The sequence below is a fragment of the Pseudorasbora parva genome, chromosome 4 (assembly GCF_024679245.1).
Source record: "Pseudorasbora parva isolate DD20220531a chromosome 4, ASM2467924v1, whole genome shotgun sequence".
In the NCBI taxonomy this organism is placed as follows: Eukaryota; Metazoa; Chordata; class Actinopteri; order Cypriniformes; family Gobionidae; genus Pseudorasbora; species Pseudorasbora parva.
Genome location: NC_090175.1, coordinates 32313765 through 32457943, shown reverse-complemented (window position 1 = coordinate 32457943; position 144179 = coordinate 32313765). Strand labels below are relative to the sequence as shown.

The 144179-nt window shown below is 42.6% G+C and overlaps 4 long non-coding RNA genes and 1 pseudogene across 6 annotated transcripts; 1 reads left to right on the top strand and 4 right to left on the bottom strand.

The window, feature by feature from the left end:
- Positions 1 to 42687: 42687 nt before the first annotated feature.
- LOC137074021 (uncharacterized) lies at positions 42688 to 47420 on the bottom strand. 2 transcript variants are annotated; one of them, XR_010904863.1, is made up of 7 exons: positions 47338 to 47371; positions 47096 to 47183; positions 46725 to 46843; positions 45267 to 45462; positions 44855 to 45007; positions 44045 to 44108; positions 42688 to 43921 (listed from the first exon to the last, which is right to left on the bottom strand). It is a non-coding gene; the product is annotated as an uncharacterized lncRNA (long non-coding RNA). The 2 variants fall into 2 exon arrangements; XR_010904862.1 differs by lacking the exon at positions 47096 to 47183 and having other exon boundaries at positions 42689 to 43921; positions 46725 to 46880; positions 47338 to 47420.
- A 6-nt stretch (positions 47421 to 47426) lies between these two features.
- LOC137074020 (uncharacterized) lies at positions 47427 to 49177 on the bottom strand. The gene is made up of 3 exons (XR_010904861.1): positions 49043 to 49177; positions 47815 to 47920; positions 47427 to 47470 (listed from the first exon to the last, which is right to left on the bottom strand). It is a non-coding gene; the product is annotated as an uncharacterized lncRNA (long non-coding RNA).
- A 16113-nt stretch (positions 49178 to 65290) lies between these two features.
- Positions 65291 to 108920, top strand: LOC137074019 (uncharacterized). 2 transcript variants are annotated; one of them, XR_010904860.1, is made up of 5 exons: positions 65291 to 65354; positions 76079 to 76889; positions 76979 to 77217; positions 95517 to 95566; positions 108858 to 108920. It is a non-coding gene; the product is annotated as an uncharacterized lncRNA (long non-coding RNA). The 2 variants fall into 2 exon arrangements; XR_010904859.1 differs by having other exon boundaries at positions 65293 to 65445.
- Positions 88661 to 89788, bottom strand: LOC137074018 (uncharacterized; annotated as a pseudogene).
- A 5932-nt stretch (positions 108921 to 114852) lies between the features above and the next one.
- On the bottom strand, positions 114853 to 119231 carry LOC137074017 (uncharacterized). Its single transcript, XR_010904858.1, has 4 exons — positions 118495 to 119231; positions 117691 to 118012; positions 117459 to 117535; positions 114853 to 117181 (listed from the first exon to the last, which is right to left on the bottom strand). It is a non-coding gene; the product is annotated as an uncharacterized lncRNA (long non-coding RNA).
- Between the last annotated feature and the right edge of the window lie 24948 nt (positions 119232 to 144179).

The following is a 144179-nucleotide window of genomic DNA, read 5'->3' as shown; positions in this document are numbered from 1 at the left end:
CCCCCGGGGCAAGAGCGAAAGATTGAGGTTTTTGAACCGCTTCTGGCCCAAGATCCTCCTCTCCACTCACTACCATCGCTAGCATCACCGACTCCGCCTCTAACCATTTTTTTAACAAGTTGAGGTGGTAAATTTGACGTGCCCCGTCCCTATCGGACCGTACCACCTCATAATTGAGGTCTCCCACTCGCCGTGTAACCTCAAAAGGCCCTTGCCACTTCGCGAGTAATTTTGAACTGGAAGTGGGGAGTAATACCAACACTTTGTCTCCCGGTGAGAATTGACGCAGTCTAGCTCCCCTGTTGTACAGCTGCCTTTGTCTGTCCTGGGCCTGTAACAAATTCTCCATTGATAGCCGCCCCAACGTGTGGAGTTTTGTTCTCAGGTCCAGGACATACTGAATTTCATTTTTCGCCGCGGAAGGTCCGTCCTCCAAAGCCTCTCTAAGGACATCCAGCACCCCCCGAGGCTGGTGCCCATAGAGAAGCTCGAAGGGGGAAAACCCCGTGGAGGCTTGCGGGACCTCGCGTACAGCAAACAACAGAGGTTCCAGCCACTTCATCGTGAACGAACTTACGAATCATGGTCTTCAACATGCGATTAAAACGTTCCACCAGACCATCTGTTGTGGGTGATAGACGCTGCTGGTGCGAATCGATTTAATGCCCAATAATTCGTATAGTTCGCGGACCGTCCGTGACATGAACGCTGTGCCTTGGTCATTGAGAATCTCTTTCGGGATTCCCACCCGGGAGATTAACGAAAAACAGTGCTCCCGCCACACTCTTCGCCGAAATAGTGCGGAGGGGCACAGCTTCTGGGTATCGCGTTGCATAGTCCACTAGGACCAATGCAAAGCGATGCCCTCGTGCAGACTGTTCTAATGGCCCGATGAGGTCCATACCAATTCTTTCGAAGGGGACCTGCACTAGTGAAAGGGGGCACAATGGTGCTTTTGGGTTGGCCGGTGGATTCACCAACTGACATTCACGACAAGACGCGCACCACCTGCGCACGTTCTCATGAATGCCCGGCCAAAAGAAGCGGGCCATTAGACGGTTAAGTGTTGCTTTTTGTCCTAAATGCCCTGCCATTGGATTACAATGAGCTGCCTGGAAAAGCATTTCCCGACGGCTTTTAGGTATTAACAACTGGGTTGTATCCATTTTTGTCTGGGTATCTTGGGTCACCCGATACAACCTATCCTTCAAAACTCCAAAATACGGATAGGTGAGCGGTTGTCCCGGTTGGAGGAGGTGGCCGTCGATGGAACGGACCTGCTCAAATGCATGTTAAGCGATTCATCTTGGGACTGAAACAGGTGTTAAAACAGACACAGGTGTTAGTGATCTGCACTTGACCTACTTGCTCGGCTCCGCCTCCTCTCTCCCGCTACAGACCTCGCAAAACCACGCCCCTCCTGACACAAGGATCTGTTTGATTATTTTATATGCTATTTTTTAAAGATAACTTACCACAGATTTGCAAATCGTTAGCATATTATACTTAAAGCTGCAGTCCGTAACTTTTTTGGGTAAAAAAATATCCAAAATACATTTTTGAGCAAGTACATCACCAGCCAGTGTTCAAAACTATCTGCTTACCGTAGCTCGATTTACAGCAGTAAGCTTGTAATAATATTTTTAATTCCAGTGGTACTGGTGGATTTCCCCGGGAAATTCAAGCATATGTTTGCGTCATTACGTCACATCTGTACACATAAAGAAGGAGTCCCGGTTAGCAGGCTATGACATGTGAGGATGTTGGAAGTGGAGATAGCCTTTTCTTACACCACTTGATATAAAACTTATCAATTTGATGGCGGATCCAAAAAGGTTCAAACGACAGTCACCAGTGACAACTGGAGATTCATCCGTTGTAAAATGCAAAAGTCTTCAGACTTCGGAGTGAAAAAAAAGAGACTTCACCCGGACGATTTGAAAACAAGGATAATTAAAGGTGACGTGAACTCCATATTTTGAAGGGTTTTTTCAGCTTTTTTTCTGCTGAACAGGTAAGACATTTCAATGGTTGAATTATGCTATGTAATAGTAGCACACCTGTTCACTTAATTCATGCAGTTAAGGAGTTTTCCTTTGTTGTGCCTTTCTCGTTTTGCTATGTGCATTATGGTAACATCAGTTATTTTGTGCTTGCTATGAGAGGGAGCTTCACCTCTACTGCACATTAATGTGTTGGTATATGACGATTAGAAATTAGACTGCACAGAAACGGAAATTGTACTACAGGTAGCCCTAATACATATTAAATGTAGTCACGCAATCCTGATAACATTAACAGTTTGAAAAAGTATAATTTGCAGTTTGACGTGATATGATAAACGATCGTTAGATTAATCATCGTGATGTGTTGCAATGCTTTTTTCTCCTTAGTTGGTCAGAACAAAAGAGGATGGGCTACTTACTTGTTTAGATGACATTCCTATGTCGGTCATACTTTCAAACAGTAAAGTCTGTGATTGTGAATGACAGTATCCACACTGGGTGACTGACAGCGCTGCTCCTGACAGCTGCACATTTGATTCCTCCGCGCTGTGCCGACCGGGGCACTACTCACGTAGAGTTGATAATTCCGCGAATAACTGCAATTGCAGTTTTCGAACAGAGATGGCGACAGAGGACAAACTATGGACTGCAGCTTTAATCATTTATGAATGTATAGTCATGATTTGTGAATGATTGGTTTATCATTATCTAATAACTTGTAAATTACTTATAACTGAATCTACTAAATATATGTCATGGCATGGATTTTTTATTTTATGAGATTTTTCAACATTAATATGAGCTCCCCTAGCCTGAATGTTGTCACCAAGTCGCTAGAAATTTTGATCAGTATAAAACGAGTTCAGGCTTTCTTTCTCTGCCTTTGAAAAACTGAGAGCTCAGATGAGCTGATCTTGAATTCTCCTGTTAAGACGTCATACCAGGAAAGGTTACCGCCCCTTCCTCTGCTTTGCCTGCCCAGAGAATTAGTAGAGAAAGGAGTCCGTTTTATCAGTGGATGTCAGCAGCACAGGCTTTACCATATGGATATAACAGCACCACCACAAACAGTGAGTAAAAGTGTTCATTAATGTCTGATCTGGGATCAATTAGTTCTGAAGTGTAGCTAATCATTCAAGTTCACACACACTTTCTTTCTAAATCGTTTAAAACTGTAAGTCCTGCAGCTGGCCGTTTTGGTGCATCAGTAAATCAAGCCAGTGACTAAAACAATCAACTTCACGTCATTTCTGTTAGCAGCATGAAACAAATCTGTTATTTAAATTATTAAACTACAGAGAGCAATCAAAGAACACTCTTTATAATGTTCGGATCGGTCTGTCACGCGTTTATCTGCAGTGCACACTTGTCCAAACTGCCGTTTGAATGACGCTGCTCATTGTGCTCAACAGAAGCTCTTACTGTATTCATGCCGATGTCGTGTTTGCTGTTAGCTGTGGTGAAAGCATTTTGTGAGAGAAATAATGTTGCAAAGTGCACTTGTCTTTATTCAGAGCTCTCAGATACAAACAAAATAAACTTGCGCTCTCAAAAACTCAGTACAATAACACTTCCTCAGCAATCTTCCCCCAGCTCTGTCTCTCTCCATCTCTCTCTCGACTGGCAGCTGCAGCTGCTCCAGCTAAACCACGCCCCCATCCGCACTTTATCTAATTTTAAATGCAACGATGTCAGCCAATCACAACAGTGGGTGTTTTCACTGAAGACTCACAGCAGACACGCCTCTTGAAACAGAGCATTTAGTGATGGAAATTTTGATTCTTTTAAGAGAGTCGTTCAGTTTCAGTTCGTTCACCAAAATGATTCGTTCAGATTCGTTGATTGATTCATTCAGTGACATTTTTTTTAAATATTACATACATGACCGCAGGTGACGAAAAAGAGTGTTTTATGTGTAATGTCTTAAGTCAACGAACATTACTTACAAAAAAAAAAAAAACTGATTTGGCTTTATTAAAATGTGCATAATCTACTCATTAAATAAAATAAGTGGTTCAGATGACCAAAGCATGTTTTTTTGAATGATTAACATTTAATTGTTTGGTCAGACATTTAGACATTCATATATCTGGGATTATGGTAAACATGGGGTTATAAACATTAGGTTTGTCTATAACTGTGCTTTGCATCCGCTTTCTGCTGATTGCTGAACCTCAACCTGCATTATTACACTGTTTTCATTACAGGGGTAAAGTGTACATTTCTTTCTTTGCTGCAAAGATGCCACCTACACGAGCCGAGCTGTTCGCTATCAGTATCCTTCAACAACTGGTTCATTTCGTTCACGAACGAACAACATTTAGCCTACCAATTCGATCACGAACGATTGGCTTGAGGTTTTGTCATTCTTTGACAGAATGAAACAGTCGACAGAGCTGCGCATGCGCTTGCTGCTAATAGCGCCACGCAGCGGTGGAGGGAGGAATTTCAGTGAACGAGAAACATGAGTCAATAGACTACGTGAACGAGAATGATTCGTTCACCTAAAAGATTCGTTCAAAAAGAACGATTCGTTCACGAACGTAACATCACTATGAGCATTCTAAACAGAGGGCTAATATCAGTATAGAAAAAATGCCTTTTATTGACATTTTTTGATGTAAAAACCATACTATCAATATAAGTACACCCCAGGAAACATTATAAAACAATAAAACAACCCATGCCATGGGACCTTTAATCATTTATGAATGCAAAGTCATGTTTCATAAATCATTAGTTATTCATTTACTAATCACTTGTAAATGACTTGAAACGGAATTCACAAAACATTCATAAAATGTTAGCATATCAATTGATAATCATTTATGAATGTTTTGTAAATGATTAGTTCATCATTAACTAACCAGGTTTTATAAATCTGTATATTTTTTGTCGTACACAATTTTTGGCCGCACGTAAATTTTATTAGGGATCCTACGCACAGTTTTATAAATAAGGCCCTATAGGGATCCTACGCATAGTTTTATAAATGAGACCCTTTATACTTTTACGTGCGGCCAATCTATAGATGATTTGTTCAAACATGATTCCACACACAAAATCCCGCCTCAACACTCCAGACCCCAAATCAACAATTTATGACCATAAATTAAATGGGTTCCATCCAGTCGGAGCTAAATACTTTATAGCCTTGCAAAAGGTAGAGTGTTGTCAACCATAGAAAGACAATTTTTTTTGGAGAGGGCACAAATTGAGCCACACCCAAATTACAGCAGCGGTTGTTTGACCCCAAGACAAAAGATCCTAAACAGGGTCCGTATTCACAAAACATCTTATCGTACCACTAAGAGTTCTCCTAAATGGCAGTAAACGTTCTTAATTATGAGTTTTCTCTTAAAACCTATTCACAAAGCTGCTGAGATAAACTTTTACTAAGGAACAGAGAGAAGTCGTAAGCTAAGAGTGAGGGTGGGGTTGACCTCACTGCTATGTATGGTGTCATCACACTTGCTGGCTGATAGGGGATACATTTCCCGATTTAATTATAGAAATATTTAGTTGAACAAGGTTTCATGTTGCTATATTCAAATAAAATGTTTAAAAAAAGAATGTTGCCATTTTCAAATACAGATTTTAAAATAAAAATGTTGCCATATTCAATTTTTTTTTTAAAGTAGGCTAAGTGTCAATAATTAAACTAGTGTACATTCAGTTAATTGTCAGTCTCTTACATGTCTTCATCTAGAGAGAATACAGAATTTAAGTGAAAATTATGTTCCCTTTCGTTCAGTAACTCCGAGTAACGTCAGTGACTGACGAATGGGGGTTTCGCCTAGAAGCCAATCATCTGCGAGATCTTAGAAAGCGCCCAATGGCAGTGCCAATATTATGGGCATGTGAGATTTGCATGCGTAACTCCGCCTACCCACATGGGTATATAAGGAAGTAGCTGGCATGATTGCATTATGCTTCTGCTTCGGAGCAAAGAGCATCTCTTCACTCCTGCAAGCCTGAATGCTGAAGTTCTCTCTTCAGTCTTCGAGACGAGCGGTTCTCCAGGGTGTTGGTGAAACGGCGCATTCCTACGATCTCACATTGCCTGCCTGCTGATCTGTGCAGTGATCTGCAACAGCTGTGTGTGTTTTCCCTGGGCGCTTCGGCACTCTGCAGAGCTTTTCTCTCACAAAAAGAGCTTGCGTGTGGCACGTCTTTTTCAAGAGGGTTTGCCCACATACTTCCGGGTGAGATCGATATCCGTTGCTGTCTTTGGGGGCGCATTCAATGCTCGACGTGTTTGGGCTTCAGCACGTTCGGACAGTGTTTGTGGATGTGCTGTGTTCCCTCTGTGGGAACATGACCATCGCGATGCTGTGCTTGAGACTCAATGATCTCTGCAAAAAGAGAGAGAGTCCCCTCTGCCACACCCCAATCTACCATCTCCAAGAAAGGTGGTACTAACCCCAACGATTATTCCTCGGGCCACTCCCACCCTCTCGCACATCGCTTCCAGCGAGTGTTGGACTGAAGCGGCGGGACCGTCTGCTGACGCCCCGTTCGTTTCGTTCACACTCCAGATAGTGGCGAGAGGGCGATTGCCACATCTCAAGGTGGGCTAGAGTCCTTTGGGGATGACGATCCGGCAATGCTCTGCCTCCGGGTGTTGTAGGATCTGACCTAGATTTTACAGCCATGTTATCTCGGGCAGCCGCGAGCCTCGGGCTGGTGTGGAACCGCTTCCGAGTGTTGCTGAAGGGTCAACACGTACTAGTCAGGTCGGACAACACGGCCGTTGTAGCATACATCAACCACCAGGGCAGTCCCAACCCCATGTCCCAACTCGCTCGCCATCTGGTGTTATGGAGTCAGAAGCGCCTGAGGTCCCTTCGTGCTATCCATATCCTGGGGATCCTGAACCGTGCAGCCGACGAGCTCTCATGGATTCAGCCAATCCCTGGGGAATGGAGACTCCATCCCCAGTCGGTCCAGCTGATCTGGGATCAGTTTGGGGACGCGCAGGTCGATCTGTTGCCTCCCACGACTCGTCCCATTGCAGCCTGTACTAATCCCTGACCGAGGGCACGCTCGGCATGGATGCGCTGACGCACAGCTGGCCGCGGGGCCTACGCAAGTATGCGTTCCCCCCAGTGAGCCTTCTTGCACAGCTTCTGTGCAAGGTCAGGTAGGACAAGTAGCAGGTCATGTTGGTCCCCCGTATTGGCACGGCCAGACCTGGTTCCCAGAACTAGTACTCCTTGTGACAGCCCCTCCCTGGCCGATTCCTCTGAGACAGGATCTCCTCTCTCAGAGAAGGGGCACCCTGTGGCACCCGCATCCCGATCTCTGGAACCTCCACATGCGGCTCCTGGATGGGACGGGTCAGATTTGAGTACCCTACCACCTCCGGTGGTGGCTACCATCACTTCCGCTAGGGCCTGTGCGTTGAAGTGGAACCTTTTTGTCAGCTGGTGTTCTTCTCGCCAAAAAGATATCCCAGATAGCAAGCATGTTTGGGTTACATGTGGGTATTATCTGGCACATATGGCCCAGATATGGCATGGCTGAACAGATATGAGCCAGAATGTGACCATATTTGTTTTGCCATAACTTTAAAACCGGCGGGAAATGTTCTCTTGGTTCACAACTCATTTTGAGGTATATGGCCCAGATAACAATGTACACATAAGGGCCATATGTGTTTGAGCTATGGCACAAAGTGAGAAGCTGACTTGTGGTAAACCTTTGGATTATATATGGAAAAACACAGGAAACCTGAAATCAAGCACAGCTGACATCCGAGGTTTCACACCTCAGGTGGTTGCATCTCATTAGTGGAATGAATCTGACTGATACGGCACCATTTTCTCATCTGCTCTCATGAGTTTTTGGTCACGCATATCTTCAGGTAAGTGAAGTTTTGGCATTTCAAAGTCTTTTTAAGGTTATTTTGTGCAGCATCATGTATTTGTTTGAGGAGGGTGTCGAATTAGCCTCAGTTGAGTGTATTTACCATTTCAATCCCATGTGTAATGCAGCACACAGTCACCAAACGAGTCATTGATTGATGATTTAAAACTCTGGACTGGTTTTCTTGCATGCGTCCGTTTTTAACATGCCTCAACTATCATACAGTCTGACATTTATGACAGTTTTGATCTTTCAGTGTGACGTGGCTTACAGCACTGATTATGTTTGTACAGCCTGACATGGAACAATCATGAAGGACTATAATAAATCTAAAAGTGTGCTCCGGGTTACGTTTTGTTGCGGCCGCAACAAAGTTAGGTAGGTTTTTTTTTTGGTGCAAAAAATAAATTAATAAATTCAAATCTGAACCTGGCTAATGATAAATTACAATGATTAAAAAAAGTCACAAATGATGACATAATTATATTTTTGGTTGAACTATCCCTTTAGTTTAACATTTATTTTAATCATAATTATGCAGACCTAGCTTCCAGTTCCCTTTCGTTCAGTCACTCCGACGTAACGTCAGTGACTGACGAATGGGGGTTTCGCTTAGAAGCCTATCATCTCCGAGACTAGAAAGCGCCCAATGGCAGTGCCAATGCCATGGGCATGCGAGATTTGCATGCGTAACTCCGCCTACCCACGTGGGTATATAAGGAAGTAGCTGGCATCATCGCATTATGTTTTAATGCTTCGGAGCCAAGGGTTACTCACCTTTCACTCCTATAAGCCTTCTGAGTTAAGTCAGTTCTTCGAGACGAAGGATCTTCCAGTCGGTGTTGGTGTTCGGCGCTTTCCAGTTGGTTTGTGGTCCCCTGGGCGCTTCGGCATCGACTGCGAGGTTAAATCCTCTCACAAAAAGAGCTCACACGTGGCGCGTCCTTTTCAGGATGTCTCGCCCGTGTGCTTCTGGGTGTGGCCGGTCTCTACACTCTTCCGATGGGCACTCGCACTGTCTGGCATGCTTGGGCTTCCAGCATGCTCAGGCAGCGCTTGTGGATGAGTCATGTTCCCACTGCGGGAACATGGCCATCTCCGTGTTGCGGTCGAGACTCAATGATCTCCGTGCGGCCGCCAGAGTGAGAGTCCCCTCCGTCACCCCCCGATCTGACGTGGCCGCGGCCTCGGTTTCATCCGGTCCGCGGGGCGTCTCTTCGGCTGGTGGCCAGGGTGACCTGAGGGTGATGGTGTGGAATACAGCTCCGACGCTTATGCCTCGGCCCACATCCCCCTCTGTTGCACCGGAACCCGTGAGCGTTGTGATGGAGCCCGCGGCCTCGGTTTCGACCAGTCCGCGGGTTTCGTTCGGCGCTCCGGAGGAGGACGAGATGTCGGTGACCGCATCGCAAGGTGGGCTAGAGTCCTCTGAGGATGATGATTCGGCTGTGCTGCCGCCTCCGGGTGCGTCAGCATTGCCCGAGTCGGACCCGGAGCTGACAGCCATGCTTGCCCGGGCGGCCGCAGCGCTTGGTCTGGAGTGGAACCCTCCGCCCCGGCCAGAGCGTTCGCGGCTCGATGATTGGTTTTTGGGTGCGCCACGACAGGACAACCGTCCTGCCGTGCCCCCAATTCCTTTCTTCCCGGAGGTGCATGAGGAGGTTGCGCGCTCGTGGAGGGCCCCCGTGTCTTCCCGCGAGCGTTTGGCAGCCTCTTCCGCCTTCTCCGCCCTCGATCGGGCGGTGGCTAGAGGGTACACTGGGGTGGAGCGTTCTGTGGCGATGCAACTGTGTCCCCAGAGCGCCTCCTCCTGGCGTGGCGACCCTAAGCACCCCTCCAAGGCCTGTAGATTCACATCTTCCATGGTGTCGAAGACCTACAGAGCTGCGGGGCAGGCCGCCGCTTCTTTGCATGCCATGGCAACTCTTCAGGCCTACCAAGCCAAGTTGCTGTGTGACATGCACGAGGGTGGGGCCGACCCAGGGCTCAGAGATGAGCTGAGCGCCGCGACCGACCTCGCCCTCCGGGCGACGAAGGTTACCGCACGCTCCCTGGGCCGGGTGATGTCCACATGTGTGGTCCAGGAGAGTCACTTATGGCTCAACCTGGCCGATATGCGGGACGCCGAGCGGACTCGTTTCCTCGACGCCCCCATATCCCAGGCTGGGCTATTCGGCGATGCGGTCGAGAGCTTCGCCCAACAGTTCTCGGCCGCCCAGAAGCAGACTGAGGCTATCAAGCACATACTGCCCCGGCGGCCCGCTGCTGCACCCAAAGCGCCGCCGGCACAGTCGCCTCAGCTGCCTCGCCGCCGAGGGCGGCCTCCTGCCGTCCCCCCCGCTCCCGCGCGGCCGCAGCAGCCTTCACCCGGGCCGCACCGCGGAGCGCGCCGCAAGAAGCCGCCCCAGTCCGCCCCAGTCCGCAGCAGCCCCGCAGGCGCTCCTGACGCGGACAGCTCAGAGATCGGCAGTTCTTTCCAGGAGACGGCAGCAGGTCCGCTCCTTCCCCCGGTGGAGGGCCGGGGGAGAATCTTTCGTTCCGCTGCCGCCCCCCGGGGTGGCAGCACCCTAATGTGGTTAAAGAAAGAACTGACATACCCATCTCTGAGCACCCAGAGACCGGTGACGGCAGTGTGCGCCGCCCCCGGGCCACGCCGCTCTCGTCCCTCTCTGTCGCCAGCCCCCTCTCAGAGCAGACCCCAGTGGAACGCGAGTCCTTCCCTGGTCTCCTCTGTCAGGGCGCAGATGTTACCGCCGCCCCGACACCGGGCCGCTACGCCACCCGAGTCCGGGCCGGTAACGCTGCCTCGCTGCCCCACCGAGGGTACGCCGGTGCTCCACATGACCCCGTTGGTACACTCCCTGGGAGCGTGGCTACAGCTGCCGAGACTGTCCCGCTGGGTCGCACGGACCATCCGGCTCGGCTACGCGATTCAGTTCCCTACTCAGTACCCTTTATCCCCCCAGTCCCACGCCCCTGGCTGTGGTAAAGAAGAAGTGGGCCAGATCTGGGCCGGCAAACACAATCTAATCTGGGCCACATCTAAGCTGTTTATCTGGGCCAGATTTGGGCCAAAGGAAATTTGTTGACTGGGATCCCTGGAAATGCCCGATCGGGTCGGTGCTGTCATTTCTCCAAGAAGGGTTGGATCGAAGGCTGTCTCCTTCCTTCCTGAAGGTTTATGTGGCCGCTATTGCTGCCTATCCTGACCTCTTGGATAGGAAACCGGTAGGTAAGCATGACCTGATCATCAGGTTCCTGAGGGGTGCGAGGAGACTACATCCTCCTCGTGCTCCTCTCGTACCCTCTTGTGACCTCTAGTTTTGAGTGCACTGCAGAGGGCCCCATTTGAGCCTTTGCGGTCAGTAGATGTTAAGTTCTTGTCTATGAAGACAGTGCTCCTGACCGCATTGGCCTCCATCAAGAGGGTAGGGGACCTTCAGGCATTTTCGGTTGACGAAGCATGCCTGGAATTTGGGCCGGGTGACTCTCACGTGATCCTGAGACCCCGGCCTGGATATGTGCCCAAGGTTCCCACCACTCCGTTGAGAGACCAGGTGGTGAACCTGCAAGTGCTGCCCTTGGAGGAGGCAGACCCAGCCTTCGCACTGCTCTGTCCAGTACGTGCTCTCCGCGCTTACGTAGACAGTACGCGGCGTTTCAGGACCTCAGACCAGCTCTTTGTCTGTTATGGTGGGAAGCTGAAAGGGAAGGCTCTGTCAAAGCAAAGGTTGTCTCACTAGATAACAGACACCATTGTTTTGGCATACCAGAGGCAGGGGCGCCCATGTCCCCTGGCCCATGGCCTCCACTTGGGCTTAAGCGCATGGCACTCTGCTAACAGACATCTGCAGAGCTGCAGTCTGGGAGACACTGAACAAATTTGCCAGATTTTACAATCTCCAAGTGGAGCCTGTATCTGACTATGTACTAGCCTCTACAAGTGGCCAGTAATGGATTGGCTCAGGTGTCTTCGCTTGCTCGCCATTCCACTCCACGGACTGGATACATGCAATATTCTTCTCAGGTGAGCTTCTCCGAAAGCCCTGAGCTCCTCCAGCACTGTTGACGCAGACGCCAGTGGGTCTGCCCTATTCAGCCCAGACACTCGTGTCCGGCCAGGTGCCCCATGTGCATGGTTCCCCCTCCAGGTGACCCCCACATGTGTATTTCCACCGTAAGCCTCCCTGAGCAGGTGTCTTCTCTTGGCAAGCTTGCTACCTCCTGGGGTTAAAATCCATCTGCAGCTGGCACCCCACTGATCTTCTGTATGCAGCCCTTAGCGGGTCATATGTGTATTCCTAAGTCCTCTCTACGGGTAGGCATTATGGTGCATATCTCCACCTGGAATATGCCTCCCAGTGTACCTTGGTAACTCCTGTGATAAGTGGGAGGCCTTCGGCTGTACTAGTCTTGCGCCAGGGCTCTCGCGCTTACACAGGGCACTGGGAGACAACCGAGTGGCATGATTATATTGGGACCCCCATTCTTCTGTCACTGACGTTACTCAGAGTGACTGAACGAAAGGGAATGTCTCGGTTACGTATGTAACCCTCGTTCCCTGAGGAGGGAACGGAGACGTAACGTCCCTCTGCCACATCCGCTGTACCGCTGCAACGGCCGAGAGTTCAGTCTTGGCTCCTCAGCAGGTAACATAATGCGATCATGCCAGCTACTTCCTTATATACCCATGTGGGTAGGTGGAGTTATGCAAGCAAATCTCGCATGCCCATAGCATTAGCACTGCCATTGGGCGCTTTTTAAGATCTCGAAGATGATTGGCTTCTAGGCGAAACCCCCATTCATCAGTCACTGACGTTACGTCTCCGTTCCCTCCTCAGGGAACGAGGATTACATACATAACTGAGATGTTTTATAAACAAAGTTCATGAGGAGCATGTTTAAACTGTCTATCTAATCAGCGCGAGAGGAGGATATCTGCACAGCCGAGAGCCGACTCTCCAAATGTTAGTTACCTCCACCATGTTAGTTTTCTGCATCCCTCCACCACCCCTTTCCTCACTTTCCCTTTCCTCACCCCTCGATCGCTTCAGACAGCACATCAAATATGTTTATATTGTTTTACTTTATTCAATCATTTGTAAGTGTGGACTCGTAAAAACAACTACCATATGACATTATTATTTTTGTATTAACTAAGAAAGACAGAGTGTGCAACCAGATCCTAGTCCTCCCACCAAATACGTTTAGTTTTTACATTTCCCTGCTTTAGCAGGAGCAGATCAAATTCAAGTTTGGTCAAGTTGAAATTAAATAAAAATGTAGAAAACAATAAAGAGTGAAAATCAACATATTTGACTCGGTTTCAGTTCAATCAACACACAACAAAAATCAGTGTACTCTTTTCACAACACTGAAATATTTCACACATATATATCTTCAAGTTATCTCAAGTTCCCAAATAAAGTTCATGCTAAATGAACATTTGATGTCCAACGGATGCCAGGGTAATGTCTCTTCACTTAGTAACCGTCAGCGATTGTCCCTGCAATCCTGATGACGAAAGCTTGATCCAACAAGGCAGCAATCTCAGCTGATAAAGGCGCACTGAGAAGATGAACAACACATGGCCCTATCCACCGACACAGCGGACCCTATTTGCACGATCAGTAGCATTCTCTGTTTCAAGTTCGTTTGTACAAATAAAACAGAAACTGTGTTTGGAAACAAAGAAAACACGGGAGTGTTCCACTCCTACGGCAAATCACTTGCTTACCGCTAGCAGGCCCTTTGCACAGCTACACACACACACACACACACACACACACACACACACACACACACACACACACACACACACACACACACACACATACACACAGACATACCGTTAAACTCATTTTGTCTTATTGAAAAACCAACACATTATCGCAATCAGAGTCCTGAAAACAACATTATGCGTCGCTGAGGTCTAACAAAGGCATAAACTAACCTTTAATACCTTAAACTACCTGAAGACCAATGCATTCTTCCTCCGCACATCATCGCTCTTCTTCTCTCATCTCATTGTTCTCCATTTTTAGTCTATGAGCATATGTAATAGCCGCACCCATGGCAAAAATCAAAATAAAAGTCTCCTCAAAATAAAATTCTTCAGATAATTTACAGAATTTACAGTCTAATAAATCCCACCCCCTCCATGTATTTTAATGGGACATGAGACAAACTAAATAATCAAATTACATTTGAAATAAAAAAAATTCCAAAGATGGTTTCTGTCATTTTAGGTAGTTTGTGTCACCCTTATGTAAGTTCAAGTGTTCATTTTCTTTTTTATTTAAATAAGTTTGGCTTTAGTTAGTTACTTGATGCTATACAATCGGGGTCACTGAGGTTGAATATAGAACATTTAAAATTGAACACATCTGAAATGGCCCTTTTATAACTTTTAGTTTAGTTTAGATCAATGCACAGAAAATCAGATATCGGCTAGATTTCAGTTTTTTGTGCATGGTTTCCCCTATTTGAGGGTATAGGGAGCAATTTCAGATTAAGCCCATGTCTGTTCAACAAAATAATAGTCTTATAGCAGTAGTAGGCTACCGTTTCTTAAACTGTACAGGGCAGGTCCTAGATCAGGCAAATTTTCTGTTGGGGGCATAAACAATTATATAGACATCTTTCGGGGTTGGAAACAAACTTTGCAGGACAGCGGTTCACCAAACAAATTCACCAAATTGGAAAGAAACGTTCTAAACAGTTCACGTGATGCATCTCAAATCAGCGCTGATCACACACGTTACTTTAGTTACTCACTTTCTGACATGAGTGACAGTCCCTCCGAATAGAAATAAACTAATATCTTGAATTATATGTTTGTAACTCCAACAGTTCACTGAACTAAGACATGTTCCCTTTATCGAGGGAACTTCGCACTGCATCGGAACGACAAATTTGGGGATGCTCCCTAAGCATTAACGCATCTGAAGTATGAATGAAACTAGTCCAATCCTGATTGGTGCTACGTCATGACGTAAATTTATACCCGGAAACTATAAAGGGGAGCCCAGCGCATTGTAGCATCAGTTATCGCTCTTCAGCATCATGCTCTGTGTGTGAAAAACTGTCTGTCTATTTACTGTTGTTTGTCCCTCATATATAAATATATAAAAAGAAAATAATGGCGACTGAGTTCAAGAGGTGTGTGGACCCGTGTCCCCGCTTCATTTCGGGAGCGGACACACACTCTCTTTGTGTACAATGCCCAGGTGTTCAGCATGCTCAGCCCAAGGACTGGTTCGTCACGATAGATTTAAAAGACGCCTATTTTCATGTCTCCATCCTTCCTTGCCACAGGAAGTTTCTGAGGTTCGCTTTCGGGGGCGAAGCGTACCAATATTGGGTGCTTCTGTTCGGTCTAGCTCTCTAGCTCTTTCCCCTTGCACTTTCACCAAAGGCATGGATGCAGCTCTGGCTCCACTGAGACTTCAGGGCATCAGTGTGCTAAATTATATCAAAGACTGGCTAATACTGGCACAGTCGTACGAGATGGCAATTCAACATCTAGATGTAGTTCTGGCACATATTCAATGCTTGGGGTTGAGACTCAACACGAAAAAGAGCGTGTTGACACCAGCCCAGAAAACGATTTTTCTAGGGATAATATGGGATTCAATTTCGATGTGGGCGCAATTTGAGATTTCGCCCCCTGTGCAAATTGGCGCATCACATCTCCGTTGGTCACAAGGAAAACTTTTATCCCTCAGGGCAATGTATATCTAGGGGATTCAGAATCAGGGGGCAGACATACTATTGAGGCAGAGGCTGAGGCCCGGGGAATGGCGGCTCTACCCGGAGGTGGTGGAGTCAATATGCAAGAGGTTCGGCCCAGTGGATGGGGATCTATTCGCGTCTCGAGAGATGTCCCAGTGTCCACTGTGGTTCCCCCTCATGCATCCAGTCCCACTGGGGTTGGATGCCATGGTACAAATGTGGGCAAGGCTACATCTGTATGCATTTCCCCCGATCGCTCTGCTCAAAGGGGTCCTGGAGAGAGTCCGGCAACAAGGAGTCAGTCTTCTGCTGGTGACTCCTCGTTGGCCGACTCGAGTATGGTTCTCGGATATAATAGCTCTGCTGGTGGGTCCCCCGTGGCAGGTCCCTCTGAGGAGCGACCTCCTATCGCAGGCAGGGTCACAATATTTCACCCCTGCCTCAAAATATGGAATCTTTGGGTTTGGCCCCTGAGGGGGCAAGGTACTGAGAAGATGGGCTACCAGAAGACGTATAGAGACCCTACTTATTTCCAGGGCCCCGTCTACAAGGAGACTGTACAGTCTCAAGTGGAATGTTTTCACTACTTGGTGTAAAGAACGTGAGTTGGACCCAGATAACTGCCCACTGGCTTCAGTGCTAGTGTTCCTCCAAAATTGTTTCTCTGCAGGGCTTACCCCATCCACACTTAAGGTGTATATGGCAGCTATTGGAGCTTTCCACGCTCCGTTGAGTGATGGGCCTCTGGGTAGGCACCATTTGGTTGTACGTTTCCTCCGTGGGGTGCAGAGGATGAGACCAGTAGACCGTACTCTGTTGTAGAGTACCAACATGGGATCTGGCAGTGGTGCTCGAAGGTCTGGCTGAGGCCCCCTTCGAACCACTGGAGTTGGCAGAACCTAAGAATCTGACGCTTAAAGTAGTATTCCTCCTAGCTATCACCTCTCTTAGGAGAGTGGGGGATCTTCAGGCCTTAGCAATTACGCCAACCTGCCTGGAGTTTGCCCCCGGAGGAGTCAAAGCCATAATGCACCCTAGACCGGGCTACGTGCCTAAGGTCCCGTCCAGTGTGGTCAGGTCCTTGGTCCTTCAGGCATTTCTTCGCCCGCCCCACGTGACGGCGGAAGAAGGGAGACTGTTCCTCTTGTGGCCAGATTGGGCCTTGAGGATTTACTTGGAAAGGTCAGCTCAGTGGAGGAAATCAGACCAGCTGTTTTTTGGCTCACCCAAGAAAGGGCTGCCTGCATAAACCCCTAATATAAATAATTGGATTATGCAGGCTATAGCTTTGGCATATCAGGTGCGCAATTTGCCTTCACCTATAGCCTTGAGGGCCCATTCCACCAAGGGCATGGCCTTTGGTGGAATGGGGAATCCTGGTATCCGGAGTTCCTATGCAGGACATCTGCGAAACGGTCGGTTGGGCTACTCAGCACACTTTTATAAAATTCTACAGCTTGCACCTCCCTGCGACACACGGCGGCAGGGTGCTCCAGTCCTAATTGTGCCTGGTCTCCAGCTTCACAATAGGGCAGGTGTATCCTTGGTGTGGCCTAGTGGATACTCGTTCCCCAAATTCATCGTTCTGACGCAGTGCGAAGTTCCTGCAATATAGGGAACGTCTCGGATTATGTATATAACCCTTGTTCCCTGAGAGGGAACGAGCACTGCGTCTCGTCGCCACACCACGTATAGCCTGAGAACGTTTGCTGCATCGCAATAATTGACGCTACAATGCGGCAGGCTCCCCTTTATAGCTTCCGGGTATGCTGTCACATTTATGTCATGACGTAGCACAAATTTCATTCATACTTCAGATGCGTTGATGCTTAGGGATTCAGCCCCGCAAAGCTGAGGACAGTGGAAATATGCCCTGATCATCCCAGAAGATTATGTCCCGCTCAGGCCTTACCAGGGTCTCTATTGTGCATTATTCCTCATCCCGGTCCAGCTCCACCAGCTTCTCCTGCTCAGCGCAATGAAAGTTTAGAAAAGTGTTTTCTTCTGGTTTAGCTGTTAATTTAAATTTCTGTTGATTCAGATGTTAAACAAGTTATGTTATGGTCTATAAGTAGTATAAAGTAGCCTATTTTAAGTAGTCTAATGTAGGCTATAGACCAATTTATTTTCATTTAAACATTTTAATTTACATGACAACAAAATATATGTATGTGTTTAATGTACAATTTATAATGTGCATTACAAAAATAAACAGCCTACAGAACAACCACTCCTCTTTTATTTAGCCATTTCAAGTTAACGAAAATGAACAATAGACAGCTTTTTTTAATTTACAAATAACTTGCATAAAAAATAATGATAGGTTAATAATAAGAATATAGTCTAGTCTAGATAATTTAGATAAGATTTGACGTCTGTCAATAACCAATTTTCAGTGAGCGACATTCATTCATTCATTCATTCATATAAAAAAATGTTTTGCAGTAAGTCAGCAGTTTTCGTTTATTTGCATTTTGTCTTATAATTTTGAGTGACAGATGTCGCATTTGATTTAGCCTGTTTTTGTCTGTCAATTTTTTTTTAGCTACGGCGTAGCTATAAGAAAAATAAATGATTGCACGGACATATCCTATCCCAACTGTATGTAAAGAAAATTTAAAAGAGATAGTCTGGAAACGAAATCTAAATTTAACTGGATCAGTCGGGTACGTCGGGAATAAAATAATTTATAGGGTGAGCACGGAGTAAATTTGAAGCGTGTTCGAGCGGGATAGTGTGGTGCAGGAGCGGGACGAAAATACAGCCCCAAGCAGATTTAATTTTAGGCTATTTAAAGAAAGTGCAGGAAAAAAAAGATAGAAACAGCGAAAAGAGAAATAATGGACTGATTCCTCTTAGTGAGGGAAGGGTTGAAAAATAAATAGCATTTTAAAATGCAGTGTGCTATGAATTCTGGGATAGGGTAGGCTGCGAAGTTGTGGGAAGGTTCCATCTGCTGTACCCTTCCTTTGCCTGAGAACCGAAGTGCGCATTTTGAAGTCACTCATGAATTGCGTCTTCATCGCCCCGCTGTGACGCAATCACATTTCAAATGTGGCCTTCAGAGGTGCAGCTTTCACTTTGGGACAGCCTTCGTAGTGCCGCTGTGACGTAATCGCACTTCAAATGCGGCCTTCAGAGAGTGAAGCCTTCACATTGGGACAGCCTTTGTAGAGACTTGGAAGACTTGGAATTGTTATTAAAAATGATAAACTGCACAAAGTTTGCTTCAAATTGTATGTGCGCTGATTTGTGGAGAAAAAGAAAAAAGATTATGGCGGAAGAAATTGTTGGAGAGACAGAGGGAGCCAGGATTTTGTTCTGCAAAGACAGTTTGAGGTAAATAAATAATTTTGAAATGTGCTGCTGCTGTGGCTGGATGTGCAAATGTTTGGCCTTTGTTTCTGTTTGATAGAATTGTAAATATATCTATTAAAATACTGATATTCTGCTCTATAACTCCTCCCTGAACCTCCTGCTGCCATGTATCTCACTCTCTCATTGGCTGTCGGTGTAATTTTCAGCCAGAACGCTGTTCACACAGCAGGAGTTTGAATCGCCGACAGCTCTAGATATTTAACATGCCAAATATCTCACCGGCGTCGGCAACTCGTCGGTGATTCTCTCTGATCATGTCTTTGATCATTCACACTGCGTGATTGTCACTCGCGTACACGAGCACCGATTTGCCTGTGATCTCGGCCATTTGTTGCCGATTTCACAAAACCTGTCGGCGACTCAAAATCGGGGGGGAAAAATCAGGCAGTGTGAACTAGGCTTTATGTGAGGCACTGGTGAGGGTGCACAGGTGATTAGTATTCAGGTGATTGGGAACGAGTGGGCGTGGTGTGAGTGTCTGTCCGACGGTAGTGGTTGTGACAATAAGTTTGGCATTTTTTATTACTTTAAACATACTGTGATAAAACTGTCAGATGCAGAAATCTATGATATACAATGAAGTCAAATTAATGTATTTATATTGATTTGAATGTCTAGAATAAATTGACTGATGACAGAAATTTGTCATGTCCTCAGCCTGTTAGAAAATATATTTTATCATAGATATGAGTCATAAACATTGAACATCTTAATGGTGGTATTTATAATTTAAAAAAAAATCATTAAAAAACACCCCCCATGAGCATAAATAAATAAATAAATAAATAAATAAATAAATCCTTCATCATTTTCATATTGGACAAGGACTGTATCTTTTGGCAGCCAGTTTTGGCAGCAATTTTTTTTTCTTTTTTCTTTTTTTTTTGGATGTTACACCCCTGTGTTCTGCGGCGCTTTGAAAGCTTTATGACTTTGGGTGACTTTCTGAAGCAATTGATTCCAGATGCTCTCTGCGTGGGAACGAGGGGTTGAATGGGAAAAGAAGGAAGAACAAAAAGAGGAAAAAAGAAGGCTGTGAAAAGGCATTATCAGGTGTGAACTATTATAGTGACTAACAGCTTCTTTTCTTAAAAGGTTAGTTCACCCAAAAATAAAACATTCTGTTATAAATTACTGTAAGACCTTTGTTAATCTTCGGATCACAAATTAAGATGACTTTGTTGAAATCCAAGAGGTTTCTGAACCATACATAGGCGGCAACATCATTACAACTTTTAAGGCCCAGAAAGGTAATGACGTTGCTGCCTATGTATGGTTCAGAAACCTCTTGGATTTCATCAAAGTCATCTTAATGTCATTACAACTTTTAAGGCCCAGAAAGGTAGTAAAGACATTGTTAAACTACAGTGATTCAAACAAGAGGTCTGCAGCTTCTGTTTAGCAATTCAAATATATGGTACTTGCCTTGGTCGTTGAACAGATGTCCAGATGCAGTATCAGTAAATTAAATTATAAATTAATGAAGAAATGTCTGCTTTATGGGCTATATGTGCCCTTTTTATGGCATGGCCTTTTTCATGTAGCCAACTTGCTCATTCTTTTGAGTCTTATCAGATGGTAACCAGAGACCAGTTCTGTAAAGCACTACTTTTTTTTTTTTTTTGCATATTTCTATATTTAAACGAAGTGTATGTAAGAGTGTGGCCAAAACTGGTACTGCAATCACTTTCAATTTACTGTAGAGCGGCGTATCCCCTCTCCCTCTCCCCCTCCCCCTCCCCCTGACTCGAGGTTGCCAGATAGGCTGCAGGATGCAGCAGGAACGTATGTAGCTACAGCTGTTGTAACTAGAGCAGAGCTGGCAACCTGGATGCCAAAACACTACTGACTTCATGATTGATCAATAGGTGGGGGGGGGGGGGGGGGGCTTCAGGCCAAAACCACAACATGTCAACAACCATTTAAAAAATACCAACTTATTTGAGATGTTTTGGCTCGGCACACAGCACCGAAACAGCTAGGGTGACCAATGCCCTTCTAATGACAGCTGATTCAGGATCATCATCACTGCTCATTCTCCTCAACCTATCAGCAGCATTCCACACCGTGGACCATACCATCCTCCTGGACTGCCTCCACAATACACTTGGACTATCTAGTGCAGCACTGCAGTGGTTTCAGTCCTACCTTTCTGAAACGAATGAGCATGTGATTTTGGGAGAATGTGAGTCCAGGCTGCTCCCTGTACATGTGGTGTTCCGCAGGGGTTGTTTCTCTGCCCAAACTTATTCATCTGCATGCCCCTCAGTCCTGTCTTCAGCAGACATGGACTATCTTTTCATTGTTATGCTGATGACACACAACTTTATATAAAAACTACTCCGAGTCCCTCCACAGCTCTGTCACGACTCACCACATGTCTTGAGGAGATAAAGGCATGGATGGGAACTGAAGCTGAACGCCAGTAAAACTGAGGCATTACTGGTTGGCAACCCTCATCAGATCCACTTCTCTCCCTTATCCCAGCTCATCTTTGACGGCCAGGTCCTCACTTTCACCTCCTCAGTCACAAACCTAGGGGTTCGGTTTGACCCACAGCTGACCTTCATTGGCCACATTAAGCACATTTGTAAAATACCTTCCACCTTCGAAACATCTCCAAACTCTGTTCCCTTTTAACCTTTCCAGATTCAGAGAAACTTGTCCACGCCTTTGTCTCCACCAGGCATGACTTCTGCAATGGACTCTTCAGTGGGATTTCTGGCAGAAATATCCAGATGCTTCAATACATCCAAAACAGCGCTGCCAGAGTCCTTATGATAGTCCGTAAATATGATCACATAACTCCCGTTCTACACTCTGCACTGGCTCTCTGTTTCATCCCGGATCGACTACAAAATCCTCCTGCTCATACATAAATGCATCACTGGACATGCACCTCCATATTTACAGGAACTCATAACTTTGAAATCCTCCATCTGCACCCTCAGATTTTCCGGCCACCTACTTCCTCAAGTTCCCACCACCAGGCTTCGTACCATGGGGAATCGAGCTTTCTGCTTGGCTGCACCGCGGCTTTGGAACCACCTTCTCAGTGAGCTGAGAGCAGTACAGAGCCTGGACCAGTTTAAAGCTGAACTGAAAACTTTTCTGTTTAGAAAGGCTTTTATGTTTTGATTGTTTGTATTATTCTTTATTTGTACTTTTTATTCATTTTTTTGTCATTTTTTCCCTTTTTCCATTGTTGCACTTTGAGATTCTTCTAAATGAAAAGTGCGTTATAAATTAAATCTATTATTATTATTATTATTATTATTATTATTATTATTATTATTATTATTATTATTATTATACGGTATTCCACTCGCAAAGGCAAGTTCTTTGTCGAAAGCCACATCCGCTGGCCTGAGGCCTGTTGCATGAAGCTAGCTGAACAAACTCTTAGTTTCAGAGTAGGTTTAGAGTTGACAAATCCAGATAAATCCAACCTGGTTTAGATCAATTTCAACAATTTCTCAAAACTCTGTATAAACTTTCTCTGTCAACTCCAGAGTTTACGATCAACTCTAAAGCGTGTGTACCTGAAATTGTGACACGTGCGGCAAACAGTCAATCACAGTGCCCATTTGATTCACTTCTCTTCTGAAGATTGAGAGATCGTTTTGCAAATTACTATGAAATTAAATGTGTTTACAAGATAGAAATAAACGCTGGTGATGAACACTGATAAAAACCAATCCACCTTCTTGAGCCCGAAAAGACAGAGTTTGCTCAAACTAATCTCGAACTTACCTGGGTAACAACTGAAACCAGCTTTGAGCAACAGGCCACAGGGCGCAAAGTAGGTACAGGTCTACAAGGACACGGAGAGATTGGATAAAGCAATGCTGGAACAATGGACGCTATCAAATCGCTATCACTATCAAATCACAATGCTACTGACCGTCGGCAGCTGGTGACGTCACCAACATGCGACCAGGAAGTATAAAAGGGCACCGTGCCAACATGACGCTATCCACTTTGTCTGAAGGGACTGTGGGCAGGCACACCTTGAAGCATGGCCACCTGACGCAGCGTCTCGTTCCCTGTTCTCAGGGAACTAAGGTTACATACGTAACCGGGGACGTTCCCTTTCGAAAGGGAGCTCGAGCTGCATCAGCTGACGCTACGGGGAACAATATGCCCACGCCGCCATGCTGAGGGGAGTGGTCGCCCCTTACTAGCAGTGATTACTGCCTGGACGAGAGTTAGAAGAAAGTCTGAACCACTCCCCCTCTGGTCACACCAGGCTGCCAGTGAAAGCATTCCCTACGGTCATAGCCCAAGCTATATGCCTAAGAGAAGACCTTATTAAGTTTTATCTGAGGTTTCCTACCCTCGGCTGCTCAAAGGCCCAGGACCTACTACTTCAACAGAAGGAGTCCCTTAATGGAATGTGGCTAGGGGACCCGAGGGCGCCCCAGCCAGTCACTATTTGGGAAAACCTTCCCCGAACGCCACCAGGGAGGCCTGACCTGGCATCACTTCTGTGGGACACCCCGGCTTGGCCAACCCTGTCTGTTTAGAGACAGAGCCTCCGGACTTTGCTTACTCATGAGCATCCAGACTGAGGGACTGCAAACTGGCAATGTCTTCCTCAAACCGGAACTCGGAGACTGGAATCCTGGAGAGCAGTACTCAGCATAGTGCTTCTTACCCTTGCCAGCGAGGGGAGTCTCTTCTGCTCGATCCTAGGATCTACTGAACACTCAGTGAGGTGAGCTCTTAAGCCTGCCTGGTAGGTAAACCATGTTGTAGGCTGGCCGGTCCCTGTCCTGAAGGGACCACGCAGCAGAAACGGCGTCTCGTCGTGCTAGGGCATGAGCCCGCCCTCGGGTAATTCCGGCTAAGGCCAGGACCCAACAGCGGGCAACCGCTAGCTGTCAGCACAAAGCCAGTTATGAGTTCCCGTTCAATGGACTCTTTCCCCCCAGGGAGGCCTAAAGCGTCTCTACCTGGCACCGTTGATGCTAGCTGTTAAAGGCCACAGGGAGATGGCTTTGCTGGTCCCCTCAGGGAGGCCCATGAGGCCATCAACACCAGAAGCCACCCATGGTAATTGCTAGCTTGTCACCGAGACCGGGTCCGGGAATCTCTTCCCAAGGAGGCCCAGAGAGGCCTACCACCTGACAGCATAATACACCGGCTAACCGAGCATCCAGGCTCGAGGGCTCACCCTCAGGAGGCCCGGAGAGGCCTGCCACCTGCTAGCCAGACGTGCAAACTGTCGGAAGTTACTGTGTTCCCAGAGGTCGCCTCCAGGGAGGCCTGTTTGATGCCTCACGTATAGTCGAGTCTTTTAGGGCGGCCTGGAGAGGCCTATTGCCGAATGGCAGCTCCCTGTTCATTCATTCATTCATTCTTTCGACTTTATTGTCCACCTTAGTGGAAATTTGTCTTCGACTTCTCCGAACAAAAATACATCAATGACACCACATTTAAACTTACATTAAAATACACACAGTTAAGAGTACAATACTACCGCCATCAACATACAACAACAGAAAAATGGAAAACAGCGCAGCAGATTATAGTAAGATAGATTTCGATCTACAATAAACACATTTTTAAAACAATTTCAGTTTAGATTAAGTTCCTGTATGGCATGGGGAACAAAAGATTTCTTATAGATGTTCCGGCTCACCCTTGGGACCCTGAATCTACGGCCAGATGGAAGCAATTCAAACTCTGAGTTTAGTGGGTGTAGGGGTTCTGTTGATATCTGTCGGGCCTTCCTGAGTACCGCCTTATCAAATACATCCCCAAGCTGCCTCTGTGACTTGCCAATCACCTTCCCTGCCGTACTAACAATTTTAGAAAGCTTGTTTTTATATTTCACATTCAGGTTACCATACCAAGCTGTTATATTAAACTGCAAAATACTTTCTACAAGGCCCCTATATGCCATCTCAAGAATATGCTGACTGACCCTGAAACTCCTCAGTTTTAAAAACAATCGCTGATTAGCTGTCTTAAAAATACTCTCTGAGTTAACAGTAAAACTTAAAGTACGATCAATAATTGTACCCAGGTACTTAAAATTTTCAACTACTTCCACAGGCTGGCTGTTAAGTACAACAGGGTTGATGTTACTGGCCCCTCTTGGTTTCGTTTGTATTATAAGTTCTTTTGTTTTAGTCACGTTAATTTCCAATTTAACAGTCTGACACCAATCCTGCAATAAAGTGACTTGGCTAAAATAAGCTTCCTCATGTGCTGCATTATTTTCTGTGAGAAGTCCTACCAAGGCCATGTCATCAGAATATTTAAGTAAACTAACATTGGTGCTGTGCACAGTCATATCATTTATATAGATTGAAAACAACAAAGGTGACAACACACAGCCTTGTGGTGCTCCAGTATTTATAACAAGCTCATCTGAGTAGACCCCATTCATTAAGACTCTCTGAGGGCGGTCAGTTAAGAAACTTCTAATCCAATGAATGAGCCCACCATTCACATTCATCCTATGAAGTTGTTCTAAAAGAATGTCAGTTTGCATAGTATTAAAAGCAGAAGTAAAATCAATAAAAAGAACCCGAGCAAGTGACTTTGGTTGTTGCAAATGTTTAGCTATTTGATTTACAAGAGTAAGAGTTGCGTCCTCTGTGCCCCTGTGTGACCTATAGGCAAATTGAAGGGGGTCAAGTTGATTTCTAACGGAAGACATAAGATGGGTGCTGACCACTCTCTCCATACACTTAGCTAAGAGTGGAGTGAGTGCCACTGGTCTAAAGTCTCCAAGGGCTATAGTTCGATGACAGACGGTGCTTATCCGATGGCAAATCCCAACGGAAAACCCTGCAGGGCCGGGGAACGACCTCAGGAGGGCCGGAAGAGGCCTGCACCTGATAGCAGACCATGCTAGCCGCCTCAGCTAGCAACCACGCACACTGTCACAGGACCTGGGAACCGGGGCTCACCCTCCAGGAGGCCTAAAGAGGCCTAGTTCCTGTCACCCAGTGGTTGGGACCCTAGGCCACCCCCTCAGGGGAAGCCATCTGAGGCCTGCTGAAACCCAGCAAGCCCTTAACTGGGCCGCTCAAAGTCGGGCTGACAGTGGCTTGTCTGCTGGCTGATGAGGACTGGACATCCAGTAACCACCTGGGGACTCATCCCCAGGGAGGCCGTAAGGGGCCTACTTTTGACGAGGTTTCTGCTGCAGCCGACATCATTGGGGAGAACCCTCCCCGGCTCACATGGGCCACAACGTCGGAACTCACTCGCAGGGAGGCCTACTGAGGCCTACCACCTGTCCCGGAGTTATCTGCCCGGACTGCCTGGGCTGGCGTCTCCCCGCCAACCGGCCTTCTATAGTTGGTCCTCCCAGCGGCCCGTAGAAGCCCTCTGTGAGACGGCGCAGTCTCCCAGGCAGCGCCTACCAGCGTGGACCTAAAACACAATGCCAACAGCAGTGCACTCAGCATAAAACGCCTTGAACCCTCTAAAGCGAGGGGAGTACATCTTACGTCACCTGCCTCCAGGGCGGCCGTCTGGTTGTCCAGTGGTCTGCCGTCCGCGCGAGGGCGTCAGCCATGACAGTGTTTCGGCTCCAGGGGAGCATCCTACCAACCCATGCTAAGCCGATGGTTGCGAAGTACAGTTCGATCCAAGCCCTAAAAGGTGGAGCCGAAGACACAGAGCAAGAGGTGAAGTATTCACACAACCGGCCGTCTCCCGAACAAGGCCAGGGGCTGCCCAGAAGTGGCGGCCACACTAAGCTCTGGGGGGCGGGTTTAGCAAAGCCTGTCTAACTGCGCACAAGTGAAGAGACGCCTGCCCCGTCCCACGACCACTGCCATAGTTGCAATCCATTCTGCTACACACCATTCTGCATTAATAACAGCCCCCAAATGCAGAGAAAGGGGGGTGGGCATTGGCCGGAACGACCCTGAACTGAGGGGAGGCCGGGTAGGGATAAAAGCTCCTGCAGAACTACTGACAGGAGCCCGGGGCAACTTGCCATGGCAACACGCAACCGCGAGACGCCACCGCCATCCCACCAACAGCCTAGGCCAACTTGATGCACTAGCATCGGTCTGGTAAAAACCCTCAAAACAAAGGCCCTAAAAAGGGCTGGGACAGACCTTACTGCAGTTCATGCACTATCCTGACCTCACAGACTCATCTAGACATTTCACTAGCAGAGGTGCTAACGCTACCCAGAGGTGGCTATGGCTAAAAAGTTCTGCTAGGAGAACGCACGTCAGTTTACATTGCCGCTTCATGCCCGCGGGCATGCGCGGTGGCCTCAACTGCTCATATTATACATATCCAGAAGAGAAACTGCCTTCATAAACCACAGTGCTACGCTTGCAAACGTACAGCCTACATAAACACTCTGTGTTTATATCAAACATCGTTCTAGCCACTTTTACTGGGGAACTACAGGCCCAGACTCCAACTGTTTATAAAACTGTTACACATCCGCAAAACATCCCTGAGGGAAGCATAGAGTCCAAACATACGGGAAAAGAAAGAATGTTTGCTCTAAAAGGGGACTCACCCGCTGTCTTCCAGTGCCTCATCGCTTCATGTAACATGCATGCTTCGGCGCACCAACCTGAGGGCGGGGTGCTCTCACACACCAGCCTGGCAGGCCGTCATAGTCTCACATTCGCTCATCATAGGCCCGCCCGGCCTGATGTAAAGCGCGCCGAGGAGAAAGAGGAAAAAAGGAAGGGACACTACGCTTCCGGCACTGGAAGCGGTTCTTCTCCCCAATGTCCCTCCTCCTGTTGCGGGTGTCCCGCCTCTTCTGCGCCCTGCTCCTCCACGGAGGGGGCGCACAAGAGGCCACGCTACCACGCTGGCCCTGCCGATGATCCTCGGATCTTGACGGGCCAGGGACACCCTCCTGCCTGGGCGCCGCCCCGGACCTCAGCGGAATACATGTTCTATAAGCCGCCGAGCGCGCCTTCGCCTCTCTGAACCTTCCCACAACCGCCTCAACGGAGGTGCCGAAAAGCTCAGAGGGCAAGAACGGGGCATCGAGGAGAAAGGCCTTTTCTTTCGCCCCGATGTCCGCTAGCTCCCTAGCTGTCTCCCCTAGCTCTCTGCCACGGCAACTGAAGCCTCAGTGCTGCGCGCCCCATTACATCCAGCAGCTCCCCATACACGGGGCAGGATGGCTGGGAGGATTCGGCCTCAGCCTCATTATCCTCCCCATCCACAGCCATCCTCTGATCGACCGGAAGAGCTCCGGCTGACGAAGAGAAGGAGTCTCCATCCGACTCCTCCTCCGTCAGCCTCCTCTTGCGATCTGGCTGATCGTCTGTGAGCACCGTGCTCTCCAGACGATGAGCCAGGTCCATCTGGGAGCCCCAGGACCGACGTCGCGGCTCAGCCTCAGCATGAGCGGGACCGCTCCCAGATGCTGGCTCTTCTTCCCTCGAGAAGAAGGCCAGACGAGAGCGGAGCGTCCTCAGAGGAAAACGCTCACAGTTCGCGCAGGAAGCCCCCTCAAGAACCTCCCACGCGTGCTCTTCCCCCAGGCAGAGCACACAAAGAGTATGCGTGTCCTCAGGCGTGAGAAACCTGGGACACGGGTCAGCGCACTTCCTGTACGCACCTTTACATTTTTGTGTGCACTTCATCTTTAGTTTGGACTTTCTAACGAGTCAGACAGTACAGTCCCTGAAGATGAAAGGATAGCGTCATGTTGGCACGGTGCCCTTTTATACTTCCTGGTCGCATGGTGATGACGGCACCAGCTGGCGACAGTCAGTAGGATTGTGATTTGATAGCGATTTCAGACACCTGTCACGCTGAAGGCGTTCCCCTTAGCGTCAGCTGACGCAGCTCGAGTTCCCTTTCGAAAGGGAACACAATATTCCAAACCTTATATACAGTATAAAAACCTCTGCTTCTGCAATGATATCAGTTAAAAACAATATATCAGCTTATAAGAAACAAACAACTGAATAATTGACACAGCTGGTTCCAGTCTGACTTAGACTCACTGGCAGGGGTTCTTTATGTCTATTACATTGACACTTATACAGTAAAATGAGGAGTAATGTTTTTGGAAACAGAAAAAGACAAACACTGCAATGTCTGGATGAGGAAGAGTAAGAGCAAGGGACCCAGGGAGAAGAGCAGGCTTAGTGAGAGATGCAGTGAGAAGTGCTGGAGCAGTGAGAGATGCAGTGAGAGATGCAGGAGCAGCGAGAGATGCTTTGAGAGATGCAGTGAGAGGTGCAGTGAAAGATGCAGTGAGAGATGCAGTGACAGATGCAGGAGCAGTGAGAGATGCAGTGAGAGGTGCAGTGAGAGGATGCAGTGAGAGTAGGTCTGGGCAATAAAACGATAACTATAATTATCACAACAGTTCGATAAATTCTCGATATAATGCTTACAAGTTATGCATAATGCTGCGCATGCGTATTGCAGACCAGGCTTCTGGGTGCTGCACGCGCTATTGTTTACAGTCAGTGACTGACATGCTTGGAGGATCGGAGTGAAGTGGAGAAATAAAAATGAGCAATAGTGAAGAAAACTCAGAGCTCACGACCAGCTCGGAGGACACAGATATCGTTGACAAGTTAGTTCGCTCAACTTCAGTGGTTTGGAGATATTTTGGCGATCCCATCCGACATAAAACAGCGACGTAACGTTACGTGGACTGCTTATCAATAATGCTTAGAGGTGCAGTGAGAGATGCAGTGAGAGATGCCGGGGTAGTGAGAGATGCAGTGAGAGGTGCAGGAGCAGTGAGAGGTGCAGTGAGAGGCAAGAGATGCAGTGAGAGGTGCAGGATCCAAGGGTGGACATACCAAGCGGTTTTATCCCAGGTGCATCCCCACCCCCCACCCCCCGTTGTTCAGAATGCTCTTGTGTGTTTCATGCATATTTTGGTCACTGTAAGCAATACTGTAAAACTTTTTCTGTTCTATTATACCGTGTTTTCTACCTACTTTAGTAAACAGTAAAGGCAATATATATATATTGTGGTGTGACAGGCAGCGGGACGACTGCCCGCGAACACACAAAATAAAACGTGGGCAGCCCCTCACGGACGACTGCCCACAAACACATAAACAAAGCTAAACATAAATTCCAGGCCTGGTCCTCTCTCGTCTTCCGCAGTCCTTGCTCCTCCTTATATGCTCCCGTCACATGGCCGCGAGACGAGACCGGTGTGCCACGCAGCTGGCACTCGTAAACATTAATCACCGGCCCGCTCTCGCGGTCCCTCGCCCCGCTGCCTGTCACACCACATATATATATATATATATATATATATATATATATATATATATATATATATATATATATATATATATATATAATATGTGTGATGTAATTGATATAATTTTTTTTTTTTATGTAATGCATTTGAATGTGAACATACAGTTTCCAACCAATAAATTCATGCAAATACCTGTAAAACTGAAACATAAAAGTCTACTCAGACAGATTGGTAACATTGATAACATGTTGAATTTTGATCCAATTCATCATTTTGGTTTAGATTGACATTTCATTGTTTAAAGTATGTTGGATCAGCATTGAAACTTGCTCAACTATAACTACTAGCACTCGTAAATCACGCTCTGTACGCACGAGACGCCGTAATCCTAATAATTTGCGCTATATCCTAACATCCTCTGCTACTTTACTCTTCATTCCAATTGGTCTCTGGAATTGCCAGTCGGCTGTAAACAAAGCAGACTTTATTTCATCTATTGGGACTCATTCTCAGCTTAGCCTCATGGCCCTAACTGAGACCTGGATCAAACCAGAGGACACTGCCACTCCTGCAGCCCTCTCAAGCAATTATACTTTTTCACACACTCCTCGGCCTATTGGGAGGGGTGGGGGTACTGGTTTGCTTATCTCAAATAATTGGAAATTTGATCCATTACCGTCTCTACCGGCCAATTCATTTGAATCGCACTCAATCACTATTACTCACCCTGTTAAAATCCATGTGGTAGTGGTCTATCGTCCTCCAGGTCACCTCGGTAACTTTGTGGAGAAGTTTGATGTGTTACGTTCTAGCTTCCCTGAGGATGGCACTCCACTGATTCTGCTTGGTGACTTCAACATCCATCTTGATAAACACCTAGCTGCAGACTTCAGCACTCTACTGACTTCATTTGACCTTAAGTTAGTATCTACTACGGCTACTCACAGATCAGGTAACCAATTAGACCTTGTCTACACACGCAACTGCTCCACGGACAACACTTTAGTTACTCCATTACACACCTCAGACCACTTTCTTATCACTCTTAACCTCATACTGACTCCTGATACAACACGTACTCCTACACAGATTACCTTTCGGCATAATCTACGCTCACTCTCTCCCTCTCGCCTATCCACTATGGTTTCATCTTCACTCCCTCCACCTGCTCAGTTCTCAGCACTGGACACTAACAGTGCTACCGACACTCTTTGCTCCACTCTAACATCCTCCTTAGACAGTTTTTGCCCCCTTTCATCCAGACCAGCCCGCCCCACCCCATCTGCCCCCTGGCTGTCTGAAGTTCTCCGTGAACATCGCTCTGGACTCAGGGCGGCAGAGAGGAAATGGCAGAAATGTAAAAACAATACTGACCTTGCCTTTTATCAGTCTCTTCTCTCTTCTTTCTCTACAAATGTCTCCACTGCTAAAACAACATACTACCACAACAAAATCAACAATTGCTCTGACTCTTGCCAACTCTTTAAAACATTCTCCTCTCTCCTTTGTCCACCTCCTCCCCCTCCTTCATCAATTCTTACAGCTGATGACTTTGCATCATTTTTCACCAACAAAACAGCTCTCTTTAGCAAACAGTTCTGCTCATCACAAACTGACATGCACATCTCAACAACTAACACGAACACGCTTCCTTCTCTCCACTCTCCGAGGCAGATATTTCTAAACTCATCCTTTCCAATCACCCTACTACCTGTCCACTTGATCCTATTCCCACTCACCTCCTTCAGGCTATTTCTTCTTCAATCACTCCTGCACTCATTCACATTGTCAACACTTCTCTTCACACGGGAACCTTTCCCACAGCATTTAAGCAGGCTCGGGTAACCCCACTGCTTAAGAAACCCTCTCTGAATCCAGCACTTTTAGAAAACTACCGACCGGTATCCCTTCTGCCTTTCATCGCAAAGACCCTTGAGCGAGTTGTGTTCAATCAACTCTCTATGTTTCTTGAAGGGGACAACCTCCTAGACAACAACATATCTGGCTTCAAAAGCGGCCATTCGACCGAGACTGCCTTGCTCTCGGTAACTGAGGCACTGAGACTGGCAAAAGCAGCTTCCAAATCCTCAGTGCTCATTCTGCTGGATCTGTCTGCTGCTTTTGACACAGTTAACCACCAGATCCTCCTGTCAACACTTAAGAGGACGGGGATCTCAGGATCTGCTCTCCAGTGGTTCAGGTCTTACCTCTCTGGTAGGTCCTACAGGGTGTCATGGAGCAAGCCTGCAGTCTCCCTCTCATTTACTGAAGCTTTCGCGCCTCGATCGCCCCCCCGGTGACCGGTCCCGGTATAGCCGCCCCTCTGTGTTTTCTAATGGACGCGAGGCAAACTAAATAATAAAATTACACTTCAAAAAATGTTCCCCAAAGTTAATTTATGTCACTGAAGGCAGTTATCATCACGATGATTTCATTTCAGGTGTTCGTTTTAAAAATAAGTTTACTTTGAGTTAGTTATTTGATGCTATAAAAACGGGGGGTGTGACGTCATGATTGACAGCTGAGACTGACGGCTTCTCTGAGTGAAGTTGTCACTGAGGCACTAACGGACTTTTTTCGAAATTTTTGGGAGCAGATTAGATCTTTGGCTTTAATTTCTACATTTCCATAACTGTTTATTTCACACCAACATAATTAAATGTTCAGCATCTGCGAGAGTGTGGGCGGGCTTTTGAAATCGCGGCTGTACTTCCTGCTCTACTTCCTGCGCTCTACTGCGCAACTCCGGTCCCAAAATCGCTACTGCGCAGACTCGGTCCCAAGATGTCCGCGCCGTGCAAGGGCGCCTGAAAGCTTCAAATCTGCCAAGCGGAAACGGATGATGTCGAGTCGTCCATATTTTTTTTATGGTCTATGTCATGGAGAGGTGAAGTGTCTAAGTCACATCATCTAGCTACTGGGGTTCCACAGGGCTCAGTCCTTGGACCACTTCTCTTCTCCATCTACATGTCATCATTAGGTTCTGTCATTCAGAAACACGGCTTCTCCTATCACTGCTGTGCTGATGACACTCAACTCTACTTCTCATTTCAACCAGATGATCCTACAGTCAGTGTTCGTATCGCTGCCTGTCTGACAGACATTTCTGACTGGATGAAAGAGCATCATCTTAAACTCAATCTTGCAAAGACAGAATTACTTGTTTTCTCAACCAACCCAGCACTTCATCAAAATTTCTCCATTCAGCTTGGTTCATCGACCATAACTCCATCAAGGACAGCAAGAAACCTTGGAGTTGTGATTGATGACCAGTTAAACTTCACTGACCACATTACTGCAACAGCCGGTCCTGCAGATTTGCTTTATACAACATTAGAAAGATCAGACCCTTCCTATCAGAACAGGCTGCACAACTCCTGGTTCAAGCTCTTGTTCTCTCCAGACTGGATTATTGTAATGCTCTTCTGGCTGGGCTTCCAGCTGGCTGGGCTTCCTGCACTATCAAACCCTTGCAGCTGATCCAGAATGCAGCGGCGAGAGTGGTCTTTAATGAGCCGAAGAGAGCGCACGTTACGCCTCTCTTCATCAAACTGCACTGGTTGCCAATGGCTGCTCGCATCAAATTCAAGGCACTAGTTATCGCCTACAAAACAACCACTGGCTCTCCACCAATATACCTAAATTCACTTGTTCAGACTTACACACCCTCTAGAAGCTTGCGTTCTGCGAGTGAGCGGCGCCTCGTGGTTCCATCCCAAAGAGGCATGACATCGCTCTCACTGACATTTTCCTGGACCGTTCCCACCTGGTGGAATGACCTGCCGATCTCAATTCGTGCTGCCGAGTCTGTAGCCATTCTTAAAAAAACATCTTAAGACACATCTTTTCCATTTGCACTTGACCAATACAGAATAGCACCTACTGATCACCACAGCAACGACCAAAAGCGCACACTCCTGGATCATATCTACGTCTCTCATCCGGATTTGTGCCTTCAGGCGGGTATGTTACATAGTTATCATAACTATCAGAATCCAGTGTTCTGTATATTGCGTACGTGAGTTTTTGTTGTAGATGGCTATTGCTGAGTGTTTAGCTAGAATACAAAACCAACCCATTGGGCCACTGAATCTGCATTAACGACAACAGCTGGGGCAACAGCCTTAGTCCTAATGGGTTGTTATCATAGCTATCAAAATCCAGTGTTCGGCACTTTGCGTACGTGAGTTTTTGTTGTAGATGTCTGTCTTTAAAAAAAAAAAAAATTGTTGTGTATTGTGCTAATTAATTGAGATTTCTTACAGCTCTTACAGGTTTTTGGCCTTGTCTGTTCCGTTGCTTCTATTACTCTCCCCTTTTTTGTAAGTCGCTTTGGATAAAAGCGTCTGCTAAATGATTAAATGTAAATGTAAATGTGAAACTTTTATGAAAGTCAACAGCACACATGGGTGGAGACAGTGACATTGAACTAAAAGTGGGTGCATTAACATGCATGTTCTTAAGCCGATTATGCCTAATAAGCCGACAATGAACATGGTCATGTAAATGCGGTAACCTGTTTTCTTTTATCTGTGTAAGGTCATAAACGGCGTAAGCATAAACCGGTTGGGACAGGCAGTTTTTTGCCTCTTACCCTAATTTTGCGCTGCATGTAATCGCATTAACCTGCTTTCTGTCAGCTTATTGAAATGTGCATGTGTGATAGGTGACAAAAACGCAAACTTAGATTTAAATGCACCCAGACAGAGCGAGCTAGTGTGTTGCATTAAAATAAGGACATATATCACAAACGCAGACTCGTTTAAGACCCAGAAAATTGTAAAGATGTGTTCTCTTCTCATGCAAATCAATCAAAAACGCTGCATCTGTAGCATGAGAGAATAATATGAGCCACGTATTTCCCGCTGACACGGTGCACACTTTATTTAATATCATAACAGACATAACATTTGAGGCCTGTTGCATGAAGCTAGCTGAACAAACTCTGAGTTTCAGAGTAGGTTTAGAGTTGACAAATCCAGACAAATGCAACCTGGTTTAGATCAAGTTCAACCGTTTCTCAAAGCTCGGTATAAACTTTCTCTGTCAACTCAGGTTTAATTCAATAAATAGGAGTAAGCGATCAACTCTAAAGCCTGTGCACCTGAAAGTGTGACACGTGTGACAAACAGCAAATCACAGTGTCCATTTGATCCACTTCTCTTCTGAAGACTGAGAGATCGTTTTGAAAATTATTATGAAATTAAATGTGTTTACAAGGCAGGAATAAACACTGCTGCTGCAGCGAAAAACGTCTCGGTTACGTATGTAACCCTCGTTCCCTGAAGGAGGGAACGGAGACGTACGTCAGAACTGAACCGACGAATGGGATCTTACTTTAGAGACCAATCCTACTTCGAGCATCTAACAACGAGCCAATGAAATTTGGCATGCGATCACGCATTCCACGCTCCGCCCCGCAGCGCGGGTATAAATAGGAAGTGGAATGGTAGATCAGCGCTTTTTCTGCTGAGGAGCCGAAGGTGACCGGACTCCCAGCGGAAGCACAGCATCTGGCGACGGGACGTACGTCTCCGTTCCCTCCTTCAGGGAACGAGGGTTACATACGTAACCGAGACGTTCCCTTTCAGTCGGTCACGTTCGACGTACGTCAGAACTGAACCGACGAATGGGATCCCTATGGAAAACGCCAGGATGCTGGCCCTTCCAGCGTCCTGCTTGAGCGCACTGCACCGTCTAGTATGGTACGGAAGTCAGGGCTCCAAGCAGGGAGTACAGTCACTGCTGTTTCTGCAAGACCCACTCAGAATGACTATTGGATAACGCTGGGAAAGCGTGCCTACCTCGTGCTTGAGAGAGAGGGTACGCTGCGGGGCCACGTCCTTCAGGGAAGGAGAGGTGGCAGAATACACATAAGGACTAACCTGGCAGGGTAGTGCAACATATGGCAGTCTCTGGGGTGGTTCCAGCCTGACTGAAGGGGGGAAAGAACACGCCCAGAGACGACAGAGCGGGCTCTGTCGAGGGAAAGACACGGGGCTAGCCCGAAGGGTAGCTGATACCGTGGAAGAATACACATATGGGGTTGCCGTGAGGGAACCGCTACATATGGAACCCAGCCTACAGCCACGTTTCACAAGCATACGGGTGCAGGCCTGGCGTCAGACGGTCCGCAACGTCTGACACCGGAGGGGTGACGGAGGAGCTCGACAGGGTTAGCCGGTTTCCCGGGGAACACAACTGGAGACAATAGACGCACGTATCCGGCCCAGAGGGCGGGAGTGGCGTTTCGCAAGCCGACACTTAGAACGGGCACTTAGCGCTCCTGGCCACTGGGGGCGAGGATGCGGGAAGATACCGGCTCTACACGTAAGCTATAGAATCTAGCAAACGTGTTAGGTGTCGCCCAGCCCGCAGCTCTACATATGTCTGTCAGCGAGGCGCCTTGAGCCAGCGCCCAGGAAGAAGCAACACTCCGAGTGGAGTGAGCTCTTACACCGAACGGGCAAGGCACGTCTTGGGACTGGTAGGCCAAGACTATAGCATCCACTATCCAGTGGGCTAACCTCTGCTTGGAGACAGCCTTTCCCTTCTGCTGGCCTCCGTAACAGACGAAGAGTTGCTCTGAGGTCCGAAGGCTTTGGGTCCGGTCAACGTAAGCGCGAAGAGCGCGGACCGGACACAGCAAAGCCAGGGCTGGGTCTGCCTCCTCCGAAGGCAGCGCTTGCAGGTTCACCACCTGATCCCGGAAGGGAGTGGTAGGAACCTTGGGCACATATCCGGGCCGGGGTCTCAGGACAACGTGAGAGTTACCTGGCCCGAACTCTAGGCACGATTCGTTGACCGAAAGTGCATGCAGGTCCCCTACCCTCTTGATCGAGGCCAATGCCGTCAGGAGCACTGTCTTCATTGACAAGATTTTCAGCTCACAAGACGCCAAAGGCTCGAAGGGAGGGCTCTGAAGTGCTCGGAGCACTAGAGCTAAGTCCCAAGAGGGTATCGAGGATGGACGAGGAGGATTTAGTCTCCTCGCACCTCTGAGGAACCTGACGATTAGGTCGTGCTTCCCCACGGACTTACCTTCTACTACATCATGGTACGCTGCTATTGCTGCAGCATATACCTTGAGGGTGGAGGGAGACAGCCTTCTCTCCAACCCATCTTGCAGGAAGGAAAGCACGACACTGATCGAACACCTTCGGGGGTCTTCCCGGCGGGAAGCGCACCACTCAACGAACAGGTTCCACTTCAGCGCATAGAGGCGCCTCGTAGAGGGGGCTCTAGCTGAAGCGATGGTGTCTACGACAGCTTGTGGTAGTCCATCTAGAACCTCCGCGTCCCGTCCAGGGACCAGACATGAAGATTCCAGAGGTCTGGACGCGGGTGCCATAGTGTGCCCCGTCCCTGAGAAAGAAGGTCCTTCCTCAGGGGAATCGGCCAAGGAGGGGCTGTCGCGAGGAGTGTGAGTTCTGGGAACCAGGTCCGGTTGGGCCAATACGGCGCAACTAACAAGACCTGCTCCTCGTCCTCCCTGACCTTGCACAGAGTCTGTGCAAGAAGGCTCACTGGGGGAAACGCATACTTGCGTAGGTCCCGGGGCCAGCTGTGCGCCAGTGCATCTGTGCCGAGGGTACCCCCGGTCAGGGAATAGTACCACTGGCAATGGGTCGAGTCCGGAGAGGCAAACAGGTCGACCTGTGCGGCTCCGAACTGGTCCCATATCAGCTGGACCGCCTGGGGGTGGAGTCGCCACTCTCCCGGAGGTGTTGGCTGACGAGAGAGCTCGTCGGCTGTCTGGTTCAGCACACCAGGGACATGAATGGCCCGAAGCGACCTCAGCTGCTTCTGACTCCACAGGAGGAGGTGGCGGGCGAGTTGGAGCAAACAACGGGAGCGTAGACCACCCTGACGGTTGATGTACGCAATGGCCGTGGTGCTGTCCGTACGGACCAGTACATGCTTGCCACGCAGCGGCCCCTTGAGGCGGCGGAGTGCCAGATGTACTGCCAGTAACTCGAGGCAATTGATATGCCAATGCAATTGCGGCCCCGTCCACAGACCAGCAACTGCATGCCCGTTGTACGTGGCCCCCCAGCCTGTGGTGGAGGCATCCGTGAATAGCACAGCATGCCTGGACACTTGTTCTAGGGGCACCCCGGCCCGGAGAAACGAAGTGCTGGACCACGGGCTGAAGGTTTGGCGGCAGTAAGGAGTCACTGGGACCCGGTACTGACCGCTCTGCCACGCCCACCTCGGGACTCGGCCTTCGAGCCAGCGTTGAAGCGGTCTCATATGAAGCAATCCGAGCGGCGTGACCGCGGCTGCAGATGCCATATGCCCCAGGAGCCTCTGAAAGAATTTCAGTGGGACCGCTGTCCTGCTCTTGAACATATTCAAGCAGTTCAACACCGACTGGACTCGCTCCTCGGTGAGGCGCGCCGTCCGGTTGACCGAGTCCAGCTCCATACCGAGATAAGAGATCCTCTGTGTAGGACAGAGTTTGCTCTTCTCTCGGTTGACCCGAAGGCCCAACTGGCTGAGGTGACTGAGCACCAAGTCCCTGTGTTCGCACAACTGGTCCTTCGACTGGGCTAGGATCAGCCAACCGTCGAGGTAGTTGAGAATCCGAACGCCGCGTTCTCTGAGCGGAACAATGGCTGCCTCCGCGACCTTCGTAAAGACGCGGGGCGACAGGGACAGCCCGAAGGGCAGGACCTTGTACTGATATGCTTTCCCCTCGAACGCCAAACGTAGGAACGGTCTGTGTTGAGGGAGAAAGACACACGGAAGTACGCATCCTTCAGGTCGATCGCTGCAAACCAATCCTGGGGACGGATGCATTGGAAATGCGTTTCTGCGTCAACATCCTGAACGGGAGCTAGTGCAGGGCCCGATTCAGAACTCGCAGGTCCAGGATTGGTCGTAACCCACCCCCTTCTTGGGCACAATGAAGTAGGGGCTATAGAACCCCGTCTTCATATCGGCTGGAGGAACCGGCTCGATCGCGTCCTTCGCCAGTAGGACCTCGATCTCTGACCTCAAGACCTGAGCATCGCTGCTTCGCACGGAGGTGAAGAGGATGCCCCTGTACTTGGGCGGCCGGCGCGCGAACTGAATCGCGTAGCCGAGTCTGATGGTACGGATGAGCCAGCGAGACGGCCCGGGGAGACCTAGCCAGGCCCCCAGAGACCGTGCAAGCGGGACCAACCGCACCACAGACATGCCCGGGGTGGGGCAGCGAAGTGGAGTACTCTGGCCCGACTCGGGAGGCCCGGAGGCGGCCCGAAGTGTTGCCTGAGCACTCCTGGTTTGGACAGAGAGTGGGTGAGAAGGCCCGGAGGCGTCCTCGGAGCCCACTCTGCTGCCCACTGCCCGGAGGCAGGGAAGTGAAGCACTCAGCCCCGACCCGGGAGGCCCGTGGGCGGCCCGGAGTGTTGACTGAGTGCTCACGAGAGAGGAAGTGTGTGGGTGAGAAGGCCCGGGGGCGTCCTCGAGGCCCACACAACTGCCCCCTGGCGACGGGAGGGTAGGAAAGGAGTGACAAGGCCCGTGGGCGTCGCACACTGCCAACCTGACCCTCTTGGGGCCCAGAGAGAGAGGAAACTGCTCTTAAAACGTGGGTACCGCTGGACTCCGGAGAGCCAGTGGCAGAACCGAAACCAGTCAGGGCCCCCCGGTCCTCCTCCGGGGGGGTGGGGGAGGGATGCGAACATCGTCTCCCCCGAGCAGCTCCTGTTCTCCCTAGCCGGCCCGTCTCAGGGCCGCGTCCCCTTGCGCTTGCCTGCCGGTTAGCGGGCCCTGGACGGGTTGGGCGTCCCTCGCGTCCGGCACCCTGCTCCTCCAGTGGAGGCTGCTGCTCGGCTCTAGCAGGGTGGAGGCGGACGCAGGAGGGGATGCCCTCGGCGACGAGCCGGCAGAGGCGCTGCGACCGACGACCGAGCAGCTGGTCGTCGGCACCCTGGTGCAACGCCTCCGTCTGCTCTTGGGCCACCAAGAACTGCTGGGCAAAGTTCTCGATGGTGCCGCCGAGGAGGCCAGCCCGACAGACAGGCTTTTCTTGCGCATATCTGTCAGGTTAGCCCCCTATTCCTGGACCACTAGTGTGGACATCGCCTGACCCAGGGAGCGTGCAGTGATTTTCGTCGCCCATAGGGCGAGGTCCAACACCGCACGCAGTTCCTGCACAACCCCTGGGCTGGGACTACCCTCGTGCGTGCAGGGCAGAGGGCAGTGAGAGAGGGAAAACAATGATACTTTTTTTTTTTTTTTTTTGTCTCATTTTTGGCCCTTTTGACCCTCCATATTTCCCTCTCTCCGATGCAGCAATTGACATCTGTCCTCTGCCAGAGCCAAAAATGAAACGCTAGCCCTTTTTCTCTTTAGGACCAGCGATTCCACCTTCAACTACCAGCAGGCATGCGAGACAGTGAACGTGGCCGTCAGAACGGCACACAGCGCACTGAGCGCTCAAGCCTCTATGAAGAAGGCAAGGCGAACAATGCCCTGACGTGGTCGTGTTCTCATGAGAGAATCCGTACCACCCACGAACAGAGTCTCAGCATGCTTTTGATGCGATAGAGGAGTGGGGGCCCGAGGGGATTTACCCGGCGGGGAATCCCCACTGTAATCCTCAGGCCACCAGCGCTTATCAGCCAAAGTAGCCTTTTCCAGTAACACTAGAAATGAACTAGATCGGGGGATAGGCGAAGGGACTCGACCCCATCTGAGGTTTCATAGTCTCGACCGCGCATCTAGAGCGCCGACTGACGCGCGCCGGTTGTCGTGACAACCACCGCTGTCAGCCGGCCGCTCGACGGCACACGGCGCGCTGAACACTCGAGCCCTTAATGAGAAGGGGGAGACGAACAACGCGCCGACGTGACCATGTTCTTTTACCAGAACATGAATCACCCACGATCGCAATCTCACATGCGCTCGTGGCCGTCAAGAGGACAGGAAACAGTTGCATACCAGGAATACACGGTTTGAATGACATCTTGAAAAAGACGCAGGGTCAAACCGTGTTGCTCTTTTGTGAATGGAAAGCTGCTCTTTTAGTGTGCTGAAGCACTCAGGGAGATGACCGCGGCTCCACACAGTTCGTTCTGCAAGCCTGTGTGAGCTCTCAGTGATGTGTATTTGTGTGTGTGTAACGCCCAGCGAACCAACAGTTTGTATAGGAAACGCTCAGCGAACCAACAGTTTGTATGGGAAACGCTCAGCGAACCAACAAGCTCCTTTAGATCGCTTGATCACTGATCAGACGGTCTCTCACTGACGCGCCGTATCACCCGCACTGGCAGACTCTCTCACTCAACACTCTTTGACTCATAGTCAGACACTCTTCGTAGGAAACAGTAAGCACTGCTCGGCTCCGAAGTAGAAAGCGCTGATCTACCATTCCACTTCCTATTTATACCCGCGCTGCGGGGCGGAGCGTGGAATGCGTGATCGCATGCCAAATTTCATTGGCTCGTTGTTAGATGCTCGAAGTAGGATTGGTCTCTAAAGTAAGATCCCATTCGTCGGTTCAGTTCTGACGTACGTCGAACGTGACCGACTGAAAGGGAACCAGAGTTTGCTCAAACTAATCTCGAACTTACCTGGGTATCTACTGAAACAAGCTTTGTGCAACAGGCCATTGGAATATTTTGAGTCAGATACAGACATTATTATTTTTTACGTCACTACAAGGACATAACCCGGATTATTAATAAAGTCATGTAAATGCGGTTTACTTGCATTGTCAGTTTACTGGTTTGCATGTAAACGGGGAAAACTGATTATTTCAATAAGCTGATTTTTTTTTGAGTTATCAGCTTACTGGTGTGCATGTAAATGCACCCAGTGATTTGTAGTTGATGAGCACAAGATCATCCAGGTGTGTATCTCTGCAGAACACTAGTGGGTGTTTCCCAATCAGTGGGGCGTTTTCAAACCACAATTGTCATTTTAATCGCTTTCTCAGATTTGCTCTAATCCACAGGGGGCTTTAGGGATGGCCTTCATGAGTTTAGCAAGTCGGTTGAAAAATGGTTGAAAAACATCTATTGTACACTGTTAGAAAAAATGTGCAAAATTTGTACCTTTTGGGGTACAATGGCTTGTCACTGGGGCAGTACCCTCAAGGGTACACCCGTTGTACCCTTATACATGGGTACAAATCTGTACCCTTGCAGTATGTACCTTTCAAAGGCAAATATGTACCTCTGAAGACAAATTTGTACCTTATAGTGCATGGTACTATAATGTACCTTTAAAAAAGGTACATATTTGTCCTTTTAAGGGTACTGCCCCAGTGACAAGCATTTTGTACCTTGTGATGGCAAATTTGTACTCTATTTTGCACATTAAAAAGGCCAGAATAATTTTAATCACATTTATTAAATTCTCACATTTTCAGAAGAGGTTTCAAGCAATCACAATGTCACAACAGGATACATATATTGCACTTTTTTCAACAGTACATTAATTTATTAACATTAGTTAATTAATTGTAACTTTATACCCTTAACATTTTATCACATATTATTCTCACAGTCATTACAGGACGCTTATATATTAAGCAATTTTACTGTTAGGTTTATACTAACTTCATATAAATAATATTAAGCTTTCAAAATCAGTACATACCATTTTAACCGTAATAACACAAGTAACATTAACAAAGTTATTTCATTTTTTTTAAAAACAGTACTAGATCTCATTTTAAAGGTCCCTTTCTTTGCGATTCCATCTTTCAAACTTTAGTTAGTGTGTAATGTTGCTGTTAGAGCATAAATGATACCTGAAAAATTATAAAGCTCAAAGTTCAATGACAAGCGAGATATTTTATTTAACAGAAGTTCCCCTTCAAAGCCTACAGCGAACGGCCGGTTTGGACTACACCGCTGCACTTCCTTCAGGAATGACGTCACTAGAACCGTTTGTTGACTAACCCTCCGCCCACAAGAACACAAAATAGGGGGCATGGTCTCGTTGCTCTCCCACGTGGAGAAGAGCGCGCATTCAGCGCATGCATCTCCCCGTTAAGGTAAGAGGCGGGACCTTTCCGGGCAAAGTGCGCTAAGCTGCTGTCCAATCACAACACAGGAAGCGCTGGCCCAATCAGAACTCGTTACGCGTTTCTGAAGGAGGGACTTTATAGAACAAGGAAATCATCAGGCCGCTTTTAGGACAGAGGAAACAGCAGTGTGTAGATAATTAAATTGTGTGAAAAATACTTTTTTTACGAAACATGAACTCATGTTATATTGCACACTGTAAACATCATCAGTGCTTCGAAAACACGCGAAGAACGGGACCTTTAACATTTTCTATTAGTCTACATGTTCTAAAATGTTTTGAACATCAATAAATCAAAGCAATCTTTTTTCAACAGTAAATTAATTTTAACTTTATACCCTTAAAACATTTAATCACAAACACACATTTCACTAAATGCAGTATCTGTAAGAATTTTCTGTAGCTCTAATGGGAGCAAAGACAACATAGTCTCTTTTAGTACAGGATATTGATTATTCGGGTGACAGTTATTGGAAGGGGCTTGCCACCCACCTCACCAATCTTTGCTATGGCATGCTACAGGAAGGTCAGTGTATTCTTCATGTAGGGTGGATGAGCCATGTTTAAAAGATAGTAGGCACTGAAGGCTGCAATTGTCCCTTCTTCAACTCCTATTTCCCCTGCACACCTCCACTTTGACTGGAAAATGGCTCTCTCCAAGAGGGTTCAAGTCAGTGTCTACCAAATGTATGGTTGGGTATGGCGTATCAGCATCACACTGCAAGGAAAAATAAAGAACGTGTTAAACATCTATCAGTTAAACAATTCAATAACTATCAGAACTTTATAACAGGACATGTATCAGATTATTAAAAAGTGAGTTTAACAAATGGTTCCATACCTCTCAATGCGAATAAGCTCTCAGCTTTCTCAGTGCTTTAAAAGTGCTGCCCGAAAGTCAGAATCTGTAATAAAAATAGATAACACACTCCTCAATAATGTAATATTATAAACTTCCTGCTTTGATATTAATTTATACCCTCCCAAAAGTGGTTTCCTTTATTCATTGTAAGTCATAGTTCAGAAATTTTAAAAACAAAACAAAAACAAATTAACTGGAAATATCAACAAATGTAACATTAATATAATTTTTTTCTACTAACCCTTAAGTGACAGCAGCCTAATAATCCAATAATCTAATAATCCTAATAATTATTTAAAAAAATGGTTTTGAATAAATTCAATGAATCATTAATAAATACGTTTTATAACTGGATGAATCAGTGTTTTTGAAGAATCTTTTGAATGAATGATTTATTGACAAAACATTTCTAACGGTCACTTGATTGCGTAATATGTAAACGATACAACCGTTAATTTCAAAAGGTGGTTTGCTCTATTTTGATCACTATTATTTATATCCTGTGTGGTTTAAAACTTTTCTCTCTGGCTCAGCGAAGCAGCACGAACACAGAGTTGAATGTTTTTGAGTTTAAAAAATTCTTATCTTTTTATGGTTAACTTGAATTAGGGATGTGACAGTGAGGAAATTTTCCCACAGGTTAATGACGTGTGACAACACCAGTAATACCAGTATCACCAGCTGGGCTTTTAAATCACTAAATCTATATAAACTGAAAGTAACATGCACATGGTCGCTTGGGCACATTAATCCGTAATTGCTCAAAACCACTATGTTTTATGTCAATACCTGGTAGTTCTTTTGCAAGCATCTCTTCTTCTTTGTAGACTTTGGCCAATGGAGCATTTCTTTGAACAAGCTCAAGCACCTTTGGCACAATACTGGTGAAGCCAACCCTGAATCGCTGGCTTAAACTGACAGATGAAGAACTTCATCACACAACTGAAAATTGACAGAATGAAAAAGTTAATCATTCACATGAACTAAAAATACTTTAAAATCAAATCAGTTATTTTAATATTCTTTGTCTCAAATATTTCTAAGCTTGAATGGACATATTTCATCACCTGAAGGTTTAGAAAATTACAACAATTTTACAAACTCTTAACTGTAAATTAACATTTTTGCATACTTTGTTTATAACGACATTCAACATTTATTTTAAGCTGCAAACTGATTTAAAATCCGTGATATCACTGACCCTTGAGGTTGTTTTTAAGAAAGGATATTTCTTAAGGATATGCTCCAGTCATTCCATCTCTTATCTCCCGTCTTCGCACGCAAAAGTCTGCTGCATTCGGTCATTGACCACAGCAGTGTTTGATCGCATCTTGCTGGATATGTAGGACATTCACAGGACCCTCAGAGGATGCATCCTCACCAATGAAAGCAATCGCCTATTGGATCAAATGTTAAAAAAAGTAAATAATAATAACAACAACAGTTAAACCTCAAAAACACATGATTCCATTCACTAATTCTTTACCTTACAGAGATATTCAATTAAAGAATGCACAATGAATTCCTTAAAAAAATACTATGCAAATGGTTCTTTCCATGTCAATGGTTAAACCTTAAGTTTATAAAGCGACAAGAATACTTTTAGTGCGCAAAAACAAAATGAATGACTTTATTCAACAATATCTTCTCTTCTGTGTCAGTTTCATGTGCCCTTTACATTCAGCACTTCCATTTAGGTTCTACATCTGAATGCTGGCTCAGTATTGGCTGAATCCCGAGTCAGCATCACATGTATGCGACATGCTGCTCAGGTTAAAGGGTTAGTTCACCCAAAAATTAAATTTATGTCATTAATGACACCCTAATGTCGTTCCACACCCGTAAGACCTCTCTTTATCTTCGGAACACAGTTTAAGATATTTTATATTTAGTCTGAGAGCGTATGCAAGTGTATGCACACTATACTGTTCATGTCCAGGAAGGGAATAAAAACATCATCAAAGTAGTCCATATGTCACATCAGTTAGTTAATTAGAATCTCTTTTTAGAATCGAAAATACATTTCATGATTTGGAACGCGTGTCAAACTGCTGAAATCACGTGACTTTGCTGATCCGAATCGATTCACTGATTCATAACTGATTGAATCTTTATTTGAGGATTTAAAAAAACAGGGAAGAGAAGACAATGCTGAATAAAGTCGTAGTTTTTGGAGCAAAATGTATTTTTGATGTTTCAAGAGCTGCGTAATTAACTCACTGATGTCACATATGGACTACTTTGATAATGTTTTTATTCCCTTTCTGGACATGGACAGTATAGTGTGCATACACTTGCATACGCTGTCAGACTAAATATAAAATATCTTAAACTGTGTCTGAAGATGAACGGAGGTCTTACGGGTGTGGAACGACATTAGGGAGAGGAGTTAATGACATCAAATTTACTTTTTGGTGAACTAACCCTTTAAAAGCGTCGGCCAATAAAGAGTTGGAATTCTGAAGTAGAACCTGGAAATGCTGAATGTAAACAGCACATGAGATGGATACAGTAGAGAAGACATAGTTAAATTAAGTCTTTATTTATGACCTGAAGGCAGACAACCTATTGTAAAATTTTTAATTAAATTACTCTTTAGTTGTCAAATTATATTTAGCTCTTGTTTAGTAACCAATTTTAACTACGGGAATCCACTTACCCCTGACTCAGATCTGCAAGATGCTGCTGGAGATTGTACAGGGAGTCTCACATTTTTGTGCCCAAACTTCTCCTTACTCTTTCTTACCTCATCTTCATGGACCAGAGCTGCACGCTCAGCTTTAAATTTGCGCTTGAGGGACTGGTGCCAAGTGTCCTAACACATGTGGGAAAAATATGGTATAGTTAATACAGGCAAGATACTTTGAATGCATATAAACAGAATCTACCACTTTCTGTCAATTAGAATAGCTAAGATGTAAACAAAATCTAAGACCAATTAATAAATGGAACAATAACCTTAAGGAACTAATATTTACACTGGTAAAGTCATTTCACATGATGTAAAGTCTACCATTCCTTGTAACTTACATAGCCGTTCCCTTCAATATCCTTTAGAAAAGGGTATTTCACAATAAGTTATTTTGCAACCTGCACATATTCTGCATTTGTTGGATACCTAAAAGATTAATTTAAAATCAATTGGAAAAAAACTAAAAAAAAATTAATTCTTATTACTTAAGTAACAAATACTTCAAATGCATGTCAACAAAGCACTGTTTCACACATATGCATTCAAAATATTTATGTTGCTTTACAAGTTGCTGACTTACATTGTGTGTTCTATCATGAAGAACTCTGATGATTCTGTGTCTATCCTTTTGGCATTGTTCTTTGTAATCAAGCTTGGCCTGAAAAAAGACTGGAATGGCAAATCCAGCAGGCAGTCTTCCTCTAGTTGCATTTCTGCAGTGAGGGTGGAGTAGTAGTTAAAAACTTGCATTAGTAGTAATACTGATGATTAGCCACAATGCTGAACAATTTTCTAATGTGACACATGCATACGGTTACTAATGTACCAATGAAGATAAGTAGTGGTCGGCTGATGTATTGACAAAGCAGACATTGTCTGAAAATTGGCCTTTATAAATTTCACCATCGGCTTGTACGTTTTCTGGCTGGTCGATGTTACTTATTTTGACAGCGCTGAGAAGCACAGTCTTGTGATATTGAAAAAAAATCAATATCGGTTGATCACTAAACATAAGGCAAATATAATACACAAACTACACAAAAAATGTTATACTTACATTTCTTTAATCGAAGTTTGTTGATAGGATTCTGCTGGCACTGGTTCTAATGTTAGTGTCCCCTCATCTCCTTCACCTCATGTAAAAATTTGTTTTTTAAAGGAGCCTTGAAATAAATGAGAGATCATGTTATCTGTAGGCCACACTCTATTGCTTCTCCATCTACCTCATTTTCTGAAATTTAAAAAAAAAATTTTTTTGATTTATCAGTGAGTTGGATGTTTTAACATCAACAATAAATACAATGTCTTTTTCAATAACCATTCAGCAGTATATAAAAAATCAACTGTAATTAAGAAAAATACATAATAACACTACTTGTACATACTGAGAAAAGGTACAAATATATCACTGGAGTAGTATCCTAAGGTACAAAATATAAAAGGTACTGATATGTACCTTTTAACGTAGTAACAGATAAATTAACTTTTTTCCGAGAGTGAGAGTAGAGGCAAAATCTTTTAAATTAGCAGCTCAAAGACTAGAAACTTATTTCACTAGTTACCGTAACCAGTTCTGCTTAATAATGGTAAACTAATTTCACTTGCTGTCCTTGGAAGGGCTCGATGTCTACCGTCCAACGCACAATTCCGGGCACTCGCCTCAGTTGACTGCTGCTTACGTTGTTCGCTCTTGCATGACTGACAGGACTAAATTATTATAACTCACGTGGACATATGTTTGCGTTATTTATAGAATAAAACTGATATAAAATCAACTTCGATAATATTCGTAAGGCATATGATTTTAGACTGACCAAGAGACACGTTAAAATTAACCCAGACAGGCTTTCGCTCGCATCCACAGAGAACACGTATTAACGTTACTGTAATAAGACAATGCTGGGAAACTGAATTAAAAAATCTGGGGTTACTTATTGAGACCCAGCTTTAGTGAATAGAAAAGTCTATTCACACAAAGCGCGGTAGTTAAATCTGTTAACGTTATATGGCCGTTTCATTGCTTTTTTTCACAACACATTGAGCAATGTCTCGCGGTAGAGTATAAGTTATCTTAATTTATGTTTAAAAAATAATTTTAATAACAACAATAAACTAAAAAAACATAACAATGCGTTGGTTTGTCAGGTCAGTGTTTTCGAATAAATTTTTCCCTCACGCGTCAGGCAGGCCTAACCTAAAAACGTTACAGAGGCAATGTGAAGGTGAACATGATTTGAAAGGTAACCAATAATTTTCACTGTAAAGTTACTTAAACCTAAACTTACCTCTGAATTTCTGTGCTTCGTCTTCAGTAACATGTATTCCAGCTTCTTCCATTTTTTGAAGAAAACCCTCCATCGACAGCGTCAGATTCAGAAAAGAGCCATATTTTCGAATAACCGTCGTGCACAAGCTCAACTTCTTTACGCATGCACTGCGCGGGAGCGCGGGCTACAATACCATTGGACAACACGAATTTAAAGAGGACTCGCAGCAAATATGCGTGCTTGAACTTTGAGACAATGTAAAAGTATCCATATAAAAGTATCCATTATCCAACGTTAAATAGTTTCATCTACATTGTGCGTTTGCTACGAAAATTACGTGCATGTATTTGTTTAACGTTATATTAATAGAAGAACTTAAAACAGCTTTTATATCAGTTTAAAATTACAATACAAAATTCAGGCTTACTTTAACAAAGTTGCTTTATGTTTAAAAGTTATTATCTTTATATTTTGTATAATCAATAAAATGTCATGCGCAAAATGTACAGAACTAATCATTAAAGATGTGGGCTTTTAAATATATATTTTTATATTTTGTATATCTAAAATATACAATATTTTAAAAATATTATATTTTTATAAAATTTTGTATATATATAAAACTATATGAAAATTAATCTCTTGCTCAATGTTGAATCTATTTGTGGTTGAATAATGTTTTGTTCACTGAATTGTTCAAATCAGATCACTGTGGATGTTTAGCCTGGAATAAGCTTTTACTGTTTCATCCACTTTGGCTTACTCATTTTGTCACACATGCAATTGTACCTTTGTTTGTGGATTTAATGGTTCAAACATGGACCCTTTGACAGTTGGGAACATATGTGTACCTTTTTATCCCCAAAATGGTACATATGAGTACCATAAGGTGTAATTATGACCCATTGAGGGTACAACTTCACCATTTGTACCCTAAGTGTTCACAAACGTACCTTGCCCGTACCCTTTTTTCTGACAGTGTAGTTTGAAATTGGCCACTGATTGGTAAACAACCATTTTGGTTGTTCTTCATTAGAGAAAACACAGGTGCATGCTAAGCACTATTCGCACAGGATTAGTATTATTTACGGACCTCTATGATTTAGAAATTACTCCCCCAAATCTGAGTTTTGCGTGGCGCATTTGCACAGGATAAGCAAAGCCTGTGATTTTACTTGAATTTACTGACTTCTCCAGGATATGATGTCAAGACTTTGTTATAGATATAGCTGTATTAAATCATAAACAGGCATCGATATTGTTTCGATTATTTTATAGTAATAAGTAAACATAATTTCGTTCAGTTACATAACAGACGCCATGAACTGAGCACAGACCAGCGGCAGGAGTCAGATTTCATTTATCACGAATCAGAAGCTGACACACGACGGATGATTCAGTTTCAATGCTAAATGTAAAAGCGCCTATTTAAACGATCTTGTCATTGTACTGCTCTGTTATGTTTTTCATTAAGAATAGTATTGATGTCTATATTAAACACACCATTCAATCAGTTTACTTCCAAATTGATACTCATTCTAAAGTGAATTGAATCACTTTAGAATGATTGCCTCCATGCCACACCACACTGAAGCAGTAATTTCTGCAAAAGGATTCCCGACCAAGTATTCAGTGCATAACTGAACATAATTATTTGAAGGTTGACTTTTTTGTGTTAAAAACAATTTTCTTTTATTGGTCGGATGAAATATGCTAATTTTTTGAGAATTTGGCGTTTTCATGAGATGTATGCTAAAATCATCAGTATTAAAACAACAAACGACCTGAAATATTTCAGTTGGTGTGCAATGAATCTAAAATACATGAAAGTTACATTTTTATCATTACTTTATGGAAAATAATGAACTTTTATCACATATGCAAATTTTTTGAGAAGGACCTGCATTTATAGACAGACAGAATTATAGATAGATAGACAGATAGACAGAAGTATAGATAGACAGACAGACAGACAGACAGACAGACAGACAGAAGTATAGATAGACAGAAGTATAGATAGATAGACAGATATACAGAAGTACAGATAGATAGACAGATAGACAGAAGTATAGATAGACAGACAGAAGTATAGACTGATAGACAGACAGGCAGAAGTATAGGTAGATAGACTGACAGAGGTATAGATAGACAGACAGATAGACAGAAGTATAGATAAACAGATGGACAGACAAACAGACAGACAGACAGAAGTATAGATAGATAGAAAGACAGACTGAAAGAAGTATAGATTGACAAAGGTATAGACAGAAAGAAGTACAGGCAGACCAAAGTACAGATGGATGGATGGATGGATGGATGGATGGATGGATAGATGATAGATAGATAGATAGATAGATAGATAGATAGATAGATAGATAGATAGATAGATAGATAGATAGATAGTTTCCAGTTTAGTCTGTAAGAGAGTTCTTATGAATAACACAGAATGATATAGAGGGGACATATTCTGTGTTTGCTACCGGTCACTATTGTGACCGTCTTCATTTGTCTGCATCCTGACAACAGAATAAACCATGTATTAATATAATTTCAATATGTATGTATAGTTAACCCTTTCATGTGTGCAAAAAATTATGAGCTATTCAAAAATGTACTTAGAAAATGTTCCTGTCATTTCTGAGCTTTCATGTTGTCATTGTGGTAAAAGGGCAGTACCAAGAAATAAGTGTGTGTGGTCACATGACCAAACTACACAATAACATGTAACATACTCTGGTGCAGAGATGGGAGTAAGTCACACATGTGCAGTCACAAGCAAGTCTCAAGTCTTAACCTTCAAGTCTCAAGCAAGTCCAAGTCATTTGCTGTGACAATCAATTCAAGTCTTTGCTTTATGTCAAGCAAGTCAAGTCAAGTCTTTGCTTGGGTCAAGCGGCAATTCATACAAATGTTTGATGATTTAAAAGAATTTATATATTAAAATGAGCTACAACTACAGTAGTTATGGACTATGTGAAGTTTTTTTTGCAACAAAAAATGTCTACCCCAAAAAGTTGTTTATACAATAAAAATCGAAAAAGTAAAGAAATTACAACTACATACAATGAAATTGGAACTGAAATTAGGCCAATATATTGGGAAATAAATTATCTTTTTATTATTTAATGTTCACTCTCCTCCTAGTCCTGTACAGTGTGACAAGGTGATGATTAATATTATAATTAATAAACTATTATAATTAATAAACTCAGATTGTGTTTGTGGCTCACAACCTGACGAAGGCTCATTAGCCACAACACGTATAGTACTTGTCACCTGTTTTTAAAATATTAAAGCCATGTTGAAATAAAGGCTTTATATATTTCTTCAATAATATTTGAGTGCTTTGGATTATTGATTTTTATCAACTCTTAACATGTCCAGACAGGGACGTAGCCAGCTAATATTTAGCTAATATTCCTCTTTTAAATCATGTTTTACAGGTGTGCGCAGTGTTTCAGCATTTTAATTTATATAATTTCAGTCAATGGGATAGCATTACCAATACAGTAACACTTTACTTGAAGGGGTGTGCATAATACTGACATGACACCTTCATAATTAGGACATGACACATTTCATGAATATGAAGGAGTTTTTATGCATGTTTATGACAACTGTCATTGAGTGTCATTCGCTCAATTATGTCATTTTTAATGCGAAGATGACATTATGTGAGATGTTATGACAACTTGACATAAACCAATACATCATAACCTGTCAGTGTCATTGTCATGACAACTTGACATTACCAAGACAACATAACTTGGCATAAACATGACATACCAGATTATCAAATTTAAGAAACTACTTAGTTTATAGGGTTAACCTTAAACTGTCATGTGGTTGGTTTTGATGTTGACTGATATTTTTCAGTTCATAATGTTATTATTATTATTATTATTATTTTACATTTTTTAAGTTTCCTCCACCAGCTTCTATTTCAGTTAGATAATAGACCATTTTTAAATTTCTTAGTAATATGAACAGGAGTTCGAGAAATAAAATCAATCATTTAATTTTTAAGACCTGCCCTCTCACAGAACACCACTCTTAAAAACACACAAAGCATGAATTTATACACTGGTGACCAGCACCAATAAACGCAAAAAGGGGAAAACACATACACAAATAATGGCCATTACACAAAATAAACATATATATATATATATATATATATATATATATATATATATATATTATATATATATATATATATATATATATATATATATATATATATATATATATATATATAATATATATATCAACATCATATACACACATTAACAAAGACTGAAAATTACACTTTACACCTCCACGCACAGCTTGGGCTCTGGAACCACACTTCTCGAGAGAGGCTGGACTCTCTATGACTCTGGAGTTGCCCATGGTGAGAGGCGACGGGCTGGAATGGGTTTGCTTATAGCCCCCCAGCTCAGCCGCCATGTGTTGGAGTTCACCCCGGTGAACGAGAGGGTTCTTTCCCTGTGCCTTCGAGTCGGGGATAGGTCTCTCACTGTCATTTGTACCTATGGGCCGAATGGCAGTGCAGAGTACCCGGCCCTCTTGGGGTCTCTAGGAGGGGTGCTGGATAGTGCGCCGACTGGTGACTCCATCGCTCTACTAAGGGACTTCAACGCCGATGTGGGCAGTGACAGAGACACCTGGAGGGGCATGATTGGGAGGAACGGCCCCCCTGATCTGAACCCGAGTGGTGTTCTGTTATTGGACTTCTTTACTAACCATGGCTTGTCCATAACGAACACCAAGTTCAAGCATAAGGGTCAGCGCACATGGCACAAGGACTGCCTCGGCCGAAGGTCGATGATCGGCTTTGTGGTCGTCTCATCTGTCCTCCGGCCGTATGTCTTGGACACTCGGGTGAAGAGAGGGGCGGAGCTGTCAACTGATCACTACCTGGTGGTGAGTTGGATCGGATGGCGGGGGAGGAAGCTGGACAGACTCGGCAGACCCAAACGTACTGTGAGGGTCTGTTGGGAACGTTTGGCTGAACCCCCTGTCAGAGAGATCTTCAACTCCCACCTCAGGCAGAGCTTCGACTGGATCCCGAGGGAGTCTGGAAATATTGAGTCCGAATGGACTATGTTCTCCACCTCCATTGTCAACGCGGCCGCTCGGAGCTGTGGCCGTAAGTTCTCCAGTGCCTGTCGAGGCGGCAATCCCTGAACCCAGTGGTGGACCGTGGAAGTAAGGAATGCCGTCAAGCTGAAGAAGGAGTCCTATCGGGCCTGACTGGCTTGTGGGGCTCCTGAGGCAGCTGACAGGTACCGGCAGGCCAAACGCACAGCAGCCCGGGGAGTTGTGGAGGCAAAAACTCAGGCCTGGTAGGAGTTCGGTGAGGCCATGGAGAAAGACTATCGATTGGCATCGAAGAGATTCTGGACTCGTCCATCACCCGGGCTGAAGTCATCAAGGTAGTTAATAAGCTCTTCGGTGGCAAGGCGCCGGGGGTGGATGAGATTCGCCCTGAGTACCTTAAGTCTCTGGATGTTGTTGGCCTGTCTTGGCTGACACGCCTCTGCAGCATCGCGTGGCGGTTGGGGACAGTACCTATGGACTGGCAGACTGGGGTGGTGGTCCCTCTTTTCAAGAAGGGGGACCGAAGAGTGCGTTCCAACTACAGGGGAATCACACTCCTCAGCCTCCCTGGGAAAGTCTATGTCAGGGTACTGGAGAGGAGAATTCGGCCGATAGTGGAACCTCGGATTCCGGAGGAGCAGTGCAGTTTTCATCCTGGTCGTGGAGCACTGGACCAGCTCTATATCCTTTCCAGGGTGCTGGAGGGTTCATGGGAGTTTGCCCAACCAGTCCACATGTGCTTTGTGGATTTGGAGAAGGCATTCGACTGTGTTCCTCGTGGCCCCCTGTGGATGGTGCTCTGGTAGTATGAGGTCCGGGGCCACCTGCTTAGGGCTGTTCGGTCCCTTTACTACCATCAGCAACAGTCCCAATTGTAGCTTTGACTGTTAGACTAATCACAAACATAATAAATAAAAAAATCTAAATTTAATACTACAGTTAACATGTTTTGTGGGTGGAGAAGCGGCGAAAGGACAACGCCACCGTCCTCTCCCCAATGTTGCCTAGCAACTAATGTAATGTTAACCCATAAAGCTAAGTAGTTTCTTAAATTTGATAATTAATCTGCTATGTTACTAAATGTCTGTTTATGACAGGGTATGTTGTCTTGGTAATGTCAAGTTGTCATGACAAAGACACTGACAGGTTATGATGTATTGGTTTATGTCAAGTTGTCATAACAAAGACAACTCCGAAATGTCATCATTGCATTCAAAAATTACATAATTGAGTGAATGACACTTAATGACAGTTGTCATAAACATGCATAAAAACTCCTTCATATTCATGACATGTGTCATGACACATGATTTAATAAAGGTGTCATGTCAGTCTTATGCACACCCCTTCAAGTACAGTGTTACCATAAAGGCTTTTTGTTACATAATTTGTCAAAAATCAGCTCCAATGTAGAAAACACACAGAAATGGTGGAGTGACTTTAACCATTAAATCACAAACACAACACTGACTAACCATCACATTCAGCTTGTACATTGCAAACAGTTTACAACAAAAAGCATACAAGTTGAGCAAAAATATTAAAAATAAGAGCCAGAGCAAATACTTTACATTGTCTCAACATTTATATATAGAAACAAGAAACAAACAATCTGTGAACAGATGTGGGTGTTGGCAATGGCACAGACTGAAAATCCCTTAATGAATCGGGAGACGTCCCGAGGCATGGCACGCTACCAGTAATGGTGACGAAAGAGCGAGAGGGTCCTTCTCCTGCCTGGGTGTCCAGAGCCCGGTGAAGAATGAGCCAAGTCCAGAAGGGGAAGTCGATGACGAGGCGGGACATAGAGGCGCCCTTCTGGACCTCCCAGCGGAGCAGGCTGTTGGGCGTTCTTCTGTTGGATCTGTTCGTGGAGTGCCCACTGGATCGGGCTGACAACCATAGCTGGAGGGAGGATGGTTTCAAGGTGCTCTGGCTCAGGGTCGGCTTGGTGGAGACGAGAAAGGGCATCCGCCCAGTTGTTCTGGTTCCATGGAAGGTACGTCACTTTGAAATTGAATCTGGTGAAGAAGAGGGCCCAGCGGGCCTGACGGTGATTCAGCCGTTTGAAGTCTTGAAGGTACTCAAGGTTATGATGGTCGGTGATGACTTCAAATGGATGTTCTGATCCCTCAAGCCAGTGTTACCACTCTTCGAGGGCGAGTTTGATCGCCGGGAGCTCTCGGTTGCCGATGTCATAATTCTACTCCGCCAGGGATAGCTTCTTGGAGAAGAAGGTACATGGATGGAGTCGTAAGGGTGTCCCCTGCCGCTGAGACAGAACCGTTCCGACCCCGGTTGATGAGGCTTCAACTTCGACGATGAACGGAAGATAGGGATTAGGGTGGACCAGGATCGGAGCGGACTGGAAGGCAATCTTCAACTGGTGGAAGGCCTCCGTGGCCGATGGAGTCCAGGACAGAGACTTGGGCCAGTTCTGGAGCAGGGATTTGAGAGATGAGATGAGCAGGCTGTGATTCTTTATGAAGCGGTGGTAAAAGTTGGCGAATCCCAGGAAGCGCTGCAGCTCTTTGATAGTGGTGGGCTGAGGCCAATGGGTGATGGTGTCCACCTTCCTCTGGTCCATCTTGACTCCATGGTTGTCTATGATGTACCCAAGAAACTGGACAGTGGAGACGTGGAACCCGCACTTCTCAAGCTTAAGATAAAGGTGATGGTCTCGGAGCTTCTGCAGGACTTGACAGACATGCTCTTCATGCTCCCACAGGTCACTAAAATAGATGAGGATATCATTGATATACATGATGACAAACTTGTTTAAGAATTCACAAAATACCTCATTCATGTAATTTTGGAAGACGGAGGGTGAGTTGGACAGCCCATACGGCATCACCCGATATTCAAAGTGACCTGATGGAGTGATGAAGGTTGTCTTCCACTCGTCTCCCTTGCGAATGCGAATGAGGTTGTAGGCACTTCTGAGATCGAGTTTAGAGAAGATGGTGATCCCACGGAGCTGTTCTAGGGCGGATGGGACCAGAGGAAATTTCATTTCAAAAGTTTTAGAGAAAATTGTGCTGAATCAACTTCAACACTTTATGTCTAGTAATTCTATTTATGAGGTTTTTCAGTCTGGTTTTAAATCCGCTCACAGCACTGAGTCTGCCCTTCTGAGAGTTGTTAATGACATCTACATCTCCACTGACTCTGGGGACTTTGTGGTTCTCATTCTCTTAAAGAAAAATAATTCAACTGCGATCACCTCTCTTCTCCATTGTTTAGAGGAGGTTAAATTATGGCTAGCCCAAAACTTCCTCTTCTTAAACGAGGACAAAACTGAGGTCATTGTATTCAGTCCCAATGACAACACCCAGCATATAAGCCCTGAGATAGAAAGTTTATCCGCTTTTAGATCGACAAGGGTCCAGAACCTAGGTATTATTTTGGACCAGCATTTAAAATTTGACAGACATATCTCCTCTGTCATTGGATCTAGTTTTTATCAGCTTCGTCTTCTGTCTAAAATTAAAAACTTTCTCTCCCCGAAAACTCTAGAAATGGCTGTTCATGCGTTTGTTACATCGCGTATAGATTACTGCAATTCTTTATATTGTGGTATATCTAAATCTCAAATTGCACAACTTCAGCTTGTACAAAATGCTGCTGCCAGATTTATTTTAAAGCGTCGCAAATATGAACATGTCACTCCTATTCTTAGATCAGTTCATTGGCTGCCGATTTGTCAGAGAATAGATTTTAAAATTCTCCTCTTCGTATATAAATCCCTTCATAACAAAGTGCCTGTCTATCTATCAGAACTCCTTCACTCCTATACTCCTTCCAGAAGACTCCGTTCTTGTGATCATGCTTTGCTGGTCGTTCCACGCACTAGACTGAAGCGTAGAGGTGAGCGTGCATTTGCGGTAGCAGGGCCACGACTCTGGAATACCCTGCCTTTAGAGATCAGGCTGGCCCCTACCCTGTCTATTTTTAAGTCACTGTTAAAAACTTTTCTATTTTCTTTAGCGTACTGAGTACCCTGATGTGTTTGACTTTTAAAATTTGTGCTTTTTATTTTTTACTCTGTTCTGGTTATATTTTTATGTATGTATGCTATGCTTGACCTTCTATAAAGCACTTTGGTCAGCCTGGGGGCTGTGGGAAATGTGCTATATAAATAAAATTGAACTTGAACTTGAACTTGAAAAGGATAACTAAACTTGACAGTCTGAGAATTAAGGTGACGGTAGTCGATACACGGCCACAAGCCTCCGTCCTTCTTGACCACGAAGAAAAAGCTTGAAGCCGCAGGGATGTTCCGGGATGGACAGAGGATAGATGCGGCCCTTCGGTAGAGTAGCCCAAGGCAGGAGGTTGATGGCGTAGTCCCAAGGCCGATGGGGTGGTAGTTTGGTAGCCAACCGCTTACTGAAGACATCCTGGAACGCCCACTATCGCCTCTGTTGCCTTTGGCTTTTGCCTTGCTTAGTTGATGAGACTAAATATATTTAACTATATTACTGATTTGCCCACATTAAGTGCTGCCATAAAAAACCTTGGATTAGCCAATACTTTTTATATATATTTATCTGATATAATTAATCTGAAAGAAGAATGTCATATACACCTAGGTTGACTTAAGGGTGAGTAAATCATTGGCTAGTTTTAATTTTTGGGTGAACACCTTGAAGTCTTCTTCCATTGTAACCCATGGTGGTTAAGTGTTCAAGTCACAAAATGATACCAGACAGTCAACTACAGCGGAGTGATACATTAAACATATAAGTAGTACCGGTCAAGATAGCTCGTAGTACCAGGAAGTGTTAGGGTTAGCAGGATTCTGTTTGGTTGTTGTTATCTGGAAAAAACATACAGCTGGAATGTGCGATTGACCAATCAGAATCAAGACTTTAACAGAGCCGTATAATAAAATAAGAATGTTGCTATATTCAAAGATTTAAAAATGTAGGCAGTGTCACTAGTTAATTGTCAGCCTATTAAATCTCTGTATCTCTAGAGATGGCAGAATTTAAGCAAAAATTATGTTTTACAAACAAAATTTTGTGAGGAGCATGTTCAAACTGTCTATCTAATCACGAGAGAAGGTATATACACAGCAAAGAGCCGACTCACCTAGTTACTCCACAGTTTTCGGCATCCCTCCGCCACCCCGTTCCTTAAAGGCTGCAACATACTCCCCAAGAACAAAGAAAAAAGTTCTCGCTCCCAGGGCTGCAAGATCAAAATGACGTCATTTTTTTCTCGCAGCCCTGGTTTGGGAGTTTTCGCAGCTTGTTCTTGACACATCACCAGAGCAGAACTTTTTTCTTGCGGGTGTTCGAGAACTATTGTGTGATTGGTCAGACCTTTAAAGTGGGTGTGGTTAATGCAGAGAAACGCAGATGACTGGCACCTGCTTGTCTCGTGAAGTATGGAATGTACTGCCAGAACGAACTTTGTTCGTGTTCTTTCCACCTCAAGAAAACGAACAAATTTCTTTGTTCTTGCAGAGTATGTTCCAAGCTTTACTCTCATTCTGTGATATGTGGCTCTTTCTGAGCTCAGAGCCCTCGATTGCTTCGAACAGCACAACAAATACGCTTATATTGCTTTACTTTATTTAATCATTTGTAAGTTTGAACTCCAAGTTGATTTGGTCTTAGTGAAATAGGAGTCCTCTTGACTATTCCGTTTCATGGATTTAGGAGCTAGTTTTGGTACTAAAATGAAATACTCTTACAGCAAAAATGTAGGAGTCATAAAATTAGGACTGACACACCTATTCTTTTTAAGAGTTTCCCCTAAATTGGCAAATTAGGAGCTACTTTTAGCCTTAAGATGTTTTGTGAATACGGCCCCAGAACACCCATCAGATGGATATAGATCCTATTTATGTCAGTCTATGTACTATGTGAACATAAGCAGACCAGTCTTAGCCAAATCTCAAGTTAATTTACAAAGATACCAAATTTCTTCTTATCTCAGGCTTTAAAGGTTCCAAGGTTGATTAACAACACCCTTTCCTGTTTATCAGTTTGTGCTGGGTACAGAAAATAGGAGTGATAAGTGCACAGACCATTAAATAGTCTATTTCCCTTAATATTTGTCGACAACCATCTGCTTAACTGATCTCCCTCCACTTTAATTAAAAGGAATTCCCGCCTGGTTGAGGTCATTACAGCAAAGGCATTGGATCTGGGAGAAGGGTTTGTTATGATTTCAGCTTTTCTTCTGCACCCACCCCCTTAATTCTCGCCTCTGCTACACAATCCTCTTCACCGCCCAGGATTCTCTCTGTTACAGTACCTGTTATTGTGTCTTGAAAAGAATATCCATTCATCTGAATTTCCAGTAATTCTTTAGAGTTTGTGTAAATATGTACACCTGCACGTCAAGCAAGCCCCACAAACCTGGCACCCTGTGGCCATGCATGTTGGTTTGATTGACTGAAGGATCAATACAGCTGTTTACAGTCTCTCTCTCTCTTCTTACCTTTGTCTTTCCTCTAATTTAGGGTTCCCAAACCATAGATATGGTCCTTAGTGTGTCTGCTGTGCTTGCATCTTGGCCCTGGTCTCTGCTCTCCATCACTGTCCATTGATGTTTTTTTTTCTTACTCTCTTTCCTCCTGTCTCTTCTTTCTGTTTGCTAGAAGAAGCCGCATACCTCCACAGTTTTATACAAGACCGATGGCTTGTCAATAGCATTAGCCAGCATAGCAGGCCTCACTGGTGTAGAACAGAATCAATACCATTCACTTAAAAGTCTAATATGTTGACATGCCCATCTTTGGGCAAGCTTGTGTTACCAAAAATTTGTTTGTACAAAGAATGTGGAGTAAAAGGCTCCCTTATTAACAATTTAATTCTTGGTATTCTCTATTTTGTCTTTTTCTGAATTTTTTTTAATTTGTTTCTATTGGTTTTGAAATTAGAAAATGAGCTCACTAATGCTTCTTAAACATATGGCACAGATGGTGTGTGCAGTTGTCTCACTTTATTTGGCCTATTCTCTCACCTAATACTGCATTAATTTAAAACCAATTAGGATTCAAAGGATATTATTTGTGCTATGTGGGGTGAGTGTGTAAGTATGTTGATATGAGAAAAAGGTATAGATTAGAATAAAATAGATTTAGAAGAATATATTAGAACTCTTTATGACACTTTTGCTTTCCTTTGCAACAAAGATGACTAACAGTTTACTAGCCAATAATCTGTTAAATGCTGTCACAATTATTTCATTTCTATTTTAAAATCTGTTACAGATAATAGTTCAATATGGGTCTTCACAATGCCTACCTTTAAATCTGACTTTATCACTCAACAGTGGTGGTGGCATAATATGGCAGATGGGTCCTCCTGTGGCTGTCAGTCTTGATGAAGTGCTTCATAGAGTAATTCTTTGGAGAGGGTTGCTAATTATGATGGTCTTGCTGAACAGACAGCTTCTATCAAGCTCTCTCTCTCTCTCTCTCTCTCTCTCTCTCTCTCTCTCTCTCTCTCTCTCTCTCTCTCTCTCTCTCTCTCTCTCTCTCTCTCTCTCTCTCTCTCTCTCTCTCTAATGCATATATTGCCCTGTCCTCAGCTTCCCTATTGTAGCCAATTCACTATGAAAAATAATTACACATCTTATCAGTCCCTTTATAAGATATAAGAAATTAGCAATATTTTTTTTTCCTGTCAACTTTTCAGTATGTCTGTTGAATAAATCAAAATCCATAATCAACCCTTCATACACAACTGATTTTCACTACTAAATTGTAATGCTACACAGTCTTAACAGCAGTCTGACATAGACATAATTACTGAGCCTCTATTGAATCACTTGTTACACAAACCTTGACCTCCTTGCTGACTGTTCACAACACAGTCTGTTCTATAGAGAAAGACTCAGGCTTGGGCTTGATGTATTGGTTGTGCTCAATCGATGCTGTCTCATTGGGAACACAGTAAGTTATGTTGCAGGTCTGCTGGATGCCAGCAGTTCTGTGTCCCTTGTGTGGACCTGTCATCCTTGTGGCAGTGAGTGGAATGGTGGAAAAAAATCTTTAACAGCCCTTGGATAATCAATACCCTCAGTTCTATTATTCAACCATGTATTGACAGACACTGAATGAGAATGCAACGAGTGACAAAGAACAAATAGGGCTGGACTCAAGCACACTCTCTCACGACATGCATTATGTTCCTGTTTGCATTGTTACGCAAAAAAGTAATCCAATACCGTTCAAATTATATTATTGGGTATAGGACTTAGATATGATCAGTAAGTCATCAGTTAGTCAACATACAGTATGTGACCCATGCTGGCAAAAGGAGTCGAAAAGCACGTTATAATTTTGAGCTACAGGCAAAAGTGAAAATGTCAATATTGAGATTTTTACAAAAATTAGTTAATTAAGCCATCGTCTAGCGATCCCAATGCTCCAAATAGCAATTAAATATCTAAAATTACTTTTATTTGCATATTTTCAAAGAGGAGTAGGCTACCTTTCCTTTGTCCATGAAAACATTCTCGCTAGCGCTAACTGACAGATCCAAAGCATGCTCACAAAGGTGATTCAGTCTCAGTATACACAGATGTAACGGGGTACGTAGATGGAAGGAAGGAGGCGGGAACAAGCAAATATTCAAATACTTTCAATCAAATAAAAATAAACAAAACAATAGTAATGCGGGCAGCCCCTCACGGACGACTGCCCGCACACACATAATAAAACGCGGGCAACCCCTCATGGACATCTGCCTGCACACACACAACAAAACGTAAACAAAACAACATAAATCCAGGCCGGTCCTCTCTTGTCTTCAACTATCGTCGCTCCCCCTTTTATGTTCCCGTTACTCCGCCGTGAGACGAGACTGGTGTGGCCTGCAGCTGGCACTCATTAGCACTCGTCACCGGCCCGCTCTCACGGTCCCTCTCCTCACTGCTTGCCACAATAGAATTAGGGTATTTCAAAATATCTGTCTTGGTAACTTTGTGTAGATTATATCCTAAAAGTGTACGTACATACAAAAGCTAGATTTTGCGTATGCACAAAAAAAATCTGATTTAATAAAACCATGCGTATGCCAGAGCCTGTGCAAAAATCCCTTTATAAATCACAGCCAGCAGCAGATTGGCCCTCATTTATCAATCTTGCGTAGAAACTGGTGTATATGCTGGCGTAAGATTATGCATACACTCCTCTCATCGCCTGATTTATGAAGCTGTGCGTACCTCTGCAATCCAGGTGTACGCAATACTTGCCCTTGATAAATGCCGCGGCTGAAAACGATCGTCATTAGAATAACACGCCCCTATATATTCAAGTCTCCGCCTCCCCCACGCCCTCATTTTACGCCATGGACAAACAGAAGACGGCAAAGAAGCGAAACTTCTCCGACGTGGAGATCGGGCACGCTCAATCATCTCACTAGTCCACTAGTCTGGGCACTGATTAGGACATAAGTCAATGGGCTGACTCCCTGATCAGTGTCCTGACAACTGAACTAGTGAGATGATTGAGACGCACCCATCGAGACCATCGCCAGGGAAGTGGAAAAAAAACCCGTAATTGTTTTATTTGGGAGTTTAAAGAGTGGAATTAAAGGTACCTACAAAAACAAAATATGGATCCAAATTACGAGTACTCTTAATAGTGTGGAGGTTGAGAAGCGCACTCCAGCAGTTTAAATAGCTGTTTGGATGATAAATTACCATCACAATGCACATGTTTTGAAACAATTAGCATTTAATTTCGTATCACGGCACATGTATTGGGGTGTAGGCCTACGATAGTGATGATGATGTGATGTGGAGTACCATTCATTCACATTAATAATTACATGACAATTTGTAAGATTCTTCTTCTTATTATTATGATTATTATTCTTAATGACGCTTGTTGTTTAGAAGAAGAATGTCGTTTTTATTGATTTTATTATTATTTAAAAGAAGAAGGTCATTTTTATTATTTTGTCAGTATGAATTATTTTAGTCCCAGTCCGTGCGCAGCTGCCGGGACAGGCGGGCCTGAAACGTCAGATAAAGCGTACAGGCTCGCGACTGGAGGAATACATATGCCTACAAATCAAACGCTTTTGGTAAAGTCACACAAATTAAACATTGACGTTCATGTTGCACAAAAATAAACACTGAATGTTGTTGTTGTGGTTTTTAACAGTGGGTTAGCATATCTTGTCAGTGCGTTTTGTGGTGTTAGGAATTGTTTTTCTGCGCATTTTCCCACTAACTCAAACGTGCGTACACCACCTCCTGAGCTGGCGTAGGATTTGAGCGCACTGTACGCCAACGTCCATATTGATAAATCTCAAAGTCACAGTGGGTTTGGGTGTACGCAAGGTGTACGCTGGAAATTTGGTGTACGCACTTTTGATAAAGGAGGGCCATTGTGCGTACGTGCTTCTCCACCCTGACTCCTTTCAGAAATCACCATATATGGAACTAGTTTTACTATGCATGACCTCATCTGCATATCATTTGCATACATATTCCTATCCACGTGACACAACACTGTTAAAGGTAATAGACATTGAAAATTAGATATGGACTATAAAGGCCATTTGTGCCGTACACATTACATTGTTGAAAAACATTCAATATCCTTTTTATGTTGTAGAATAAATATATCAAAATATCCATAAAAACAAAATTGTATAAAATAGTACTTCTCAGGTATTTTTTTTTAAATAAAGTGTTATTTTTATTAAAGATATTTCATTAATTTGAAACACTTCAAATAAAATAAAATTCATGCAGTTTTGATGATAATGTCTCTGAATGAAAACTCGTTCTCTCCTTATTCTGCCATTGGCGTAATCCTCCAACAGTGCCAGCAGTGCCATCATGAAGCATTACATACCCCTGTCACCGGAGGATTTATATGTTTCTAAAAAAAATAGACTAATCGTTAACACCTTGACAAAATCACAGAATAAATTTGTAGGTAAAAATTTAAGACGAAAATGTTTTAGTGAACACATGCTTCTTGTAATAAACACCGTAATAGTTAGGACCGATGAGCGATTGTGCTTCATGACTGTATTTGCAGACTTTGACATTTTATGATCTTCGGTATGTAACTGGGGCAAAAATTACCTATAGTCATTCCTACCCACCAGTAGAGGGTGCTCTTGTGCATAGGTAGTGCTGTTGCACAACAAAAGAGAAAATATGCACTCAGAGCTAAACTTAGAAGCATCATGGAGCACATGAGAGTAAAGGGTGGTGGAAAACAACAAAACATTTCTGAAAGAGGGTAGGAAATCCTTTTTTTGGTGTTTATGTCTGTTTGGTGGGCAGCTGTTGATCGCACGGATAGTGATTCTCCTGAGTGGCAGTTGCTGAGCGTGAGTGTTTGTTAAATGTAATTATTACATGTTGGTTGACTATTATGTTGTTGTTTACGTTGTCATATCAAGCAATAAGTGAGTAGTAATTATTTCTCTTTTGGATGAATGGCATCAGAGGGGAGAACACAGAGACATGAGTGTACGTGATTTGTCAGCTGCGTAAAGTTTCTAGTGCGGTCCAACATGTCAGAAAGTGAGAGTCATTTATTTTATTATTTGTTTTAAAATGATTATGTTCACTCAAAGTAAGGTGTTTTAGAGCTGTAGACTGTTTGTGACATTGATATCCATTTAACTGTGTAAAATAATAATATTTCTTAAGAGGAGAATTAATATAGCAGCATAAAGAATGTAACGTGTAATGTGGAGAGTTTTAAATGCATGTAGTTTGTGTCTAACAAGTTTGTGTGGCTTAAGGGAATGCATCTAAAATAATGTTTATATATTTTGTTTTTATCCAGAAAAAAAAGAGCCACTACCATTGTTTATTTGGGGATATTATACACATTTTTGATAACTCATTTTGAGTTTTTTGTACTTTTATTTTTTTTTTAGTTCTTTGGAATGTTACAACACATTTCATAGTTGTATAAGCTTTGTTTATACACCTTCCCTCAAACGGAAACTGCAGACATTAACGCCGCATTTTCCTTGTATGCGGTCATAAATAAAGAATCCCTTTTTTAGATGTCTGGCTATGTTTGAGTTTTCTTTATAGCCAACACATTAGCACGGCCACATCTTATTGGTACCAGGAGTGGGGTAGTTCTTCTGGTGGTTTCCTTTTGAGGGGAGATAAACATCAGTAGTGGTGGAGGATCGTGCGCCAAAGTCCACCGAAAGAGCTCTGCACAGAACTAGGAAGGACTGCATGAAGACAAGGAGCCAGAGTGCCAGGGCCTGTTGAAACAAGGAGGCTGCATCAGACTGTGTTTTTGGGTGAACGTTGTAGAGACTGAGACTCGTGATAACTGAGGTATGGAGGCAAAAGCTCCTGATGACATAGAGAAGGTCATCAGCCAAGGGGCTGGTGCAGCATTCAGCGCTGACGGGGAGGTTGGAGGTAATCCTTTCCAAGAACTCCAGTCACAAATTCAGGAGCTAGGAAGAGAGATGACTAGGTGATGTCGACACTTGCTGGTCTGAGTACTGTGAATACTAGGTCATATGCCTATAGTCCCAGAGAAAGACAAATTGTTCCCTATTGTGGTGACAGTCAGACCGTTAACAAGTTTATTGAGGAACTCGAACGAGATATTCGGGTAAGGGGGTCGAGTGAAGCGGATCGGGCAGACTTTATATTGTCACACTTAAGGGGATCAGCACTTGAGGAGGTTAGAAGATTATGTGTGGAGTGGGAGGATACAATGCCTTGGGACCTGTTTGATTGCTTAAGGGCCACCTTCAGAGAAAAGCGGACAACCACCCAGTTATTACATGCCTTCTATGCACAGAAGCAGTTAGAAGGGGAGCATCTCCGAGATTATTTGCATGCCTTGTCAACTATGTTAAACGCAGCACTCCAACAGTCATCTAAGGCAATGTCAGATGTGCAGTTAGCACTGAGGGACCAGTTTATTGAAGGAGTAAGGGACACTGTACTTCATCGAGAACTGCAGAAAATGGTGCAAGACCTAGTGGTGCGCTGTTTGAGGTCAGAAAAGAAGCTCTGTTATGGTGTGTGGAAAAGCGCCCCCGTGGGGCAAGCGTTGCTAAAACTCGGTACCTGCTGGCCGTGGGTGTTGAGGAGAGTGCAAGATCCACAGGTGTGTTCACATCTTCTTCAAATGACCTGAGTGCTATGTTGCAAGACATAGTGAAAGCGGTGGTGCAACAAGGAACAGCAATCAGCGAGTTAACCAATGCAGTCCGGAGTCTTAGTACTCAAAGATCTAGTTTGGGCTCGGAAAGGCTCCGAGCTAAAAACAAGCGCAGATATACCCGAGACAGTCAACCTATTTGCCTTAGTTGTGAAGGTGTGGGACATATAGCCCGCCAATGCACATCGCTGCCCAAACAGGAAGGGCAGGAAGGGGCCCCTGCCGAAGCATGAGCGTCGGGAAATGTGGTCCCTCCTTTGCGCAGAGCCAAACAATGAAAGGAGCAGTCCATGGCTCAAGCAGCAGTCCTCTGACAAAAGAGCATTTCTCTGAACATGCTGTGGGATAATGCTCTTAGGTTGAAATTAGCATAGGTGGAATAACTGTTAAATGTCTGTTAGACACGGGCAGCAATGTGAGCACGCTGATGGAAAGCTATTTCGGAGAGCGCTTACTAGGGAAAGATAAGGATATGCACAGCATCATGAAGTGGTTGCTAATTACAGCTGCTAACAAACTCCCTCTCCCATATCTGGGGTATGTGGAATTGGACATTCAGATGTTAGGGTTAACAATACCTGGTTGTGGATTCTTGATAGTTAAAGACCAGATGGGTGGAGAAGCTGATCCTTCCCCTCCAGGAATTCTTGGCATGAATATTGCACAGCACTGCAAAGAGCTGATCTTGGCAGAGTTTGATAATGCCCTGGCAGGAACACTAGAATCACATTGGCGGGATGCTTTTAGTAAGGTAAATGAAGAGGGGCTAATTGGGACAAGCTCCACGGTTTGACTGGCTGGAAGATTCAAAACTTGCATAACGGCAGCCTCTGTACTGTCCCAGGGTCATCAGGTGGAGAGTGGTTCATGCGACGTAGCATTTCATCGAATTTCCCGAGATCATGAGGAAGTCACTGTCAGTGTGAGGACCATGACGAAGACCCAAAGTGACTTGGAATGCCCCTCAGACAGAGCACGGATGGGAGGAACTCCAGATCAACAGGCAGAGTTGCGAACATTGTTGAGGCAGTACGCTGAAGTGTTCGCAGGGTGTGGCAAGGATCTTGGGTATACTGACTGGGTGAAACACGAGATTCCTGTGACCGACGATTTGCCCGTGACCCAGGTGTACAGAAGGATACCCCCCAATCAGTTTGTGGAGGGCATATTTACGGACTATTTAAAAAGGGAGTGATTAAGGAAAGATCTAGCTCGTATGCAACCCCGGTGGTCTTAGTCAGGACGGCTGATGGTAGCTTATGGCTATGCGTAGGCTACCGGAAACTGAACTAAAAGACCCAGCGAGATGCGTTTCCTCTGCCGCGAATCAACAAGGTCTACTCAAGCACATTTGAGACTCAACTGTCCATATTTGAAATAGTGTTAAGCCGGCTAGGGAATCTGGGTTATAGATTAAGGTGAAGAAGTGCTACTTCCAAAAAGCGGATGTGAAGTTTATGGAACACCAAGTATCGGATCAAGGGGTAGGCCCTGACCCTGATAAGATCAGTGCAGTAGACCAATGGCCAGCACCTAGTACTGTGAAGGAACTGTGGTCCTTTCTGGGGTTTTGCAGTTATTAAAGTGTGATAAGTGGTTCCAGAGCTCTTGGACATGTGAGTGTCAACAGGCATTTGAGTGTCTTAAGAGGGAGCTGACCTGTGCTCCATTGCTAGGATATGCCGACTTCTCTCTTCCGTTCATGTTGGAGACGGATGCCAGTAGCTGGGGTTTAGGGGGCTGTCTTGTACCAGTACCAGGGTGGGAGAAAAAAGCTAATAGCCTATGCTAGTCGAAGGTTGAGAGGTGCCGAACACAATGACTGGAACTACAGCAGCATGAAATTGGAGCTCCTGGCGTTAAAGTGGGCTGTAGCAGAAAAGTTCAGAGGTTATCTGCTTGGATTGCAGTTCACTGTCCTGACTGACAACAACCCACTCTGCCATCTTAACACAGCTAAGTTGGGAGTGGTGGAGCAGCGGTGGGTGGCAAAGCTGGCAGTGATCATTTTTGAGATTCGCTATCGGCCGGGGCGTTGTAATACAGCGGCTGATGCTCTTTCCCGGAGGCCTCAGCTGGAAAGTGCAGAGGCAGTGACCGAAGATGCTGAGTTTGATGGCTGTGTAGCCATTTGCAGTGAGCTACAGGTGGAAACAGCTGTCGAACCTGACCTTGCAGTGGCTAGTCCGGTGGCAGTAGATCTGATGGAGGGGGAAGTTATCCCAGAACATGCCCTTGAGAACACTCCAACTTTACCTGGGTATACAAAGGAGGAACTTTGTTGCTTTCAGGATGCTGACCCTTCTCTGAGTGTCCTAAAACGGCAGTCAGCAGTTGTTGCTTCTCACTTGTTTTGTTGAGGCAGTGCTACGAAGTGTTCATGACCAAATTGGACACCAAGGAATTGAGAGAACGTTGGGCTTGCTCAAGCAAAGATGCTTTTGGGCTGTAGACAAATGGGTGAAGAACTGGCAACATTGCTAAGATGCCTCAGCCCAAGATACAGGCATCCTGGACCCCTTTTCTGGCTTCCCGTCCATTGGAAGTGGTAGATGTTGATCCTCCGCTTAGGATGGCAGAGAAAACGTCTTGTGGTGACGGACATTTTTACCAAGTTTAGCCAGGCGTTCCCCACCCGGGATCAGGAGTATGGAAGTCAAGAACTACTCCATATCACCTGCAAGGGAACCCTCATTGTGAGCGGTTCAACCGCACCTTGCATGACCTGCTGCGCTTGCTACCACCCAAAAAAGATAAGGAGGTGGCCTGAACACCTGCCAGAATTGGTGTATGCATACAATGTGACGCCTCATTCCTCCACAGGATATCCACCATATTTCATGTTGTTTGGGACACAACCCCACCTTCCGGTTGATGCGCTGTTGGGATGAGAGCCTGAGGAGGGCACGGAAACAAACTAGCTGTCTGTTCAATGGGAGCGTCTCCAGTATGCTCATGCTAGAGTGAAACCACAGGGAGGAGGTGCGCAAAGAAGAGTGTATCAAGCACATATTCATCCTTGTCCGCTACCAACCCCGCTGCCCGCACCGCGTAGCAAGGTACGCCCAGTGGAAGAAGTTGCTAGTCCACTGGACGAGGAACCAACAATGTTTTCGGACACTGAGTGTGTTGTTGTAGAAGAGACATGGCAAACAGCAGGAGGGCAGCCCAAGCCATTAGTGGAGGGAAGTCTGGAACAGTCAAATCCGCAGGGGGAGCCTGAATTTGGTGAGAGCTTGGATAAACCACTAGTGGCTAAAACATGCTTTTACCTACACTATTATTATAATCTAAAAATGCGCTAAAGCCAATAATGACACTAACCAAAACTTAAGCTTGTAAGGCCCACTTCTGTAATATTACATTAATTTTACCTCTACTAAAATATACGTGAGGATGTTTGTGGCAAAGGGGGCGTGGTTCTGCGAGGTCTGCAGCGGGAGAGAGAGCTCAGAGCGGAGCGGCAGGTAAGTAGGTCAAGCACAGATGACGAACACCTGTTTCTGATTGCAGTAATTGGCAGGGAGAGAGCGCATTTAAGCCGCGGCCGGGAGAGAGCTGGGAGAGAGAGTTGGACTGGGACTTTGCGTGTGCTTACCGGAGAAACTGAGTGATATACAGAGACTGAACGTGCAAAGGAGTGATCCATATCGTGGAGAACCTGAGATACCACACTGAATGTGTGTTTATTATTTATTTTGAAAGACTGAATAAAGAAAGCGAGTCCCAGTCAAAGCCGACCCCTGTCTTCTTCCTTCCATACACAACGAACTTTACTACACTGGTGCCGAAACCCGGGAAGGAAGAAGAGAGCCGCCGCCATGCAAACTCCGCTGAGGACGCCACTTGTGGACATTGCTCAATCGCTCGCGGGTCTTCACCAAGAACACCACCAGGACCTGCTGGCCGTGAGGGAGGAACAACAGAAAAGGTTCGAAGCTCTCCTCACGGCCCAGCATGAAGACCGCGAGCTGTTCCGGAGCTGGATGGACCGGGAGGTTCGGGCCATTCCCCAGAGACAGACCATCGACTCGGCCGCCCCAATGACTTTAGCCAAGATGGGTCCGGAGGATGACCCTGAGGCATTCCTGGACCTCTTTGAGCGGGCGGCCGGGTATTGGGAATGGCCCAAAACGGACTGGCCAATGCGGCTGCTGCCTCTACTGTCCGGAGAGGCACAAGTAGCCGCCCACCAACTGCCAGTCCCGAATCTCCTGGTATACGACGACCTGAAGCGCGCGATCCTCCAGAGGGTCGGCCGGACTCCGGAACAACATCGGCAACGGTTCCAGACGCTAACCCTGGACGAGTTCGGTCGGCCCTTCGTCTTCGCGCACCAGCTCCGGGACTCCTGCTGCAAGTGGTTGATGGCGGCTGGGAGTGACGTCGAGGACATCATCGATCGTGTGGCACTGGAGCAGTTTGTGGCAAGGCTGCCGAGGAGGACTGCCCAATGGGTCCAGTGCCACCGCCCGGCGTCGCTAGACCAGGCCATCCAGCTGGCGGAGGACGAAATGGTGTTCAAAATGGTGTTCCAGTCGATCCAGCCGTCGGGTACCAGCCGTCAGCGAGAGGAGGGGGAGGAGCTCAGGATCCCGGTCTGCCGGCTTCCCGGCACCCGCTCTCTCCACGCCAATTCATGACCCCACTGCCAGCCACTAGGGCCGCGGGGAAACCTGGGCCGGCGTGCTGGCGTTGCGGGGACCCCGGACAGTTTATTGATCAGTGTCCGAGGATTGAGGTGGGGACACTGGTCCGGATCCCCGACGCACCACACGCCGCCCCCGATCAGGCTGGCCTGTACCAAATACCCGTGAGTATCAAGAGGGGTACTTATCAAGCTTTGGTGGATTCAGGTTGTAACCAGACCTCCATACACCAAAGCCTGATTCAATCCGGGGCATGGGATAAGCGCCGCATGGTTATGGTGAGGTGTGTGCACGGGGAGGTGAGAGAATACCCTTTAGTCCCGATGGATTTTCTATTCAGGGGTCAAAAACATAGAGTTGAGGTGGCCGTTAACCAGCACCTCCGGCATCCACTGATTTTGGGGACAAATTGGCCAGGTTTTAATAAATTATTGGGATGTTTGTGTGTGGATGCCTCTTGGGGGAAAAAAGAGAAAGGGAAGGTGGCGGTCGCGCAGGCGGGGGAGGTGGAACCGAGACCACTGGGCACTGATCCGGGGGAACCGAGCGCTCCAGAAACGCCAGTGTTTTCGGAAGGCTGTGCCATCGACGGCCATCCCCTCCGTCCTGATCAACCGCTCACCTTTCCTTATTTTACTCTGATAAAGGACAGGTTGTATCGGGTGACCCAAGATGCCCAGACAAAACAGACTACAACCCAGTTGTTAATTCCTAAAAGCCGTCGGGAAATGCTTTTCCAGGCGGCTCATCACAATCCGATGGCCGGGCATTTAGGGCAAACAGCAACACTAAACCGCCTCATGGCCCGATTCTTTTGGCCGGGCATTCACGAGAATGTACGCCGGTGGTGTGCGTCTTGTCATGAATGTCAGTTGGTAAACCCACCGGCCCAACCAAAAACACCATTGTGCCCCCTCCCGTTGATGCAGGTCCCCTTCGAAAGAATTGGTATGGACCTCATCGGGCCATTAGAGCGGTCAGCCCGCGGACATCGCTTTGCATTAGTCCTAGTGGATTATGCAACACGATATCCCGAGGCAGTGCCACTGCGTAACATTTCGGCGAAAAGTGTTGCGAGTGCACTGTTCTCCCTAATCTCCCGGGTGGGAATCCCAAAAGAGATTCTCACCGATCAAGGCACGGCGTTCATGTCAGGGACAATCCGCAAACTTTACGAATTATTGGGCATTAAATCTATTCGGACCAGCGTCTATCACCCACAAACAGACGGGCTGGTAGAAAGATTTAATCGCACGTTGAAAAAATGATTCGTAAGTTTGTTCATGAAGACGCCAAAAATTGGGACAAATGGCTAGAACCTCTCTTGTTCGCTGTCCGCGAGGTCCCCCAAGCCTCCACAGGGTTTTCCCCCTTCGAGCTTCTCTATGGCCGCCAACCCCGAGGGGTTTTGGATGTCATTAGGGAAGCTTGGGAGGACGGACCATCCGCTAGTAAAAACGAAATTCAGTTTGGGTTAGACCTGAGAACAAAACTCCACACGTTGGGGCGGCTTTCAATGGAGAATTTGTTACAAGCTCAAGACAAACAAAGACAGCTGTACAACAAAGGGGCTAGATTACGACAATTTTCACCGGGAGAGAAAGTACTTCTATTACTCCCCACCTCGAGTTCCAAATTACTCGCCAAGTGGCAAGGACCGTTTGAGGTCACACGACAAGTAGGGGATCTGAACTATGAGGTAATTCGATTCGACAGGGACGGGGCACGTCAGATATACCACCTCAATTTATTAAAAAAATGGGTTGAGGCAGAGGCTGTGATGCTGGCGACGGTAGTGAGTGGAGAGGATGATCTCGGACCAGAGGCGGTTCAAAAGTCACAATCTCCCGCTCTGGTCCCGGGGGGAGATCACCTCTCACCCTCCCAGCTCATAGACCTCAAACAATTACAGGCGGATTTTACCGACGTGTTCTCGCCCCTACCGGGTCAGACAGACCTCATCCAACACTACGTTGAGACCGAGCCGGGCGTGGTTGTACGCAGCCGACCATATAGATTGCCTGAACACAAGAAAAAAGTGGTTCAGGCAGAATTAGAGGCAATGTTAGAGATGGGGGTTATAGAAGAATCCAACAGTGACTGGGCGAGCCCGATCGTTTTGGTTCCAAAACCTGACGGCTCGGTCCGTTTCTGCGTGGATTACAGAAAAGTCAACGCGGTGTCGAAATTTGATGCATATCCCATGCCACGGATTGACGGATTGCTTGATCGGCTAGGTACTGCTCATTTTTATTTGACACTGGACTTGACAAAGGGTTACTGGCAGATCCCCTTGTCTCCAGTAACCAAAGACGTTTGGATTACACCAATTCGTTACGCTTCCTTTCGGGCTGTTCGGGGCACCTGCGACTTTTCAGCGTCTGATGGACCGAATTCTTCGGCCGCATGCTGCATATGCCGCTGCCTATCTGGATGATATCATTTATAGTGGTGACTGGCAGCGTCATATGCAGCATTTGCGAGCAGTCCTCAGGTCGCTGAGAAGGGCGGGGCTCACGGCCAACCCGTAGAAGTGTGCAATTGGGCGGGTGGAAGTAAGATATCTGGGCTTCCACTTGGGTCATGGGCAGGTGCGTCCCCAAATTAATAAGACCGCAGCGGTTGCGGCCTGCCCAAGACCCAAGACCAAAAAGGAGGTTAGACAGTTCCTGGGGCTGGCGGGATATTATAGGAGGTTTGTACCTAATTATTCGGACCTCGCCAGCCCGCTGACTGATCTAACTAAAAAGGAAGAACCAGATACAGTTCGGTGGACGGAGCAGTGCCAGCAGGCTTTCACTCAGTTAAAGGCGGCTCTGTGTGGTGGGCCGCTCCTACAAGCTCCTAACTTTTCTTTCCCTTTTTCTCTGCAGACTGACGCCTCGGACAGGGGGCTGGGCGCGGTCCTGTCCCAGGAGGTGGAGGGGGAGGAACGGCTGGTGCTGTACATCAGTCGAAAGCTCTCTAAGAGAGAGACGATTTACAGCACCATAGAGAAGGAGTGTTTGGCCATCAGGTGGGCCGTCCTCACCCTTCGCTATTACCTCCTGGGGCGGGAGTTCACCCTCTGTTCGGATCACCCGTTGGTATCTAGCGTTACAGCCTTTTAAGTTCAAGGTGATCCACAGGCCGGGTGTTCAGATGGCTGCGGCTGACTTCCTCTCCCGTAGGCGGGGGGGGGGGGGGGGGGGGGGGGAGGTTGCAGGCCGGATGGCTCCCCGGCCTGAGTCGGGCGGTGGGGGTATGTGGCAAAGGGGGCGTGGTTCTGCGAGGTCTGCAGCGCGAGCTCAGAGCGGAGCGGCAGGTAAGTAGGTCAAGCACAGATGACGAACACCTGTTTCTGATTGCAGTAATTGGCAGGGAGAGAGCGCATTTAAGCCGCGGCCGGGAGAGAGCTGGGAGAGAGAGTTGGACTGGGACTTTGCGTGTGCTTACCGGAGAAACTGAGTGATATACAGAGACTGAACGTGCAAAGGAGTGATCCATATCGTGGAGAACCTGAGATACCACACTGAATGTGTGTTTATTATTTATTTTGAAAGACTGAATAAAGAAAGCGAGTCCCAGTCAAAGCCGACCCCTGTCTTCTTCCTTCCATACACAACGAACTTTACTACAATGTTATTTGTGATTTTTTTTTTCACTGCTATTGGATGGAAGATAGATTGAAATGGCCTGTTCACATGGCCATGAGCTCACACAACCTGCAAATCAACATTCAAATAATTAAAATGTCCTATATATACTGTAAAAAAAAATGTTGTTTTTTGTTGGTTTAAATAAGTAACCTGGTTGCCTTAAAATTTTGAGTTTATTGAAAATAAAAAATTTAGTTGATACAATGAAGGAAATTTGTTTAATAAATAGAAATTCAAAATATTATTGTATATAAACCACATAAAAAATTTGATAGATTATTAAAATAGCACAATTTGGCATGTTTCGCTGCGTCATCAAAAATAAAACACACACAATTACCCAATATTTTTACAAAATATTTTAATAATATTTTAATAAAGGTTGTCGAATCTCAAAAAATGTTCATTGTACTCTGATGCCACCATCATCCCTCATTATTTTAGTTTAGTCCTGCTGTGTCTAATTAACTATCATCTGTATCACCGTTATGTTCTCCCCCACCCCCACCCCGCTTGCACCAAGGACCATCCAGCGGTCAAGCGCATGTGCCTTGAGCAGGGAGAAGGCGCCCATCAGACCACCTTCCCGGACTACTGCCTGTTGTTCGAGAAGGGTCCTCGAGGGAGCCTTTCATCATATGTAGAGTGGGTGCTGGCATCCTGAAACTCACCATTCACCGTCGTGGATGCCACCAGCCCCACTCCTGATCCAGGAACCAGCCCAGTACCACCTTGCTGCGAGGAATGGCAGGACGTGCCAACTGCAGAAGGAGAGAAGACCTCGGCAGCGATGTCAGAGCCGGACATCTCACCGAAGCCTGAGGGGAATTCGTCTGACCAGGTATGCGAGCCGACTGACCCTTCCATCACTGAGGGAGTTCGAGGGAATGGAGACGAGTACTGCCCACCCTCCCGCCACTGAGAGTGAGTACGGTTGGAACATTATGGACAGTTTGTTTTCGTGTGGAGAGACCAATTTTCTGTGCCCCCTCATCTCATCTGAACCTTCATCATCAGTCTTGTTAACCCTACCCATCCTCGCTTTCCCACCAACTCTCCGAACTGCCATCTACAGATATAGTCATGTTACCAGTATCTGTTGTCTTCAGTCTCCTCTTCAGTCTTCTGCCACTCCTACAGACCAGTCATCGCTTCCTCCCATCAGCCCCTCATCTTCACCTTAGCCTCCTCTCAGTGGCGCGGCTACCCCTCGGAGCTGCTGGGAGTCCCCAATCCCAGGAAGTCTGAAGCCCCTGGCTCCGCCTCCAGGCTCTTACGCCCTCACTCCTTCCTCGCACGCATCTTAATCAGCTCCCTAGTCCATTGACTTACCGGTATGTCCTGTTCAGTGCCCTGACTACTGAACTAGGGAGCTGATTAAGACGCACCTAATATCAGCCTCTCATCTCTTTTATGTCTTAAGGTGGTTGCACTCAAGCCTCGAAGCTCAGCTCCGGATCTCACGCCTTGTTTATACTTTCGCCTGTCTCCGCTGCGCGAGCCTCCACTGACTGCGCGCGCTCCTTCCCAAACGGACGAGGCATTTATACTTGATGTGCTCGCCATTGTGCAAAACTTTGAAATGACAGAGGGCGACTCGGAATGATTGTTCTATAAACCAACAGGAAAAAGCATCGAGAAGAAGTGGACTAATGTACACAGGTGATGATATTTATTTAAGTACATTTGTGATCCCGTCTGTGAAGCCCCGGCTAAAGTCGCAAAATTTAATTATGAGATTTTGATCGTCAAAGTGCCATAGTCATAAAAATGACAAAAATAGGTAATTTGTGTTTATTGCTGTAAATTATAAATTATACCAAGGGGTTTGAGATACAATACTCAATTTTTAATTCATAACATTATAAATACTGAAATTAGTGATTTTATTGACACTACACTTTATAATTTTGCATTAAACAAAATATCGGATGCGGGCTCCCTAAACATCAATTTAAATCATCTCAAGGGGTTTTCAGCGCAACAACACCAGCTGATTTGTATGTTATTCAGTTCAGGAACTTATTTTTTTTACCATTAGGAAGAGAAAGACATTAATATCAGTCGGCACGAGCGGCAATCAGGTCATCGCGACTTAAGTCGGGTTCAGATGTCTGGCGAGATATTTTCGTGTCATCGCCAATATTTTAATATTTTCTTCTTTGTTTTGTAAATAAACATTGTGCCAATAATAACCATATTAATTTAAAGTCATATTAGGCCTGCTATGTGTCTTTTTAAAACAAGTTGTGGATGGTGGTGCGTCAGATTAATGCAGTGTTTCCCAACCAAGGTGCGCCGGGTGCCGTGTAAAAGGTTTCAGCACGCACTTTGCATCGCGGTTTCATCTCACATCTGATGTTGCATCTTTAATATAGGTTGTAACTTGAAAATAATGCTTTATGTATGTTTCTGTCGATGGATACACGTGCTGGCTCCTCAGTTATACATTACAACAACAGCGATAATAAAAGAAAAACGTGGGCAAACGGTCTTTCTTAGTACCCTTTGTGGTAACACTTTACTTGAAGGGGTGTGCATAAGACTAACATGACACCTTCATAATCGTAACATGACACGTGTCATGAATATGAAGGAGTTTTATGCATGTTTATGACAACTGTCATTAAGTGTCATTCGCTTAATTATGTCATTTTTAATGCAATGATGACATTTTGGAGTTGTCTTTGTAATGACAACTTGACATAAACCAATACATCATAACCTGTCAGTGTCTTTGTCATGACAACTTGACATTACCAAGACAACATAACCTGTCATAAACAGATATGAAATGACATAGCAGATTAATTATCAAATTTAAGAAACTACTTAGCTTTTTGGGTTTACATTACATTAGTTGCTAGGCAACGTGGGGGAGAGGATGCTGGCGTTGTCTGTTCGCCACTTCTCCACCCACAAATCATGTTAACTTTACTATTAAATTTAGATTTTATTATATTTTTTCTTATGTTTGTGACTAGTCTAACAGAGCTACTATTGGGACTGTTGCTGATTGCTGGCAGCCACTGAGAGGACGTTGTTTGCATTTTTTCACCGCTTCTCTTCTGTTTTTGTTTGAATTTGTGGTTGGTTTTGGTTTGAAGGAAATTTGATGTTGCTCGCTGTGGCTGCTCTCTCTTCTGGGTGTCGGCTGCTCACTGGTGGTCTTCCTCGGGCTTGAACTGCATGGTGGCTGAAGTTTGCACCAGGCTAGCGTCATCAGCGTCCGGCATGATGTTGAGATGTAATTTTTACTTGTTATTCATGTATTGTTATTTTTTCCCTTTGTTGCACTTTGAGATTCTTCAGAATGAAAAGTGCGTTATAAATAAAATCTATTATTATTATTATTATTATTATTATTATTATTATTATTAAACTGTCATGTGGTTGGTTTTGACGTTGGCTGTCATTAGGCTATTATAATGTCATGATTTTTTTTATAAATTTAATTTGTCATTTACATGTCATTAAGTGTCAATACTCTGTCAAAATATTTTATAACATTGTCATGAATATATTTCTTGACCTAAACTACAGTGGTACAAGTTGAATTTGTCATTAACATGTCATTAAGTGTCAATACTCTGTCAAATTATTTCATAACATTGTCATGCATATATTTCTTGACCTAAACTACAGTGGTACAAGTTGAATTTGTCATTAACATGTCATTAAGTGTCAATACTCTGTCAAATTATTTCATAACATTGTCATGCATATATTTCTTGACCTACACTACAGTAGTACAAGTTGAATTTGTCATTAACATGTCATTAAGTGTCAATACTGTGTCAAGTTATTTCATAACATTGTCATAAATATATTTCTTGACCTAAACTACAGTGGTACAAGTTGAATTTGTCATTAACATGTCATTAAGTGTCAATACTCTGTCAAATTATTTTATAACAGTGTCATGAATATTTAGCTTGACCTGAAATATGGCATCATAGAGGAAATCGTACAGAGTCATCAAAAACTATTAATATAACTCAAAATGATAGAGTGGCATAGACATATACACCTATATGATGATGCCTATGGTGGCACCACTGGTAATGTGTACGCTGTAACAGTTGTTGACAGAGCCTCAGTCAGGTTAGTTTGTTTAGGTGTTTAATGTCAATTTAGTTTGCAGTAAGTAAAAACAATTCACAACAACGTTATTTTGGGTTTAATATACTTTATTTAAACTTTCGCTCACTCTTTAACGAATAGTTTGAGTTTATTCTTACCATTCGGTTTGTTATGGTGGAGTCTCGTGTGCTGGTGCACCGTCAAAAGGGGTTCGGGCGGAAACGTTGGCCCTATATATAATGTTCTGGCCTAGACTCTAGCCGCAACCATTCATTGTTCAGTCCGGGGTGGGGCTCTAAAGACTATTTCTCTTATTTTTATACATCGGAAGATAATTTATAAAGTGAAGTCATTTGACAAAGTGTTATTTTTTTGTGTTTGTTTATGTGTGTATATGATGTTGATATATATATGTTTATTTTGTGTAATGGCCATTATTTGTGTACGTGTTTTCCCCTTTTTGCGTTAATTGGTGTTGGTCACCTGTGTATAAATTCATGCCTTGTGTTTTTAAGAGTCAGTTCTGTGAGAGGGCAGGTCTTAAAAATTAAATTACTTATTTTATTTCTCGAACTCCTTTTCATATTTTTAAGACATTTGAAATTGTCTATTATCTAACCTTCTGTTGAAGCTGGTGGAGGAAACTTAAAAAATAAAATAAAACATTGTGAACTGAAAAATATTAATGATGCTGTTATTAAAAAATAATTTGACAGTGTATTAACACCTAATTACATTTTAATGACAAATTAAACTTTTGCCACTGAAAAAAAAAAAGTATGACATTATAATGGCCTCAGTCAACATCAAAACCAACCATATAACAGTTTAAGGTTAACCCTATAAGCTAAGTAAGTTTCTTAAATTTGATAATCTGTTATGTCATGTTTATGACAGGTTATGTTGTCTTGGTAATGTCAAGTTGTCATGACAAAGACACTGACAGGTTATGATGTATTGGTTTATGTCAAGTTGTCATAACACAGACAACTCCGAAATGTCATCATTGCATTAAAAATGACATAATTAAGCGAATGACACTTAATGACAGTTGTCATAAACATGCATAAAAACTCCTTCATATTCTTGACACGTGTCATGATTATGAAGGTGTCATGTCAGTCTTATGCACACCCCTTCAAGTAAAGTGTTACCGATCTCACATGGTGATCGCGATGTGAGAAATTTTGTCTCTGTGCGGTCATCCGAAAGCATGCACATGCACGTCTCAGCGCGCAAGTATATTGAGTTCTCTTTCAAGTCTTGCGCTTGAACGGACAAACTCACACAAGAAGTAGCCTATGTCAACATGTCCATCTTGATGAGTGTCCAAGCAGACATAGTCTGAATATGCCTTAAGTTAACATACTGTCGAGAAAGCGATACCCCTGGGTCTTAAAGGGGCAGTAGCCTTTACTGCTGTCTGTCAAAGAAGATAAGGAACCACTCACTGCTATTGATTGAATAGATTTTGTAAGTTTAATAAGGATTAATATTAAATTTAAACAGTTAAATATGCAGTAATTTTTCATTTGATTACTGTAACAAGTTCGTGTGTGTGGAAGGAAGAGGACACGGGGGTCGGCTGGACTGTTGATGCTTCTCTTTATTTTCGTATCAAACTCAGTGTCACACTCAGCGTGTGCTTTCAGTCAAACTCATAAACAACGTTCACTTCCGGTTCACAGCGCTTCCGGGTAAACTCAGGGTCTGGGTGTCGCATCAACAGTCCGACTCTTTCTCTCTTTCTGGCTTCCATTTCCACAGGCGTTTTATCCTCTCCCCACGCCCATTACTGGAACAAGATACACTTACCGCTCGTCCCGAGGCTCTCTCTCCCGCTGCAGACCTCGCTGAACCATGCCCCCCTTGCCACAATTACTTTATTCAATTTATTTACCTATAAACTAATGTTAGACCTACCTAAAAATAAAAGAAATAAACATTATTTTATTATCTTTGCTCAATAGCAATTATTTGTGCTGCTGCTTGGATTTAAGTTATTTGTTCTTTTCTTTATTTTTATTTGACAGTAGTTCTTTTTTTCCATGAACATAGCAAATACCGAACCATACAGAAACCGTGAACCTGAAACTGGGAACATAAAACCTAAAACAGAATCGTGAGCAATCTGTACCGTTACACCCCTAGCGTAACCTATGCGAGGGGGTGCCACAAAATTTAGAACATTTTCAATGGGCGCCATGACTGAAAAAAGGTTGGGAAACACTGGATTAATGAATTATTGCTGCGTTCCACTCCACTTCAAGACACGCACTTGCAAACTTCCCTAAGCACTTCCCCTTGGGGGAATCCCTGCCGCAATTTTGAAGTGCGTTCCACTTCGTGAAGTGGACAAGAGAAGTTTATATGGACAGACCCTTGTTCCCTCGATTTTGACCGAGTGAGCAAGTCTACTTCATATGTACACTTCACAGGCAGCTTCATATACCACAATGCAACATGATTGTGACATCACCACATATCGCGTTTAATTTACCCCACCACAAACAACTCTATGATATTTTAAAAAACATTTAAAACAACCCAAACACATCCATATACATATAGAATGCTGCATTAAACAATTTTGTAAAGGAAAAAAATAATAATAAATCAACTCCATAGTGGATTCCAAGTGATCAAGGGCTTAGGGCGTTCCAGTTCAGTCCATTGCAAAGTTTCCGCCAGTAGTGGGCACTCATGCAACGTAAGCAATGACGCACATCCGAGTGAACGCGACGGAGGGAAGTTTGCGAGTGAAGGGCATGATTAAAACGAACTGGAACGCAGCATAAGTTATCTAGGGTATTTGACATGGCAGCACTTAAACGCGAGCAGAAAATAGCTGATTACTTAAACAGCTTTTCCGATATTAATCTCGGTGGAATTACCCCGAATAATGATATAACCAGGTTTATTGAAGAAAGTGCAGGTTGAGGGTACATGAGGGTAAATAAAAGATGACAGAATTTTCATTTTCGGGTGAACTATCCTTCTCTTTATTTTTACTGCAGTACTGTACTTAATGTAGCCCAGTAAAATAATTTAAGTTAGAGATTTTCTACTGAAATGTAATATATTAATTGTTTTATATATTAATGACTTTTTCCTTGGATATTTAGTTTTATTAATAAAGTTATACAAATAATTTCAATTAATTGACTTTGTAATTGTTGCTACAATCAAGCTCTTGTACCCCCAATTTGTTTGAATGTTTTTGCAACATTCAAACAAATTGCAACATTCAATAAATAGGCCTGTTTTACAAAACTTTAAGAATTTTCCCATAAATGTGTCATATATCATTGAAAATGGGAGAATCTCAGCTTTAATGTGATATATTTTAATGTGGTATATGGCTCATATTCAGGATAATTATGCATCAAATGTGTTGCAGTTTTAAAAATAAGCTTGTGTTTATATTGAAATTTCTCAAAACGTCTCGTTTACATTTGTAACCCTCGTTCCCTAAAGGAGGGAAAGGAGACGTACGTTGGACTTAGACCGACGAATTGGGATCACTTCTGGGAGCCCCTATCAGCTTTGAGATTTAGAAAACGGGCCAATGAACATTGGGGTGCCTGCTTTGCATATCGCACCCCACCTGCTGCGCGGGTACAATCAATCAATCAATCAATCAATCAATCAACTTTATTTATATAGCGCTTTTACAATCACGATTGTGTCAAAGCAGCTTCAAAGTGTCAAACAGGATAATATTGCATCAAAATTAGATTTGTCTGTACAGTCGTCCTGGAGAAAACAGTGATGTTATCAGCTTATTTTAATTTATCATACAGTCTTGTTCAAAATAATAGCAGTACAATGTGACTAACCAGAATAATCAAGGTTTTTCGTATATTTTTTTATTGCTACGTGGCAAACAAGTTACCAGTAGGTTCAGTAGATTCTCAGAAAACAAATGAGACCCAGCATTCATGATATGCACGCTCTTAAGGCTGTGCAATTGGGCAATTAGTTGAATTAGTTGAAAGGGGTGTGTTCAAAAAAATAGCAGTGTGGCATTCAATCACTGAGGTCATCAATTTTGTGAAGAAACAGGTGTGAATCAGGTGGCCCCTATTTAAGGATGAAGCCAACACTTGTTGAACATGCATTTGAAAGCTGAGGAAAATGGGTCGTTCAAGACATTGTTCAGAAGAACAGCGTACTTTGATTAAAAAGTTGATTAGAGAGGGGAGAACCTATAAAGAGGTGCAAAAAATGATAGGCTGTTCAGCTAAAATGATCTCCAATGCCTTAAAATGGAGAGCAAAACCAGAGAGACGTGGAAGAAAACGGAAGACAACCATCAAAATGGATAGAAGAATAACCAGAATGGCAAAGGCTCAGCCAATGATCACCTCCAGGATGATCAAAGACAGTCTGGAGTTACCTGTAAGTACTGTGACAGTTAGAAGACGTCTGTGTGAAGCTAATCTATTTTCAAGAATCCCCCGCAAAGTCCCTCTGTTAAAAAAAAGGCATGTGCAGAAGAGGTTACAATTTGCCAAAGAACACATCAACTGGCCTAAAGAGAAATGGAGGAACATTTTGTGGACTGATGAGAGTAAAATTGTTCTTTTTGGGTCCAAGGGCCACAGGCAGTTTGTGAGACGACCCCCAAACTCTGAATTCAAGCCACAGTACACAGTGAAGACAGTGAAGCATGGAGGTGCAAGCATCATGATATGGGCATCTTTCTTCTACTATGGTGTTGGGCCTATTTATCGCATACCAGGGATCATGGATCAGTTTGCATATGTTAAAATACTTGAAGAGGTCATGTTTCCCTATGCTGAAGAGGACATGCCCTTGAAAGGGTTGTTTCAACAAGACAATAACCCAAAACACACTAGTAAACGGGCAAAGTCTTGGTTCCAAACCAACAAAATTAATGTTATGGAGTGGCCAGCCCAATCTCCAGACCTTAATCCAATTGAGAACTTGTGGGGTGATTTCAAAAATGCTGTTTCTGAAGCAAAACCAAGAAATGTGAATGAATTGTGGAATGTTGTTAAATAATCATGGAGTGGAAAGACAGCTGAGAGGTGCCACAAGTTGGTTGACTCCATGCCACACAGATGTCAAGCAGTTTTAAAAAAAACTGTGGTCATACAACTAAATATTAGTTTAGTGATTCACAGGATTGCTAAATCCCAGAAAAAAAAAAGTTTGTACAAAATAGTTTTGAGTTTGTACAGTCAAAGGTAGACACTGCTATTTTTTTGAACACACCCCTTTCAACTAATTGCCCAATTGCACAGCCTTAAGAGCGTGCATATCATGAATGCTGGGTCTTGTTTGTTTTCTGACAATCTACTGAACCTACTGGTAACTTGTTTGCCACGTAGCAATAAAAAATATACTAAAAACCTTGATTATTCTGGTTAGTCATATTGTACTGCTATTATTTTGAACAAGACTGTATAGCGACAATGTTGACAGATCCGTATTATAGTTTATAGAATTAATTAAAACCTAATTCATAAATTTTATCTGTAGAACTAGTTGAATAACTTTGATCATAACTTTAGCATCCCCAACTGAGCAAGCCAAGCCAAAGGCGACAGTGGCAAGAAACCAAAACTCCATCAGGGCATGATGGAGAAAAATAAACCTTGGGAGAAACAAGACTCAGTCGGGGTGCCAGTTCTCCTCTGGCCTATTAACACACGGTGTATGATTATTATTCTGGCAACCTTACAGGTCAGAAATCATATTAGATCGGATTATTCAAAATGTCAGGGTATCACGCAAGAGACGGGTTTATTTAGGATTAAAATAGCCTTTAAAATAGCATAATGAACAATGCTCCACTGACTTTAGACTAATTTTTTTTCTGGTCAGTGGCGCAATTGTTTAATGGATCAGCAAAATAGCACCAGGGATTGTTTGCGCCGGAACATGCCTCCTTTTTTTTGCACTGAACTGCCCAGGGAGCGCAAGTTCATTGACTAGTTTAGCGACGTGCTTCTGTGGAGGGAAAAGCACGCTTTGCACGGGTGCAAAATAGGAATGACACATGCGTCGGTGTACATAGTCAATTGCGCTGAGTGAAAGATAGGGCCCCAGGATGCTTTGGTCATGTCCAGGCGCAGGTCCACCATCCGATCCAGACACAGCCCGGATCCGGGATAAACCTCGGGATAAACAGAGAGACTAACATTAGCGTAGCTGCCACTCTTTTTATGATGTAAGTACATCAGGTGTTATGGGAAGTGTTCCCGGTTCCGGCTGACCTGTGTATGTCATAGTAAAGAGATGTGTTTTTAGTCTAGATTTAAACTGACAAAGTGTGTCTGCTTCCCGAACAATGCTAGGAAGACTGTTCCAGAGTTTAGGTGCTAAATAGGAAAAGGATTGACCGCCTGCAGTTGATTTAGATATTCTAGGTATTATCAACTGGCCAGAGTTTTGAGACTGCAATAGACGTGATGGAGTATAATGTGTTAAGAGCTCGCTTAAGTACTGGGGAGCTAAACCATTTAGTGCTTTGTAAGTAATAAGCAAGATTTTAAAATGTATGCAATGTTTAATAGGGAGCCAGTGCAGTGTTGACAGAACTGGACTAATACGATCATACTTCCTGGTTCTAGTAAGAACTCGAGCTGCTGCGTTTTGGACTAGCTGGAGTTTGTTTATTAAGCGAGCAGGGCAACCACCCAGTAGAGCATTACAATAATCTAGCCTTGAGCTCATGAACGCATGTACTAACTGTTCAGCATTTTGCATTGAAAGCATGTGCCGTAATTTAGATATATTTTTAAGATGCTAGAATGCGGTTTTACAGATGCTAGAAACGTGGCTTTCAAATGAAAGATTGGTATCAAAGAGCACACCCAGGTTCCTCACTGACGACGAGGGCTTGACAGAGCAGTCATCAAGTGTTAGACAGTATTCTAGGTTACTACTTGTGGAGCTTTTCTGTCCAAAATAAAAAATTCAGTTTTATCTGAATTAAGTTGCAGGAAATTACTATTCATCCAAATTTGATATCAGCTATGCATTCCGTTAATCTTGTGAATTGGTAAGTTTCGTCCGGGCGTGAGGAAATATAGAGCTGGGTATCGTCAGCATAACAATGAAAACTAACACCATGCTTCCTAATATCTTCCAGTGGTAGCATATACAGGGTGAAAAGCAACAGTCCTAACACTGAGCCTTGCGGTACCCCATACTGAACCGGTACCCCATCTCTTCATTTACTGCTACAAACTGATAACGGTCAGATAAGTATGATTTAAACCATGCCAATGCAGTTCCACTAATGCCAACATAATTTTCGATTCTATTCAGAAGAAAATTGTGATCGATAGTATCGAATGCAGCGCTAAGATCGTAACACTAATAGAGAGATACAAACACGATCAGATGATAAGAGTAAATCATTTGTAACTCTAATTAGAGCAGTCTCAGTACTATGATACGGTCTAAATCCTGACTGGAAATCCTCACATATACCATTTATACCAGGAACTTTTCTAGTATTTTTGATAGAAACAGTAGATTCGAGATTGGCCTGTAAATAACTAATTCTTTAGGATCAAGTTGCGTTTTTTTAATAAGTGGTTTTATTATAGCCAACTTAAAAGTTTTCGGTACATATCCTAATGTCAAGGATGAATTAATAATAATAAGCAGAGGATCTATGACCTCTGGATCTCTTTTAGTAGCCTAGTCGGTATAGGATCAAGCATACATGTTGTTGATTTTGATGATTTAACAAGTTTAGCCAATTCTTCTCCTCCTATAGCAGTGAATGAGGGTAATTTTTCCTCAGTGACACTACAATGCTTTGTCTGAAGTGATACTGTAGTAGACGGCTGCATGGTTATAATTTTATTCCTAATATTATCAATCTTACTAGTAAAGAAGTTCATAAAGTCATTACTGCTGTGTTGTTTACAAACATCAGAAGTTGAAGCTTTATTTTTGTTAATTTAGCCACTGTATCGAATAAATACCTAGGGTTCTGTTTGTTTTCTTCTAAAAGAGTTGAGAAATAAACAGATCTAGCAGTTTTTATGGTCTTTCTATATGCAATCATGCTCTCTTTCCACAAATTGCGAAAAACCTCCAGTTTTGTTTTCTTCCAGCTGCGCTCCATTTTTCTGGCTGCTGTTTTAAGGGCCCGGGTGTGCTCGTTGTACCACGGCGTTGGATTATTTGTTTTTATCTTCTTTAAGCGCCGGGGAGCAACTATGTCTAAAGTGCTAGTAAAGAGAGAGTCAATAGTTTCTGTTGCAACATCACAACAAAACCAGCAAATTCTTTGATAAAGTCTGTATTGTGCCCTGGTGGCCTGTATACAGTAGCCAGCACAAATGTCAAACAGGATTTATCATTTACACTACACAATGTTACATAAAGCACCAAATTTGAAACTAGATGTAGTAAGTTCGTAGATAAGGAAGGAAGAGGACAAGGGGGTCGGCTGGACTCTCTTTTATTATAACAAACTCAAAATACAGTGTGCACACGATCGCGTGTGACTTTCATTCAAACTCTTGTTCACTTCCGGGTCTTTTCACTTCCGGGTCTCATTCAATGTCTCTGGGATGTGTGTGGAGCGTCAGCAGTCCTCTCTCTCCCCTGCTTCCGTTTCTCCGGGCGTTTTGTACTCTCTCCGCGCCCATTACTGAAACGAGATACAGGTGTTACCAATCTGTGTCCAACCCACTCACTTACCGCTCGTCCCGCGGCTCTCTCTCCCGCTGCAGACCTCGCTGAACCACGCCCCCCTTGCCACACTAGACTTCTAAGTAATACTGAAAATATTATTATAAATTACAGCAACACCTCCCCCTTTACCTTTCAAACGTGGTTCATGTTTATAACAATAATCTTGGGTGGTGCACTCATTTAAAGTAATGTAGTCGTCAGGTTTTCGCCAGGTTTCTGTCAAACACAGCACATCTAAGTTATGATCTATAATCATATAATTAACAATAAGCGTTTTTGGAGAAAGGGATCGAATATTCAGCAACCCAAGCTTTATCAATTGTTCATCCGAATTATATCTGTTGTTCATCATTTGTTGGACATCAATTAAATTTTTACTTTTAAATGGTTTTGATGTTTTTTTTTTGTATTTACTAATTCGGGGAACAGACATAGTCTCTATATGATAATATCTAGGTGAAAGAGTCTCTGTGTGCTGGTATTTAGCTGACTTTGGTGATGTGAGACAGCTAGCAGACGGTTGGTTCAGCCAGTTTGTCTGCTTCCTGACCTGGGCCCCAGTAAGTCAAGGTTTAGCTCTGTCTAAGTCTATGTGCCAAATTACTAGAGAGAAGAGCAGCACCAGCCCAGGAGGGATGAATGTCATCTTCAACAGGTCAGGTCTGCCCAAAAAACTTTTCCAATTGTCTATGAACCTTATATTATTTTGCAGACACCACTTAGACAACCAGCCATTGAGTGATGATAATCTGCTAACTATTTCATCACTCCTTTTAGCAGGGAGGGGACCAGAGAAAAATGCAGCCTTTGACATCGTACTTGCGAGTTTACACACCTTTTTAATGTTAATTTTGGTGATTTCCGACTGGCGAAGTCGAACATCATTAGTGCCAACGTGAATAATAATCTTAGAGAATTTACGATAAGCTTTAGCCAGCACTTTTAAATTTGCTTTGATGTCAGGCGCTCTGGCTCCCGGTAAACATGTGACTATGGTGGCTGGTGTCTCTATTTTCACGTTCCGTGTAATAGAATTGCCAATAACTAGGGCACTTTCAACAGGATCCTCAGTGGGTGCATCACTGAGTGGGGAGAACCTGTTTGATGTTCTAATCGGAACAGAAGAGTGGTTTTTTGATCCGCGACGATGCTTTCTCATCGTCACCCAGCCCTGCTGCGCGGGCTCAGCCGGAACCAAACAATGAGTGTTCACTAAGCTAGTTGCATCCAAAGCAGTATCTAAAGCTGTTACATTCTCACTACTCTCACATAAATCTTGGATGCGTGTCTCTAAATCTGAAATCTTCTCCGTCAGCCTGATTAATTCCTTACATTTATCATATGTGAAGCCCTGTTCGCCAACGGAGCTAAATATGCTAAAGATGTAGCATGCAGTGCAAGTGAAAATGACAGGAGAAGACATGGCTTACCGTATTTGTTGATGAATCCACAACTTACCACAGTTGTTTGATGGAGTTTATTTAATAATCCAACTCACCACAGTTGTCTAATGAACTCAGAAAACAGGAGACCCGGATGCCGGGATGGAAAGCTACCAGGCTAGCGAAAAGCTAACGCGTGGTAATTATTTAGATTAAAAGCTAGTGATGTCAAATTTAACTTGATAGGCTATATTAAACACTATGATGATGAGTAAGTTATATTTAACAGTGTAGATAAGAGTTACAACCACTTCCAGCACACTGCGGGAGTCCCTCGGACCCCGTCTCAACAGGCGGGGAATTTCCTGCAGGGAGAGTCACACTGCCATCCCACATGACCCAATCAGTGGATTACTGGAAATAGGCTTGGAAAGCGTGCCCCTGGAGGCCACTGCGGAAGCCACACTCTCCCGAAGGAAGATAACGTGGAAATTACACATATGGACTGACCGTGGGCAGTACTACATACGGGAGTCCCAGGGGTGGCCCCGGCCCTGTTGGGCGGGGGACAGTCACCACACTGAGACGGCAGAGCGGCTCTGCCAAGGGAAAGACACAGGCTCGCTGTAGGGAGCCGTACCGTGGAGAATACATATATGGGACTGCCGTGGGGGTCACTACATATGGAACCCAGCATAACACAAGTTCCACACTGCATACGAGTGTTAGACCTGCCGTTAGACGCTCCGCCACGTCTGACTGCCGCGGGTTGCAGAGGACTCGACAGGGTTCGCCATTCTGGGGAACTCGACTGGAGCATATAAGCGCACGTATCCGTTCCATGAGGAAGGAAGTGGTGCAGCAAGCCGACAATAGATCAGGCCCTTCGGTGCTACCGACTATGAGAAGTGAGTACACGGGAAGATACCGGTTCTACACGTAGGCTATAAAAGCGATCGTGTTAGGTGACGCCCAGCCCGCAGCTCTACAAATATCTGTCAGCGAGGTGCCACGAGCCAGCGCCCAGGAAGAGGCTACACCCCTGGTGGAGTGGGCTCTACTCCCGAGATGGCAGGGCACATCCTGGGACTCATAAGCCAAGACAATGGCATCCACTATCCAGTGGGCCATCCTATGCTTGGAGACAGCCTTCCCCTTCTGCTGTCCTCTGTAACAGACGAAGAGCTGCTCTGAGGTCCTAAAGCTTTGCGTTCTGTCCACATACGTCCAAAGTGCTCGGACAGGACAGAGAAAAGCCAGGGCTGGGTCTGCCTCCTCCGAAGGCAGCGCTTGCAGGTTCACCACCTGGTCCCGGAAGGGAGTGGTGGGAACCTTGGGCACGTATCCAGGCCAGGGTCTCAGGATTACGTGAGAGCTAGGAGTCCGGCCCGAATTCCAGGCACGATTCGTCGACCGAAAAATGCCTACAGGTCCCCTACCCTCTTGATAGAGGCCAATGCAGTCAGGAGTACCGTCTTTAGAGATAGAATTTTTAACTCCACTGACTGCAAAGTCTCAAAGGGAGGTCTCTGAAGTGCAATGAGCACCAGAGACAGGTCACAAGAGGGTATAGAGGGGGAACGACTGAAATCTCCTCGCGCTCCTCAGGAGCCTGACGATCAGGTCGTGCTTCCCCAAAGACTTACCTTCTACTAGTTTGTGATGGGCATTGATTGCGGCCACATACACCTTGAGGGTGGAGGGGGACAGCCTTCTCTCCAACCCATCTTGTAGAAAGGAAAGCACGGCCCTGACCAAACACCTTCGGGAGTCTTCTAGGTGAGAAGAGCACCAGTCGACGAACAGGTTCCACTTCAACGCATAGAGGTGCCTCGTAGAGGGAGCTCTAGTGGAAGTGATGGTGTCTGCCACAGCCTGTGGCAGGCCACCTAGACCCTCCGCGTCCCATCCCGGGACCAGACATGGAATTTCCAGAGGTCTGGACGCGGGTGCCAGAGGGTGACCCGTCTCTGAGTCAGGAGGTCCTTCCTCAGAGGAATGGGCCAAGGAGGTTCTGTTCCAAGGAGCACTAGTTCCAAGAACCATGTCCTGTTGGGCCAGTATGGCGCCACCAACAGGACCTGCTCCTCATCCTCCCTGACCTTGCACAGTGTCTGTGCAAGAAGGCAAACTGGGAAAACGCATGTTTGCGTAGGCCCCGGGGCCAGCTGTGTGCCAGCGCATCCATGCCGAGGGTCCCCTTGGTCAGGGAATAAAACCACTGGCGATGGGCCATGTCCGGGGCGGCAAACAGGTCTACCTGTACGGCCCTGAAGAGATCCCAAATTAGCTGGACCGCCTGGGGATGGAGTCTCCACTCTCCACTGGCTGCCGTGGGGGCTTGTTGGCCGCACAATTGAGCCGGCCCGGATGTGAGTGGCACGAAGTGACCTCAGATACTTCAGACTCCATAACAGGAGGTGGCGAGTGAGTTGTGTCATGCGACAGGAGCGTAGACCTCCCTGTTTGTTGATGTACGCTACAACTGCAGTGCTGTCCGTACGGACCAGAACGTGCTTGCCCTGGAGCGGCATCTTGACGCGGCTCAGGTTAGGACAAACTGCGAACAACTCTAACTCTTGAGCACTATAAGCCCGAAGGGTGGGACCTCATACTGATATGCTTGTCCGTTGACCACAGAGCGTAGAAACGGTCTGTGTCGTGGGAGAACCGAGACATGTACACGTCCTTCAGGTCGATCGCTGCACCAATTTGAGACCAATGCAGACCGCGCTTCTTCAACACAGAGGTGAAGTGAGCACCCCTGAGCTTGAGGGGACGCCGGGCGAACTGAGTTGCATAGCCGAGTCTGATGGTGCGGATGAGCCAGCGGGACGGGCTGGGGAGAGCTAGCCAGGCCCCTAGCGACTGCACCAGCGGGACTAACGGCACCACAGACGTACCCGCCGCGGGGCAGCGCAGCGGCATGCAGGGACCCGACCAGGACGGCGCGGAGGTGGCCCGTGGTGGGGTCTGCGTGCGCGTGGCAATACTTACCTGCTTCCACTGAGGGGGCGCGGTACAGTGGGGAGGCCGCCTGTGGGTGTGCCGCACGCGATTGGAAAGGCGCCTGAGGGTGACAAGGCATGAAAGCATCATGATTGAACATATGTAATTGTCACAATGGAGACCACTGGCCCTCCTCTGGGGAGAGGAAGTGGTGCGCGTCGCCGAACAACCCAGCCAACGAAATAGGGGAGTCCAGGAACTGGGTCTTATCGGTCTCCTTCATATCAGCCAGGTTGAGCCAGAGATGCCGCTCCTGGACCACCACAGTGGACTTTGCCTGGCCAATAGTACGGGTGGCGGTTTTCGTCGCCCATAGGGCGAGGTCCGTCGCCGTCCGGAGCTCCCGGAGGAGCTCTGGGCCAGGACTACCCTTGTGCATGTCCATCAGTGCCTGTGCTTGATGCAACTGAAGCAATGCCATGGCATGCAGGGCGGACGCGGCCTGGCCACAGGCCCTGTAGGCCTTCGCGGTCAGACCGGAAGAGACTCTACAGGCCCTGGACGGGAGCTTCGGGTCCCCGCGCCAGCTAGAGGCGGACGTCGGACACAGTTACGGCGACGGCTCCACCCCCTGGCCTGCCCGCCGTCAAGGGTAGTGAGGAGGGAGGAGCAACTAGGTTGCCCACGGGCGCTAAACGGTGTTTTGCACGACCTAGTCAGCTCCTCATGCACCTCCGGGAAGAAAGGCTACGGGGTGCGACGGTGAGAACCAGCGCGGCCCACCCCGAGAAACCAATCGTCCAACCTAGAAGGTTCGGGACGTGGTGGAGGGTTCCACTCAAGCCCGACCTTTTCGGCAGCCTGGGAAAGCATAGCCGTCAACTCCGGGTCCGACTCGACCGTTGCCACTCTCCCAGAGGGAGGCAGTACAGCCGAATCTTCATCCCCAGAGGACTGAAACTCCCCCTCTGATGCAGCAATCGACATCTGCTCATCCGCGGTGCCCCAAAAGACACCGTCGGCCGCGCATGTGGGGCGCTTGTGAGGGATTAGGGTCCCACGAAGGCTCACTCGACGGGTTTGCCCTAACCATGATCCTCTGATCACCCCAGCCAAACCTTCAAAGTAGGTCTATTCTGCTGGGCAGGAATAGACCTAAATCGAGCTGTGGGTAGGGGGACTCCACCTTCCCGGAGGTAGGCGAGTCTCGACCTAAGCGCTGAGATAGTCATGTTCCCTCAGTGAGAACATGAACTATTCACAAACGCCGCCTCAGCGTGTTCTAACCCCAGGCACTTGATACAGTGCTTGTGACCATCAGTAGGCGATAGGGAACAACCGCATCCAGAAACGCACGGGTGGAAATACATCCTGAAAAGGACGGCACGTCACCCGTGTAGCTCTTTTTGTGAGGAAAATTTGCTCTTTTAGGTGTTGAAGCACCCAGGGATCGACCATGGCAGAATAACAGGTTTTGTGTGCAGCCTGTTTTCTGCTCTCACCAGAAAAAGGAACACGCCCACCGAACCAACTGTGTGGTGTGTGTGTGTGTGTGTGTGTGTGTGTGTGTGTGTGTGTGTGTGTGTAGTGCAATTTGCTCAGTTTGAAAAAAGCAGCTCTCTCAGCAGCAGTGAGATCGCGGTCACACTGTCTTGTGCCGTCTGACCAACATGAGCAATTTCCCTCGGCACACGCTTTCACTTTCTCTCTCTCTCTCTCTCTCTCTCTCTTGCTAGATAGAAGGCAGTCAGGTGCTTCATCAACACCGTTCGGCTCCGAAGTGAATGACAACAGTGCGTGGCGATCGCTTCCGCTTTGTACCCGCGCAGCGGGGCGGGGTGAGATATGCAAAGCACGCAAGCCAATGTTCATTGGCCCGTTTTCTATATCTCGAAGCTGATAGGGGCTCCCAGAAGTGATCCACATTCGTCGGTCTAAGTCCGACATACGTTGAACGTGACCGACTGAAAGGGAAACATGATTTTCTGAGCCCGAAATTCAGCAAATATTTAACATAGCCATACTCAGTTAATATTAGAGATATCAAGGTAATATTTTAACAGAATGTTCTTTACATGATTTTATGTAGAAAAAATGACTTTAGGAGGGTTTTCACAGACAGGGTCACATTTCACCAAAATTATTTATTTTGCCAGTGATTCATTTATTTATTTGATTAAACATGGATCTTTATTTAAAAATGCCTATAATGAGTTCTCGTCGAGAACTCGTTCATCGTTCAACTCGCACAGTTACAAAAAATGCGTATTATGTTGTTGTATGGTGGTATTTTTGCAAATGTTTCTTAAATAAATCAATGATATTTGTCCACTGGAACGATCACTTTAAATTGAAAATGGTTTACTTAAAGCAGTTATATTTTAAACAGATGGAATTAGAAATATAGGCCTGCCCCTAATAAAAGCCTGCTTCAAATAAAAGCTGGTTCCCATCTGCAGTTCAGGTAAATAAAGGCCCCGAAACTACGGTATCTTTGTTGTGCTTTCTCACAGTCAGACACAGATAAATGCTGGGTTTTGAGATGGCTGGCCATCTTTCCATATCACTCTCACGCCACAGTATCTAACCAAGCAAAAAGTAACGTTAATGTAAACTCACCCATTCCTTATATTACAACCATTTTAAACGTATTGTTAATCATTATATCGAGTCATATGCGATACTAGTTAATTTGACTAATGCAGCCGCAGCTCCGGTAAACAAATTGACTTGAGGAGCATTTTAGATCCTGTTTAGCTAACGTTAGTTAACATTTTAGACCGTTATTTGTTCCTCATTACATTTTCTCACTTGAAACTCACACTAACAGATTGTTACCATGCCTTTTAATCTTTTTAGAGCAAAGACATGGAAGGTGCAATGGCAGCAACATGGCTACAATACTATGAGTAAGTAAAATTAACATTGAACAAATCAATGGGATTTTGTTTTGTGCAAAATGCAAATGATAACGTTTTGAACAGTTATTTAAAATGTTGTTCTTCAATTTAAATGTTTGGATGAATTGCTATTTTTGGAAATGTAATTTTGACCAGAAATGTCTTTCAGCACAAATGCACTGTAAAAAATGTTGGTTGTTTTTTGTTGGTTTAACTTAAAAAAGTAAGTAACCTGGTTGCCTTAAAATTTTGAGTTTATTGAAATAAAAAATGTTAGTTGATACAATGAAGGAAATTTGTTTAATAAATAGAAACTCAAAATATTTTTGTATCTGAACCACATAAAAAAATGGATAAATCATGAAAATAGCACTATTTGGCATGTTTCACTGCATCATCAGAAATAAAACTCCAAACAAATTTCCCAATATGCTTAAAAAAATATTTTAATAATATTTTAATAAAGGTTGTCGAATCTCAATAAATAATATTTTTTTTTATTAGAATTAAATTTAAATCAAAATTTTTTTGGATGAATGCATATACAGTCCAGATGAAAAATAACACAAACCTCAACTAACATCAAGCCATATCGCTTAATAGACCCCACATGAAATGGCATCATGACACCCAAGGACCAATGATATACATTGAGCACAGCAAAACATATACATTGAGCACAGCAAAAGCTTGTTTGACACATAATAAACAACCTCTTAACGTTCACGAGGAAGCTCTCTTTGCTTAAATTAGCTCAAATTGACTATCAGATGTAATTATCTTGACAAACTATACATCATTAAAAAGATCTAAGAATAAAGTTAAATTTTTTTTACCTCTGTTTTATTCTCAAAGTCTTATAGTGACCGTAATGTGTTAATATGTGCCAGGAGTTATGAATAATGATCATCGGCGTCGCTACCTTTTGATTGTAATATGCGCGTCATTTGCTCCCATTTATAAAAAAAACTCCTCTGTGGTTGTCAGGAAGACTCTTGACAAAACAACTTCCCTCAGGGCTTTTACTTCAAATGTGTGCAGATGTGGAGAAATATTGATAGATTCTCATATGTTTGAGTCAAATTTCTATACAAAGAAGTATTATTTATTCAATCTTTATCCAAAATCTGTGGATGTATCATTATGAGCGCAGTAGATTGTGATGTGCTGTGTTTTCAATTCATTCTGGCAGCCGGACTTATTCTGGCAGCCCATTGACTTGAGTCCTGATCAGTGCCCTGACTAGTGAACTAGGGAGCTGATTGAGACGCACGGTAGATGTCTTGTGTGCGCTGTTGGCCAATGGAGGTCGCCGTCCGCAACTTGCGGCCACCTTGTCACAGGCAGCTCACTCACTCGTAACAGTGTGTTTAAATGGTGCATGTACTTTTAAATAACCATAACTTGCTCAATTTTCAACCAATTTTCAAACTGTTTCGTTGGTTATAAATGTCATGTAGTTATGAGTTATGACAATACATACTTATAAATAATTATAACCATGGACTTCAATATGTAAGTAACATTGAACATAACAGATAGGTGCAATGAATATACATACACACAAGGTATTTATGTTAAATCAATATATAGGCTACTAAAACTGTGTACCGAATGGCAACATGAGAAATGATATATATTTATACACATATACAGCTCTGATTTTTTTTCCCAGTGCTAGCTATATATATATATATATATATATATATATATATATATATATATATATATATATATATATATATAAATATAAAATAAGAATATCACTATTAAAATAAAATAATTAAATAAAATGTAAACAAAAAAAAAACATGCAAACTAAGTTTATTTTAACTAGACAAAAGATTGGTTGTCATAAAATTGTTATTGGTGTCAATAAAACCTATATAATTGAACAGCTCGATTGTGGTCTCAGCCCCCTTGATAAAGTGCACGTAAGTTAGCCGTGATACACAAGCTGCACGATTAAGTCGTTTATCGAAACGAAAAGCTGCATTTTCAATGTGTTAAAGCATCCAGATTTGTAGCCATGTTAATAACATTTGTAAGAAACCAAACCATTTGTAAATCCGTCAAGATTTCAGCGAGATTATTAAGAGTATTTATGTTCATACAGATCACTCATCTTACATCAGGTTCCACAGAGCCCAACAGAAAGCTTGCCTGTGACAAGATGGCCACCAATTACAATTACAAATATTAAAATACAAATATTACTTCTACATCACAATTCTTGAGTTTATTTGAATCTCGTTGGACATTGAATAGAGTGTGTATGATGACGATGGTGACTCCGCCGTAAGAAATCTAGTCCTTATTATGGATATCTATGACCAAAACAGCTTCCAGAGATCGTCAGATCGCTATAGCATGCAGATAGACGCGTTTGAAGACAATAAACACACAATCGCGGCAATATTGGTCTGTGTTCTATATGACATGTTGGGTGGTTTCATAATAGATTATATTTATAATGCAATGCTATTCCACATAGCTTTTAGCATTGTGTATTTTCTGTCAGATTGTTTGACCCGAAGCTAACGTACATGAGATCACAGATTGTTATATAAAACACTCGACTTATAAAGTATAAAGTGATATGAAGTAAGTTTTGAATAAAACATGATTTTAATCTTATAAATTGTTGTTTTGCTGGTGTGCTAAGCTAACATGCTAGCTTGCCCTAGATGCACCTGCCACTGAGCAAATACATAATTTTTATGAACATTTTATAAATATAAAACTACTGAAATGCTTATTTGGACGAAAATCATTTGATAGAGTCAGGGAAGGTAAAGTGAAAGGTTTGATTTAGAAATGAGGTTTGAATAGAACAGTTTGAATAGAGAATCGTTAGTAATTATAATGCAGACAAAAGAATAATAATTTGAGCCATAACCAGTCCGCAGAAGTGTGAATGTGTCCCGGGGAGACAAACTGAATGGGGCAGTTGCACCTCTAAGGCCGGGGACACACTGCAAGCGTGCCGTGAGCGTCTCGGCTGCGTGGCGTGTCCGTTTTTATTTCGGCTCCCATGTTAACCAGTTAGCGCTTGCATACTGCCTGCGTCAGCCGCGCGGCTCACGCGGAAAACGCGTGCATCCTTCAAATAGAAGAGACGCCTATTATTCACGCGACACGCGAGCGTGTTGGAAGCGTTTCTAGGCAAAATAGCATAGGAAAAGATGTTTATATGCCATTTTGACACGAATACATATTAATAAATTACATTTTCATGTTTGAAAGTCTTTAGATTAACATAAATGCAGATATAGGCCTACTTGTAAATTAAAAACAACATAATTATTGATTTTGAAATATTAAACCTGTCAATACAGAACGAAATATTCTTTAGCCTATTTTGCCGTGAAAACAATATATATGTATGGTCAATAGGCTACTGCCGACGTTGTCTTTGCTGTATCAATAGGCAATATATTTATATTTAACATGAAGTATAGGGCTTCCCAGCAGCAGCAGCGCCGCGCCGGACACGCTTCTGGTGTGCAAAGACAGAGAAAACGCCAGGCAGCCGCCCAGCGGCTGACACGCAGCAGAAACGCCACGCTTGCAGTGTGTCTCCGGCCTAAGCAATAGATGCAATACACTGAATGAAAGCTCAGAAGACATGGCAATAAACATCAGTTGATATTTTAGAGAAATCTCAAAATAAAATCACATGAAACGATCTTGTAAAACATTTAATAAAATTCAGAGTTTTAGGCTTATCATCTTCAGATCTGAAATATAACATGGTCAGACTTGTGGCTTTAGCTGTAGTGCATTTCTAGATTTCTCCAAGCCAATTTCAATTTTATTTTCATTAAGATATTTAATACATATAAATTTCTAATAACTTTACAAAACTTTGAAGCTTATTATAAATATTTTTGATTATAAAAAATATTATCATTTTGACTTTACAGTAAACTGCCAGGTGTCTGCTTTCAAATGAGACCATAATTATGCTTTTAGTGCAAAGGATTCACAAACTGTGTTTGTTTTTGTCTGAGTATGCATTTCTTAGGATTTTTTTCAAAAGTTGGGATTCAGCTTAACAGGATAAAGGGATTGTTCATCATGATTTACTCCCCCTTCAAGTCTTCCTAGGTGTATATGACATTCTTCTTTCAGACGAATACAATCATTTATTATATTAAATCCATGGCTCTTCCAAGCTTTATAATGGCAGTGAATGGCAGGAGGTCCTGTCTCAGAGGAATCGGCCAGGGAGGGGCTTTCGCAAGAAGTAGCAGTTCTGGAACAAGTTCAGGCTGTGCCAATACGGGGTGACCAAAATGACCTGCTCCTTGTCCTCCCTGACCTTGCACAGAACCTGTGCAAGAAGGCTCACTGGGGGGAACGCATATTTGTGCAGGCCCCACGGCCAGCTGTGCGGCAGTGCATCCGTGCCGAGCGTACCCTCGGTTAGGGAGTAATACAGGCTGCAATGGGACGAGTCGTGGGAGGCAAACAGATCTACCTGTGTGTCCCCGAACTGATCCCAATCCAGCTGGACTGTCTGTGGATGGAGTGACTGAACGAAAGGGAACGTTAGCGCAGTGAGATAGAATGCCATGTGTTTACTGATTGTGTACATTAGTTCACTGACAGATTGTTACAGATTATGCCAATAAAAACTTTTTTCTGTTAATGTCGGTATGTCTGTGATGCGTAATGTTATCTATGCATTGTAATAACTGTTACAACACGATTTTTTTACAGTAACAGACACCGTTATAAACCATCTACATAATTAAGCTTAATGTATTGTTACCACATCCACATTAATTTTAAAACCAGTTCATTTTAAACGTGGGATTATCAACTAAATTTAGAACATCATACATAGAAACTAACTTACCCACTTTAGCCGCATTCATCGTGAACCGTTTCAAACTACACTCACTTCTGGAGGGGCAGCATGAAGACAAATAACTTGTACAGATCTTCACACAGGAGCAGCTTCTAAGCAAAACCTGCTTTATACTGACCCTCGGGTTATAAAGCAGTCTGGTGAGAAATGCTTCACGTTCGCGCAAACATAAAAGCATTGATGAAAACAAAACTCAGCCACTTGTTTTCAGTGGTTGGGATTTAGGAACATCAGAATGACTGCTGTGTTCATTATTACACCCAAGAACAGAACACCACAATCGCTTAGAAGCCATTCTGCTCCAGCGTAATGGCGTACTGTGATGATGACAGCTTGAGCTCGCTTTTAGGGCGGGTGTCAATCAACAGTCGTGGGAGGGGTGTCCGACCGTGTGACGTCGAACCGCTCGATTTGAGACAGGGAAAAACATATAAGGAGATTTTTTTAAAAAAACACTGGATGGATTTTTACCATTATCCACAACTTCCAAACTCTGACCTTTTCCATGATCGCTATGGCAATGTAGACCAAAGCAGGTAACAAACTTTCGGTTTACGTTAGTCTATACTGTTCTCAGCTAAACGCTTGGTTGTATTATCAGTACTCAGGAGTAGACTTTTACAACAACGCTTCAGGCAAAATTATCACATGTCCCAGATGGTCGCATGGATCTGACTATCTTACAAGCACTTACTAATATCTGTAGCACTAAGCGGTTCACCTGAGTTATGCGGCGCAGACATTTTGCCACTGTGTGGTAGGCTTGGCTGTTCCTATGAACCACGCGAGAGTTACCTTCCATCCATGCGCCTGTAAAGCGATTTTATTTTATTATTAATAAAGGTTTATTTGTTTCTAGTTATTTATTTTGTTCACCCGCATCCGCATTCACCCATCAAATATTATCCCGCGACGCGGGGTCCCGTGGGAGTGCAGGTCTCTATTTGGATAGTAACCTTAGGCTTTTAGGGTGCGTTCACACTTGTAGTTCGGTTCGTTTGGTTAGTTTGGTCCGGACCAAAAAACAAAAACAAACATAATAGTCCTGGTCCGCTTAGCGTTCACACGGGCATTTTTAACAGCGCACCTAAAGTTACCGAACCAAAGGCACAGGGAGACGCTCACAACCTGATTGGTCGGTTTATATGACGTAGGAGCTCGTTTACCGAACATGCAAAACAATGCTGTGTGCGGATTACACGCGCGGGCATTTTATGCGTGTACATGTGGCATTATTTTTACCTGCTGAGAACTCATGAAGAGCTCATGAAATGTTCACAACATTCAAAACAACGCTGTGTGCTGGATTAAACGCGATCATTTTATGCGTGTAACACATATGGCATTATGTTTTACCAGAGAACTCATGAAGAGCTCATGAAATGTTCAAAACAACGCTGTGTGCTGGATTAAACGCGATCATTTTATGCGTGTACATGTGGCATTATTTTTACCCGCTGAGAACTCATGAAGAGCTCATAAAATGTTCAAAACATTCAAAACAGCCGCAGGATTTCCTCCGTTGTGCAAAAGAGACGGCCGTTCTGTCGTCTGTACCTGCTAATAATGGGCAACACAGGAACTTTGATGAGAAGAGCCAGGTATGCTTTTTGTGTGTTTTTTCTAGCATTTTCGAAACATGCTCGTCTGACCAAATATTGATGAGGCTCTTCCTCGTTGCTCTACGTTTGCCCTCTAACGTTAAAGTTACTCATTTTGGATAACGTCAATAGCGTTGGATAGCGTCATCAAATCAGCTGCATTATGCGTGGCATCTTGTGACATTACGTCCGGTTTTTGGTCCGTTTACATGTCTTTGGTCCGTGTTGCGTTCATATATCAATCGAACCGCACCAGAGTTCGTTTGGAAGCGGACCGAGACCCATCTTTTTAGCGGTCTCGGTCCGCTTGTTTGGTGCGCACCAGAGTTCGGGTGGCAGCGTTCACATATGTTCAAATGAACCGCACTAACCGAGCAACCGCACCAGGGTTCGTTTTAATCGAACCAAACATGACAAGTGTGAACGCACCCTTAGAGCGGTCTTGCTACACATTAAATCTGTCAATTATTGAAAACAATAAACATACCCCTTGCTAAAAATTATACAGTTTTACTGCAGTATTTTAAATAGGTTAAACTAATATATAAACTCAATAATTTCATTGAGAAAAAAGTTCATGCATCTATTTTCACGTTGATTAAAATAAAAGTCTACTGACAATGTCTGACATGAACAACATTTTAATTACAAATATTAAAATACAAAAATTACTTCAACATCACAATTCTTGAGTTTATTTGAATCTCGTTGGGCATTGAATGGAGTGCGTAGGGTGCTAGGCAACATGTCAAACGGGTCCGTTTATGTTGCATGGTTTATGGAAGCAAGGGTTCTGATGTGTTAGACCCAGGCCCTCAGGGCTTATTAACCCCGGTGAGAGCAGCCTTAACTCTGCTAGTCCTTCTGATGACTGCCGCTGCCTGGCAGAAGCCCCTCCCATGATGCAAATTTGCGTCTGTTGTGTAGTGAATGAAGTGAATGATGTTTACGCGTCCAACTTCACGTGAATAGCACTATTTTTTAGAGTCACTCGCGTCTGGTGTGAACGCAGCATGACTGTTATGTATGCTAAACCGGAACTGAGATACCGTCAACCGGAAGTATTGCGTGTCATGGCGACGCCCACTAAGATTTGCAGGAAAGTTGTGGATAGGATGGTTGTGTACAGGCAGTGCCAACACACATTTCCATAAAATATGCTTGTAAGTGCGTGTACCATTATATGACCCCTTTAAACAATATGCCGCAATCTGTTTCCTAAATCCATTTAAGTAACCATGTAGTTGTTAAGAGATAGATTTGTTACCTGAATTCAAACTGAATAAAAAAAAAAATACTTAAAATCTTTTAGTTCAGTTTACTCTAAGGATTGACAAAAACGACATTAAAATATAAGTTAATGTAACTGAATCTATATGTATAATGTATAATGGTTTTAAATATAAGTTAATGTAACTGAATCTCTATGTATAATGTATAATGTTTTAAAACTTAATTGTTTGAAGCAATCGATTTCCTCAAATGGTTTGAGTTACCATAACTTGTCGGGATTTACATTTTATATATATATATATATATATATATATATATATATATATATATATATATATATATATATATATATATATATAATATATACAGTGCCTTGCGAAAATATCCGGCCCCCTTGAACTTTGCAACCTTTTGCCACTTTTGCAGCTCAAAATTTTGTAAGTTCAGAAGACCAGTATTTAATTAAAGATATATGTTTTTTACTTATTTTTCACAATAAAGTGTTAGATATTTGTGATAGCCTATGATAGGAAAGGGTTAAATTATGAAAAAACAAGAGACAAGGTGACTCACACACAGAGTGGGGTTGTTCGGCGACGCAGTCGAGAGCTTTGCCCAGCAGTTCTCGGCCACCCAGAAGCAGGCGGAGGCCATTCGGCACATCCTGCCCCGGCGGCCTGAAGGCCTGAAGGACGTCCAGCCCGCTGCCTAGCCAGGTGGCAAGCGCCGTCGTAAGAGACCCTGAGACGGGCCACATCTCACACACACAAACAAACACACACAATACCCCTATACCTACCCATTACATACACACAAACAAACACACACAATGCCCCTACCCCTAAACCTACCCATTACACACACACAAACAAACACACACAATGCCCCTACCCCTAAACCTTCCCATCACACACAGACACACAAATACCCCTACCCATCACACACACACACACACACACACACACACACACACACACACACACACACACACACACACACACACACACACACACACACACACACATGTATTATTTTGAGGTGCCAATCCGTTATACATGGGAGCTTTACTTTATCTTGAAGATGGTTGTCTTCTGAGTTTCGGAGTTTTTACACTGGCAGTTTAGTTCAGAACAGGGCACAGTTCTTTTGAACAGTTGGTAATGTGAAAGCTGTCATGCGGACCTGGGAGCGCACCAGAACCACACCATTCCTGGAGGAGGAATATAGCGCGGCCCCTTTAAGAGATGCGCGTCCCCGCCCCCCATTGAACTGCCTGTATTTTGTGTGTGTGTGCAGAACTGTGACGCGATTCACACGAACAGTGAAACACTGACTTGGAGCGCTTTAGTTTAGAAAAGTAAACTGCGTATTCGTTTTGGCTGATTGCAATGTATTTAGTTCAATAAAACCTGTAATGTAAGCGGTAATGGTGTTAATGACTTACCTCAGATATGAGCGAGTGAGCTTCCGTGCATCAGGCTCAGACTGTAGAGATGTGCTCGTGTAAAAATCAGGACGCAGCGAATAATTGATCAAAGTGCAGAAAAGTTGCGGTGATTGGTCAAAATTTATGAAAGAAAGTTCGGTCACAAAACGATATTGTTACGTATCCTCAAGCTTTTAGACTACTCGTAGACTACACCACTGCCAAAGACACTTGTATAGATGAAAAAGGTAAACCAAAGTTTATTGAACTATTCTAGACCCACAAACTAACGAAAACACACATTTATACAGTTACTGGGAAAGGGATGTTTGTTAATGGAAAGGAGTGAAGTCCCAATGTATCGTTCAGACATGATTTCTTAGCTACAACTTGAGAATCAATATATTAACAGGTCAACCGGACCCACTTTATATTAGGTGGCCTTAACTACTAAGTACTAACATTGTAATTAATAATTTGATACAATGCACTTATTGTGTACATACATGTTTTTACACTGTACTTACATTTGAAAGAGACCTGCATGTAATTACGTCTGTCATTTATTTCTGTAGTTGCATTTGTAATTGCACAGTTGGCACTTCCCTTACAACTAACCCTACCCTTAAACGGACCCTTATCAAAACACCTGTCCCTTACTCTACCCGTATCCATCTCAATATCAGCAAAAGTGCTTTGAAATACAATTTAAACACAGTAAGTACATTGTACTTATTTTTTGATGTAAGTACATAGTACTTAAGGACACCTAAAATAAAGTGGGGCCGGTCAACCTTAGTTTGTTCACTTAGATACAATTTTTACCAGTTCAGCCAGAATGAGGAGTCATGTACTTGCGTTTGAATGCTCTTACGAGCATGGGTTCCTCTTAGGACGGAGTTGCTCGGCTGGTAGTCTGTTGTTGTGTTCAGAGGGACAGATAGTTGGTTTTGCAGGCTAAAAACCGGATCCTGGATGGTGTTAGCTGGTTGCTATGCAATGAGAGTCTCTGAGGCGCGGTTGCGCAGATTCCAGGAAGTTTTCTTCGGCGAGGTTCAAACAGAGTTTTGAAGTGTGGTGAAGAGCTCTGGGTAGCTCAGAGGACACAGCGTGCAGGCAGGAAAGGCCCGCACGATAAAAACAGAAGTCACCGCAAAACCACGGCAGTCAGTAAGCACGACTGCACGAAGCAAACCAAAAAGCAAATATATCTTGTTTGCCCAGGAGTTTTAAACGGGTCCCAAGGTCCCTCCTTGGGGGCATCTTCAGCCAATGAGATATTGTTGTGGGCAGGTGTCCCACCCAATTCTCCTGTTCGTGCATAGCATTATTGTAATTTCCAATGAAACACTTTTAAGAAACCAACTTTCCTATTGTAATCACAGTAGATTTTACACAAATTTACCTTGCATCAAAATGATGAGAATCATTTATCCCATCACATAGACATCAAACACTTTGCTATCCGCTTGTTAAGTCGTGACATAAGGAACGCCGTTTCTGGGTCCAAGCCTCAACTCGGTTCACTTGAGAATGCCATTGACCCATTTATGAGTGTTATTGTTTCATATTAAACATCAAACTTTTAAAAAAGTTAAACATTTTAAATACTTAGTCTACACAACAGTCTCTGTGGTCACAGCGTTACAGACATTAATGTTTTTATGATTTATAAAAGATGAATCACAGTCTGGTCATCTGGAATTTTGGTATGGAGAAAAAGGTTATGATTATAGCTTTTTTGTATTACACCACATTGTGTGTGTGTATATTAGTGTATATAGTTTTTCTTGTCGTATTAGCGTTTGGACCCGGAAGCGCTGCCGCGTGACGTCAGACCTAACAACCGGATTCCCATGATGGGAATAGAAGATAGTAAAGATTCATATGTGATACATGTCTAGCATACAGAGAAATTTCACAAGTTACATGAAAATATACATAATACCTTAGTAAATGTTTAAGGCGCCGTTGGGTGGATCAATTCATATTATTGAATCTGAGGTTTAAGTTAATTCCTCGTGTCTGCATTGGTATGAGGTCTTTGAGTGATGTTCAAAGAGCCTTTGGAATGTGCGGGTCGAGGAAGGAGGTGGAAAAAGTAGTGTCTGTCTAATGTCTGGGTTGATTTTGGGCCTTTGAAAAACTTTTAGCGACAATGTGTCTAAATAACGTTTTAAATTTATGTCTGTCGGTAATAAACGAGTCCCTTCTTCATGAGGTAATACCCGCTGTTACGCTTGTAGAACAAAGAGCAAACACATCACGTGACTTACCTTGTCCATGTTCTGGTTTTTAGATAACACAGGTAAAGGGGGAGAGATGTTGTCTCTGCGCCATTTGGGCATCCTTGATCAGTTTTATGATCAGTTCAGGGTTTAGAGAAGGGGTCTCTGGAATGCTTTGTTGTGTTGACTTGATGCTGTAATTGCTACAGTGGGATGGTTCACATGTTTTAAATGTCTAATTTGTTACAATTTTGAGTTTCAGTTAAAAAGAAAATGAATATTAAATTGTCAGAACAGAAGAATTCAACACACAGGTAATATCCAAAACAAGAGGTTTATTGCAGGTATGCAGAAAACAAGTGACATTAACAGCTGATGAGTGTAGCGACTCAGGCGAATCAAACACACAATCGCCAGTTACATTTAACAAATATGTTTTGAATACTTTGTGCTTAGTAACAGACCTTCTCCCAACACAACAGAGAAAGATTCTCTGTTACCCTGGAAACCATCTGATAAGACGTTTTACGGCCCAAAATAATTTGGCCACAGGAAAAGTCCAGAGTTAAAGACACAAAGCTTGGAAAACACACGCTTTTGCCTAAAATTATAGACAAACCATCTATAAATGAACATGCACCCCAGGACATTGTATGTAAACACATAACTGTCTTGTAAAATGTTTTTGTCTTTGTCTTAACAACTTACTAGTTCAGGTAACCTCATATATGTCATGTCTCTTATCAAATTAATGCTCACTTCACGATTTACACTTCCATGTATGTCACTTATTCAGAGAATGCAGTGTTTGTTTGTTGCATTAATTAGAGTATGAATGGGCAGAGACCCACTGATTCAAGCTTGAAACAAAGAGCCATAAAATCTTCAGAGGAATTTCCCGCTTGGAAATCCCAACAATCTCATTGGTCAAGTCTACCCCAGGAGGGCATGACTACTCCCAGACCTTAAAAAGAGGAGTGCTCGGATGCCCTCCCTCTCTCTCTTCTCTCTCTGGCTGAACCAACACGTCATTGTGGCTGGCCCTTGAGACAGGCCACCAATGCAGGCCCCCCAAGCAGGGAGGGCCTCCATACACAGATCCATGTGCTGTGTGGGACCAGAAACCCGAGGCCCACACACCGCTATTATGCCAACAGACCCCAACACTTCATGTCGACCTTCTTCTTCTTCGACCATCAGAGACTCTGCAAGTTCACCATCGTTCCTTCACTCACCACGGAAGGAATCATGCGTGGAAAAACCCATCAGACCAAACCATCGAACTTTCTCCTGCAATTTCCACCTGGACGGTCTTCTACGGCTCAAGCCATATGCAAGTATCGTAAGCAAAACAAATTGCTGTGTAGTGAGTGAAACTGTAAACCCCTTTGTTCAGACAAAGGGGCTTGTAGTCACCGATGGTTTCTCTCAAGGTTTTAGACTCTTTAGACTTCATCCATCTGTACTGACCTGGTTCTTCTAACCACTTTCACTTCAACTCTTGCTATGTATGTTTTGTGTATGTATGTGTTTTATGTCTCGTTCGTGATTTATAGATATTAAATTTTGTGCACAATATATGTTTGGTTCTGACTCCCTGCCTGCAAACAAATTGTCCCTTAAATGATCGATCTGGGTATGCGCTCTAAGCGCTTATGTAAATACAAAGGAAGAATATTTTTCTGTAGCCATGAAAATATATTTTTCTTAGAATTAAGTAATAATCAATACTAAATGTTCACAAACGAACTGATTAATTGATTGCAATGTTAATGTAACTACATAAAGCTAATCTATTAAATTATTCAAATATTCATAATTAATCATAATGAGTTATGAATAATTATTAATATTTCCCTTAAGAGCTAATTCGTTACATGAGTAACTGAGTAAGTGGATAAGTAATTTTGATGATAGTGGTGAATATCTGTTTCAGATGGGGATAGCAGATAGCTGGATCTCTGGAGTAGACTGAAGACGAACGGACAGAATCAAACAGGTAAGTGTCTCAGTGGTAGGTAGTCAGGTAAATAGTTCACACAAATCCAGATATGCACTAGATATTTTAATATAACACTTTTTTGTTAATAATATGCTATTATTATGAAGAAAAACGATCCAAGACCAGCAGTTTAGGGCAGCTTTTTCCTCTAAAAGCAATCAGTAGCAGAAGCAGCAGCAGGCAGTGGTTTATGTGAGAAAATTACACAATATTATCAAGTCCATTTCCCTCGGTCTGAAGGGGGGGCACAGGGATGTCCAGGAGGGGTCAAGGCCCAACAGCTTCTTCTGCACGAGGAGAGGGTTCGATGTTTGAGCTGTCTGCATGCTGTCTGCATCAGCATCGATGTGGGTTACGTTGAGGCTCACTCGTCACCTCACGTGCCCGCTTATGAGGAGCTTATTGAGTTTGTGACTCGTGACAAAAAAATAATAATAATTAGAAAAGCAGCATTGGCAGAACAATAGCAGACTAAGCCACCGCGGCCCTGCCACTGCAAATGCGCGCTCCCCTCTGCACTTGTGTCTAACACGAGGGACTACAAGCAGAGCCTGGTCAATCGACCTTAAGTTTCTGGGCGGAATGTATGGGTTACAAGACCAGAGAGATAGCTAGGAGCTAAATTATGCAGGGATTTAAAAACAAACATTACAATTTTTAAATCAATTATCTGTCGAACCGGCAGCCAGTGTAAAGATTTAAGAACCGGTGAAATATGATCATATTTGTTACACTTATGAATAAGTCTATCCGCAGCATTTTGGATTAACTATAAACGAACAATTTGAGAGCTTGCTATGCCACAATATAAAGATTTGCAGTAGTCAAGCCTAGATGTGATAAAAGTGTGTACAGCCATTTCCAGAGTTTTCGGTGTAAGAAAGCCTTTGATTTTTGAGAGTAGACGAACCTGGTAGAAACTTGAACTGATTACGGACTAAATTTGTCCGATTATAATCAAGTCAAATTTTAAATGCTGATCAACTAGAACACCTGGGTTCCGCACTCCTGGGGATTTAAAAGGCGATAGACTCAGCGCTTATAGAGTTTTCATTTGGGACAAATAAAATGACCTCCGTCTTGTCTTTACTTGTCGCCATGATTTTACCTCCTTTAAGCATTAAAGAAGAAGAGAATTTAAAGCTGTAGAATTGTTTCTTTGAATTGGAATTGAAATTTGAATTGGCCACCATATTTCCTTTCCTTAAAATATCACCCAGAGGTAGCATGTAGAGAGAGAAGAGAGGGGGCTAAAATAGAGTCCTGAGGAAGACCTAGGATTGGAAGACAGGGGGGTTCTTAGCCCCAGGGTATTTGTAACTTGCATTTGCAAAATCTTGTATTTTGCTTGTTCACTATAGCTAGATTATAGATTTCCATAGCAATCCAAAATATCCCCTTTCCTTCACCTCAAGAAAACATAGCTAAAGGTAAGCAGGTAATTAAAAACAAAATACAATTTGACTATCACGATTCACAACACTCACCAATCTTCGTTTCACCATTAGTGTGTGTATCGGTGTGTGTGGGCGGGAGGGTGCATAGGGAGTTCAGACCAAACTAAAGTTGCCGATGCAGGAGCCCCGCACGCTATTGTGCTTTGATATTTGCCGCGTTTGCAGCGCGCAACTGATCCGCGGCTGTAGCTATAGGCTATCACAAACACAGATTTATTTTTTATTTAAAATTTAAAAGTTGTTAGGCTATTGAACATGGCTTGTCATCATTGCATTTTTTTTGTATACACCCTTTCATAGATGACACGTTTAAAAGCACTATTAGAATATAAACGTTTTATTCAATTCCGTTAATCCAATTCCTTTATATTTATATAGCCTTTAGATTCAAATATTAGGTTGCTCACGCAACGCAAGTGGCAAAACATTTAAATCTTGTCTTTTATTTCGTAAATCTTTATTATTATTTTTTTCAAGAAATCCAGCACGTTATAAGGAACTTTGTTTTTCCACCTCCAAAAAGAAAGGAGGAAGGAGGAGTGCTAATCATTATGTCTTCTTATTTAGCTAAATGCCAGGTATGTTGTTGTTTTCCTTGCTATACCGAGGCAAAAAGCCTCATGATGACTTTGAAACAAAGTAGAATTATAAATTATATTCACATCATATGCGTGGTGAAATAACTAGATTTCCGCGTCAATATATGTTTATTTTAATGCGAACAGTGCACAATGTCACTTTAAATTTAGTGCATCCAGCACATCAAAAAATATATATAGGCTAGACTCGGTGCGGAAACGATCGCCGATATGTAGGGCTACTCTGATCTGTACGTACCACTCCAGGAACGGTTCACCGGACCGCGTCCGCATGCAGTGTGAAAGCTATAATCCGTTAACATGGGCACGGGAAAAATACGCACCGCATACGCACGGCAAACGGAGTATGTGTGAAACGGGCATCATATGCAGCAGCGCTCCGGTCCAAATGAGGATACGTATGACTTCCTCACAGACAGGTATGACTGAAACCATGTCAGAACTGAAGCTTTTAGACCCACACAAGACTCTAGTCTTGATAAAAGAGTATGATTGTCAATGGTATCAAGAACAAGAACCACGGAGTCAGTGGAGAGATTAATATCATTTAATACTCTCAGAAGAGCGGACTCAGTGCTGTGAGCAGATCTAAAACCAGACTGGAAGACCTCATAGATACCATTAGTCACCGAACGAGTCATTGATTGATGATTTAAAACTCCGGACTAGTTCTCTTGCGTGCGTCCGTTTTTTAACACGCCTCGACTATCGTTTACATTTACATTTTACATTTAATCATTTAGCAGACGCTTTTATCCAAAGCGACTTACAAAAAAGGGGAACGCAATAGAAGCAACGAAACAAACAAGGCCAACAATCTGTAAGAGCTGTAAGAAGTCTCAATTAATTAGCACAGTACACTTTTTTTTTTTTTTATAGCCATCTACAATAGCCACATACAACAAAAACTGACGTACGCAAAATACCGAACACTGGATTTTGATAGCCATGATAACAACCCATTAGGACTAAGGCTGTTGCCCCAACTGTTGTCGTTAAGCAGATTCAGTGGCCCAATGGGTTGGTTTTGTATGGCATTCTAGCTAAACGCGCAGCAATAGCCATCTACAACAAAAACACACGTATGCAAAATACAGTACACCGGATTATGATAGCTATGATAACTATATAACACACCCGCCTGAAGGCACAAATCCGGATAGTAGACGTAGATATGATCCAGGAGTGTGCAATTTTTGGTCGTTGCTGTGGTGATCAGTAAGTGCTATTCTGTATTGGTCAGGTGCAGTTGGAAAAGTTGTGTCTTAAGATGTTTTTTTTTTTAAATGGCTACAGACTCGGCAGCACGAATTGAGATCGTTAGGTCATTCCACCCCAGCTGGCATTTTAACATTGAGCCACTGTTGAATCAACGTCAGGTGCCAGTGTTGGATAACCGTTGAATTTTGTTTAGATTTTGCAAATCTAATCAACGTTGAAATGGCAACGTCTTTCCAATGTCATGTTTCTCAACATAGGTGAATTTGCCAATATTGAAACAATATTGATTTTAGTTTAGATTTTGCAAATCTAATCAACGTTGAAATGGCAACGTCATTCCGACGTCATGTTTCTCAACATAGGTGAATTTGCCAACATTGATTTAAGTTTAGATTTTGCAAATCCAATCAACTTTGAAATTTCAACATCACTGTAAAGTCCTGCTTTTCAACATTGTTTTTGTTAAACTGTTTTCACTGAAGTATTGATGTGTTCAACAGCAACACCAAACACCTTGAAATGGATACATAAACACTAAGTTTGCAAACACGCACAGTCAGCTTGGAAGAAGCCAATTGGTCAAAGGAAGACCAGGAAGAAGATTAATAAAGACATTTCACTGACGTAGGAAACATGCTTTATTACATAGCTGCAATTGTGCCAACCTTTCACATCAATTGTACACATGTCAAACTTTTACTTTACCCAAAAATTCTGTCATTAAAGGGTTAGTTCACCCAAAAGTGAAATTGAGGTCATTAATGACTCACCCCAATGTCATTCCAGACCCGTAAGACCTCCATTCCTCTTCAGAACACAGTTTAAGATATTTTATATTTTAGTCCCAGAGCATTGTGGCGATCCGAATCAATGAATCATGGCTGTTTGAATCTTTATTTGAGGTTTGAAAACAAACACAGAAGAGAAAACAATGCTGAATAAAATCGTACTTTTTTTTTTATTTTTGGACCCAAATGTATTTTCGACTCTTCAAGAGACTCTAATTAACCCACTGATGTCACATATGGACTACTCTGATGATGTTTTTATTACCTTTCTAGACATGGACAGTAAAGTGTGCATACTGCATTATGCTCTGGGACTAAAATATAAAATATCTTAAACTGTGTGTGAAGATGAACGGAGGTCTTACGGGTGTGGAACAACATTAGGGTGAGGAGTTAATGACATCAATTTCATTTTTGGGTGAACTAACCCTTTAAATGACTCGCCTTGTCGCTCCACACCCGTAAGACCTTCGTTCATCTTCGGAACACAGTTTAAGGTATTTTATATTTAGTCCAATAGCTTTCTGTCCCTTCATTGAAAATGTATGTACGGTATACTGTCACTTTTTATGTTGTTGTTATTTTTGGACCAAAATGTATTTTCATTGCTTCACAAAATTCTATCCAACCCACTAATGTCACATATGGACTACTTTGATGATGTTATTATCTTTCTGGTCCTTCTGGACATGGACAGTATACCGTACATACATTTTCAATGGAGGGACAGAAAGCTCGGAGTAAATATAAAATATCTTAAACTGTGTTCTGAAGATGAATGGAGGTCTTACGGGTCTGGAACGACATTAGGGTGAGGAGTAAATGACAGAATTTTCATTTTTGGGTGAACTAGCTTTTTTTAACCTTAAAAAAAAAACGGCCCAAACATTGGGCAACATTAAACACAGCTGGTTAAGTCTTCCTTTCTTGTTACTTCTTTCTGCTACCGCCACCAGTCCTCTCAGGTGCATATTTCAAGTCTTTGGCCATGCCCTTGTGAAAAAAAAGTGCACTTTAGTGTACTTTTATAAAGTGTACTTATTACACAGATAATATACTTATACTAAATACACTTAATTGTGCAATTAAATGCAATGTTTTCGGTGTACTTAACACACATTATATGTAATTGATTTCAAATTTATCACATATTAAGTTGAAATAAAATACAATAAGTTGCAATTAAGAGTGATTTTTTGGAACAACTTAAGTGGTACTTAAATACAACTTTATATGTACTTTCATAATTGCTTCTAGTGTATTAAAATTGTAATTAAAGTGCACTGCTCAATGTACTGACAAGCAATTAATGTGAACTAAAACATACTTTAATGTCAGCTAAATATACACTTAAGTGTGAATTAAATGCAATGTTTTCGGTGTACTTAACACACATTATATGTAATTGATTTCAAATTTATCACATATTAAGTTGAAATAAAATACAATAAGTTGCAATTAAGAGTGATTTTTTGGAACAACTTAAGTGGTACTTTAATACAACTTTATATGTACTTTCATAATCACTTCTAGTGTATTAAAATTGTAATTAAAGTGCACTGCTCAATGTACTGACAAGCAATTAATGTGAACTAAAACATACTTTAATGTCAGCTAAATATACACTTAAGTGTGAATTAAATGCAATGTTTTCGGTGTACTTAACACACATTATATGTAATTGATTTCAAATTTATCACATATTAAGTTGAAATAAAATACAATAAGTTGCAATTAAGAGTGATTTTTTGGAACAACTTAAGTGGTACTTAAATACAACTTTATATGTACTTTCATAATCGCTTCTAGTGTATTAAAATTGTAATTAAAGTGCACTGCTCAATGTACTGACAAGCAATTAATGTGAACTAAAACATACTTTAATGTCAGCTAAATATACACTTAAGTGTGAATTAAATGCAATGTTTTCGGTGTACTTAACACACATTATATGTAATTGATTTCAAATTTATCACATATTAAGTTGAAATAAAATACAATAAGTTGCAATTAAGAGTGATTTTTTGGAACAACTTAAGTGGTACTTAAATACAACTTTATATGTACTTTCATAATCACTTCTAGTGTATTAAAATTGTAATTAAAGTGCACTGCTCAATGTACTGACATCCATTCTACTGTCTTAAAAACAAGCAATTAATATGAACTAAAATATACCTTAACGTAATTTACATGTACACTCTAATATAATGAAATACATTCATAATTACATTTTTCAAATAATACAGCTGCAATTTCATATAATAAACACATCCAAATTTAAATCCTCTACATTTATTGACAAAACGATCTGTAAAACAAATATACAAAAAAAACTTTTTTTTGATGCCCAAGAAAAACCCAAAAAACTATTTACACAAACACAAATTCATTTAGAAAGAGTCTGGAGGACAATGAGGATTATATGCAATTATATGTAATTATATGCATTATTATATATCTCCCTCATTCAAAGGTACCTAAATCTACCCATCACAGAAAATTATCTCACACAACAGATGAATAAATACAAACAAATGGAAAGAAAAGAATCGTTTCATATACAACACTAAGATTCAAAACTTTGGGTAACGTTTAATTAGTTAACTACTTAATTTAACATGAACCTAGAAAGAATAATAATATAAACATTTATTTATCTTAGTTAATGTTAATTTCAACATTTACTAATTAGGGGTGTAACGGCACATGTATTCATACCGAACCGGTTTGGTAAAGGACTTCCGGTACAGTGCACGTGTGTACCGAGCGGTACGAATGCAATCTTTAACAGTTAACAGACGGCTTGTTTAATGAGTGGAACACACTTCAATACAAGGTTCCATAAGAACATATGTATTCTGTCAATTTTATCATTAAATTCAAGTGATGCCATATTGATGCTCTTTAATGTGACATGACAGATCACTGTAAAGACACATCAGTTCAAGCAGCAACGCGGCACGAGTGAATGTGATCACCTTGTCATAGTCAAAGAATAAACATGAATTAACATCAGAAGGTATGTTAAGGATACATTACAACTTACTAAAATGTATCACATTGTGTAATCGTTCAGTGTTTCAACAGCAGAAAGACGTCGATAAAACACGAGAGAGATGAACTCTTTCACTAAATGTATGCATTATATTAGCCTATATATTCATCATATTCTACTTAACCTGAAAACCTGAAAAAAATCTAACCTATAATTAGATCCTTCAGATATGTCGCAGCCTCAGATTGGAATTTGCTCCAGACTGAGTTGAAGCTAAAAGATCTGGTGACATTTAGTCATTTTAAAATTTTACTACATCATTTTGAGAGTAAATTAATGGTGTGTAATTGTTTTTGACTGGTTGTATGTTTTATGTTTTTTATGTGACTTTTTATGTATAACTGTACATGCAAACACAGCTGCCTATCTTGGCCAGGACAGGACATTTTAATCTTGGTGAGTTTTTCTCCTGGTTAAATAAAGGTAATAATAATAATAATAATAATTAGTAGAGATATTTTTTATATTATATTTTTAATTCTTTAAGAAACCTTTAGATTAGGACAATTACAATTTGTTCAGTAAACCAATAAAAAAAAAGAAGCATTTTTATATTTAGTGTTCCTCCCCGAACTGTCAGCTTTGTCTACTGTTACACCTCTATTATTAATGCAATCTTAAATGTTAATTATTTAATGCATTGTTAATGCATGAACAATGACTATAAATTTAATTAACTAGCTTTGAACTATAATTTATTAAGCAAGGTCAACAACTATTAATAAACACTGTAAAAAATTAAATTAAAAAAATAAATAAAAAGAAATCACTGTTAGATCATGTTGGTCAATTCATTAAATAACGTTAACAAATTAGATCTTATTGTAAAGTGTTACTGAACTTATAAGCTCTTAAACCTTTACTAGCACCAAAATTAGGACCAAAAGGTTTATTCTAAAATCTTATTCCAGCATTAGTGAATGAAAAAAAAAAAAAAAAAAAAAAAAAAAAAAACTGAAGAACTCCAAAGGCACACAAAATTGTTTGTCACCAACTCTTTTCAAGTTGTTTGGAAAGTGCTGTTTATGCCAATGTCCCAGAAGCTCTCCATCAGTAGGAAACTGGCGCACCATCTCTCCACAGTAGATGTGAATGGACATGTTCCAAAGAGGCAGGAAAGCAAAAAAATATATACCTTGAGGAAAGAAAAAGAAAACGCAAAGAAAAAACTTGTTTATAAAACAGATCTATCCATTATTATAATTGGCTCAATTAAATTAAAACGATAGATGTACAGTTTATATTCACACAGCAGTATCTGTATGAAAAAAAGAAGAAAAAAAAGAAATAGCCATAAGAGGGATCATAAAAATGAGCATGTTGTCTCTTTTTAATCTAGTACTGCCCTGATGAAGCAGTTTATTCTGCATGGTGTCTTTAAGCTTTTGACCATCCCCTATGTGATGAATTACCTCAGTCGTCAGGGTAGAATGATTGGAGAGGTTCCTTCACGTATCCCACTGAGCACATCATCTTCACTGACACTGGACTTTAAAAATAGAGAACATTTTAATAATGGTTTTTATTCCTACTTTACAGGGAATTAAACATAACTTAAATATAGATAAATAACCCAAGACCAATGTAAATTGAGAAAAGTATTCTTGCATTTTTCCTCATCTTGCCTTGCAAGTTTCAGCTTACCTCGCCCATCTCCATGAAGGATGTTCCTGTATTTACCACGCCTGGCACAGCAATGCTGCGGCTCCTTTCCTTTGGGTGTGTGGCCTGTAAAATATATAATGATTAGGGGATCTGTAAATGCACAAGTGGGAATGTATTACTTACAAATGGACAAGATGCAAAGCATTTAAAAGCTAAAGACTTGATAGTTATGTTTTAGCTTGTGTGATCAGTGTCATGGCTGGGCATAAATTCATAATTAACATTAACTTGACCTCATCAAGATGGCTCCGTGATTCCACACAGCTTGCACTGGATCTCCAATAACACATCTGTATTGATCCTACAAAATAAAAAATAAAATAAGCACAAAATATTAAAAACACAAATAGTACTTTAACATCTTACTCTCCAAATGCAAAAAGAAAAGAACATATTAAAATCATTATTTCATTACTGGTTGTTGTTATACGTTAAGTTAATATTTGGAATAAATGTATATAACGTTAAATGTCTTCTGTCCATTTAAAAAGTAGGAGATCGATTAAAATATTGTATTTACAGCAGGCAAATTCATTGAACATGCCCACACCGGCGATCACATTCCGATTTAAGAAATTATTATAATGCAATCTTAGATACATGAATATGAATAAAACAATCTTAGATACATAGGAAACATGATTAATGTTAATTCACCTCCCGAGTCCATATTGCGTCTATCCTATCTGCGATTAAACTAAATAACTACTACACCGTAATAGAGAGCTACCATGTTACGGTGAAAATGTAAAATCAAGAGAGCTTATATCAAGATATACTTACTTGACTCGTTATTTGTAGCATATAACGTCTCATTTCATCTGTAATGATCCAAACGGTTCGCTCCTCTGTTGACTGTTCTCCTCACGCATCGAGATGACGCAATCATGGCTGACCGCGCATTTTTCAAAATCATGACGTAGTATTTTTGGCGCATGCGCATTGAAATATTAAGTATAAATATAAAATAAGATATTTCGTGCATTAAATGTTGATTATAAATCACTTATTAATTATCCATTTCTGTTCAGGTTGTTCTAACACACTGTGTAGTTGGACTGTGTTTCAGAGAACTTGACTCATTCACCTAACTAAAAGTCAATCATGTTTAGAGTCTGATTAAAATTAAATGTAGCCTATTTTAACTGAATTTTAATGCAAATTAATTTGGTTTAGATTTGTTCAACTTTTTCTTGCAATTAATGCAATTAAATGTGTGTTTAATCGCCATACAACAACATAATATTTAAAGTAGGTTATTCTGTACACAGATGTAAAGTAGCCTACAGTACATTAGACAACTCCTCTCATAAAGATTGACAATGTCAAATTATGTAGAAAACTGACACTTGTAGTTGAGTTCATAGGAGCTAGTTATAACATTTCAACAGTATGTTGTACTGGAGTGTAAGCGAGTGAAATTTTGAAGAAAAATACATTAGCCAATGTAAATTTGGACAACTAATTTTTTTTAAAAAATCATTTATTTTCCATGTGCTTTGTCATTAGTAAAATAAGTGCACTTTATGAAACAAACTCATAATTAAAATGGTTTAAGTAAATTTAGGTGTAGACATTATTACAAGGTGCATTTTTAAAAAAGTGCACTTAAGTCTGTTTATAAATATTGTCATACAAGTGTACTTTCTTTAAGTGAAAATTAATTATATATTATTACAAAGCGCACTTATTAAAAGTGCACTAAAGTGTGTTTATAAATATTGTCATGAAAGTGTACTTTTTTTAAAGTACAAATTAATTATATATTATTACAAAGCGCACTTATTATAAGTGTACTAAAGTGTGTTTATAAATATTGTCATGAAAGTGTACTTTGTTAAAGTACAAATTAATTAGATATTATTATAAAGTGCACTAATAAAAAGTGCACTAAAGTGTGTTTATAAATATCGTCATGAAAGTGTACTTTTTTAAAGTACAAATTAATTATATATTATTACAAAGCGCACTTATTAAAAGTGCACTAAAGTGTGTTTATAAATATTGTCATGAAAGTGTACTTTGTTAAAGTACAAATTAATTAGATATTATTATAAAGTGCACTAATTAAAAGTGCACTAAAGTGTGTTTATAAATATCGTCATGAAAGTGTACTTTTTTAAAGTACAAATTAATTATATATTATTACAAAGCGCACTTATTATAAGTGTACTAAAGTGTGTTTATAAATATTGTCATGAAAGTGTACTTTTTAAAAATACAAATTAATTAGATATTATTACAAAGTGAATTTTAAAAAAGTGTACTTAAGTGTGTTTAGAAATATTGTCATTAAAGTGTATTCTCTTTAAGTACACTTAAGTGGCACTTAATTTTAATTATATCATATTATCTACAAGTGCAGTTTTTAAAAAATATACTTTAAATATATTAAGTGCACAAAAAATACACTTTCAATACAATTAAGCACACTTCTTTTTCACAAGGGTGTATTCGTCTACTTTCATTGGCTTTAAGCTCAAGACCGCATCTGATGAGAAAAACAAAAAAACAGATCAGTATTAGCAAACACTACTCTCTCAAATTAAAATATTTAGCAAATATCAACTTTTGTGGCATTGCCAATGATCAAAGTATATCAATTAGTATTGATCAACATGCAAAGTCATTGATAATCATGTGCTTGAGCGAGCAACAAAAGGCAGTTGGTAGTAACCCTTGCTGCAGGTAGAGAAGTTAGTCTAGAGCCCAGAATGGAGTATTTTTATATATATATATATATATATATATATATATATATATATATATATATATATATATATATATATATATATATATATATATATATATATATATAAAGTTTGGACACATTACTATGTGTAATGTTTTTGAAAGAAGTTTCTTCTGCTCATCAAGCCTGCATTTATTTGATCAAAAATACAGTAAAAAAAAAAAGTAATATTGTGATCTTATTACAATTTAAATATTTGGTTTTCAATTTATTATATGTTAAATTACAATTTATTTCTGTGAAAAGCTGAATTTTCAGTATCATTCCTTCACCGTCACATGATCCTTCAGCAATCATTCTAATATTCTGATTTATTATGAGTGTTGGAAACAGTTCTGCTGCTTAATATATTTGATGAATAAAAGGTTTAAAAGAACTGCATTTATTCAAAATAAAAACATTTTCAAATAATATAAATCTCCTTTACTATCAATTTAACACAGTGTTTCTCAAACTTTTTCAGCCCAAGGACCACTTTATCTTCCAATTTTTTTCTGAGGACCACCTACAGAATCCCACTCTAACACGCCCCCCAAAACCAACAAAATAGGAAGGATAAGCTAAATTTAAGTTTAATATGCAACTGTTTCAAGTCAAAAACGAATCATTCAAACATAAATGCAATGATTTGATCAGAAATTATTATATACATTTTATATATAAAAAGTCTTCCACATAAACCTGTATTTAAATTTTACAAAAATGTAACAAAAAAAAAGTTAAGGGTTAGTTACTTTCAGATTCAAATATATGGTTGGGTTAGGTATGGGGACAACTTAACATTAAAGGAGACTGGAAAAGGAGTCTGGAAAAAAGAAGAAAGAAGAATGTGACGTGCTAAAGATGTATAGATATTCTTATGCCTCTCCCTGATTGGGTAACGGTAGTACAAGACAAAAACATTCAAACTGATCTAATATGTATAACGTTAGCTTCATGGAGCGTACACACATACACGCCGGTGGAACGACGGACTAACGGCAGTTCGCGGTTAAACTAGTCTGCCCGTAACGTTACACTTAACGGCGGTTTGCGGTTAAACTAGTCTGCCCATACGTCTACACACACACAGATAAGCACGGCGTTTGACGGTTAGCTAGCAAACTCCGGTTCGCAGTTAAACTTCGTTAGTCTGCCCATATAAACACATTATTAATTAACACAATACGTATATGGACCAGAGTCAGGCACACTCAACATTTATTTAGGAATTTTCTAGTTATAAAATGTGACTTCAAAAACTTTGCTTACCGTCTGAGCTGTTATGCCCAAATTCAGTCGAATCGGTCCAGGTCAGAACCTGCGAGGCTGACGATGACGACACAGACCCACTTCGTGCACGCGCAAGCAGGTGTTGTCGCGTGGAACCGTCAGAGCCTATTGGCCTTTGTGTGATGGACAGTCGCCGTCCTCCAATCAAGCCATACATCTTGTATTCGTGTGTGTGTGTGTGTGTGTGTCCGTCCATATGTGTGTCTATATACAGTCTTGTTCAAAATAATAGCAGTACAATGTGACTAACCAGAATAATCAAGGTTTTTAGTATATTTTTTATTGCTACGTGGCAAACAAGTTACCAGTAGGTTCAGTAGATTGTCAGAAAACAAATGAGACCCAGCATTCATGATATGCACGCTCTTAAGGCTGTGCAATTGGGCAATTAGTTGAAAGGGGTGTGTTCAAAAAAATAGCAGTGTCTACCTTTGACTGTACAAACTCAAAACTATTTTGTACAAACATTTTTTTTCTTCTGGGATTTAGCAATCCTGTGAATCACTAAACTAATATTTAGTTGTATGACCACAGTTTTTTAAAACTGCTTGACATCTGTGTGGCATGGAGTCAACCAACTTGTGGCACCTCTCAGCTGTTATTCCACTCCATGATTCTTTAACAACATTCCACAATTCATTCACATTTCTTGGTTTTGCTTCAGAAACAGCATTTTTGATATCACCCCACAAGTTCTCAATTGGATTAAGGTCTGGAGATTGGGCTGGCCACTCCATAACATTAATTTTGTTGGTTTGGAACCAAGACTTTGCCCGTTTACTAGTGTGTTTTGGGTCATTGTCTTGTTGAAACAACCGTTTCAAGGGCATGTCCTCTTCAGCATAGGGCAACATGACCTCTTCAAGTATTTTAACATATGCAAACTGATCCATGATCCCTGGTATGCGATAAATAGGCCCAACACCATAGTAGGAGAAACATGCCCATATCATGATGCTTGCACCTCCATGCTTCACTGTCTTCACTGTGTACTGTGGCTTGAATTCAGAGTTTGGGGGTAGTCTCACAAACTGCCTGTGGCCCTTGGACCCAAAAAGAACAATTTTACTCTCATCAGTCCACAAAATGTTCCTCCATTTCTCTTTAGGCCAGTTGATGTGTTCTTTGGCAAATTGTAAACTCTTCTGCACATGCCTTTTTTTAACAGAGGGACTTTGCGGGGGATTCATGAAAATAGATTAGCTTCACACAGACGTCTTCTAACTGTCACAGTACTTACAGGTAACTCCAGACTGTCTTTGATCATCCTGGAGGTGATCATTGGCTGAGCCTTTGCCATTCTGGTTATTCTTCTATCCATTTTGATGGTTGTCTTCCGTTTTCTTCCACGTCTCTCTGGTTTTGCTCTCCATTTTAAGGCATTGGAGATCATTTTAGCTGAACAGCCTATCATTTTTTGCACCTCTTTATAGGTTTTCCCCTCTCTAATCAACTTTTTAATCAAAGTACGCTGTTCTTCTGAACAATGTCTTGAACGACCCATTTTCCTCAGCTTTCAAATGCATGTTCAACAAGTGTTGGCTTCATCCTTAAATAGGGGGCACCTGATTCACACCTGTTTCTTCACAAAATTGATGGCCTCAGTGATTGAATGCCACACTGCTATTTTTTTGAACACACCCCTTTCAACTAATTTAACTAATTGCCCAATTGCACAGCCTTAAGAGCGTGCATATCATGAATGCTGGGTCTCATTTGTTTTCTGAGAATCTACTGAACCTACAGGTAACTTGTTTGCCACGTAGCAATAAAAAATATACTAAAAACCTTGATTATTCTGGTTAGTCACATTGTACTGCTATTATTTTGAACAAGACTGTATATATATATATATATATATATATATATATATATATATATATATATATATATATATATATATATATATATATATATATATATATAAATGTGTGTGTGTGTGTGCCTGCGTGCGTGTGTGTGTGTGTGTGTGTGTGTGTGTGTGTGTGTGTGTGTGTGTGTGTGTGTGTGTGTGTGTGTGTGTGTGTATGTTTGTGTGTTATTTTTTTAATTTTAAGCGGTCTGTTAATTTTTTTCCAGAGCTGTGTAGGATATATATATATATATATATATATATATATATATATATATATATATATATATATATATATATATATATATATATATATATATATATATATATATATATATATAGCTCTGGAAGAAAAATTAAGAGACCACTTAATATAAAAATTAACTTAATATATACAACTTAATATATAAAAATTAAAATGCACCAGAATGCAGGAAATCACATCTACAAAATGTAAAATTGTATGGGGGAAATGTATATCCCCAGACCCCCACACAAACAGCCCCACATATAATATTTTCACCAGCCGCCACTGCATATATTGTTCTTGTATGGAATGACTAACCAAAATGATCAATCGGACTTGCTGTCAAAGTAAGCCATAAGATGTAGAAAGTGCTCAACAAACGTTTAATTCAGAGTTGATATTTCAACGTTGTATCATTATTCATGTATCAACTCTTTTTCAACAGTTAATTGATCAGCATTGTTTGGACGTTGTTCCAACGTTATTTTTCTACTGATATATTTCAACAAAATTTTTAAAAGTCATGGTTGTAAAAATAATGTTGATTTGACGTACAACTCAAAACTTGTTGATATTTCTATGTTGAATTCTTAGTGAGTTAACAACACCAATTCAACTATTTGGTGTCCAACGTTGTTTTGAAGTTGAAACAATGTTTTTTCATAAACTGACATTATTTCAACTACATTTAAACGTTTAATGTCAGTCGAATGCCAGCTGGGACCAGTTGGGAACGGTCCAGGATAATGTCCGTGAGAGCGATTTCATGCCTCTTTGGGATGGAACCACAAGGCTCCACTCGTTTGCAGAATGCAAGCTTCTGGAGGGTGTGTAAGTCTGAACAAGTAAGTTTAGGTATATTGGTGCAGAGCCAGTGGTTTTTTTGTAGGCGAGAACTAGTGCCTTGAATTTGATGCGAGCAGCCATTGGCAACCAGTGCAGTCTGATGAAGAGAGGCGTGACATGCGCTCTCTTCGGCTCATTAAAGACCACTCTCGCCGCTGCATTCTAGATCAGCTGCAAGGGTTTGATAGTGCATGCTGGAAGCCCAGCCAGAAGAGCATTACAGTAGTCCAGTCTGGAGAGAACAAAAGCTTGAACCAGGAGTTGTGCAGCCTGTTCTGATAGGAAGGGTCTAATCTTTCTAATGTTGTATGAAGCAAATCTGCAGGACCGGGCTGTTGCAGTAATGTGGTCAGTGAAGTTTAACTGGTCATCAATCACAACTCCAAGGTTCCTGGCTGTCCTGGATGGAGTTATGGTCGATGAACCAAGCTGAATGGAGAAATGTTGATGAAGTTCTGGGTTGGTTGAGAAAACAAGTAATTCTGTCTTTGCAAGATTGAGTTGAAGGTGATGCTCCTTCATCCAGTCAGAAATGTCTGTCAGACAGGCAGCGATACGAACACTCACTGTAAGATCATCTGGTTGAAAAGAGAAGTAGACTTGAGTGTCATCAGCATAGCAGTGATAGGAGAAGCCGTGTTTCTGATTGACAGAACCTAATGATGACATGTAGATGGTGAAGAGAAGTGGTCCAAGCACTGAGCCCTGGGGCACCCCAGTAGCTAGATGATGTGACTTAGACACTTCACCTCTCCATGACACCCTGTAGGACCTACCAGAGAGGTAAGAACACTGGAGAGCAGTTCCTGAGAACCCTGTCTTCTTAAGTGTTGACAGGAGGATCTGGTGGTTAACTGTGTCAAAAGCAGCAGACAGATCCAGCAGAATGAGCACTGAGAATTTGGAAGCTGCTTTTGCCAGTCTCAGTGCCTCAGTTACCGAGAGCAAGGCAGTCTCAGTCGAATGGCCGCTTTTGAAGCCGGATTGGTTGTTGTCTAGGAGGTTGTCCTGTTCAAGAAACATAGAGAGTTGATTGAACACAACTCGCTCAAGGGTCTTTGCAATGAAAGGCAGAAGGGATACCGGTCGGTAGTTTTCTAAACGTGCTGGATTCAGAGAGGGTTTCTTAAGCAGTCGGGTTACCTGAGCCTGCTTAAATGCTGTGGGAAAGGTTCCCGTGTGAAGAGAAGTGTTGACAATGTGAGTGAGTGCAGGAGTGATTGAAGAAGAAATGGCCTGAAGGAGGTGAGTGGGTATAGGATCAAGTGGACAGGTAGTAGGGTGATTGTAAAGGATGAGTTTAGAAATATCTGCCTCAGAGAGTGGAGAGAAGGATGGAAGCGTGTTAGTTGTTGAGATGTGCGTGTCAGTTTGTGGTGAGGAGAACTGGTTGCTGGAGGGGGAGGAGGAGGTGGACAAAGGAGAGAGGAGAATGTTTTAAAGAGTTTGCGAGAGTCAGAGCATTTGTTGATTTTGTTGTGGTAGTATGTTGTTTTAGCAGTGGAGACATTTGTAGAGAAAGAAGAAAGAAGAGACTGATACAAGGTAAGGTCAGTATAGTTTTTAGATTTACGCCATTTCCCCTCTGCCGCCAGAGCAATGTTCACGGAGAACATCAGACAGCCAGGGGGCAGATGGGGTGGGGCGGGCTGGTCTGGATGAAAGGGGGCAAAAACTGTCTAAGGAGGATGTTAGAGTGGAGCAAAGAGTGTCAGTAGCACTGTTAGCATCCAGTGCTGAGAACTGAGCAGGTGGAGGGAGTGAAGATGAAACCATAGTGGATAGGCAAGAGGGAGAGAGTGAGCGTAGATTACGCCGAAAGGTAATCTGTGTAGGAGTACGTGTTGTATCAGGAGTCAATATGAGGTTAAGAGTGATGAGAAAGTGGTCTGAGGTGTGTAATGGAGTAACTAAAGTGTTGTCCGTGGAGCAGTTGCGTGTGTAAAAGAGGTCTAATTGGTTACCTGATCTGTGAGTAGCCATAGTAGATACTAACTTAAGGTCAAATGAAGTCAGTAGAGTGCTGAAGTCTGTGGCTAGGTGTTTATCAAGATGGATGTTGAAGTCACCAAGCAGAATCAGTGGAGTGCTATCCTCAGGGAAGCTAGAAAGTAACACATCCAACTCCTCCACAAAGTTACCGAGGTGACCTGGAGGACGATAGACCACTACCACATGGATTTTAACAGGGTGAGTAATAGTGATTGAGTGCGATCAAATTTCCAATCATTTGAGATAAGCAAACCAGTACCCCCACCCCTCCCAATAGGGCGAGGAGTGTGTGAAAAAGTTAAATTGGTTGAGAGGGCTGCAGGAGTGGCAGTGTCCTCTGGTTTGATCCAGGTCTCAGTTAGGGCCATGAGGCTGAGCTGAGAATGAGTCACAATAGATTAAATAAAGTCTGCTTTGTTTACAGCAGACTGGCAATTCCAGAGACCAATTGGAATAGAGAGTAAAGTAGCAGAGGATGTTAGGATATAGCGCAAATTATTAGGATTGCGGCATCTCGTGCGTACAGAGCGTGATTTACGAGTGCTAGTAGTAATAGTTGAGATTTGAAAGCACATGGTGAATACAGATCAGAGAAAAGGCCAGATCGGAATTAGAAAAGAACCGAACACAAATAATGAAAAGGAAGATGATAATCAAGTGCCTTGCCAGGGTCCTTGTTCGGGAGGAGTTGCACAGGGAAGAGTTGAGGTCTTTACACTCGTCGGTCTTGCACAGGGAAGAGTTGAGGTCTTTACACTTGTCGGTCTTGCACAGGGAAGAGTTGAGGTCTTTAAACTCGTCGGTCTTGCACAGGGAAGAGTTGAGGTCTTTACACTCGTCTTTCGTCACACAAAATATGACAATTTTGATCTTACAGTGTGACATGGCTTACAGCACTGATTATGTTTGTACAGCCTGACAAGGAACAATTGTGAAGGACTATAATAAATCTGACAGTGTGCACCCGGTTTTAGGTTTGTTGCGGCCGCAACTTATAGTAACTTTTGGGAACGCGAGTGTGTTGTGGCCATGAGATCTTTTGAGGGGAACGACATCTTTTTGTTCACATCTATGAGCTTAAAGCGATTGCGTTAGTTTTTGTTTTTGTTTTTTTGGCACAAAAAAACTAATAAATTAATTAATACATTCAAATCTTAACCTGGGTAATGATAAATTGCATTGATTTTAAAACAAGTGACAAAATAAATGATGACAGAATTATATTTTTGGTTGACTATCCTTTTAGTTTAACATTTATTTTATTCATAATAATGCAGACATAGCATCCAGGTTTTATTGCTGTTAACATTATTTAAATGTAACTTTTTATTGCAGGTGCAGTCGGTTGATTATTGTCACAATTCACCAGTGTGAGTGCCCATGCTCACCACCAGAGGGCACTCCAATCCGGACTGTCACTCTATCATAAACTACATTACCCATTATCCTTTGCGTGGACTCATTAGCACTCACTTTTTACACCTGTGTCTCATTATCCTGTTTTCCTCACCCTATATTAGCCGGGATATCTCTGTCATTCACTGCGAAGTCTTGTTTTGTGTACACTGCATTTCCTCAGCATTTTCCCCGGGTTCATGTCTCTTGTTTTCCCGGATTACCTGTTTGACTCTCTATCCTGTCTTGTTTGCCTTTTTGGATTGTTTGGTTGTGTATGACATTTTGCCTGCTTTTGACTATGATTGTGGATTACCCTCTTAATAAATACTGCATTTGGATCTCCTACCTTGTGTCTCAGAGCGGTTTGTTACAATTAGAGGCTTTTTTTCTCTTGTGAAGTTACTTAAAAGTTAGCAAGTTACTGTGATTCCCCCCTCCCTTCTACTTTAACTCTCATTGCTAGTTTAGCATAATACACTCTTGAAATTTAATTTGTAAAATTAAGTCTAGACTCTTTTAATGTTATTTATACTAATATAAATGGTTTCTGAATAACTGTAAACATTTGTCAAAAGTAAATTATTGAATACATTTTTGTTGTTGAGTGTTTTATTTACCATGGAGTTAATGAGACTTTTATATACAGTATTGTTCAAAATAATAGCAGTACAATGTGACTAACCAGAATAATCAAGGTTTTTAGTATATTTTTTATTGCTACGTGGCAAATAAGTTACCAGTAGGTTCAGTAGATTGTCAGAAAACAAACAAGACCCAGCATTCATGATATGCACGCTCTTAAGGCTGTGCAATTGGGCAATTAGTTGAAAGGGGTGTGTTCAAAAAAATAGCAGTCTCTACCTTTGACTGTGCAAACTCAAAACTATTTTGTACAAACATTTTTTTTTCTGGGATTTAGCAATCCTGTGAATCACTAAACTAATATTTAGTTGTATGACCACAGTTTTTTAAAACTGCTTGACATCTGTGTGGCATGGAGTCAACCAACTTGTGGCACCTCTCAGCTGTTATTCCACTCCATGATTCTTTTACAACATTCCACAATTCATTCACATTTCTTGGTTTTGCTTCAGAAACAGCATTTTTGATATCACCCCACAAGTTCTCAATTGGATTAAGGTCTGGAGATTGGGCTGGCCACTCCATAACATTCATTTTGTTGGTTTGGAACCAAGACTTTGCCCGTTTACTAGTGTGTTTTGGGTCATTGTCTTGTTGAAACAACCATTTCAAGGGCATGTCCTCTTCAGCATAGGGCAACATGACCTCTTCAAGTATTTTAACATATGCAAACTGATCCATGATCCCTGGTATGCGATAAATAGGCCCAACACCATAGTAGGAGAAACATGCCCATATCATGATGCTTGCACCTCCATGCTTCACTGTCTTCACTGTGTACTGTGGCTTGAATTCAGAGTTTGGGGGTTGTCTCACAAACGGCCTGTGGCCCTTGGACCCAAAAAGAACAATTTTACTCTCATCAGTCCACAAAATGTTCCTCCATTTCTCTTTAGGCCAGTTGATGTGTTCTTTGGCAAATTGTAACCTCTTCTGCACATGCCTTTGTAACTCCAGACTGTCTTTGATCATCCTGGAGGTGATCATTGGCTGAGCCTTTGCCATTCTGGTTATTCTTCTATCCAGTTTGATGGTTGTCTTCCGTTTTCTTCCACGTCTCTCTGGTTTTGCGCTCCATTTTAAGGCATTGGAGATCATTTTAGCTGAACAGCCTATCATTTTTTGCACCTCTTTATAGGTTTTCCCCTCTCTAATCAACTTTTTAATCAAAGTACGCTGTTCTTCTGAACAATGTCTTGAACGACCCATTTTTCTCAGCTTTTAAATGCATGTTCAACAAGTGTTGGCTTCATCCTTAAATAGGGGCCACCTGATTCACACCTGTTTCTTCACAAAATTGATGACCTCAGTGATTGAATGCCACACTGCTATTTTTTTGAACACACCCCTTTCAACTAATTCAACTAATTGCCCAATTGCACAGCCTTAAGAGCGTGCAAATCATGAATGCTGGGTCTCATTTGTTTTCTGAGAATCTACTGAACCTACTGGTAACTTGTTTGCCACGTAGCAATAAAAAAATATACGAAAAACCTTGATTATTCTGGTTAGTCACATTGTACTGCTATTATTTTGAACAATACTGTAATGCTCAAAGTTGCATGTGGGCCACATAAGGGCCATTCGATTTTAACAAAACTCCATACTAAAATTCCATATAATTGTATTGTTTGGCTCACGTTTGGTGGAGTTATGGCACTGCTTTGGCTGAGCTGTGGTAAAGAAGAAGTGGGCCGGAAAACACAATCTAATCTGGGCCACATCTAAGCTGTTTATCTGGGCCAAAGGAAATGTGATGACTGGGTTCTGTAACATAAAGTGTTGTAGTTGGTCCTGCACAATTTTCTCCAGTAACTTAGACAAGAAAGGCAGGACAGAGATAGGCCGGAAGTGTTTTAGAACTGATGGATTTAGTGAGGGCTTCTTAAGAAGAGGGGTGACTGTGGCCACTTTAAAACTAGCAGGAACAGAACCCGTTTTGAGACACTTGTTAATAAAAGAGACCATTCCTGGCCCAATTGAATGAATGATTTGTTTTAAAAATTTTGGGTGAATGATATCATATGGACAAAGTGCGGGTTTGATCTTGACAATCACATCCTTCAGTGTCTGGAGGTTAAAGGTTCAAAAACCTCCCCGAAAACAGAAGCAGGCGACAAGCTAGGAGGGATGGTTAGAGCAGACACTAAGTCTTAAATTGCTGATTTTATCAATGAAGAATTTTTGGAAATCCTCACATAGAGCATCAGAAGCAACAGAACATGTATTAATGGATGGATTCACAACAAATTGGATGACATAAAACAGGGTCTTTGGGTTAGAATGAGAATGATTAGATTCAATTAAATTTGAAAGATAGGCAGCTTTTGCAGACTTAGCAGCGTTTTGATAAGAAGTTAGAGAGTCTTTCAACAAAAGGAATGAGGCATGTAGCCTGTCCCGTTTCCATTTGCGTTCAGCCTTTCTGAAAATTTGTCTTCCATCACAAGTGACTGAGTTTTGCCATCTGGCAGATTTAGGTTTGCACTTATGAGGTTTAAAAGGAGCAGTCACATTTGCTACCTTTAGCCAGGCAGAGTTTGATCATCAGCATCCTGATCATCAAAAGGATTATCCAAGTGCAGGTGCGAGCATAGTTCAGTAAAACAAAGTTCAAAATTTGTGCTAAACTGTATAGAATAGAATCGTGACAATGTAACAGGAGCAACAGTGGTTTGACAGAGCTCCGGAAGGGATAGTGAAAATAAAATAGGCTTATGATCAGAAAGTGGAAAATCAGAGAGCACTATGTCCGTAACATCAAGCTCATAAGAAAGAGCGAGGTTCAACGTGTGGCCCTGAGAATGAGTGGAGTTTTTGATCCACTGTGCTAATTTTCATAATAAGCATCTAACATGTTAACAAACTCCTGTGACAAGGAGTTTGACAAACAGCAGACATGGATATTAAAATCGCCCATCAGTAGAAAGCGGTCAAAGTTTGTAGCAGTATGACATAAATCCTGGAAGAAACCACACTCCTCCCGCGTCTCTAATCCAATGATGTTGGATTACAGCAATATAATGGGGGCAGGAGAGAATGGCTATGGAAGGATGATGCAGGTGGAGGAGGCTTTGGCCAGTTATCTTTCTCCCAATTTGGCGAAAACCTGGTGCCGCCCACCATGCCATGTAGAGATACATCGGTGATGGTGGGCAGGGCATATATGGTGGCAGGTTGTGCTGGTGTATGTCTGCATACCATGGCTCTATTGCAGTCATACCAGGCCAACCTGTCTTGGATGAAGGCGAGTGACTCACACCTGAGGATGTGGCTGAGCTCCATAGAGCAACAGTTTTTTCTCTTCGTTTCACCAGGGAGACGGCCTGCTCTGTGGGCCACGGAGAGACATCTGTGGTTGAATCTGTTGGGCATCAAGGAGAAAGATAAAGCTTTCCTCCTTGAAGCTTCTCTTTCACCTTCTGGCCTGTTCAGCGACGCTGTCAATATGGTTGTCGACAGGTCTCAGGAATACGAAGATGCAATCTGCGGCCTTCCAGCAGTTCCTCCCTTGCCATTCCAAATCTAAAAGGGCTGGTCCTAAGACCGACCAGCCCCAGCCGTCCTCGTGGTCCTCATACCGTCAGGCACAGAAAGAGAGCATCGCCTCTAGAGCCCCTCCTCAGGGAACTTGGCAAAAGAGGCGGCATTCAAAGCCAGCTCAGCAGAAGGTTAACCTGCGGGCCATACTTCAGGCTAAGAAAGCTTTGGCAAAGTGCTCCTAGTCGTGGTAGGACATCTGAGGGCTTTCTGAGGGGAGAAGCAACTGAGTCCGTTTTTTTCATTGAGCCTTCTGGAAATCGATATGTTAATCCCACTGTCAATGGCGCTTTGGGCCACATCGGTTTCCAGCGCACGCACGCTACCTCTTCTGCCCTGAGGGGTTTCGGGCAAGCAGCAATGGCGTTCGCACATCGAAAATCATCCACAAACTCTTCCTGCCGGGCAGCCGCTTCAGGGAGTCGAGAACGGTATTCAAAAAACACAGAGGTCAGCTTTGAGAGACTGATTGTTTTCGTAGATTTTTTCCATGCATGACAATGCCTGTCGAATATGTCGGCATGGGTCCTATAGAAAAGGGGTACAGAAGAAAAGGGGTACAGACTGCAGTTCGGCCACAGCCAACCAAGATTCAATGGGGAGGTCTGGACTGCAGTTGTCCCAGAGCGCGCTCAGGTTATGGAACAGGAAGTACACTCCCTGCTGGTAAAGAAGGCCATAGAACATGCTGCTCCACCGGAAAGGGAGTTGGGGTTCTACAGCCATCTTGTTCCACTTAAGGTGTACGTGGCTTCCATTATGGCTTTCCATCCTCCTGTAAGTGATGGGCCTCTGGGGAGGCAACTCCGTGGAGGATGAGGCCTGCGACTCACTCCAGAGTTCTTACTAGGGATCTGGCAGTGGTTCACGAGGGACTGGCCTCGGCCCCCTTCAAACCTCTTGAGTCTGTGACAGATCGAGTTCTGTCATTTAAGGTGGTGCTGCTCCTTGCAATCATCTCGCTTAAGAGGGTGGGGGACCTCCAGGCCTTGGCTATAACGCCGACTTGCCTGGAGTTTGCCCCCGGCAGAGTTAAAGCCATCCTTCATCCGAGGCCAGGCTATGTGCCCAAAGTGCCATTTAATGTGGCAGGCATTTCGTCCTCCACCTCATGTGTTGGCTGAAGAAGGGAGACTTCATCTGCTCAGCCCAGTCAGAGCACTGCAAATTTATCTGCAGAAGTCTTTGCAATGGAGAAGATTGGACCAACATGTTAGTTGGTCTGTTAGTGTGCTTCAGGTCTCCTAAGACGGGGGTGCCCGCGTCCAAGCAGTCGGTCAGTAATTGGATAGTTCAGATGATTACCTTGGCTTATCAGGTGTGAGGTTTGCCTTCAACTTTGGCCTTGAGGGCACATTCCACTAGTAAGGGGCATGGCCTCTTCTTGGTCCCTTCATATGGGGCTCAGTGAACAAGGGTTATAGTCATATCCCGGAGACGTTTTGTGTGTATTGTCGCCAGTGCTGCCGCTCCCACCATGCGCATCACGCGCTGCTTGTAGGGCACCAAGTGCTTAGGGGGGCACCACGAGAATTTTCTCTCAGCAACCCCTTGGCTTGCTCAGTTGGGGACATTCAAATTTTTATGTAAGTTTGTAAGTCAAACTATAATACTGATCTGCCAACAATTAAAATAAGCTGATAATATCACTGTTTTCTCCAGAACGACTGTACAGTTGAATCAAATTGTGAGGCTGCTTTGAAACAATCATCATTGTAAAAGCGCTATATAAGTAAAGTTGACTTGACTTGACTATTGGAAAACAAGTGGGTGAAGTGTAAAGATATGGTGCTGAGGGTGTGGCTGACAAATAAATTCTAGTTGAATAAAGGAATAAATTATTTATTTGAAAGTATTTGAATATATTACTATAGCCCCTTTCACACTGCACGTCGGACCTGCAATATTCCCGGAACATTGCCGGGTCGCCTTCTGTGTGAAAGCAACCAAGTCCCCACGATTGATTACCGAATTTGACCTAGTAACATTGCAGGATTCGACCCGGGACGAGCGCTGTGTGAACAAAAGCCGAAACAAAAGCCGCAACGTGTACGTAGTTATTGTGCGACTCCTAGAGCTTGTTTTTTCAATAACACAACCCTGCAGTGCCAGAAGAGCTGGTCGGTGTTTTAAATGCAGAGAGTGTTCGTATACAAAAGAAACTAAAATTAACCGAGCAGAAATGTGCGCAAACTGGACACAAGTCGAGACCACGGAGCTCCTTACTATCCGTGCTGAAGCTGAGAACGCTCACCATTATATATCACATCAGGATGTCACGTGCCAACTCGACCCGGGACCGTTAAGCGTTGTGTGTGAAAGCGCACATATTACAGCATTTCGCTGGCAGTGTGAATGGACCAAATCTAGCGGCCTGGGAACAAATGCCGGGTCGCATTATCCGTGTATTTGCCGGAATCGCAGTGTGAAAGGGGCTTATCTGTATCTTAATTTTTAAAATATATAGCTGGTCATGTTTTCTTTTCTGGGCTTTACTTGTCTGCCCAAATATCTGCTTGCTGCATGAGGGATAGGTGATAATGTTCTGGAATGTGGGGGAGTATAAATGCTATTAGCATGATAATAGAGGACACAATAAGCTAGCCAGAAAGTTGCCCTGTCCAAATACCCTCACTTGCGGTCTTTGCAATTGACCACATGTCTAATGTATAAATGTTCAACTAAGCGTGAAGACAGCAAGTGTGTATATAACTTTTGATTACCTCATGGGAGAGGCTTATAGTGTTGCAGAATAAGTGTTTACGGGTCTTTTTTTTCAATACTTTGCATGCTAAATGTCGTTCAGTAGTCGCTATGTACTGTAACTAACTGAAGACAATTTTAAAGCTGTGGTGCTTCTAATTAAGTTATAAAAAGCAGTTGCAAATGCTGTACAAAATACATATAGTCTACTTACTTCCTGTTGTATGCATGCTCTCTCAAGTAGCCAAGACCGCAAGTGTGGGTATCTGGACAGGGCACAAATTGTGTGAATTCTGTGGAATGTGTGAATTCTATGCAATATGTGAATTTGTTCAAATTGGTAAGTATGTTTGGGATAGGTTAAATAATCTTTTTTTTTTTTTTTTTCAGCCAGGAAAGATTGTATTGATATCATTGATGCCATCCAAAATTCAATGGGAAAAGTGATTTTGAAATGGATTCTAATACAAGTGATGAAGAGGAACAACCCAATGATCATCCATCTGATGATTTTGTCAACAAAATTATGTCATGCAAGACCATAGACCATGCCCCGTGACAGGTATCGGTGGATTTTACAAGTCCCAAAACTGATTTTTCAGGTCAGGATATCACTAATGATGCCGCCTCACTTCATACACCACTGAAGTATTTCTGAAAGTTTGTGTCAGAAGATGAAAACATGAATAAAATAGAGGAAGCTGCAGACACTCTGGTAAAGGCTAAACAAACACACTTTGCAGCAAGTTTAATGTCTGCCTCTGCTTATCGAAAGACATTAACTTTGGGATTATCATCACTGAACATGGCTCTGAACAGAGCTAAATCGTTTAAATCCCAAAGTTTTCATTCAGTTCATCTGGTTTTGTAAATCTGAACATATTTTTATAATAAATTTTTTTTTTTTTTTCATAAACTATGACTTCTCTAATTACAAATATAAGTATATACAGGCTACAGTTGATGCTGCATGAGCAGTGTACCTTGCAAATAAGCCCTTATGTGTTATCTGCGTTTGTATAGACAGTTTGTGAAATCACTGAAATTCTGCTACCCAGAATTGCTAATATTGCAATATTACAACATTTCCTTAAAACTTACTAAAATGAAAAATATGTAAAATCCCATTTATTCTACACTAAAGGCCTCCTACAACAACATGTAAAAAGTGAAAAGGAAAAAAAAAAGTTTGCAGATTGTTTCTTCTATATGTGGGTCTTTGTGGAAGTGGAATAATCTTAATCCAGCAAAACACAATGATATCAACAGCATAGTCAATCTTACATCTGTCATTAATTTTATGTTTACTTGTTAGTGTTTGCCAACTAGCTCTCTCTGTCTAATGCACAATGGCACATATACGCATCTAAGAAAATGTTTATTGCACACCATTTGCATTACTATAGTATGTCAAATATGAAAGAAATTATTGTTGTATTCAACATAAAATGTTGTTCTTTCCAAAAATCTGAAGAAATCTAACCTTTTTTAAAATTGAACTTTTAAGTTAAAAGAGAAAAGAGCCAAAATAGCACTTTTAGTAGTTCTGACTTGCAAGTGTGCAAAGAAACTATATATATATATATATATATATATATATATATATATATATATATATATATATATATATATATATATATATATATATATATATATATATATATATATGTATATATATTTTGTTCCAAAAGAATAAAGTACTTCAACGTGCCAGTGACTCATAAATCTTTAATATAAAATTGTACAAGAGTTCTGATTTGTACAAAAAAATCCATTTATACGGCAAAACCATATGCATTGTATGTCAAAAAGAAAAAAAGGTTATGATACAAAAGATTTAAAAAAAAAAAAAAAAAAGTTGAATTATTCAAGGTGGACATCATACGGTCTCATGGGGGTGGAGTTAAATCTAAACAATTTAGACCTAAAGTAGCATTGTTAAGCAATCAATATCACCCTTTGTAAGTCAAAATTTGAAATTCCTCTGATGTGGATATACTTTTCTTCAGTGGCCAAAAGGGACAATCAAACAAGACAACTACACCAAACATCACATTAGATCAACCGAAAAGTTCAACCAAATATTTCAGTCTAATTTCTCATTTTTTTGTGGTTGCACAAAAACAAAATATATTGTACTAGGTTTTAATTATGGATTATGGATTTTTTTTTTTTTTTTTTTTTGTTGAAATCATTGAAACATCACATAGCTGATCACACTGATCAGAATGCTCCTCTGTATTTGACATTTACAATGGATCGTTTTGTTGGACATACGTCTTCTATTATGTAGTTTCAATTGAATTTGATCTTATTTTTGTTATATCACTCCAAGAAGAAACAGTGTTAACACAGCAAATTTACAGATCGCCTTTGCAAGGTATTGCATTCAATGTTAATGGTCTGTGATGGTCCTGTCCTCAGAGCTGCAATGAAATATTTAAGGCTCACTCAGACTCTTTTAGCCAATGGCTTCATGGTAAAAGCTTAACTCTGTGGGGACAATGCAGGACAGTAATGACTGTTCACTAGAGATCTTCTCTCATACCTCTTTCCTGTTAAATGATTGACAATTTCCCTTACTTTATATATTACTTGGCCATTTAATGTACTGCCTGATTCTTCAATGTACATTTTTATGAACCATTAGATACATTTGAACTCATCACAATTTGTAAGCATTCTGGGAATTAGATTTTCTTTTTCTCAGATTAAACGTTTTTATTTTTTTTAAGTATTTCCTTTGTGTCAGTGCTGTGTCTCTCTCTAGAAATCTTTGGTTCAACAGTCTGGAAAGTAGGGGGCCATGAGGTTGATAACTTCCTTCACTTTGTGATTTCACGTTACCCATCTGTACATATATTTATTATTATTATAATTATAATAATAATTATAATTATTTGGGTTTAAAATGAAGCAAAAGCCTTTGTCAGTCCTAAAAATCCTTTCTGTTTTGAGGTTAACAGGTCATAATGTTTCTGTCATTTTTATTGACCAGTTATTGGTGCAAGATTTATAAAGTAACTCAAAAACATTGTTTTTGAGGCAGTCAAATGGATTTGACGTAGTATTCTTTCATAGCCCTTTCGGATAGTAGGAAAGTAATGCTCAATGTTCCCCTCATATGGAATAAACAGGCAATTACAATTCCCTTTCTGTGTTGTGTGCCATTCAGTAAAGTTAAGTGTACACTATTAGCCAGTGTCCCTATAGGACCACCCACTGTGGCAGCAGCCGTGATGGAGTAGGAGGTAGCAGGTAGAGTGGTGGCAGAGCAGGAAAAAAACAGAGGAGGTAAAGAAAAGATAACACCAGTAAGAGAGCTTTGGGTCTCTCCATGATGCAGTATTGTCAGCAACATTCACTGAATCACTGAATTTATTGAATTGCCACAGGTCAGTGGTGGAAATACCTCCAGGTTCCTTGTATCAGTACATTTTAATTATACACACTGCTGATATAGTTCATATCTTCCATCTGTTTTTTTTCTCAGAAAACAACAGCACGGCTACTATAATAGCACATAAAGGAGGGAGCAAATTCATCTAGTCTTTGTCCAACATTAATAACCTTTTGAACTGCATGGAGTTCCAGTATTGTAAATTACATTTCATCCATTCATAATTATCTTTCAATTCATTTATTCCAATTGACAGCAACAGACATCAAAGGGCTAATTTGCATTCAATTCATTATTATAAACAGATAACTAGAAATAAATACTCATATCTACATACCCTCTAACTGGTTCAAATTTAATAGTGCTTTCTTCTTTGTCTTATTATTGTGTGGCCAATAGACAATGCATGCCATGAACAAGATAAAGATTTTTTTTTAAAAATCCAACAGTTAAATAATGTCTGGAAGTAATGCATTGGAGGAGATAACAAACTACTGTAACTTCTTCTCAATGTCATTTCTTTTCATTGGGTTTCGGAACTTTGTCTTTGATTTTGGTCACAGTTTAGAGCCTCTCTTTTGTGGCACTCTGAAATGTCAATGGCATTTGTATATGTTAAAATTGCTCAAATTTAAAGAGACAAAATAAATTACAGGACACATACTGACTCTTTTAAAGTAATACTACATGCAGTAGAACGATTCTCTACCTAACCTCTGGGCTAGTTTAGCCTTTAACCATACACTTATACTCTTCAAATGTTATGATCAGAGTCAGTAATACTTATTTACTGCATTCAAATGAATATACCTGAAACACTTACTAAATGGGATGAATATTGGGTTTAATCATGTCAAATGAGATTATTCTAATATAAAGATCTGGCACATTTCTGTTAAAGGTACAGTAATTACCATTTGGCACTGTATCCTTAAAAATGTATATTTTTCACGTTGGACAACCATCATTGTAAAGTGTTATCCTTGTAGTATTATTACAAGTCCCATAGTATAGTTGCAAAGTGCATTTTTTTTTTTTTTTTTTTTTTTTTTATACTAAAGCTATAAACATGAGAAAATAAAAAAAGTACTTTGTTAGAGCTAAAGCATGCCAGCTCCATCTGTATATCTAACAGGTAGATAAAACAAGTCACAAGTCACGTATTTAACTTTTCTTTTTTTCACATATTTTTTTCTTTTCTAAAACTTTTTTTAAAGCCAATATAAATGAACCAAGCTAGGCAGATGCTACTTTGTCTTGCTTACCTTACCTAATTAAAATGAAAGTATTACAGTAAAAGAAAAACAAAAACAAATGAACAAAATATCAACCATCAATGCAACTGTTTCACACCAAAGCCCCTCACAACATTATTTACATATTTAAGCCAGTCATGCTCTTGTATGGGATTCTTTTAAAAGCTATCATTACACAAATGCAAGATTTTTTTTTCCATGATCATTTCTGCAGGCAAGAGTCACAAATAAGAGACTGAAAATAAGTTTGTGTCAGGGATTGAGGGATCTATGGTGTTATACTGTATGTTCAGTCCTTTGCTTCCAAAAAACGGAAATGTCAAAAGGGCACAATTCTGCTCAAACTTTTCATACTTGAAAAGATTTTTAAGAGAAACAATGCTATTTTTATAGCAATATGGGATTGTTGTTGGGAATGGATAGGGGGGTTGTTGTGTGGATGTTGTGTGGATTGATCTAATCAACCATTGTTGTATAAGGGGCATTTTTGTGTAGGTTTGGGTTCTGGCTATGCCTGTTTCTGCTTCTCACAGAAGAAAACATCATGTTACAGCCAGGTATTTTGCATTTGTGCATTTCACGCAGGTGGACAGTTTTGTAGTGCACCCGAAGGGTTCCTTTGTTACTGTAGAGTTTGTGGCAGATGGTGCAAAGGATGCCTCCTGTACCATTACCTCCACTGGATGCCAAGACGGATGGTGAGAAGCAAGGGTCACAGCGCAGAAGCCCCTCCCCTGTGCCTCCTTCTCTTCCTTCCTTCCTGGCCTCTTCCCCATCATTTCCCTCCCTTGCCAGTCTCTGAGCCTCAGTACTAGGGTTGCAGTCCTCAGTGTCACTAGCACCCTCCAGATCATCCAGCAAGATGCCGTCATCGCTGCCCTCATCAGACTCCTGTGAGGATTGCACACTGCCACTTGACTGTACGCTAGAGGCCGTGCTCAGGTCCAGCACCATGTAGTCATCATTGGGACCATGGCAATAGCCGTTGCTGTGTGAATATTCTCTAGCGACTGGAGATCTCATTCCCTCGTGTCCTCTGCCTCGTGGTGGTCCACTGGCAGCAATTCCCACTCCCTCCAGTCCTAGGTGGTGGTCAGCATAGATCTTTGATAGGAACTCAGCACGCAGCTCTTTAGGCAAGGTCGTAAGCTGGGGGTCCAGGACAATGTCATCCAGCTCTTTGGTCAGTAGTTTGCGGTGCAGGTTGATGTTGGAACTATGTCTGCAGGGAAGAGAGAAAAGGCTACTGTAGCAATTTATTTGAACTGAAAACATGAATATTTGCAAACATATATATACAAAAAAAACAACAACAACAACAACATAACAACAATGATAAACTAAACATGTTTTCACAGTATTGTTGACACAGAGTTTGTTTTCCTTTCAGTAAATTTATACTAAATATACTTCTGAAAAATCTGTACATAAAAAAATCATCCTCAATCCCTTTTCATGATTCACACAAAAAAAAAACTTTAGAGCAGATGCTAATGGCTAGCATAGCAGCGCCGCTTAAAACAAGCCTGCACATTTTCAGGACTCGCAACCACAATCTGTGACAGTATCAATAAATGTACCAATAAAATTGTACTAATAATGTTCAGTTTTATCACAACTGACATTGTTATTAAATAAACAAGTGAGTTCATCCATCAGATATTTTAAACAATGAACAAGGAATTGAAATGCTTAGTAAACAAGTGCAGAGAGTTTGTTTGATCTGCGCATTGCAGCTTGCACCCATTGCAGCTTCGGTGGATATGTGAATGAACACAAATCATTTCTCCATTTCTGTGAGTAAACAAAACATGTTATGATGAAGTTCACCGTGGCTCTCACATTATATGACGTGGCAGACAGCTAGTTGTCCAGTGCCGTTCCTTTCATTTGTCGAGAATGCGGTTGTGAGTCCTGAAAATGTGCAGGTGTCAGTTCGGTTATTGCGTAGGGTTGTCATGCTCAAAAAAAAAAAAAAAACACTATATGAACGCAACTGTGTTAAGCGCTGCTACCATGCTAGAACATGACAGGGGATTAGGGATGAACATAAACAGTGCATAATCAATGTAGTCAATTATCTTGATGGGTCACTCCAGCCCTACCAATAACTTAATTATGTTAATTTTATAGTACAAGTCTATGACATTTCCTGCATTGTCATGCTTTTATTTGAGTGAATGCATGAATGTGTGTCAAAGCACACTACTTTCTGACACATCAGAGTTCAATAACTCTTAGACAGCTTAGACAGTATCCTGCTAAAGTGTTTACTCCTGTCAGCATGTCTGCAGGCATGCACAAATGCAATTGACTCTGACTCAATTAAATACTCCACCACATTGAATGGGAGTTTATCAATTGATTCGAGCTGTGGTAATGCAATAATAGAGAGAAACTTGATAGCATATTAACTCAGACTTGGATAGCATTAGCACATTTACTCTTACTCACTCCTGAAGGTAGTTTAATCGAGACCCATAAGGATATTGTTCATTTAGGCTTCACTTTAATAAAGATGGGCTTTCTCTCACCCTAATCCAGGATCACATAACACATAGCAAGAGAAAGTGACTTTGCACCAATTAATCTAAACCTTGATTTGTTTTCTTCAACTTTATCTTCCGCTAGACAACTGCTCAAAAGTCCCTCAAATATTAGACTATGTAATATGTCAATCCTTATTAACTTCAACAAACAACTAAACAAATATTCCGGTGTCATGGAAAACAATGCAACATTGGCTAGTATATGTAGTATCAAAACGTAAATAAAACCCCCAAGGTATGTGTGTGCACTGAGCCTTAATACACGTGCTCACTACATTTTAAAATAAATAGTAATGTAGATACAAGACAATAAACTAAAAAAAGACCACAGTGATCCCAGGCCATGCAAAAGGATTAAAAGTAACTAAAATAATCACTTAAACGTGACTCGTGACTGATAAATTGATTGTACAATGTATTGTAGAGCTTACCAGCAGTGCCATGGTTGATGCAGTCAAAAAGGGTCCCTTTTCTTTAATTATTTAGTTCCCTATCCGACATTCTCCTGCAAGAAGTAAAAATAAATTCAATAGAGGGACCCTTTCTGTTGATATTAGGTATATTGGAGTGGACCACCAAAGCATCATCAACATTCAATAAAACAGCATACTGATTTATGTGTGTGTTCACATGACCATTGCTATATTTTGTTTGTATTTATACAATAACAGGCCACTTCAGTTCTGATAGGAAACAGTTAACTATTTTTAAATAATATCTTAAAATTAAGGGGACAATTAGTTTTATTTTGAATGACTCACAGCAACTATTTAGAGCTTGTATTTTGTGGCTGAATTATTATTATTATTATTATTATTATTATTATTATTATTATTATTATTATTATTATTATTATTATTATTATTATTATTATTATTATTATATGCAGCTGATGATGCTTAAGTTGACGGCTCCTTTTGCAACATGTGAGCATACCTCAAAATTGCACCCTCACACTGCTCATAAGCTCTAAGCTCATAACTAATTGGCAACACATACACACACGTTTGTTTTTGTGACATATGGGGACATTCCATAGGCGTAATGGTTTTTATATTGTACAAACCATACTTTTTATCCCCTTACACTGCCCTTACCCTAAACCTACCCATCACAGGAAACATTCTGCATTTTTACTTTCTAATAAAAATTCATCCTGTATGATTTATAAGCATTTTGAAAAGTGAGGACATGGCCAATGTCCTCATAAGTCACCCTCTCCTTGTAATACCTATGTCATTATACACATTTGTGTCCTCATATGTCACAAAAACATGCCCACACACACACACAGTACCCCCCCACCCCACCCCAAACTTGGGTGAGTATAAGCTATGTATCTATATAGGCCTAATCTCATGCTGATTGGTCAGGCAATTTGATTGCGTTTCTCCTGAACTTTGTAAAATAGATCATCATTTGAATAATGAGGACATGAGGTCCTCATAATGTAGGGGGTGTGGCCTAAAACCTTAATACCCACCACAATGGGTATGACTTTGGGTCCCCATGGGTCAAACTAGTAGCCACCCACCCACCCACCCACACACAAACACACACATAGAGAGAGAGAGAGAGAGAGAGAGAGAGAGAGAGAGAGAGAGAGAGAGAGAGAGAGAGAGAGAGAGAGAGAGAGAGAGAGAGAGAGAGAGAGAGAGAGAGAGAGAGAGAGAGAGAGAGAGTGAGAGAGGAGAGAGAGAGAGAGAGAGAGTGAGAGAGAGAGAGAGAGAGAGAGAGAGAGAGAGAGAGAGAGAGAGAGAGAGAGAGAGAGAGAGAGAGAGAGAGAGAGAGAGAGAGAGATATTTAATGGAACCAAGCAAGCAGTACATTTCACTTAGCTTGACTAAGGATAGTTAAACACAAAGCCCAAGCCCTAACACTCCATAGAAGAGAGTCTACCCTTTCATTTATCAGGTTAAGCCTTTCTGCCTCATTTCCTTCTCCCCTGCAACCTCATTTCAGGCCACAACTAAGTTATGCCCCTCAGTCCCCTCCTCCATCCCCCAACACCTCCTCAGC